Below are 139671 nucleotides of genomic sequence, written 5' to 3'. Positions count from 1 at the left end.
CCCAGTACTGTTGCATCCGGTGAGGCTGCGACGACTGGGGAGATGCCAGCTGTGGAACTGACCACTCCCTCCCAGGCGGGGCCAGCACAGGCTCCACGGGCCAGAGGACCACCAAGGTCATCGAAGCCAACAGGACAGCAGAGTGAGCAGGCTGTCTCAGATACCAGTCCCAGCAAGGGGGCAGCACCAAGATATAGCATCCGAAAAAGTAAACATAAGGCACTTTAGGCACACCACGGGTTTATCACTGGTGCTTTTGTGTTGGCCTGAAATGAGGTCTCAATGAGTTGGTGTGATTTTTAACAGCTTTTTCATTTTGTTTCATTAAGTTTCTTTGGTTGCAGTATTAAATTGAGATATGTCACCATGGCTAAGGGTGCCTCTTTTGTTCCGCAGGTTTCCAGCAATGTAACGCATGCTTTGTGGGACATTCAGCTTTATTAACAAGGACCTTAGTTAATGTTCCTAACCAAGCAGATTTTGCACTTAGATCTCGAATATGGAGACTACAGTCCAGGCTTGTCCTGGAGGTCCATATGTGGTGAGCTAGCTGAAGGTTCGTTGGATTAAAGCCTCCCAGGTTTCCCTGCCTCCCTGAAGTATGCCCGGGTCAGCGTCTACCCCCTCAGAATTTGTGCATGCTCATCCTCAGACTCACCCTTGGACTCATCGTTTGCATCCGCGGACAATGCATCCACGTCTTCATCGCCCACTGCATCCCCCCTTTCCAGCGCAAGATTGTGGAGAGCGCAGCATGCAACCACTATCAGTGCTACACCATCTGGGGGGTACTGGAGTGCAACCCCTGAGTGGTCCAGGCATCAGAAGTGCATCTTGAGAAGACCAATGGCTCTCGCCACCACAGCCCTTGTGGTGCCCTGGCTCCTATTGTAGCGCTGCTCAGCTTCTGTTCTTGGATGGCAGAGAAGCATCATGAGCCACCTTCTGAGGGGATAGCCCTTGTCACCCAGCAGCCATCCATCCAGCCAGGCTGGAGCACTGAAGATCTCCAGCACCTGGGAGTGTCTGAGGACGTAGGCATCGTGGGAGCTGCCTGGGTACCTTGCACAGACTTGCAGAATCAGCATCCTGTGATCACACACTATCTGCACGTTCATGGAGTGGAAGCCCTTCCTGTTGACGAAGGCACCGGGCTCACCTGCTGGCGCCTTGATGGCCACATGTGTACAATGTATAGCACTCTGGACATGGGGGAAGCCAGCAATGGCCGTGAAGCCTCTGGCTCGCTGTGTTTGGCTTGCCTGGTCCCAAAGGTAGTGGATGAAGGTCAATGTCCGTCTGAACAGAGCGTCTGTAACATGCTTGACACAAGTGTGGACAGCTGATTGGGAGACACCGCAAAGATCACCCACCGAGCCCTGGAAGGAGCCAGAGGCATAGAGGGCAGCCGTGACCTTCAGAGTCGCTGGCATGGGGTGTCCACCCACACGGTTAGGGAAGATCTCAGGCCCAATCATCTGACAGATAGATTAGCACATTCGTTTAGATAATATCACCAACTTTAACACCTATGTGTTCTTTTGTTCTATTGTTGTTGACATCTTTTGATGATCTGCTTCTATCATTGCTTGTTTGTCCCTACAACCACACCCCCCCCCCACTTCTCTCTCTCTCTCTCTCTCTCTCCGCCCCCCACACACACACCTTAAACCAGCTTATATTTCAACTCTTTCTTGGACTCGAACTCAAGTTCTGTCGAAGGGTCATGAGGACTCGAAACGTCAACTCTTTTCTTCTCCGCCGATGCTGCCAGACCTGCTGAGTTTTTCCAGGTAATTCTGTTTTTGTTTTGGATTTCCAGCATTCGCAGTTTTTTTGTTTTTATCTCTGTGTTTAATTGACTGCCACTGCTCTTCAAGAAATGCCTACCTCCTTGAAGAAGTTCTGTTCTTTTCTGCGACAAGATTTCCGTTCCTCTCTTTTGCCTTGCTCACCTTCATTGCTTTCCATTTCCCTACTGGTGTTTGACAAGGTGTTTACTAAAACCCGCTTTCACAGCCATATCTCCTTTCTCAGTGACTGTCTCCATCTCCGACTTACCCCAAGTGGATTTCAACTGAAATTCCACCCCTCATGTTTCGAACCCACCCAGGATTACAGGTATCTCCGGGACATAAAACGTTTCTCGGACTGCTGTTCCCGTCACATTCTGAAATCCACACTCAGTGCCATGCGCCGCCATATGAACACACTCGACCTCTCCCTCCAGCAGCACCGCTGTACCCTTTTTCAAAGCTGCGCGTGCCCCCAGTTTCATTTTATTCTTCGGCTCATCCGACGCCTCAACAAGAAACTTTTTCTCTTTCTCTCAAGTGCTAAGGAACGCAAGCTCCAACAACTCATCAACACCAATACCCATCTAGGATCCTCCACCCCTGCCCGTCCCTCCGTCCCCACCCCATCTTCCAATCCCAACCCCAGCCGTGTATTCACTATACCCCCTAACCTTCCCCTCTCTGATGCTGAATGTTCAGTGCTCAGCAAAGGACTTAGTTTCATACCCTTACGCCCTCAGCTCAATGAATTTTGGGCTCGGCATGATGCTGAACTCTTCTTCCGCCGTCTTCGTCTCCGGGCTCACTTCTTTGGGCAGGAGTCCTCTCCCAGTTCAACGGATCCTTTTACCCATCTCCAATATTCTCCCTCCACCTGGACCCCTCCCTCTGGATTCTTTCCTTCTCTTGATCTTTTCATTGAGAACTGTCGGCGCGAAATTAGTCGTCTCAATTTCTCTGCTCCTCTCACCCATTCTAACCTGTCTCTCTCTGAACTTACTGCACTCAGTTCTCTCAGGTCCAACCCTGACATTGTCATCAAACCCGCTGACAAGGGTGGTGCTGTTGTTGTCTCACTGACCTCTACCTCGCGGAGGCTGAGCGTCAACTCGCAGACACTTCCTCCTACCTCTCCCTGGACCATGACCCCACCACTGAACATCAAGCCATTGTTTCCAGGACTGTCACTGACCTCATCTCCTCTGGGGATCTCCCTCCCACAGCTTCCAACCTGATAGTCACCCAACCTCGGACGGCCCGCTTCTATCTCCTACCCAAAATCCACAAACAGAACTGCCCCGGTAGACCGATCGTGTCAGCTTGCTCCTGCCCCACGGAACTCATTTCTCGTTATTTGACTCCCTTCTCTCTCCCCTTGTCCAGTCCCTTCCCACCTACATCCGTGATTCCTCTGACACCTTACGTCACATCAACAATTTCCAGTTCCCTGGCCCCAACCGCTTCCTCTTCACCATGGACGTCCAATCCCTCTACACCTCCATCCCCCACCAGGATGGTCCTTAGCTTCTTCCTCGAACAGAGGCCCGAACAATCCCCATCCACCACTACTCTCCTCCGTCTGGCTGAACTTGTTCTCACGCTGAACAATTTCTCCTTCAACTCCTCTCACTTCCTCCAAATAAAAGGTGTGGCTATGGGTACCCGCATGGGCCCCAGCTATGCCTGTCTCTTTATGGGGTATGTGGAACATTCCTTGTTCCAGTCCTACTCCAGCCCCCTTCCACAACTCTTTCTCCGGTACATCGATGATTACTTCGGTGCCGCTTCATGCTCTCGTCGGGACTTGGAAAAATTTATTAATTTTGCTTCCAATCTCCACCCCTCCATCATTTTCACGTGGTCCATCTCTGACACTTCCCTTCCCTTCCTTGACCTCTCTGTCTCAATCTCTGGTGATAGACTGTCCACCAATACCCATTACAAACCCACCGACTCCCACAGCTACCTCGACTACAGCTCCTCACACCCTGCTTCCTGTAAGGACTCCATCCCATTCTCTCAGTTCCTTCGCCTCCGTCGCATCTGTTCCGATGATGCTACCTTCAAAAACAGTTCCTCTGACATGTCCTCCTTCTTCCTTAACCGAGGTTTTCCACCCATGGTCGTTGACAGGGCCCTCAACCGTGTCCGGCCCATCTCCCGCACATCCGCCTTCACGCCTTCTCCTCCCTTCCAGAAACATGATAGGGTCCCCCTTGTCCTCACTTATCGCCCCACCAGCCTCCGCATTCAAAGGATCATCCTCCGCCATTTCCGCCAACTTCAGCATGATGCCACCACCAAACACATCTTCCCTTCACCCCCCCATCAGCATTCCTTAGGGATCACTCCCTCCGGGACACCCTGGTCCACTCCTCCATCACCCCCTACTCCTCAACCCCCTCCTATGGCACCACCCCATGCCCACGCAAAAGATGCAACACCTGCCCCTTCACTTCCTCTCTCCTCACCGTCCAAGGGCCCAAACACTCCTTTCAAGTGAAGCAGCATTTCACTTGCATTTCCCCCAACTTAGCCTACTGCATTCGTTGCTCCCAATGTGGTCTCCTCTACATTGGAGAGACCAAACGTAAACTGGGCAACCGCTTTGCAGAACACCTGCGGTCTGTCCGCAAGAATGACCCAAACCTCCCTGTCGCTTGCCATTTTAACACTCCACCCTGCTCTCTTGCCCACATGTCTGTCCTTGGCTTGCTGCATTGTTCCAGTGAAGCCCAACGCAAACTGGAGGAACAACACCTCATCTTCCGACTAGGCACTTTACAGCCTTCTGGACTGAATATTGAATTCAACAACTTTAGGTCTTGAGCTCCCTCCCCCATCCCCACCCCCTTTCTGTTTCCCCCTTCCTTTTTTTTTCCAATAAATTATATAGATTTTTCTTTTCCCACCTATTTCCATTATTTTTAAATATTTTAAAATCTTTTATGCTCTCCCCACCCCCACTAGAGCTATACCTTGAGTGCCCTACCACCCATTCTTAATTAGCACATTCGTTTAGATAATATCACCAACTTTAACACCTATGTGTTCTTTTGTTCTATTGTTGTTGACATCTTTTGATGATCTGCTTCTATCACTGCTTGTTTGTCCCTACAACCACACACCCCCTCCACTTCTCTCTCTCTCTCTCTCTCCACCCCCCCACACACACACCTTAAACCAGCTTATATTTCAACTCTTTCTTGGACTCAAACTCAAGTTCTGTCGAAGGGTCACGAGGAACGTCAACTCTTTTCTTCTCCGCCGATGCTGCCAGACCTGCTGAGTTTTTCCAAGTAATTCTGTTTTTGACAGATAGAGTTGACTGTCTCCCTTGAGAGATGGAGCTGCCTTTGGCACTGCACCTCGGTCATATTGAGGTAGCTCCTTTGCCCCCTGTATACCCTGGCAGCAGGATGGTGGTGTCTTCTGCAGCCCCTTTCACCTTGGGCTACCTCTTGGCTATGCACCCCTTGTGCCTGCACCTGACCTCCCAAAGGTGGCTCCCCTGGAGGCTGCATGTGCACTCCTGGCCTCCTCCCCCTTTTAGACCTCCCTTCCTCCCCAGAGGAGGTGCCTCCTGTGGAGAGTTCAGCTCCCATTCCCAGGCTAAGGGAGGGCTTCCTGAAACCTGCAGGCCCAGAAAAGATTCCTCACTGCAGAGTGCTGACCTGAAGGTTGTGAGTCCAGACCGAGCAGCTGCTATGTGTTTTGCAGTATTGCAGATCACACAGGCAAGTATCAGTAACTTTGAAACATCAATATTTGACAGAGCACCCCACTGAGCCCTCTTGACCCGCCCATAGATGAGGTTTATACAAATGTGTCTTACCCACCTGTCTGTTGCGCAAATGCACCAAGCCGAAGATCGCACGGGCGCTGAATAATCACAGTCGATTGGCACCTCAAGGGCCTGAAGTGGCCCATTAATTAATGGCAGGCGCACGTCAGAGAGCATCGCGCTCCTGCCCAATGAAATATCGTGATGGCGGGTGGTGATGTCGGGATGCTCGCCCGACATCATCATGCGTCATTTTACGCACGTGCGTGCAGGGCCCACCCCCGCACGCCAACATTCTGTCCCTTGCTAAGTCATTTCAGAGGGCAATTAAGAGTCAACCACATTGCTGTGGGTCTGGAGTCACATGTAGGCCAAGCCAGCTAAGGTTGGCAGATTTCCTTCCTAAAGGGCATTGGTGAACCAAATGGGTTTTTACGATAATTGATGATAGTCCCATGGTCACCATCACTGAGTCTAGCTTTATTTCCAGGTTTATTAGCTGAATTCAAATTCCACCATGGTGGGATTTGAACCCATGTCCCCAAAGCATTAGCCTGGGTCTCTGGATTACTCATCTAGTGGAGAGTGCGAGAGGAGAACCCTGGGGCAGGCAGTCAGTAACACCCAGAGGATCTAGTCTATCTAGAGGATCTAGCACCTAGTTTATACTCAGTTGGGAGTAAGGGTAAAATAAAAGCAAGGGTCCATATTCTATTTAGTTAAGATATGTCTGGGGAGCTCAGTCCGGTCATTTGCACATCCTGCGCTATGTGGGAAATCCTAGACACTCCTGGTGGTTTGGATGACCATGTGTGCCTCTGACTGGAGTATCTGGAGCTCCAGGTCTTGGAGCTTGAGCAGCAGCTGGGGGCGCTATGGTGCATCCATGAGGCTGAGAGGTTCATGGATAGCAAGTTTCAGGATGTGGTCACCCCACAGCTTAAGAAAGTGCAAGCAGAGAGGGAATGGGTGACTGCCAGACAGAAGAAAGGGACCAGGCAAGTAGTGAGCAAATCCCTGAGTGTACCATTTTTCGGCCTTGGAAAATGGTGAGAGTGACGGTTACTCTGTGGAGGCCAACCAGAGCCAAGGCCACGGCATTGTGGGTGGTCCAGCTACTCAGGGAAGGGAGAAAAAGTTTGGAAGGGAAATAGTGGTAGCGGATTCATTAGTGAGTGGAGCAAACAGGCACTTCTGTGGCCATAGACGTGACTTTAGGATAGTATGTAGCCTCTCAGGTGCCAGGGTCAAGGATGTTCTGTAACGGCTGCAGGGCATCCTGAAGGGTGAAGAGCCAGATGTCGTGATTCATGTTGGGACCAGTGACATAGGAAGAAAGAGAAATGAGGTTCTGCATGTTGACTTTAGGAGTTAGGTAGGAAATTGAAAAGCAGGACTTCAAAGGTAGTAATTTCTGGATTAATCCCGCTGCCACGCAGTAGTGAATATAGGAACAGAAGGATAGAGCAGATGAATGCATGGCTGGAGAGATGTTGCAGGAAGGATGGCTTTAGATTCCTGAGACATTGGGACCGCTTCTTGGGGAGGTGGGACTGGTACAAGTTGGATGGGTTACATCTGAATAGGAATGGGACCAACATCCTTATAAGAAGGTTTGCTAATCCTGTTGGGGCAGATTTAAACCAAATTGGCAAGGGGGATGGGATCATGTTCAGAGGGGACAGAAGCTGAAATGGAATTAGAAGTTAAAACGCTAGTAAATGAATCTGGAGGGCAGAGGAAACATAGGTTAGATAAGAAAGAAATTAGTTTAGCAAGGCTAAATGGAATATATTTTAACACAAGGAGTCTGAGGAATAAAGACAGATGAGCTGAGGGCACAGATAAGCACATGGGAGAATTATACCATAGTTGTGACCGAGACTTGGCTAAAAGAAAGGCAGGATTGGCAGCTCAACATTCCTGGCTATAGGGTATTCAGACAAAACAGAGAGGGATAGAAGAGGAGGGTGGGGGTCACAATATTGATCAAGGAATCAAGTATAGCAGTGAGGAGGGATGATATCTTGGAAGGATCATCAAATGAGGCCATATGGATAGAAGTAAAAAACACAAAACGGGCAAACACCCTGTTGAGTGCGTACTATAGGCCCCCAAACAATCAGGGAGAGATAGAAGATCAAATATATCATCAAATTTCAGAGAAATGTGAGAATAATAGGGCAGTGAAAGTAGGGGATTTTAACTATCCAAATATTAATTGGGATAGTTTTAGTGTGCAAGGTAGGGAGGGAACAAAATTCTTAAGTTGCATCCAGGTGAACTTTTTTATCCAGTATGTAGAAAGCCCATTAAGGGAGGGGGCAGTTCTGGATCTAATATTTGGAAAGGAGCCCAGGCAGGTGAAAGGCATATCAGTAGAGGAGCATTTTGGAGATAGTGACCATAACTCAGTTAGATTTAGGATAGTTATGAAAAAGGATAAGGTTGGACCAGGAATAACTGGGGAAAGACTAATTTTACTAAGATAAGATATGATTTGGCCCAAGTGGACTGGGAGCAACTATTTGAACTGTCAAAGCAGTGGGAGGCATTCAAGGAGGAAATGTCGAGGGTACAGGGCAAACATTATACCATAAGGACAAAGGAGGGGACCAAGTCCAGAGAACCCTGCATGTCAAGGGACATAAAGGTTAGGATTAAGAATAAAAGAGAAGCTAATGGCAGATACAGAGGGCTCAATACGGCAGAGCCCTTCGAGGAGTATAAAAAGTGCAGAGGATAACTTAAAAAAGAAATTAGGAAAGATAAGAAAGTGCATGAGAAAGCATTGGAGGGTAGAATAAAGGAAAACCCAAAGGATTTTTAAACTTATAAAGATCAAGAGAATAACTAGGGAAAGAGTAGGGTCAATTAGAGACCATAGAGGTAATCTGTGTGTGGACCCAGAAGACGTGGGTACAGTCCTCAATGAATACTTTGTGTCGGTCTTCACAATGGAAAAGGATGATGTAGGTATAGGCATCAGGGTGGAGGACTGCGAAAAACTAGAGGAAATTAACATAGAGAGAGACGAGGTACTAGCGGGTTTAGCGGCCTTAAAAGTGGATATATCACAGGCCCAGATGAGATATATCCCAGGCTGTTGAGGGAGGCAAGGGTATAGATATTGGAGCCCTGGCAGTAATTTTCAGATCCTCTCTGGCCACAGGTGAGGTGCCAGGGGATAATGTCAATGTTAACATTGTCCCATTATTAAAAAAGGCGGGAAGGGATAGACCAGGAAATTACAGGCCAGTCAGTCTAACCTCAGTGGTGGGGAAGTTACTAGAAATAATTCAGAGGGACAGAATATATCTGCACTTGGAGAGACATGGATTAATCAGGGATAGTCAGCATAGATTTGTTAAGGAAAGGTCATGTTTAACAAATTTGATTGAAATTTTTGAGGAGGTAACCAGGAGTGTTGATGAGGGTAATGCATTTGATGTGGACTACATGGACTTTAGCAAGGCTTTTGATAAGGTTCCTCATGGCAGACTGGTCAAGAAGAGCCCATGGGATCCAAGGCAAAGTGGCACGTTGGATCCAAAATTGGCTGAGAGGCAGGAAGCAGAGGGTGATGGTAGAGGGATGTTTCTGTGACTGGAAGACTAATTCCAGTGGGGTTCCACAGGGCTTGGTGCTGGTCCCTTGCTGTTTGAGGTGTACATAAATGATTTGGACTTAAATGTAGGGGGTATGATCAAGAAGTTCGTGGATGACACGAAAATTGGTAGGGTGGTAAATAGTGAGGAGGATAGCTGTAAACTGCAGGGGGATATCAATGGACTGGTCAGGTGCATAGAGCAGTGGCAAATGGAATTCAATCTGGAAAAGTCTGAGGTAATGCACTTGGGGAGGGCTAACAAGCCAAGGGATTACACTATGAATGGTAGGACCCTGGAAAGTACTGAAGATCAGATGGACCTTGGTGTGCATATCCGTAGATCCCTGAAGGTAGTAGGGCAGGTAGATAAGGTGGCTAAGAAGGCATATGGGAGACTTGCCTTTATTAACTGAGGGATAGAATACAATAGCAGGGAGGTTATGCTGGAACTGTATAAAATGCTGGTTAGGCCACAACTGGAGTACTGCGTGCAGTTCTGGTCACCAAATTATAGGAAGGATGTGATTGCACTGGAGAGGGTGCAGAGGAGATGTCCGGATGCTGTCTGAGCTAGTGGGTCTGAGCTATGAGGAAATATTGGATAGGCTGGGGTTGTTTTCCTTGGAGCAACGAAGGTTGAGAGGGGACCTGATAGAGGTGTATAAGATTATGAGGGGCATAGATAGGGTGGATAGGAAAATACTTTTTCCATGAGTAGATGGGTCAATAACCAAGGGGCATAGAGTTAAGGTAAGAGGTTGAAGGCTAAGAGGGGAGTTGAGGAGAAATTTTTTCACCCAGAGGATAGTGGGAGTCTGGAACTCACTGCCTGAAAGAATGGTTGAGTCAGAAACTCTTGTTAACATTTAAGATGTATTTAAATATTTGCTTGCGTTGCCACAACCTCCAGGACAGTGGGCCAAGCGCTGGAAAATGGGATTACTGTAGTCAGATCTTTGTTGACTGGCACGGTCACGATGGATGAATGGCCTCCTTCTGTGCTGTGAATGTCTATGAATCTATGAGAGGCATTATCACTATGCCACCCTGTCCCACACTAGGATGCATGCACAACAGAGAGATTGTAACAGGAAGGACTCACAAGAAATGGGCCAAGGTACTTGGGTGAATTCTTTGTGGGGAGTGGAAATTTTGCAGAGGTATGGATTCAACAAGGATAGATTTTTCACTGGGACAGAGTTGCTGGTGACATCTGTTGCAGGGATGGATGGATTTCCTGAAAGGTGTACTGGAAAGCCCTGACATTAAGGGAACTAAAGTCTTGCTTTGAAGAAATAAAGGGTCCCAGGAAAAGAATTGAAGAACAAACAAATAAAAGTAGTTTTGATATTTCTTTGCTGTGCCACTGAAAATTGGGATGAAATATTGATGCAAAATCAAAGAGATTTGGACAAAGACACCTATCGATGTTTCCTCACCCGTGCCAGTGATACTGTAAATTCCAGCCTCACTGCAGGGATCCAGGCAGCTCACTCCATTTAAATAATGGTGGAGAGGAACACAGACAAGTAATGAATTTCTCTGCCTCAGCTGTTGCCAATTCTGTGACCAGCGGGCATAGAGTGGCAGCAAATCCTGGGGCAGTGGGCAATGTGCTCACTTCCCTAAATTTTTAAAGAAGTTCTCGAAGTGGGATCCTCTTCCTCACTTTTGTTTGAAGTCACTGACTTTTTGGTTCTCCGGAGCCCCTTTAAATTTGGGCACACATCTTTTCAGGCCCTGCAGTGGATGTCTTGCTGGACACCACTTCACCCTCCCTGGCAGTGGCCAGTGTTCTCTCTGTAGTGGTGTTCCCACCTTGAGTCCACCCTGTATTCCCAACCCAGGAAAATGGCCATCACAGTGAGCAGCAGTCCCATTCTGACTTTCCTCCAGTGGTGGAACCGGCCCAAGTGAGAATTCAGCCCTGTGTCTCATAGTTACCTCTCGTTGCCCCATTTTGTGCTATAAATCTGTTGGTTATTGGCAGCAGACCTTTAAATGCCAAATGTCTCCTCCTGTGATATTCATAAAATTCTATCCCAGTAACATCATAAATTGGAAACTGCATTGTGGGTAGAACTCTCCATTCTTGATGTCACAGGAAACAGGAGTTCTACCCAAAATGTCTGCTTCCAACAGTTCTGAAGCGTAAACCAGCCTACATGAGGTGACTGTGGGACAACAATTAAGTGTGCAGGTATTTCATGGATAATAGTTAAGATTATGAGCCAGTTTGTTCAAATAGATTTTAAGTAAAGCAAATAGTGAAGGCAGACAAACATCAAAGAAAACTTACTCCACACACCAATCAATGTACATCAAGCGGTAATAATATAGATCTATTCACTTAGAAGCAACTAATGATCGGATTAAATCATATTAAAATTTGAAAATAATTTATTCTGAACCATTTTGATTTGCTGTAATATAAATAGTGTAAAATCAGTTAAGATTTTTAAAAATTCTTTTTTGTTGATCAGTTTGTCCTAATGCAAGCATACACAAATTTGTTTTAAACAGCAGACAGAAAACTTCTCCTGAAAACATCAGGATCTACTTCATGAGCTTAAATCTCCCCCCTCTCGGAAAGCTAAAACACATCCAACTCTGGTCTCGTTCATCATAGCCATTCTTGAGATGACTGATATGGTGTACTGTTTTCAATGTTTCCTTCTTTTGCTAGCTCCTCTTTAACACTCAAGTATTCTTCCACAGTTTTTCATACTGTTCTGCTGCCTCCTTGCAATGTTACATGGCAAAACTTCTGTAAAACTATGGAAGTTTATAGCACAGAAGAAGCCCATTTGAACTGTTGGCCATAATATTAACACCTCTATGACAGACAGGATAGGATTGGGGGAGGGTCTTCAAAGACTTAAATATGGGGAACACACCCCCAACACACCATACATGTGCCCACCTCCTTTTTTGGCAACCAATGTCATGGCTTTTGAGTATTCCACGAGAGAGCTTCCAGTAGTGCAGTTGGAAGCCCAATGTAAAATTCACTGCTGCTACATGGATTTTCATTGGGAAACCCAATGGTGGAAGGGAGGCTTAAGCTGTTGACTCCACAAAGTAAGTGTTTTTTCCAGTACTCCTTCTGGGCCAGGAGGAACATGAGTCCTTCACTTCCCCTCCCCCAGCCCGGCCTTCCAAGGAAGCCTTTGACCATCCCCCTGCTCTTGGAATCACTTTCTCTCTCGTGTACTGCAATGATCAATCTCTCCCCAATCCCTGGTAGCCAACGTCCCCCTGCCTGATTGCTACGGACCAAAACGCATTATCAAAAAAATGGTTCACATCCTTAGCAATGCCAGGTTCTTCTGCCTTCTCCTTGTCCTCCCACCTTCCCTAATATTGTAAATATTAGGGCCATTTCGTCTGTGGTGGCTCTTCACTGGAATGACCCACTGCCTTGATGTTTTGCGTTAGCCCAGTACTGTCTGCTCCTGAAAACAAAGTAATTTTTTCATGAGAAAAGATTGAAAAGTCTAATAATTTTATTTAAACAACATAATTAAGTCTGTGAAGTAGGAATTTAGTGCTAAAACTTCAAAATATAAAATAATATGAATATGTTGATACTGATCTTTTTTTAAAATTGCTTCTCTGGACGCCAGAGCCAGTTATTGTCCATTCCTAGTTGCTCTTGAGAAGATGGGCCTTCTTCATGAACTGCTGTAGTCTGTGTGGCAAAGGTACTCCTCAGTTCAATTAGGTAGGGGGCTTAAGGGTTTTGACCCAGTTAGAATGGACAAAGAATGACATACGTCCAATTCATGATGGTGTGTGACTTAAGTGAGAACTTGAAGGTGATGGTGTTCCAAAAAGAAATTGTTGCATTTGTTCTTCGAGGTGGTGGAGGTCGCAGGCTTGGGAAGTGTTGTTAAACAAGCATTGACGAGTTACTGCAATACATCCTGTGGGTAGTACATACTCAATGCCATGCTTTTGAAAGCACAAAATCTTAATTTCTGCAGATAATGAAATTTTCTGAGTTGGAAACTGCACTATAAACTTTCCTCCAGTCTGTTAGATGATACTCCTAGGAAGCGCATTGGGATGTTTCAGTATGTTAAAGGTGCTATATAAATGCAAATTGTTGTTGTTGCAAATGCTTGTAAATTTTGGATGCTTCATCAACAGTTGACACTTTTCCCCCTTTTAGGATTATTTTACATCTGTGATAGGGTGTAGGGTGTGTTATATTCTTCATAGGTCAGAATCTTCGGGACTGGGGGTGGACCCCGCTCGCCGACACGTAAAACGACACGCAGTGATGTTGGGCGTGTGTCCCGATGTCATCCCTCGTCATTCCGATTTTCAGTTCAGCGGGAATGCACCGGAGTCGGCCTACTGAGGTCATTTAAAAATCAATTGCCACATGAGGGGCAAGTCTTAAAAAAATTTTCTTTCTTTTTAAAAATTTTTTAAAATCGAACTAATCTCCCTGAGGCAGCTCTGTGCCCCCCGCCCGCACAGGGAGCGCTCAGTTTAATTGATTAATTGGCCCGCCCACAAAAAATGGCGGCGCGCAGCTGATCGTGGGCGGCGATCGGCTGTGTGCCTGCCACGCCCACTCAAGCCCAACCCCAACTACGGGGAGAAAATTCTCCCCATAGAGTCTGTAACATATAAAAATGTGTACTTCTGTGCATATTTCAGGTATTTGTCAGATTTGAAGCAGTGTGTGGCCTTTTCCAACTTAAAAGCATAGTTTCAATCCCTCCCCAGAGTACAGGTTCTACGTTATGGTGAAGTCACTCAAAGCTAATCATGTTTTGGTGAGGGAACATAAGAACATAAAAACTAGGAGCAGGAGTAGGCAATTCAGCACCTCGAGCCTGCCCTGCCATTCAGTACGATCATGGCTGATCTCATTTCGGCCTCAACTCCATTTTCCCACCCTCTCTCCATAACCTTTCAACCCATTACTAATTAAATATCCGTCTATCTCCTCCTTAAATTTATTCAGTGTCCCGGCATCCACTGCACTCTGAGGTAGTGAATCCCACAGATTCACGACCCTTTGAGAAAAGTAATTCCTCCTCATCTCTGATTTAAATCTACCACCCCTTAGCCTAAAACTATGACCTCTCATTCTAGAATGCCCCACAAGGGGAACCATCCACTCCACGTTTACTTTGTTTATTCCCTTTAGCATCTTATATATCTCAATTTGATTTCCTCTCATCCTTCTAAACTCTACTCTAGCGAGTATAGGCCTAAACTGCTCAATCTCTCCTCATAAGACAAACCCCGCATCTCTGGAATCAATCTAGTGAACCTCCTCTGAACCACCTCCAGTGCAACAAATCCTTCGTCAAGTAAGGGTACCAAAACTGTGCACAGCACTCCAAGTGCAGTCTCACCAATGCCTTGTACAGTTGCAACAACACTTCCCTATTTTTATACTCTATTCCTTTAGCAATAAATGCCAAAATTCCATCTCCCTTCCTTATTACCTCCTGTACCTGCATACTAGCTTTCAGCAATTCATGCACGAGGACACCCAGATCCCTCTGCACTGAAGCATTTTGAAGTTTCTCTCCACTTAAATAATTAGTCGCCTTTTTATTCTTGTGACCAAAATGGATAACCTCATATTTATCCACGTTAAACTCCATCTGCCAAATATTGGCCCGTTCACCTAATTTGTCCATTTCCATTCGTAAATTTCTTATTTCTTCCTTGCAACTTACTTTCCCACCTATTTTGGTGTCATTTGCAAATTCTGCTATTGTACCTTCTATCCCTGAACCCAAGTCATTAATATAGATTGTAAATAGTTGGAGCCCAAGGACCGAACCCTGTGGCACCTCACTAGTTATAGCTTGCCATCTAGAAAAAGACCCATTAATCCCGACACTCTGCTTTCTGTTGGTTAGCCAATCCTCTATCCAAGCTAATGTATTACCCCTAACTCTGTGTGATCTTATCTTGTGTATTAATCTTTTGTGTAGCACCTTATCAAAGGCCTTCTGGAAGTCCAGATATACTACATCTACAGGATCCCCATTATCCACTTTGCTTGTCACATCTTCAAAGAACTCTAGCAAATTAGTCAAACACGATTTACTCTTTATAAAACCATGCTGACTCTGATGGATTGCATTTTGACTTTCCAAATGCCCCGTTACTTCTTCCTTAATAATGGATTCCAACAACTTCCCAATGACAGACATTAAACTAACTGGTCTATAGTTTCCTACTTTCTGCCTCCCATCAGAAGGACAGTACCTCTGACATTGCAGCACTCCCTCAATATGCACTAGAGTGTCGGGCAATTTTTGTAAAGTTGAGTCCAAGGGCACAATCCAAGATGAAGTACTTTGTTTTCTCCTTTTTGAAGAAATATAACTGCAGGCTGCAGAAATTCTAACTTCCTTAACAATGGGGTACTGGTATTTCCTGTTGATGGGAAAGATTGCAAATTTAAAGAATATAAAGATAAAAAAAATAAAGACTTGCATTTATATAGCACCTTTCACCATCTCAAGTCCTCCCAAAATGTTTTACGGCTAATAAAATACTTTGGAAGTGTCATTACTGTCATAATGTAGGAAATGCTGTAGCCATTTTCTGCACAGCAAGCTCCTACAAACACCAACGTGATAATGACTAGATAATCTATTTTTGTGATGTTCATTGACTGATAAATATTGGCTTGGATACCAGGGATAATTCCCCTGCTCTTCTTTGAAATTATGTCATGGCATCTTTTACATCCACTTGAGAGGGCAGATGGGACTTTGCTTTAATTTCTCATCAGAAGGACAGTACCTCTGACGTTGCAGCACTCCCTCAATATCGAACTAGAGTGTCGGGCGGTTTTTGTAAAGTTTGGGTCCAAGGTCACAGTCCAAGATGAAGTACTTTGCTTTCTCCTTTTTGAAAAAATATAGCTGCAGGCTGCAGAAATTCTAACTTCCTTGTCAATGGGGTATCGGTATTTCCTGTTGATGGGAAAGATTGCCTGAAGATTGCAAATGATTTTTTAAATACATTTTTGAAGTGTGACACAGGAACTTACACACAGACAGGTACGATGAACAAAATGTACTAAAATGTATGCATCACTACATTAATCTCCAGAATGAGAGTATTTGATTGCAATTTTCCCATCAAGTTGGATCTATCCTTACCCCAGTTATTGTTACAGAAATGTGCACAGGTTTGGATAGGTTTAGGACCCCAGTTCATTGCTTTTGCAGATCATAGAACATGGAGCATAGATATATAGCACAGTAGGAGGCCATTCATCCCCTCGTGCCCATGTCAGCTAAAATAAGAGCGATCAAGTCTAATCCCACCTTCCAGCTCTTAGACCATAGCCCTGTAGGTTACAGTGCCTCACGCACGTAATCAAGTATTTTTTTAATGCAATGAAAATTTGATTCTCCCTTTCAAGCTGTGAGTTCCAGATGCTCAAAGCCCTTTGGGCGAACACATTTCACAACTCTCCTCTAATCGTTCTACCAGTTACCTTAAATCTATTGCTCTTAGTTATTGACCTCTTTGCCAATGGAAATAGGTCCTTCCTATTCACTTTATAGAAGCGTCTCATAATTTTATACACCTCAATTAAATCTCCTCTCAATGGCCTCTTTTTCAAAGAAAACAACCCCAGCCTATCCATAGCTCATTGTTAAATTTCCCCAAGCCTGTCAGCATCCTCTGTACCCTCTCTATACTGTGATCCTTCCTGTAATGCAGTGACCAGAACTGCATGTAGTCCTTCACCTGCAGTGTACCTAGTGCTTTCTGCATTTCTGCATACATTCTAGGCCTCGGCCAATAAAATAAAGTGTCTCGTATGCCTTCTTTACCACCTTACCTGCTTGCCCTGCTACCTTCAGGGATTTGTAGACAGACACCCTAAGGTCCCCCTGTTCCTCTACGCTTCTCAGAAACCTACCATTTGTGTGCGTCGCTTGCCTTGTTTATTTTCCAAAAATACATGACCTTACACTTCTCTGATTGAATTCCATTTGCCAAACTTCTGCCCACCTGAGCAGCCTATTGATATCTTTCTGCAGCATGCAGCTTTCTTCCTCGCTATCAATTACATGCCAAATTTTCATTTCATCTGAAAACTTCTTATTCATACCCTTACATTTAAGTCTCAATTATTGATTTTTAAAAATTCATTCTTAGAGGTGAGCGTCACTGGCAGGATCAACATTTATTGCCCATCCCTAATTACCCTTGACATTATGGGGTCGGAACACCCACAGTGCTATTATGGAGGGAGTTCCAGGGTTTTGACCCAGCGGCAGTGGAGGTTGCAAGTCAGGTTGTTGTGTGGACTGGAGGGGAACTTGCAGGTGGTGGTGTTCCCATGTATCTGCTGCCCTTGTCCTTCTAGGTGGTAGAGGTCACAGGTTTGGTTAATGTTGTCAATGATTCTTGGCAAGCTGCTGCAGTGCATCTTAAACACACTGTGTGCTGGTGATGGAGGGACTGAAAGTTTATGGTGATGGATGGGATGCCAAGCAAGGAGGCTGCCTTGCCTTAGATGGTGTTGAGCTTCTTGAGTGTTGGTGGAGCTACACATATCTAGACAAGTGGAGAGTATTCCATCACACTCTAGATTTGTGACGTGTAGGCATTGGACAGGCTTTGGAGAGTCAGAAACTGAGTTACAGTCCACAGAATTCCCAGCCTCTGACCTCTTGTAGCCACAGTATGTATATAGCTGGTCCAGTTAAGTTTCTAGCCAATGGTATCCCCCAGGATGTAGATGGTGGAGATTCAGTGATGGTAATATTGTTGAATTTTAGAGGGAGCTAGTACGATTCTCTCTTGTTGGAGATGGTCATTGCCTGGCACTTGTTTGGCCTGAATGTTACTTGCCACTCATCAGCCCAAGCTTGAACGTTGTCCAGGTCTTCTTGTGTCAGGCACTGACTGCTTTAGCATCTGAGAAGTTGTGAATGGTAGTGAACAATGTGCAATCTTCAGCACACATCCCTCCTTCTGACTTTATGCTGGAGGGAAGGTCATTGATGAAATAGCTGATGATGGCTGGGCCTAGGACTGTGTCCGAAGGAACTCCTGACTGGCCTTCAACAATCAAAACCGTCTTCCGTTGTGCTAGGTATAACTCCAACCAGTGGAGACTTTTTCCCCTGATTCCCATTGAATTCAATTTTGCTAAGGCTCTTTGATGCCACTCTCAGTCAATTGCTGCCTTGACTGTCAAGGTCAGTCACTCTCACATAACCTCTAGAATTCAGCTCTTTTGTCCATGTTTGGACCAAGGCTGTGATGAGTCTGGAGCTGATTGGCCCTGGTGAAACCATATATACCATGAAAAGCAAGGGACTCAGTAATGAACCCTGCGCAGCTACACTGGAAACAAATCCTATTAGATTGCTAAAGTTCCGAGATAAGTCATCAACTATACCTATGGAAACTGAAAAGCAAAAAAAAAATGTAAATGAAAAGATCTTGGTAGCACACTGCCAGTGATAAAATGTTCCATTTATTACATGAACATACTTTGGAACAATGTCTAGAAGTGTCATCCGCTAGCCAGTAAAATGATAACTGACCGGATTGATACATAACTTATATTTTAATTATAATTATCATAAAATTTCTGGTTAGCAAGCAATACAAGGTCAAAAAAAATGATTTGCAAAAAAATATTTTGCTCTACTGTTACTCTAAGATTTTAATAGAGGGAAGTTAGCATAGGACTTTTTTTAGATAAATACTTTCATTAAGCCACTATATTTATAAATCATTTATCAATATATTATCAATTGTGCATACCTTATCCATCATTAATGTATCTCTTGAAGCATTGCTCCTAGTGCTTTCATGACTGAATGCAGCAAGTTGCATTGTTATAAAGAGTATTGCAGACTTTTATTTGATATTTTCCAAGTTCAAATATTAAGATACAGTGCTTTTTGGTAGAAACTGTAAACTATTACCCTCAATTATTACTAATTGTTTATCAACTTTGTTAATTTTGTCTCTTAAGTCTTTTTTTTAATTGCCTAACCTACAGACCAAAATATGAGATTAAAACAGAAACTGCAGGAAAAACTCAGCAGGTCTGGCAGCATCTATGGAGAAAGAAATAGAGTTAATGTTTTAAGTTGACTACCCTGTATGACTCTTCTTCAGAACTCTCTGTTTCTCTCACCACAGATGCTGCCAGACCTGCTGAATATTTCCTGCACTTTGTTTTTATTTCAGATTTACAACATGCACAGAATTTTGCTTTTGTCAAAATGTGAGGATTATCATGATGTTTAGGAGAGGGTGTTATGGAGTGCATTGACATTGAAATAGGTGTGAGGGTTTGGGAAAATCAGAAAGGGGGTTATAGGATGTAGGGGTAGAGGGAGAGGAAGCTGTGATATTTGAAAATACTAGGAAGGGGATACTGCAGAGTAAAGGGTTAACATCAGGAGCACCTGATGCTCTTGTAATTACTGATGTAATTATGATGCAATGTCACATGATTAAGTAACTGAGATCTGATGAGAAGCAAAAGTACAACCTTGTGTAGAGTACAGTACTGAAATGTACATAGATCTCTAAATAAACAAGAATGATTTTTACAAATAACAATCTATGGTAGTATTCTTAGAGTAACAGGCAAACCCTAAAGAAACCCCAACCAAGACCCAAGCCCAAGATGAAACATGGTGGCAGTGCACAGAGTGTAAAGGACCCAGGAAAACATTTAAGTGAAGACTGCAGACCTGAGAGACCTATAAAAAGGACAAACAAAAGATAGACCGAAGACTTGCCTGAGAATGGAGCACTGTGGGTGCAACAGATGCAAGCTGAGACACAGGCCCAGAGACCAGACAGCAGTGTGTACAGATCAAGGTCTAAAAAAACAAGCTTCTGAAGTAACAACAGATCCAAAGCTAATGGCAAGCATGGAGTCTACATTGCCACTTTCAGAACAGTTCCAAAACACTGATGGCTCACTGCAGGCTCAAGGCTGGAACAATTGGAGGAAGAGATTCTCCAGATACAGGACAGGTTCAGGTTTGCATAAGAAGGACCAGAAGGGTCAGATCAGCACTTTACACTATGCAGTAGGGGCTATTGCAAATGATGTAATTGCAAGACATGGCATCAATGAAGCTTTAAGCTCATGTGATGAATCCGCCAGGCATTCGATTCATACTTCAGTATTCAAAAAAATTTGATCATTGAACAGAGCAGCTGTTCATAGGGAAAGTGATGATCCTTGGAAAGGAAAGAGCGAGGCCATTCAATATGTCAATAAAAAAGAGAAAGTGCAGTGAAGCAAAAGCCCGCAAAATCAGGAAAAAGTGTGCCAATCGCCATCTTGAAATGTTCTCCATGTGATGGGAAAACCCTGCACAAGTGGGAAGAATGCCCAGTAGAGGGAGCAGAGTGCCACAACAGTGAAAAATCAGAATATTTTAAAATAGTACAATGATCTAAAGTATTAATAGGTCATAGGAAGAAAGAGAAAATAACAATGCCAAATAAAATCCAAGTGGAAGAGCCACATTAAAAACAACCTTCCTAGGAGAAGTTAAGTATTGTGTAAAAAAGAGATATGTCAAAGCTTTTCATCTTGCACTCATCAGGACACTCCATAAGAATACCAATATAGGTGGAAAACAACAATTTATACGATGTGAGAAGAGAGTGCTAATTGGTTGGAAAGTGGACTATGATTAGTAGAGGCGTTGCCATGGAGAATGCACTAGTGGTGGTAACCATCACTGGTGCATTCTCCATGGCAATTTTGGGTTACCATCAATGATACATTCTCCATGGCAACACCTCTACCAATCATGTTCCACTTGAAGTGTCCTGATGAGTGCAAGACAAAAAGCTTAGGCATGTCTCTTTTTACAGCAATACTCATGTTTTGTGCCACCAAATGGCTATTGGAGAAGTTAATGAAACAGAAAATAATTATTGGAGCATTAAATTATATGTTGATGGTCATCCCAGAAAATTCAAGCTAGATACTAGTGCAAGTGTTTCAGTATTATCTGATGAAGTAAAGTGGCTTAAAAATATCACATTACAGCCATCCTTCATCCAGTTGCAAGGTCCAGGAAGCACTACACTGAAAGTAACAGGCCAAAACTTGGCAAGATTAAGACATAAGGATAAAGAAATCATTGAACCCCTGTATATTATATAGAACAAGGAGTCATCATTATTGAGCAGAAAAATATGTTTGCAGTTGAGGCTTATTTACAAAGTTGATGGAATTGCTGGTGAGTAGTCTGGTAATGTATTCAGAAATCAATTTCCATCCCTATTTTCAGGTTTAGGAAAGCTGAAGACAAAATATCATATGACCCTAAGGGTGGATGATAAGTCTATATGTCTCTTCACAGTGAGGAAGGTCCCTCACCCACTCTTCAACAAAGTCAAGAATGAGATTGAACACATGTTACAACAAGGAGTCATCTCTCCAGTAACTATACTGACAAAGTGGTGTTCTGGAATGGTCACAGCACTAAAGTCTAATTGCTCCTTCTGAAACTCTGTGGACTTGACACAATTAAATAAGTCAGTAGAGTGGGAGATCCATCCAATGGCATCAATGGATGAAAGTCTTGCCAAATTAGCAAAAAGCACCCACTTCACAAAATTGGATGCTAACAGCGGCTTTTGGCAGTTGCCTCTAGAAAACAAATACAGATTGTTAACTACTTTATCACCCTACTTGGTCATTAATGTTTTAACAGGTTACCATTCAGAATTGATTCTGCACTTGAGATATTCCAAGGAATGATTTCTCAGAACCTGGAAGGCATGGAAGGAGTAATACACCATATGGATGACATTCTTGTATATGGTTCATCAAGGGAAGAACATGACCGTTGTGTAAGAGCAATCCTCAAAGTTCTACACAAAGCAGGTTTGACATTGAATGCAAAATGTGAATTTGCAAAACCTATGATAAAATTCTTTGGACACATTGGGCAAGCTTCAGGAATTACTGCCAACCAGTGGAAGACCAAGGTGATTAGAGAGTTCCCACAGCCTAGAACCATCACAGAATTACAATGGTTCCTTTGCATGGTTACTCAGGTAGGCAAGTTCCTACTAAGATTGGCGAAAACCAATGATCTGTTACGACAGCTGTTCAGACAAGGCCAACAGTGGTGTTGAAACGTGGACCAGCAAAATGCTTTTGACAAGATCAAAAATCTCCTAATTTCGCCAGAAATTCTAGCACACTCTGATCCAGAGTTGCCAACAATGGTAGCAATGGATGCATCATCTATAGGCTTGGGCACCGTGCTGTTTCAAGTTCAAAAAGATGGACAAAGAAGACCCAGTGTATTATGCATCAAGATTTCTCATATACCCAGAGAAGACGTTTGCAACCAATGAAAAAGAAGCATTAGCTGCCACAGGAACCTGTGAGATGTTCTCTGATTATGTCATGCATTTAACGCTTAAAACTGAAACTGACCACAAACATTTGGTTACTCTACTTAGCCTAAAGGAAACTGAAAAAATGCCACCGAGAATTCAACATTTTCGATTGAGACTCATGTGATACCATTCAGTTACTGAGTACATTCAAGGGAAGTACCAGACGACAGCAGATGTATTGTCACGAATTCCAGTGGAGGGGGTAAAATTGGAAGATTTCTAGAGGAAGCGGAAGCATATACTTGGCCCATCACAAAACACTTATCAGAGACTGAGAAAAGACTACAAGAGATCAAGCAAGTACAACAGCAGGATGACAAGTGCATCAAAGTAAAAGAGTATTACCAGAACAGATGGCTAGAATACACTCCAAACAACCCAGTATTTCGCCAATGCTTCAAGCAGAGAAAATATCTCACAATCATTGATAGTTTTTTAGGTTTTAATGACAGACTAGTCACCCCTTAAACACTTCAACTGGACATTTTCCAGAAAATCCATTAATGTTACTAAGGAATAACGAAATGCAGAGCAAGAGCCCAGTAGCCAGTTTGGTGGCCAGGCATCAGTTATTCCATTAAAGAGTTAACCACAAATTGCCCTGAATGTGCAGTGCTTAGCCAACAGCACAGCAAGCCATTGGCACCAGCCACTTTTTCTTCAAGGCCATGGGAGTGCCTAGGAATAGATTTATTCAAGTTTAAAGGAAAAGTTTTCATCATTGTCATTGATTATTACTCCACAAGCTTTGAAGTAATTAGATTAAACAGCATCACTGCGGAGGCAGTCTGACAGTTCATTGAAAAGAATATGCTCGACAGATGGCATCCCGGACATTGTGGTGTCAGACTACGCTCCCCAGTTTGCTAACAAACCATTCCACAACTTTGCACAGGAATATGGTTTCATGAATGTGACTAGTTTGCCTAAATAGTTGCTTCAGTCAAACAGAGAAGCAGAAAGAGGAGTTTGAACAATCAAGGAATTAATGAAAAGGAACAAAGATATTAACTTAGCCCTTCTTAACTACTGAACCTCATCGCTAAAAACGGGTTCTCACCATCAGAACTATTGATAGGAAGATGACTGCGAACACAGCTCACAGCTCTACAACAAACATTGCAACCTAATTTTACCTCAGATGATCATGAGACAGTTAGGAAGCATGAGCAGCAACAAAGAGACAGTCAAGCTTGTGATCTCTACTCAAAGCACGGGGCATGAGACTTGAAAGTGCTACAGTCTGGGGAGAGAGTGTGGATACGAGATCAACAAAAAGAAGGCATTGTAATAGAAAGAGCTCCACAGCCGGATTCTTATAGAATTGAGACAGACCAGGGAAATAACAGAAGGAGCTGAAGAGCCTTGATATCATTGGGAAGGAAACCAATGGAACCTTGGACATTCTATTGGATCCGGATGGAGACAAGGAATCAGAAACAAATAGAAAATCCGCAACAACCCAGGTGGAAGACACTCCTGTTGAAAGACAAGAGAGTACAGTTCTTCCTCAACCTCAAAACAAAATCAGGACCAGATCAGGGAGATTGGTCAAGGCACCACAGAGACTAACTCTGTGAAGTATGAGACTTTGGAAGGAAGATGTAAAGGGTTAACATCTGTAACACGTGATACTGATGTAAGTATGATGCAATGTCACATGATTAAGCAATTGAGAAGTAAAAGTACAACCTCGTGTAGAATACTGAGATGTATACAGATCTGTAAATAAACATGAATGAATTTTACATATAACAGCCCATGGTAGTATTCTTAGGATAATAGGTGCATCCTAAAGAAACTCCCACCAAGACCCAAACCCAAGAAGAAACAGGTACCAGGCCTGATAGGATTATGAGAAGAAATGGTGGGGTCCTGTGGCACTCTGAGGACCAGAAGTATAGCAATGCTGGGAAGAGAGTGCTCGCTATGGCAGTGATAGGATTGTGGACTTGGTGGGTGAGAGCATTGGAGAGTGAAGGGGTAGCTAGATGTGGGTGCTGTGAATGGAGGATTTCAGGGTACCATTTACAAAAATGTGGTGATAAGGACTTCATAGGGGCAAGGTTAGCTGCGGAATAAAAGACATGAGTCCTGAGGGATTCAAGGAGCAGAGGAAATGCAAGAGAAGGTACAAGTGTAGTGAGAGAGGGCTAGTAGCAGTGCAGGCAAGGTGGCTGTCAGCAGTGATGCAGTTTCAGTCGCACTGGGGGAGACTTCTTTAAAAAGGTTCATCCATCAGTGACCTAGGGATCTCCCCCCCACCACCTCACCCCCTTCGTATTATTTAACATAGGCTGTCTCCTCTCCCTACTTCCATTTGACCTACAATCCTAGACCAAATCCTGTCTGCCATCCCCCACAACACCACCCTATCATCACTATCACATGCCCCACTGTAACTCAGCCCCAATTCCTTGCCTTCAGCCTCTACTCCAAAGGTTCCCAGATGAAATTCTAAAAATCATCTTGCCAGCTGCTGCCAGGAACCGGTTTTCAGCACTTTCATTATTTTAACAATACATTTGAGAAACATGCTTTGGGGATTGCTGGTGGGTGCTTCATGGTTTGGGGCTGGGATAAACATCTGGTACTGCTGGGGGGTGGGGAGGGCGGGGATCAAGACAGGATGGAGCTGGAGGGGAACAAGAAGCAGCCTTGGTTTTGTGGGACATGGGAGCCATGAGATGTGGCAGCCAGGAGAGGGCAGTCAGCATCAGGCCGTACACCTAGATTTTAAGCCAAGTCAAATGGGATGGTGGGCAATTGCACTATAGCACCACCTACCTTGGAAATGCAACAATGAGCTTTCATCAGTAAGCAACAGCACCACTGCCTTGGAGGTCAAGTTTGGAGCACTCAATCAAGAGTAGGTTATTACTTAGGTAATTATGATCAGACCAAAAATTCATATCAAAAATAGTTATGAGAGGAACTGTTACAGGAGGTAAGTGATGGAGACATGCAGTCATTATGGCACAAAAGGAGGCCAATCAGCCCATCGAGTCAATGCTGGCTCTTTGTAAAGCAATACAGTCAGTTGCATTCCCCCATTCTGTCTCTGACAAAATGTGGCACTTTCTGTGTATACATATACAAAACTTTAAAATATTATATAGATGTCTTAATTAACATGATTTTAATCCCACTTCTTGAAAATTGTGACTCACACTTAGTATGCAGCTCTCTGCCATCAGCCTGCCCAACTGACTATTCTTCCTGTTTGACAGCATCTGTGGCCTATTCAACCTTGAAGGCTGCATGGCCGTGTTTAGTACTGAAACAACCAGGAGAAATTAAATGCTGCAGATAGAAAATTACTTTGTTCCTACGTATTTTGCCATAATTATTACAAATGAATTTAAAATTTATTTGCTAATGCCAAGCACAGACATAAATTCATTAATTCAAAGTCGAATTATGCCCTAGTTTTGGACGCCAGAGTGTTCTTGTTTTGTCTTTATTAAGCTCAGCATGAAGAGAAGCAGAGTACAAATGAGCATAGTTGTGTACTTTTCAAATTTGAATACGCTTCTTTGGTTATTGTGCCACTAAAAACTAAACATTGCAGCCTCTTTATATGTTAATGATTTCCACCCAAGCACCTTGTTTTCCCCTTTAGCTCCCTTCTGCCTCATGAACACCAACAGTGCTTCTCCATTAGTAATTTCTCTTCATTCTTTGACTCGCCTTTCATCCTGTCCTTTTGCGGCAATGGATCCAAACAACTGGTGCTAGAATAATTCTGTCGACCTTTCTTCCGACCCTCCATGTCTCAATAAATATAGCAGAGATATTTCATTAGTTATGTTATTTTAGTTACTATTTAAGAAGGATAAAACAAAATGGTTATGTATATATAAATATATGACCGTGAGTTTTGGTAATATCTGCACAACTAAAGTCATATGTATCTGGTTAACTTCATGTGTAAAACTTTCATAACTGTCATAACCCATTTCATAACTGGCCATGACATATTCTCTTGATAAGAATTATGATGTTTTATTTAAATTAAGGAGCCAAGTTGAAAGGACAAGCCCTTTGTGCTGAACAGCATTGAGCTTAAACAGCAGAATACATCAAGACGGGATGGTTCACTTTGGATGTTATAAGCCTATAGTTCAGGTGGAAATAAAGGATTCCATGGCACTATTCAAAAAAACACGGGGAGTTGGCCCCGTATCATGTAGGGTTGTGTATTTAGAGTTGAGGGGTGTTTTATTTAGAAGTATTATTGTACTTGCTGACTCTAGGCTCCAGGTTATGCTTTTATGAACTAGTTGCTATGGCCTTTAGTCAGTTGTAACCTTTATGTACACTTCACTGTGCTCATTCATTTAGTTCTTTGGTGTTTCTCTTGGTGTCAGCTTGGCTCAATTGTAGCGCTCTTCCTTCCGAGTCAAAATGTTTTGGGCTCTTTCTACTGCAAAGTTCACTTGGCCCCTTAACAGCCATCTTAACAGTTCATTAGTGTCCATTCTAACAAAAAAAGAGGCAGATACAGAAGCTTCTGTACGAGCTCAGTCAATGTGTAAAGTTACCAAGAAAATTCAGAAGGAATAGCCTAATGATGTATTTTCATCATCATGATGCTGTGCCAGGAAAAATATAATTTTTCTTTCCTCTGATGTTTCTGCACATGATAATTGAGTAGTGCAAAGATTCCACATTTGAAAGAATATTGATCATGCAATATTTTCTTTTTACTTTATGGATGTTGGCATCAAGCTTCAAATCATTCTCGAATTTTAAGTGATAATTCATCAGAATGACTACACCACCAAACAAACAAATAGTAATACAAAGAACAAGTCATTATATATGAAAATGTGGAGAGTTCTCAAGGTTCAAAAGGTACCATGTCTATAGTGATTCTGAGACTGGAATGTTGCATGACTGAATGGGGCAGTTTAATGGGGCTGCACCTAACTTTATGGGCCGCAACATCCTCGAAGTGGCAATCAACGTTGGATTTCCACTCCGTGCCCATTTACCTATGCCAGATTTCTTTTGTGCATGCCTTGTCCGACGATCCAACTCAGGCCAGGCGTGATCCAGGCAGAGCTTGGATCTTCAAAGTCCAGCATCGAAGTCCAGCACTGTCGAATTGAAGGAGGACACGCCCTTTTTTTACAGCACTAGCTGCTGTAAAGCAGGTAAGTTTAAAGGTCCCATTGAAATTGACGGGAGAAGGTAAGTGCCTAAGGTAAGTGAAAAGGATTTGGGGAGTGAGGGTGTTTGGAGGTCGGGTGGGGATGGGGGGAGGGGGTCAGACATTGGAGGGGGGTGCCAGGGGTGTCAGACATCGGGAGGGCGAGCAGCAAGCCAGACATTCGTGGGGGCGGGGGGATGGGGTCAGACATTGGGAGGGGGTGGAGCGGAGCGGACATTCGAGGGGAAATGGGGGGATGGGGGTATTGGACATCGGGAGGAGGTGGGGGGGGGGTCAGGCGTTTGGGGGGTGCTAGGCGTTGGAATTTTGGGGGGGTGGGAGGAGGTCAGATCCGGGGTTAAGAGTCGGGTCCACGAGGATGTTGGGTGAGGAGTCCCTTGTGAGCGGGGGGGAATCCGATGTGGGGAGGTCGGCAGGTGTGGACTACTGTGGGAGGGTGGTTAGTCAGGGTTGGGGGAGTGCCCTGGGGGGGTTCTGGGCTATGGGGGGTGTCCCGTGGGGGGGATCGGTCTGGGTCTTTACTATAGTTACCCAGAAGTTATAAGCGGTTTTAATTCTTCTAACTTTTTCTGGGTAATTATTGGTATAACCCTAGCAGAACCATCCGAAGTTTGTGATTTAAACCACATTTTCAGATGGTTCCTAGCACAGCCCAGTTGTCCAGAGGAAGTGTGCATTTCTGGACAATTGTCGTGCAAACCGTTACCTGGAAACTTCCCAAATCCGACACTGGGGAGCTCAGAGGTTTTGGCCCTATATTACTACTAAACCCTCAGTAGTCCATAAGTAAAAAAATCACAGTACTTAGTCATGGGTAAGTGCAAATGAGTGGAATCTATTAAATATAGCAGGTTCATAAATTCTGATGCCTTTGAAAGGTCAAATGAATGCTTATTGAATACAAATGCTTATGGAAGCAGTTAATAAAACAACTTCAAAATCTTTGTCAGGAAGGCAGTGATACATTATTTAAAATAGGCTCAGAGAATCTGTAGGAAAATGAGAATGCATTAATACAAATACCCCCTCACCCCATTTTAAATCCTTACCCTATGCCCAATTTTGCTGACATCTTTATCATAAAGTGCTATTGAGCAAAGAAAGACCGATCTGCAATGATGCAAGTAATGGACAACCCTGTACTCCCCTAGCAGCATTGGATAAAACTTGGCCACCAGACCTTCAGGTCAAAAATAAGATATCTTGAAAACGCAAAGCATAGCAGGCTACAAATTACTACCAAATCCAACCCAAACCTACTCAGAGCAGAGATTAGGTACTGCTGCCTAGAGTACTAAATACCAAAATTTAGATGGAACCAAACCCCTTCCTCCAATGAAAAGTGCCCAGTCGACCTCAGATTACCCTGAAAGGTATCCCAAAAATTTGAGCAACAGGTGAAACTGTTTCATGTTGTAGTAACACAAGTGGTATTCACCACCATCAAGATGCTGTGGTCAAGCCAAAAAGACGTTCTGCCTATCGCACAAATGAGTAATGTGGTATATGAATTAGAATGCCCGTGTGATGCTGGGTACGTAGGCCGTACCTCTCAAAAGCTGGCGGTCGTATCAAACAGCATGAATCAGCCACTGTTCGCAATGAGCAAGGTACAGACCGTACCCAACCAGCTTGTGCTTGCAAAACTCAAAATACAATGTCCAACATTAGATATGATTCTGCGATTGGACAACATTTGCTAAATAATCCTGTGTGCTAAGAATTATGCTGACAACCAATTTAAGATGGTCAGTTGAGTTTGCAATGTGGTGCATTTGCGTGTACTGGTAGCTACATATATTAATACATTGGGCCCTGTTCTTTACAGACAGAAAGAGCATATACACACATTGCGCCTGTTTCAGCTAAACAAAATAAGCGATAGCCATTCACTGTCTCATTCCACAGGGCAATGCCTTGACTAATCCGGGTCAAGCTGCCTGATTTAAATTTCAAACAATGCTTGGAAATTAACTGTCAGTCACCATCACTGGTGCATTCTCCATGTCTCTTTTTTCAGCATTACTCAAATCGCGCATTCAAACAACTGTCCTCCTGCTTCTCGGTCCAGTTAACCCATCACTGTCGAACATGTTTGACATTCATTAATGGACTTGGTCTTGATTCCCAGTGTGAAAGTCATAGCAGATCAACTAATGAATATATAATTAGCGTGTTGTCATTCAGTTGAGCAATTCTGGTAATATCATAAGCTGGGAAAATGTATTATCTTTTAGTTAATGCATAATGTTACAATCCCCATTGTTACCGATAACTTTATGAAATATGAATATCTCAGTGACCTGCACAGAGTCACATGGCAAGTTTTCACATTTTAAGACTTTCATTTTAACAAGCAAACTAAAATCAATGATAACTAAACATTACTTAGTAGGCAACTAATACATTAAACTACAGAAAAGGTTTTCCTTACTTACTTCTTACACAATCAAAAACCAAAGAAATGTGGGGCTTTGGTGGTGGGGGGGGGGGTGCCAGGTGGCGAGGAAGGAAGAGGGGTTGTACACACAGGGTACCCACCCATGAATGAGGTGCCCCCCACCCCATTCCTTCTTGCTGTTTTGGTCTCCCCATCCTGCCCGCCTGCCCGTGCCAACCGTATTATGGCACTGGCAGCATATTCTCCTGGACAGTAGGCTTACTAACAAGCTTAATTGACCTTTAATTATTCATTTATGTATGGCAGGCAGGCTGCTGATTTCAGCTCCTGCCTACCTAGTGATTTATGGGAGTCAGCACAGGATGGGTGGCAAGGTGGTGGTGGTGACATGTTTTACCTGCCCCCTCTCCCCATGAATACACGCCCAAGAAGGGTTGTAAAATCCAGCCTGTAGTCTTGTGTTTAAAAATCCCAAGCTGCTCCTGGCTTTGGCAGAATCTGTTCCCCATGCTCCAGCAGGGTGCATCTTCCTGTGTAATTTTAAACACAGTTCCCTTCACTCAACCTTCTGAGCATAATCAAATGGAATTCCAGTAGCAAGGCACCCTCTGATGATTCCTTGGTTTTTAACTCTCCACAATCCTTGTTTCCTTGAACAGAGTTTCCGTCTTCACCAGCCCCTCTGCTTAGTGGTTACCTCAAAAGCAGTCCTTTTCTTCTGCCTGGCAAAGCAGCACCTGCTTTTGGCCTTCTCCCCCAAAACCTTTGGTCTGACTGCCTCTGAGGGTCAGTGAGTCTGGGCAGCAGTGGGGCCAGCTGCTTCTTCCTTTGCCCAGATGTTAAAGCTTACACCTTACTTTAAATAAGTTTCAATTAGAATTTCGGTCCCATAACAAGCAGGTCACATGCACTTGTCCCTGGGCAAATCCTGTATGAGATTCCATCCCCCTCTCCCAAGTATTCCATTTTACCTTGAATTAAAGGAGACAGTTTAAAACATAACTGATATGATGTCCAGTGGTCATAACAATATAATGCAAGCTAATGAGGTACTGGGCTATTTTGTTAAATATATTTTCCAAGTTCTTTGCATAAGTTCAGCCCTAAGCACAGTTTTACAGTGTGCTCTAAGTAGAAGTAACATTGGATCAGAAATTATCATATGTGACAGGAATTAGTAGTAACTTAAAGTTCTTGGGAGCATGAGTTAACCTGGTAAATGATAACTTGAAATTATGCAGTGCAACTGTTATTTTGATGCAATCATATCAAATTCCTCTATCCAATAATTTAGCAGAGATATACATCTGTTTAAGTTAAATGTGGTAAATATTTGCCCATTACACTATTTGCCCAGTATAATTTAAGACTACATTACACTGTAATATAGGATGCATTAGTAATTTTTCTTGTTAAAAAAGCAAAATATCCACAAATTATTATTTATTTATGTAAGTAAAACATTCTGAAATTGAAATACAAATGGGGAGATACCTGTCTGTTTTATTTCACATTTGAAACAAACATCGAAACATAGAAATTAGGAGCAGGAGTAGGCCACTTGGCCCCTCGAGCCTGCTTCGCCATTCATTACGATCATGGCTGATCATCCAACTCAATAGCCTGCTCCCACTTTGTCCCCATATCCTTTGATCCCTTTTGCCCCAAGAGTTATATCTAACTCCTTCTTGAAAACATACAATGTTTTGGCCTTAACGACTTTTTGCAGTAGCGAATTCCACAGGCTAACCACTCTGTGGGTGAAGAAATTTCTTCTCATCTCAGTCCTAAGTGGTCTACCCCATATCCTCAGACTGTGTCCCCTGATTCTGGACTCCTCCACCATTGGGAACATCCTTCCTGCATTTACCCTAGTCCTTTTATAGGTTTCTATGAGATCCCTCCTCATTCTTCTGAAATCCAGCCAATATAATCCTATCCGACTCAATCTCTCCTCAAATGTCAATCCCTCCATCTGGTACACCTTTGTTACACTCCCTCTATAGCAAGAACATCACTTCCTCAGATAAGGAGACCAAAACAGCACACAATATTCCAGGTATGGTCTCACCCTGTATAATTGCAGCAAGACATCCCTGCTCCTGTACTTGAATCCTCTCGCAATGAAGGCCAACATACCATTTGCCTTCTTTACCGCCTGCATACTTAGCTTCAGCGACTGGTGTATGAGGACACCCAGGTCTCGTTGCACATTCCCCTCTCTCAATTGATAGCCATTCAGATAACAATCTGTCTTCCTGTTTTTGCTACCAAAGTGGATAACAACACATTTATCCACATTATACTACATCTGCCATGCATTTGCCCACTCACTTAGCTTGTCCAAATCACACTGAAGCATCTCTGCATCCTCCTCACAGCTCACCCTCCCACCCAGCTTTGTGTCATCTGCAAATTTGGAGATATGACATTTAGTTCCCTCATCTAAATCATTAATACATATTGTGAATAGCTGAGGTGCCCCACTAGTCACTGCCTGCCATTTGGAAAACATTGGGATGAATCTCCCTGCACACAGCACACTTTCTCAGCACGCTTCTCCAATCTATCTGTCCAAGATTCTCTCTATCTGAATTTGGTTGGCCAAGTCACTTCCATGGCCCAGTCCTGACTTGGCAAAGGCCTGCTCCATGGCTGAGCCAAATGCCCGGATGTGGAGCAGAAACTTTGGCTCCTGCTGCAAGCCTGCACAGGCCTTCAAGACTGGCAACACCTGCCATATTTGAGGTTTTGCAGGCTTTTTTAATTCTTTCATGGAATGTGGACATCACTGGCAAGGCCAGAATTTGTTGCACATCCCTAATTGCCCTTGAACTGAATGTCCTACTTGGCCATTTCAGAGGGCAGTTAGGGGTCAACTACATTGCTGTGGGTTTGGAGTCACTTGTGGACCGGACCAGACAAGGACAGCAAATTTCCCTCCCTAAAAGGCATTTGTGAACCAGATGTATTTTTTACAAAAATTGCCAATGGTTTAATGGTCACCATTACTGAGACTAACTTTTAATTTCAGATTTCATCATAGGTTCAAATCCCACCATGGAGGCTGGTGGAATTTAAATTCAATGTCCCCAAAGCATTAGTCTGAGTCTCTGGATTACAATTCCAATAACATTACCACTACACCAACATCTCCCCCAATCAGCAGCAATGAGGATTCTAGTATATCCCTGGCCTCAGTCCCTTGGCAGAAGGATCTTATCTGCAAGGCTGTTGTCAGCCACTCTGCAAACTGCAAAGAACTTGGGTCATAGCCTTTCAGAAAGATTTTTCAGCTCCCATTCCCTCTCATCTCAGAGAATGATCTGCAAACCTTCAGCCTATGTAAAGAAGACAGGGACCTAAAGTCATTTATCTCTGTTTTATTTCCTGTCACTTAGCACCCACTGAGAAACCATTGTGTGTGTGCTAGTGACTGAAAAAATAGTCCGTCATTATGACAGGGAAAGGAAAACAAGTTTACAGTTTTGTACAACTTTTTGTTACAACTGTAAACTTTCCATCCAGAGGGGAATTTTATGAGTGAAGTCTCTGCTAAAATCTAAAGGGGAAAATTATCTGAATTTGCTGAGAATTAAGAATTGATTTAGGTTCCCTGAAGTTTTAAAAAATCTTTTCAGATTTATTCTGTTTGATACCAAATGCAACAACAAATTATGGTGCTCACTAGCATTTTTATTGTGTTTGTGCACCTGTTTTAATGCTTCTTTCTTAGGCAGTCCCTCAGGATTGAGGATGATTTATTTCCACTATAGTTCAATGGTTCTGAGATGGTTGATAAGTCTAATGCGTAACCTGCAGACTCTGCCACATGCGGGCAGTTGGTGCTTGAAGGATGGGGAAAATGAGGCGTTTGGAAGTTTTTATGCTTTCTCTGATGCCTTGACTTCACCTCTGCATGCTCCCAACGAAGTCTCCCGATGTGTTCAGTGCCTTCCTGAATAAACCTTCTCCATTTTGGTCAGTCACAAGCCAGGGACTCCATGAGTCAATGGGGATGCTTGATCTCTTCAGGAATGCATTGAGGACATTCTTAAAGCATTTCCGCAATGGAGTTCCATGTAGAACAGTTGCTTCGGGAGTCTGGTGTCAGGCTTACAAGCGACATGCCCCACCCAGTGGTGCTGGTTCTGAATGATTAATGCCTTAATGCTGGTTTGGTTTGGGAGAGGACACTGCTGTTGGATTGACTTTCTTGTCACTGGATTTGGAAGGTCTTGCAAAGGCATTGCTGATGGTACTTCTCCAGTGCTTTGAGATGCCTGCTGTAGATTGTCCATCTTCGAAGCATAAAGAAGTTTGAGGATCACTGCTGCACAGTAAACCAAGACCTTAGAGATTCTGCTCCTCAAATACTCTTTCCCTCAGTCAGCCAAAGGCTGAGCTGGCACATTGGAGGCAATGATGAATTTAGTCATCTATGTCTGCCTTCTTCGAGAGAAGGCTCCCAAGTTACGGAAAATGGCCCACAAATTCCAAGATCTTACCAATGATTCCCATTGACATAGGGAGGTCTTATGCTGTGGGAAGTAGTTGGAAGAGGAGCTTAGTTTTCCAAGGGCAAGATTTCCTGGTCGGTGTGCAGGAGGCAGGACCCGCACACCGATGTGTAAAATGACATGGGATGGCATCGGGTGGAACCCCACGTCACCCTGCATCATTTCAATTTTCAGGTCGGCAAGGGTGCAGCCAAATCAGCTGTGCCCCCTCTGACCTGTCAACGGCCAATTGAGACCATTTAAAAATTAATTGCAGTAGTTAAAGGACTTACCCGTCCAACCTTAAGGCGGGCTTCAGGGAAAGCATGAAACCTCATCCACGGGCGGGATGAGGTTTGATGTATGTTTTAAAAAATTTAATAAAAGTTTAACTGAAAGTGATGGACATGTCTCAACTCAAGTGACAGTTTCACATGAGGGAACATGTCAGGAAAATTTTATTTTTCTATTTTTAACATTTCTTAATTTGGAGCCGATCTCCCTGAGGCAGTGCTCTTGGTTTAGGGAATGCCCCCTGCCCGCACAAGGAGCACATAGCGTTTCCTGGCGGATGTCACGCTGGGCAGGCCTTAATTGGCCCCTCCCCACGTAAAATGCAGGTGTTTAGTGAAAGGCCTGTTTTCTCATGTGCTTCAGAGAAGGAGTTGATACTGATGTGGAGCTCAGTTTCTGTACATTGTACTAATAAAATGAAGCTCTAACATTGCTGGCTGCTCCATGTGCATCTTCAGGTCCTAATATTAGTCCATACTAACTCTAGTATGAAGGGTTAATAGCTATTATCCTAATAGCTAGTATACATCATCAGTGATGTCAGATCACATCTCTAGAATTCAGAGAGGCATGGCTCTCTGTCCCTGTACATAGTTGTAAATAGTTAATAAATGTTTGGAAGTTCCTGGGTTACTTGTCTCCAGTAGTCTTTGTTAAACACACCTGAGTCCAATTCTGAAATTACTTCATGTTGGCATTGGTAACGTAGCTGATTCGCAAGATCCCTGGAGAAATTACTGGTGGCGGGAAAGAAAAAGCCATTGAACATACAGTAGTGAGGAATGACTGCAGCGAGGAATTGAAAAGTAAAGTGCCAATGGAATCCCAATCAATTGATTAAAGTAACAGTTGACCATTGAATAAATCCCAACTCTACCCAACATTTTTTTGACTAGGTGGAAGGCCCCAGACAAGCAGCACACTGAAAAAACTGGCATCGCAGGTTCAACGGGTATGGGACCACTTCAGGTTTAGTACAGAAGCCTGAGAAAGAGCATGTTAGCACATTCCTCTATTTCATTAGTCGCAGCACAGGCAACATTCAAGAAAGACAGAATGTTAATGAGGACAGAGCAACCTATGAAGAGGTTATTAAGGTCTTCGATTCGTATTTCAGTCTTTGGAGGAACATTGTCTTTGATGAAGGCTTATCTGACTTTCTGCAGTCCAGAGAAGAGCTAACATTGTCCAAGACAGTTCAATTAGTGAGACAGGCTGAGCTTTGGAAGCAGAACCAAGTTTTAATCTGGGCTGATGGGGAACCTTAGCAGTGTCAGATGACTAACTCGGTCTAGTTTGTAAACAATGGTGCACCCGCTAAAAAATTAGAGCCAGAATGAAGAAAGGGTGGTGGGCACCATTATACAGTGTCTCCGTTGTGGCACCAAAAAACTCCACAGGCGGGAAGAATGTTCCAACATACATGCAACATGTCATGTCTCCTGGAGGCGGGGTCATTCTAAAGCAGCATGCTGCAGCCGACAGCTTCCTACTCAAAAATTTATAGGAAGACCATTCAGGTCAAGCAGTATCCAGGAATGGAAAATACAGAGGAGTACAAAGTGCCTTTCTTAGGTGAAGTTGCAAAATCCAGGGAGACCTTTTGTAATGTGGTTATCATAGCCAATGGCCACAAACCAATTTTAAATTTGGACACGAGTGTATGAGTGTCCTTTCTGTCTGATGCAGTACAGTGGCTGAACCCTGAATTTCGCCAACCATCTACAACTCAACTTCATGGTCTAGGGGCACTCCAGTCAATGTGCAAGGGCAGATGACTGCCACATTTTGATGTAATGGAAGAGAACTTACCAATACGCTCTCTGTTATTCATAATTATGATCCTTGGCAAGGCCCCCAAATTGTTGATAAGATCCGGTTAGGGACCAATAATGTTTTGTTTAAAGTAGAGAAAGTTTGAGAATTAAGACACTAGCTCAGTGAATAAAGCCACAAGATTCAATGGGTTTTGAAAAAAACAAACAAACAAAAGTAAACTTTACTATACAAGGCCAAAAAGATAAAACAATTTACAATGTCTATCTTATACTCTAACATTCAGGGTAAGTATGAGGTACATGTGAATTAACAGACTCACTATGGTCAAACACCAAATTAAACAATAAATGGCAGATATGACCAAGACAGAGTCGATGGATTTCTCAACAACCCACCCAGACATCAATCAATCTCACTGGAACTCTGTCCCTTTCTCTGACAAGGGATTCCAGGCTTCACCTTCGAAGATCTAATCTAGGAATTCTCTCTAAAGCCGCACAATTTGGATGGCATTAACAATGGCCCACCTCACAGGATTTCAATCTAATCTCCTGAGATTCCTGAGTATACACTCAAACACCAACTCAGAAACGTAACTTCAGCTCTTCGGTTGTACCAAGTAGCACGCCACTGCTCCAAAGGAGTACTTTTGTCCCAATGGCCCAAGTGACCAACCTTTGGCTGCCTTCTTGAATCTTCAGAGCTTCTCCTGAGTGCTCTTCAATTGCCAGGGCTTCCCTTGAACCTCCTTCATTTAAAGTCTGCTACCATAGCCCTTTCCCTGCTTGGAACCTTTTTTCTCTGCTCTTTTCTTTTTAACTGAACTGGGAACTCTTCCTGACCCTATCCCCTTTCTGGGACTCTTCTTTTGGGACCTCTCCCTATCTCCTGCCTGAGACTCTTTTTCTCGGTGGTGCTTCATGCCATTTTTTTTTCTTCTTGCGAAGACATGCTAGGCCCAAAGAACATAAAAATGCTGATCATACATGTGCAGCCACTCCTGGTATGCACATGCGCAAAAGCTCCGAGGCCTGTTGAGAGTTGAAGTTCCCGACCTCCACTTTCAACATTAAGTCTGACTTTCATGACAGGCTGTATACATTTGCAGTTTTATTATGCACCAGATGCAATGTAAACTCAAGACAACTCAAACTGGCTTGAAATAGCCAGAGGAGGAAATTTGGAATCTTGCACTGCTTTTTGAAGAGAGAGAGTGATGAGGATCATATCCAAGATACCATTAATGACTGTGACCAGGGTGCCAATCTACCTTGGTATTCTGGTTCAGACACCGATGACATAGAACAACCTTATGTAGGCACCGACTTTAACCGAGAGAAACCAGGAACAGAAGCTCCAATAATGGCCAGTGAGAGAAGTGCAGAACAAAAATGCTGACTACCCAAGACTGCAGAGGTCAAGACTGAAGAAACGACAGGAGCTGCTGATATACTGGCTACTGATCTCACACACGCTTCAGAGGTACAAGGAAGGTTAAGGCAGTATAACAACAACCTGACCCAGTAAAACAATATACAGCAGAATTTTCTGTGTCCGCTGGCGTGTTTGGTGGCGTCAGCAGACATTATGGCGAGAAGGCCAAAAATCAGTTTCATGACATTGTGAAACCAGTTTGCGATTGTGTGCACAGCCCATCAATGGCACGCTGTGTTTCTCACCATCGGATATCAGGAACCTCATTATAATACAGCAGCATATCATTATCAGGCTAGCCCACTGGACTCATCCTGCCCCACTGGATCATCCACCCATGTTGGCATGATTGCACGCTGATGTGTTTCACAACAGCATATAAAAGGCATGCACTTGGCAGGCTGCACTTTGAGGGGACGTCAGAGGTGAGTGCACAGTAACGTTGTGGAACGCTCGCTAGGGACGCCTGTTGGACTTTGGTGGGGGGGGGGTGGCAAAGGCTGTCATGCAGTTGAGGTGACTTTGGGGGTGAGGGAGCGGCCACACATTAGGGACACTTTGTATAAAGTAACCATTCCTCTGCAGCTGAGACAGTTCAGGCACAGCCACATTGATATGATTGGAATCAGGCCTCTAGCTTATCTGCCCACTCAAGCAACGCAGAGGCACCAAAGTCCCACCAAGTGCTCCAGAGTTTTTCACCCCTCGGGCACAGGCTGCAAACTAATGAGTGTTTTAGTGGGCTGCAGAACAATTGGATGACTGGGCATATTGTACAATCTCCTTGCTAAAGCTGGCCATGGAGCAGTCACTGGTGGAGGCGCTCACAGTCCCTTGCAATGTCATCATCCTGGTTTGGACTAGTCTTCCCCTGATTCAAGCTAACAGGGCAGCTTTGCAGTGTGGGTTAGGAGAATGCCTGTGCCTGAGCTGAGAGCACAGCTTGCAGTCCAGTGGGCAAAGCTGCCGCCAATCAGTTAGACGGAGGAAGGTGGGGTTTCAGGCTGCCATGCAGCGCACTAAACTCTGGCCATCCAAGTGGTCGCCAGCACTCTCCGGGATGCGTTAAGGGACCTTCAGACTTAACCAAGAGAGCTTCTTAGTATATGCATGCTAACCCACATGTCTCTCTCTTGCATGCTGCAGGAGGAGTAAATCAGGATCATGGAGCCTGGTGAACTAGCTGTATGCCTCATGGTGTACAGAGAGCGAAGACGATGGAGAAGAGAGTGACTGAGGCATGAGGCTGTGCAGAGGGAGGAGCAGCACCCTCTGAAAGAAGGGGTGACTGGGGCTCCCTGCACGTCACTGAAGAGCCACAGCGAGCCATTGCTGGTCCACGCCTAGCTAGAACCAGGGTCTGTAGACGCTCATTCCTGCAGATGACCAACAACCAGTGTCACCGAAGACTGTGCATGTCTAGGGAACTGGTTGGTCACATCTGCCACCTGCAGCAGGATTTGGCACCACGGGGACAAGGAGGCTATCCGCTGCCAATGGCTGTGAAAGTGACTGTGGAGCTCAATTTCACGCCAGTGGCTCTTTTCAGGACTCCGCAGGTGTCCTCTGTGGGATATCATAAGCCTCCATCCACAAATGAATCCATGAGCTCACGGATGCCATCTTTGTGAGGGCACACAATTTTGTGCAATTTGCCCAGGACCAGGATAGCCAGGATGCAAAACCGATTGGATTTGCCCAGATCTCAGGTTTCCCACAGACTGCACTCAAGTGGCACTCAGATCTCCATCATAACACACTGTCAACTATATCAACCGCAAGGGATTCCATTTGGTGAAAGTGCAGCTGGTGTGTGACCACCACAAATGTATCCTGCAGGCCTGCGCACGGTTTCCAGGGAGTGAGCACAACTCCTAATTCTGAGTCAGTCAGAGATCCCTGATGTCTTCCAGGGTTCACAGAGGCTGCAGGGTTGGCTCCTCAGGGACAAGGGCTACTCACAGAGGACGTGGCTTATGACACCGGTGTGACGGCCTCAGACTGCAGCAGAGCGATGCTATAATGAAGCTCATGCTGCAACTCGCATCTTGGTAGAGCAGACCATCCGGATGTTGAACATGAGGTTCCGGTCCCTGGACCAGTCTGGTGGAGCCCTGCGATATAGTCCACATAGGGTGTCACACATCATCGTCGCCTGCTGCACCTTTTATGACCTGGCGCTGCAACGGGGAGACAAGCTGGCTGAGGAGAAGATGAAGAAGCTGCATGTCCCCTCCGATGAGGAGGATACTGACAGGGATGAGGGTGAGGAGGTCCTCGAAGGTGAGAATGATGGTGATGAGTGCCTCGCACTGGCCAAACGAGGCAGGTGCATTTGGGAAGCTCTCATAGCTGCTAGATTTGTGGAGGATGATGACGACATGTAGTGAGGTGACAATATAAGATCCTCACGTTGCATCTATGAATGTTTGACTCCAGTATGACTTATGGCAGCATACATACCCTCTGAGATACTGCTCCTGGCATGGAGACGCAGGAGGGCACTAATAGTCGCTTGATTGCAGGAGGACGATGGCGACATGCAGTGAAGATACTCCATACATCTTCACATACCCTCTGAGAATGTCTGATTCCTGTCTGGCTGAGGGCAGCTCACCTGCGCTATGTGATCAGGGTCATATCATAGAGACACAGACATGAAACTTTAGAAGCACCTGTTCCTGTGTCTGCCTTCAGCACCTGACCCCCTTCATAAGCACAGCATCATGGTCACAGATGCTGCAGAGATGGGGGCCAGCCCCACATTAGAGGTGCTGAGAGCACACAGAGTGAATGAGAGAACTCTGTGACGCCTGCCCATTACATTCTGGCAGCAATGACCAGCATTGCCGAGGTGCAGGCATCAGTAATGTGTCCAGAGAGTGAGAGGCTGGACGCTCACTTTGGTCTGAAGGCTGCACAAAGCACAGGGAAGAGGCCCTGGACCAGGACACCTGCCTTCATCTTCATATCGGAGTGACAAGAACACTGCTCATCAGAACAAGGAGCCATAGGCAGGGAGACATTCTTGGGAGTTTATTGACAATAGTGAACATCATGTACAAGTGATTAACACCTGTGCCCAAGCTGTGCAACTATAGCCAAGCGGTTATGGTACTGGGTTTGTAACCCCAAGATCAAGAGTTCAAATCTCACAATAACAAACTATGAAACACTGTAACTTCATCTGAAACAGATGGAAACGGGTTTGTACTCGAAAGAGTTACATCTTCTTAACCTTCCAAACTCTGCTGCTATGCCTTCGTGCTCCCTGGACGTCCACAGGAGAGACGGAGGTAGCCTGCTTATTGCTACACCCTGTCTGTGATGACCTTGGCAGGCATCCTCTGAAGGGGTGAGCCTGGAGGGCCCTGGCCTGCATTCGAGGTCTGCTGTGTGGCAGTGGCACCCTTCTTGGCCTGAGGAGCTGAAGCTGCTGAGGTCACAGGAAGACAGGAGTCAAATGGGCCAGACACTCCCGGAGTCACCTGGATGGACAACTGTGACATGACTGAGTCCAGAGGCTTGTCATCTGACTCAGAGTCAAGGAATTTCTGGCCTCCGGCAGTCCTCCGAGTGCTGCACACCTGGGAACTCCCTGCTACTGCCAGCTGTGGATCAGACAGTGCGATGTGCTCATCGATTGTGATCCAGAGACTACTCTAAAGCCAGGTCCCACTAAGGTGTATGTTTCTGCGCTGTTGGAGGGTGTGGGTAAGCGCTGTGATGGGACTTCAAGGTGGGTGCCTTCAGATTCCTCTTCAAAGGTTTCTTTGGGGCTTGATCGGAGGCTCTGGGTCATGGGCTTTGTCGGCTGTTTGGCAGATGTGCCTGTGAAAGCAAAGAGAAATAATTTGTGCATGGCAGTGGCCTGTGAAAGAGGATACATTGCTCACAACATGCTTGTCTGATGGATGTTGCAGTGCTGGATCCTCACTTGGTAGAGTACCACCGACCTCACCGTCTGCACAGGAACGGTCCAGATCCTCGCTGACTAGCGGGATGGCTCTGTTTTCAAAGGCCGTGAGGACCTTGATTTCAGGCATTCCTCCATTGGTCTGTGACCTCTCCCTCTTGTTGTGTGCCAGTTTGTCTGGCATGAAGAGAGAGGGAGAGAATGTAAGCAGGATACCTGCCAGGCCAAATGCTAAGTATGCCTGGCATGTGTGGGTGGTGAGTGGTCCCATAGATGGGACGAGGACAAGGAAGGTGAGTGAACGGTGATGTTCTTTGAACTGGCAGTGAGTGAGTGAAGGCCCTGTGGATGTGTGATGGGTTCGTGAGTGTTAGTTGAGATGAGAAGAGTAACTTACCCATGCTGAATGGAGATCATTCATCCTCTTGCATCACTGGGTGGCTGTCCTCTTTGTAGTCAGTTGGCACTGACTACCGCTGCTACTGCCTCCCAAGCCAGCCTGGAGATCTTGTTGCCCATCCTGCAGCCAGAGTGGGGGTAGAGGAGATCGCAACGAGCCTCCCCTGCATCCAAAAGGCACTTGAGGGACACGCCATTGAACCTGGGGGCCGCAGTCTTTTTACCTTTCGGGGTCATGTCTTCTTTGCAGCTGTCATGGGCTGGAAGCACTGAGAAGTGCGCGCATGGCTGAACTTTAAGTATGGCACCCAACGTGCTGAAGTGGCCAGGTGATGGCGTAGTGGGTGAATGAGAGCCCGCCTGCCATGAAAACGGTGTGTTTCCCAGAAATGCATAATTAATGTGGCGGGTTTGGTACGATACGGCGTGAAAAGCTGCCATTGCGGCTGGCAGATAAAACATCGTTTAACCCGCCCGCTACTGCATTTAGTGCAAATCTGGGACAATTCCGCCCATAGTCACAGAACTCAAGGTGACATTCAGTTCTCTTCCAGATGTCGCCCTCATTGCTGAAGCTCTTGAAATGCCAATACCTGGTGGACAGCAAGCTCACATTGATATGGAAGCAGAGTGTGCACATGCTGAACAATCACATGTAGAAAGACAAACCCCTACACTATTGACAGAAGTATCAGTAGCTCCACTTGGGAATGTTCTTCATTCTTCTGTTTGTTCATCGGATTCACTCTTGAATGTGACATTGGGAATGTACAGCACTTCATTCAGGGCACAGGAGTCACTGAATGTACCTAACTAACAGCAATTTTTGCCAGGCAATGAAATAGCTGGATCAGAAGACTGTAGACCCCCTACAGCTATACAAACCTTAACAGAAGCTGACCAGGTGTCATCTCTTCGAGAAAGAGCAGCCGGCAGCATGACCTCCAAAGGGGGTACAAAGAAGAAGAAACAGAGAACAGATGATCACCTTTACACTGTACACCAGGATCAGGAATCTGTCTACTGATTCAAGTGTGTTCCAGGAAGAATACACAGGACCTTACACATACACTAAGAGAGCTGAGAACATAGTTGGAGATTGCTGCCACTGGTGCAAGAGACTGTGGGGGCTGGGGAGGGGTGTAGTAGGATGTGTAAATAGTTAATGTTAACAAATAGACTTAAAGACTTGGGAGAGATGTAGTATAAAAGGTTAATTGCTATTATGCTAATAGCTAGTATACATCATCAGTGATGTCAAATCATGTAACTCCAGAACTCAGAAGGAGATGCCTCTGGAAAGAGGCTTATGCTTATCTGTCCCTATACAGCTAACACACATTTGGAAGTTCCTGGGTGCCTTGTTTCCAGTAGTCTCTGTTCAACACATCCTGGATCTGTTTCTGATGTTACATCACTAGCCAGGTGATGCCTTGCACCAATCAGATCATTTGAAAATAAATGCTGACTTTTTGAGCCAGTATTATATTTTCTCATCCAGTGTATTACATAATTAATAAATACAAAATTCCATCATTCACTAAATTTTTTCCAACTTCCTCAAAAGTTTCCTTTATACTTTTCCAATCAAATCATTGGCCCCACATCTTCCCACAACTCCGTAATCAAGGACGAGCTAAATTTCATCCCAACATTTTTCAGGCCCTCAAGTGAAGAATGTGCAAATGATAAATGCGAAAAATATGTGCAAACACAGCAGACCAAGCGCATGTTCATGCTGATGATTTTACCACTCCTTATTGTCTGGTGCTGACTCCAGCTGCTTTGTACTCATTTCCTCAGCCACTTCTGGCTCCAGAAAGAGAACAAAGATAGAAAAAGACAGAGAGGATAACATTAATGGGGAAAATACATAGAAAATTGTTAAGTAAATTGCTACTGATGCAGTGAAACAAGGAGCAACAGACACACATTACAAGAATAACAGACGAGTTGACTTGCAATAGAGAGAAAAGCATTTTAAAAATCTCATGGGAAACCATATAATGGCTGCTTAGGGAATCCTAAACTTCCTGGCATGGATATGCATATTAGGTGCATCCAAAATAATCACATGGCGCCACAGTGACAAAGCTGTGACCTCTGTTATTTAAATAGTCACAATTCAGAATGCACAAAACAATCCTGAAACAGCACACACAGAACAAGTCCAAATTCAGCTTTGGTGGTCTGCCCATCCCCAGCGAAGTCAGCAACAATTGCTACGAAAGAAAGATGTGGCATCAGCTCAAGTAGCTGATGTAGAACACTGCATTCCACGCCAGAAACTACCTATGAGCATTGCCACATTAAAAAGCAAACGCAATGGTTTGGAAATGTGGGTGTCAACTTCAAAATAAGGTTGAGTTGGAATATCTACAATTACGTCAGATGTTATCACATTTTTGAAAAAAAACTATCCTATGCTTTAAGTTCAATTGTGAAAAAACATCCAAGTATTTGGTGAATAAAAGTAGTTTGCAAGACTGCTTTTGACAAAGGTTCCAGCATCTGTATTTGCTCGACACATGCTGCGAAGCCACTTCTGGATCAGATTCTGGTGTGATAGTTCAACATAATAAATTATTTATAAATTCACTGTAGCAAACCATTGCATGAATATTCATTCCTATTAAGGGAACGAATTCAATTTAATTTTGCTGTATACAACACTGCATTTTCGCCCTACAACCCTGGCCTGTAACTTGAGGCACAACCTGCATACGTGGAAGCCTCTGCACACTCCCCGGGAAATGCGCCTCCCAAATACACTACAACCTAACCTGGCTGCTGCTTGTTAAATCCTCCCGCCCTCTCGGCTGTCATCAATTGGTTTGGCGCGTTTGATTGACACCATCAGAGAGGCGGCGATTACTCAGACGCTGCGCCAATCATGCCCACTAAGCTTGTGTGACGCTTTGAAGTCAGCGCGCCTGCGTGATTTCTCCGTCTTTCTCTCCCCGACAACTTGACGTCTCAAAGTGCCCGCCCTTTACGTCCGTCTATTGGGTCACCCTGGATGATTGACAGCTACCTGGTACGGGTGCCTCCGGCTCTGATAGGCGCTTAGGTGTGGCAATCAAAAGGAGTGGGCCCCTATTGGCCAGCCGGCCGTGTTACTCACAGTGATCAATGTAGACAAGCGGCCTAAGTCCCGCCCCCTCCCCTCCGCCAGCCAAGAGACAGAGACAGAAAAAATATTGGCTTGGACCGAAAGGGGTTGGTTTCATTTGATTTAATTCTTTGTTTGAAAGGAGAAGAAAGCGGATGGAGAGTGAGGAGGGGGGGGACCGGGGGGGAAATATTATTTTCAAAATTTAAATTTATTCCAAATTAATTTATTTTTTTCCATTTTTATGTTAAAATTATTTAAAAAAAGAGGAGGAAACTGTATTGAAGAAGGGAAAGGCAGCGAAGGACAATGAAGAGGCGCAATGCTGATTGCAGCAAGATCAGGAGGCCGTTAAAACGGAACAGAATCACTGAGGGGATATACGGCAGGTAACAAAAAGAAAACACAAAATGCAAACCTTCGACAACTGAAAACGTTTTAATAATAATCATAATTTGTAAAACAAGTGACCATTCGCCCCTGTTCCACTGAGGGGAAGTGTTGGTGGCGCTGGCTCTGGGTGTTTCCTCCTGACTAGGCCGCACAGAAGCCTGGGACTCGCGTAATAGAGATGTGGGGGGGGTGGGGGGTGGTGTTGGCGTGGGGAAGCAGCATTATTTTCTTATTTAGGATGTTCTGGAAAACTGCTCCCTTTGTTTCTTTGTGAAACGCGTCTCAAACAAAAAAAAAAGAGGAGTTTACAACCAAGTGCTTGTCTCTTGTTGGGCTGCTGTTTCTGGTGACATTATAATGAAAGCAGTGAGATGTTGCTGCTCTGAGATACTTCAGTCAGAACTGTCATGGTATGGTCTCTGACCTGCCAGCTAGGGTTCTAATGCACTCCTGAACTGAATTGTAGAATATTTTTGAAGTTTACGTGATGCATAACTGGAAATTACTGTGCTCAATTTTGAAAAAATATTCTATATTACATTTTTAAAAAAATATAGGGCTTCACGTTGGTTCTTGGAAAGGTAGTAAACTCTTCTGGAATGCTCATAACTATACTATTTTTCTTTGATTATTTCAGTGGACAAGTTTCTTCCCTCCTACCTTGCCTATTCTTTCTCCCCAGTTTTATGTATGCTGTCACTTTCTGCTCTAGCCAAGTTAGATCATTTTAAATATGGTTTTGGACATCGTTGGTGTTTTGTGCAGGGAAGACCTGTGTAATTGGTTATAGATGTCATTGTTGTTGACCGCCATAACTTTCTGGAATTTTAATCTCACTTATGTAAAAGTGTCTTGTTTCAATTTCTTCATTTTCCTTTTTTGGGGTGTGGAAATTGGACCATGAAATCTATTTATTTGGTTTTTTTTGGTCCCATTTCCTCACTTTATATTTTGCTACTTATTCTTGCCACTCAAAAGTAATAAAATGCTTTTAATTTTAAAAATTGGTAAAATTGAGGTTACCTGACAATGCTACGAATTAGAAATCCTGATTCTTTGTAATTTTATTTATCCAAATGATTATTTACAATCAAACATTGTTGTATGTGACAGAACTGCAATGCTCCAAGCCTGTATTATTGAACTTAAATAACTCACAACCAATGATGTATTTTTGAAATATAGTTATTGTCAAGTGTAGGGATAAATGGCTGCCAATTTGTGCACAGCAGGATCACACAACAGTAGTCAAGTGAATGACTAGATTTTTTTAGGGGCATTGGTTGAGGAATAAATGTTGGCCTGAACATCAGGAGAACTCCCCTGTTTAAATAGTGCTGCAAGCTCTTTTATGTACACGTGAGAGGTCATGTGGCATGTCATTTTTATGTCTCATCAGAAAGATGGCACTTCTGATAGTATAGCACTCCCTCAGGACTGCATTGGAGTCTGTTTGGATTATGTACTCAAGTCTCTGGAGTGGGGCGTGAATCCGCAGCCTTCTGACTCTGAGATTGTTACCACTGACAAAGGTGACACTTAATGTCCTTGAAACTCTGACCTGCACTTTTAGGGTAAGAGTTGAGAGGCTGTTGTCAACAAATGAGATCTTTCAACTGATAGCTTTTTAATTGTATTTTTGCAGTTAAATATTTACACTACATATGTGGATGTTAATATTTAATTAAGCCTTCAAAAATCTGAGTGGATTCTTTGAACAGCTGATTGGCAGTAATGTAATGTTGTTGAAATTGTAGGTTAACGGTGCTGGTGGCTTGATATCATCTCAGAGTAAAATTTGATCCCTGTTGGAAGTAAAGTTACAATTCATATTTTGTTAATGAGAAACAAGTTTTATTTGGGAACAGTTAGAAACTGCAGCAATGTATTGAAGTAGGAAGGAGAAAGTTACAGTTCATGCTTTCTTTACTGCCCCATTTCAGTGCTTGAAAATAACAGTGCAAGTCTAGAAAAGAAAAGATTGAAGTCTGATGACCTGCAATTCAGTTAGATCCAATGTAGTTAAAGCTAGAAGTGACAGTTTACATATCTTTCTCATGTAATTGGTGGCCTAGCCCATTATATGGTTAACGTTACACAAATTGGGACAAAAATGTTCTGTCAACCTAATGTTTTTTAAAAAAAGAAACAACTTTTCAGTTGCCTCTTCCCTTCCTCTATCTGAATTTTAGAAGACCCCATTTTTATTGCAGTCTACAGTTTGATAGCAAAGTTGGTGTGTGAGGGCACCCTAAAAATCATCAGCAGTAATCTTGTGAAGCCCTGCCTATTTATTTCATTGACACTAATGCACTTAGTAGGTTTGACCAAAATACTCCTTGATGGCAGTATTATATAATATTGGTTGGATTCTTTTGGTGTTTGGAATGAATAATACTCACATAAGATTAATTTACAAGTTACCCAATAAAGCTGCTGTAAAATAAATACTTTAATAACGCTTAAAAGTCGGGGTTAGCTAAAAGGAAATTTGAATCTAATTTTTATACCTGACAAGGCACACAGATACAGAAGGCTTTTTGGTACTGCACTGATAGCAAAGTGATTAACTGTTTGAAATCTATATTGTTGTGCAGTGATTACACCATGATATCCGCAATAATGCAATGCAAATTTGTTTCAAGTCTTTAAAATTCAAATTCTGTGGTATGCTTTGAATTGCAAACTCACTCGCTAACAGTATCCACACAATGGCAAGTACAAAGGTGCTAGCTTGTCAGTTTTCATTGTAACAGTTCTTAGTTGAGATATTTAAAAATTGTAATCCATCATTGGCATGCCATGACATTGAGAGCCATATCTGGGATCCCCACATAGGGAGATACATCAGGTTATTTCAGCGCTTTGTCATTGCCTATTCGTGTACATGGAGAACAGAAAATTGTTTATTCCATCCAATTTACAATATCATTCAGCACGAGTACAGATCATTTCATTTTCCTCCTGTCATATTACTATGCTGTATTGAATCTTAGTTGATAGTTAGCCTTTTCAACTTCTGTGTAAACATATGTTGAAGCTTTTAACTTGTTAACCTCAGGCTGGAACAAATTTAAATCAGTTAGGTTTCTGACCTGTAATTTTGTGCATTTTCTTTGTTAATATACTTAATATATATATTTGTTAATATAAATTTTACAGAAAAATGTATGAAGAAAATCTGGCCTACAGGCTGTTTGTAGTTTACTCGACATGCAGAATAGAATAGTTAGCACCCACTCCATTTGGTCCATTGAAACACATTGAGACCAATAGTGAGATGCCCTTTCCTGCTTGTAATGCAAACTGTCAGAAAAATATGGCTGTAAATGTATGGGGCTGGACCTAGGTGGAAAAAAAACTATGTTAACGATGCACATCATTATTAATTGATCAGCGAGTTTGGGGATTGAGAGGTAAATCATGAATTGTATTTTGCATAAGCAACATCATGCCCTTGGCTTCTATTTCTTTGAAGCAGTTGTGGGATTTGCACATTAATTTCCCTTTTAAGCTTACCACAGAAAGTAGGAGCCGGAACTTAGCATAAGTACCTTTTTAACAAGTGATATTTGCTAATATAATGCCAATCAACCCCTCTGGCCCAGAAAAAGGAAAATTTGAACTGTTCTTTCATGTAGTTAATTGTTAAGGGTGTAAAAATAATGTTTAATTTTTACAATTTTTTTTCCTTTTTTTAATCTTTTTTCTCTCCTAATCTACCTCTTTTCCTCTTTCCCTTTCTATACCTGATTTGATTCTAATTCACCCTCCTGTGTTCCTGTTTCTTTCGTAATCCTTAAATATCATTGTTTAATAGACTGTTGGACCTGCCTTTCACTGTGCTCCAAGATGTTTCATTGCCCTTGCTATGCTTTTATGAGCTCACACTTCTAGCAAGTTACAGTGCAAAACATTACTGAGATGAAAAGTGCAAAAGGCAGTCTACTAGGCTACACCACGAAATGCCCTGGTGCAGCAAGATCGGGCCCATAAATGCAGTTTTCCCACAGTAGCATGGTTCTGAAATGATGGGCCTAGCAATGGAGCGTATTGTAGGTTTTTGTTCTAATATTTTTTAGAAACAAGTCAGACTTTGTTAAAATGTTAAATCTTCCATCAATACCTTCTCTCGATAACTTAACCTGTTACAAATCTAATTTTTATCAAATTTGGCAGGGAATGGAAAATTGTTCTCATGCAGGTTTTAACAAAGCCTTGATTTTTTTATTCTTATTTATTGACATGCAAGACTATTGACCCCTTTCTTAAATCTGTTTATGTAAATTTCTTGTATTAGACTTTTTTTATCTATCCATATTGTATTGGCAGATGGTACAAAAGTAACAAACATAGTTGATTGGTAAAAGAACCAGAGGGAAGATGAGGAAGAATTCTTTTACACAACGATTTGTTATGGCCTGGAATGTAGTGCCTGAATGGGAACTGGAAATACACTTGAAAGGGGAAAAAATTGCAGGGCTATGGGGCAAGAACAGACAGTGGAACTGCTTGGATAGTTTTTTCAGAGACAAGATGGGCTGAATGGCTCCCTATAAGATTGCATGATAATGGTATGATTCTGTTTTTGTAAGGGGTGTGATTGGCTGGTTCTACCATCTTTTCTTTCAAATATGAGATTTTAAGAAATTCCAGATGCACAGCTGTTTACGTTCATGTGTTGCTACATGAATTAAATACTATGAAGGTGCAATAAAATTAAATTAGTTGCACCAATAATAAAGAAAGTTGTTTGAGTCTGTCCCAATTATATCATGTGCCTTTCATTACACAAAATCTGTTTTTATTGTTTCTTGCTTGCAGGTGTCTTTATTTGTGCCATTTTCAGTATGAGCTGGGGTCCTAAATTAGTTCTCTTACAATTTAATCACTAGTGCTGAGTTAACACATTAACTCATTAGCTGTTGTCTTGTCATATTACAGTTGTTGCTACGCTCTTATACTGTGTCAAATAGAATTAAAATGTTGCCTCCTATGCTACTTGAAATGAATTTTTGTTTTCTGGGCATCTGTATTATATTTTGTGTGTGGAGTTAAGTTGTGAAACTAAATTATTTTAATTTATATTTGGTAGAATAGAATGATACAGTAAAACCAAAGCAAAATACTGCGGACGCTGGAAATCTGAAATAAAAACAGAAAATGCTGGAACTACTCAGCAGGTTAGGCAGCATCTGCAGAGAGAGAAACAGACCTAACATTTCAGGTTGGTGACCCTTCATCAGAACTGAGCTGTCAGATCTGAGTTTCTCCAGCATTTTTGTTTTTATTTCAAATTTCCAGCATCTGCAATACTTTGCTCTTGAATTATATAATGACCCTGATTAACAGTGACTGAAATATGTTCTTTTAGTATTCGTGTGGACATTCTTTTATGGGGCACAGTTATTGTGTTTACTATTTACTGCATTGTCAGTAAGAGCATGTAATATATGGATGCCAATTTCTAATGTTAATATCACACTTTGGACCAATATCCTTTTGCTATTTTGTAAAGTGCCCTTCGGCAGTCCCTGTCCATATTTCTATTGTGGTTTCTAGAAATAAGCTTTTGCTGTATCCTACAGAATTGCATGTTTTAAGATATTTTGTGAATTCTCTTCTGGATGTAAGGTAATTCTTAACACATTATACAATGATGTACGGCCCTGTTACATAAAATTAATTTATAGAAGCCATTTGATAAGAATCCCAAGCCAACAAATCAAAGCATCTCTGAAGAAGAGTCATACAGACTGGAAACATTAATTCTGTTTCTCTCTCCACGGATGCTGCCAGATCTGCTGAGTTTTTCCTAGCATTTTCTGTTTTTATTAAAGTATTTCATTTTATTCATTTACTCCTTTATTGTTTCTTGCTCTTTATCTTGCTCACGTTGTATAAACTAAAAAGCAGCAGCTGAAGGGCACAGTAGATTTAACATTTCCAAAAGACAGAGGAAAGTAAAAGATTGTCCCAGCAATTCATATGACCAATTTGATACCACAGGCACATTAAAAGGATTTTCTGATTTGTAAGTATACTGAAATGGCTATCCTTGCAGATAAAATGCAATATTTCTGGTATTTTTTAAACAGTTTCCACATCTGAAAAGTTTCACTGAACATACTATCATACTTTCTCGGTCTAGTGAAGTGATTGGTTGACTTGTTAGGGAGGCTTCCATTGTAGCCAAGTTCTAAACTTCGGGCACAATATTAAAGCTGTGATGGATGATGGACACAAGCCTGGCCGGCTCAGCTGAACTGAGTCCCAGTATTCTGCTTTACAAATTCAATTCAAAACACCTGATGTGCAGTTTATTCTTTGAATACCAGCATTCTCCTCAGAAGCCTACTGTTGGAAATTATTGTTTTATATTGACAACAACACTCCCAGCTTTTAAAATCCCAATGCCTACAGCCCTTTATTCTTTTCTGACTTTTCTGCTCTGACCCTATCTCTAAGATGAAGCTGTCTGGTATCTCATGGGGTTGTTTTCATTTGTAAGCCTAATGAGCGTTGGTGGACATTTCAACTATGGGAAGTATTGCAACTGACCCAATCCTGTCTCCATCATTAAATTCAGCCATCCCATTACCTTAGCTGCCAATCTCCAACCAATTCAGTTCACTCCAATTGATTTTCAGTGGCTAAGTGAACTGTATGCAATGACTGCAATGGGCCCTAACAAAATCACTGCTGTAAATGTGAATATATACGAACCAGATAAAGCTGGCTTCTAGTCATGACACTGGTAACTATCTGACAATGCCCCATCCACAAAAAAGCAAAGCAAGCCTAAACTGGGGAAGAGACCAATAAAGCAGTAATTGACCAATCATCAGAGTTATGGGAGGAGCCATCAGGGATATGTACCTCAAAAGTAACCTGGAGAGGTAGTGCTCAGTTCTGGGTGCATTTGGATCGTTCTGCTCCAAATCTTAGTACAGCTTTGATTGAAGAATGGACATGCACTGAACGCTAGAGAAGAGGCATCAAGGGAGTATTTGATTATGGCACCAAGGAGCTTTAGCAAAGCTGATGTCGGGGGCAAAAATCCTTCTGCCACTGGAGTCATACCTGACACAGGAAGATTGCTGTGTTTGGTGGTCAATCCTTGCAGCCCTGGATTATCATTGCTGGATTTCCTCAGGGCACATCTCGGTGTAACCATTTTTAGCTCCTTCCTTAATGGCTTCCCTGTTAGAAAATCGGAGGGGGGGGGGGCTTGCTCACAATTTTAGAGTTTTGGTCCTATAATGAAATAAGCCATGCTAACATGCATTGGAACCTGGTCAACATCATAGAAATGTAGAAAATTTACAATACAGAAAGAAATCATTTGGCCCATCTTGCCTCAATTGGCTGAGAAAGAACTACCCAACCCAATCCCACTTTCTAGCTCTTGGTCCATACCCTGTAGGTTGCAGCATCTCCAAGGACAGGAGAGTGACAGGTAATTGTGTCATGAACTTGATGCTTGTGGACCTGACAATGGCTTTGCCCAATAAGAAAAAGTCCAATAACCTTCCCTGACCTTTATCATTCCATTGCCAGGATCCTCACTGGCAACTTCCTTGATTGGAGGTGGGGAGAGCAGTGGTGGCATGGTATATCATTGTCCAGAATCTAAGCTGAACCAGTCAAGTCAACATTGTCAGCATGGAGAATGAGTACTATGAGTGACTCACTGTCTGACCCCTGAGGCTTCTCTACCATTTACAAGGCTCAAGTCAGAAGTGTCAGAGAATATTTAACGTGCAGCAGTAACAATATTTAATAAGCTTGGCCCCACCCAGGACATAGCGGTGTACTTGATCGTTGCCTTGGTGCTGAACTCTATCTACCACTACTGTATAGAGGCAACTGTACTAGTTATCCATAGGATGCACTTAAATAGCACCTCTCTCGCCTCTACCTCCATTACCAAGGAGGGCCATAGCAGTAAATTATTAACACCATCCCAAATTATATGTAAATCGCCATTCCTTCATTGCTGTTGGATCACAGTCCTACTTGAGATCATTGAGGGAGCTCCATCAACACAAGGTCTGCTTTGGTTCCAGGATAAAGCTTACCACCATCAAGGAGGATGGGCAATGAAGGTAACTGACAGTGTCACCAGCTACCCAAGAACAACAATTTTGCCTAGGAGGTGGGCGGGGGGGGAGGTGTTGGAAAAAGAGATTGCCGCAATAGTTCAGAATTACACTCTGGAGCTATTAGTATGGACAAGTGTTCTACTGTAAATTATAACAACGCATTATGATGTGATTTTGATGCTGATGCAGTTCAAAGCTTTCCTTGGCATTGTTTCTATACAAATAAACATGGACTCGCACCCTCTTCTTTCAAATGCAAAGTGTATGAACCTTCAAAGACCAGAAAAGGATTTGTTACAATCCCGTTACCAAATTTGGTATGACTAACAGCTAAATAAGCTAGCCTTCTCCCAAAAACTTGCCTGAAAAGTAAAAACAGGGGGAAAAAATGCTGCCTATTTATATTTTTAAATGTTCTTTTACTGTTCCAAATGATTTTGCCTCTAGCTCTTTTCTCTAATCTTCCTTCCCTTTTGACATTCATAAGTTAACTCTGCTCTATAATCCTTTGACTATGAAGATGACAGGTCGTGAGTTATTCATTTGTTAATGACTCACTCATGGCTGTGCTGTCAAATCCATGAAACATATGGTTGCCCTCATTTTGAGCATTTGGTTTTGTTGCTCCTAATATTCCTGCAGCAACTTTCTTTGATCATATTGTTGACTGCGCCAACTGTGGCTCACCTCTGTGTCAGTTGTGGGTTCAAGACCCACTCCAAGGCTTGAGCACAAAAATCAAGACTGTCATTCCAGTGCAGCACCCAGGGAGTGCTGCACTGTCGCAGATACCATCTTTTGGATATGTTAAACTGTTGCTGTTTGCCCTCTCAGGTGGATGTAAAAGGTCACACTGCACTTTTTTGAAGAAGAGCAAGGGCACTATTTAAATATAAACCTTTCATTTCAATTTCTGAGTATTAAATATCGGCTTAGTCTACTGCAAGCATGTCCTAGCCCTTTGTGACATTCCCATGTGCGCTAGGTTGCGTTTCAATCTGCTGAGCAAAACCCACCCAGTGCACAAACACTTGCCTCACTTTAGCTCTCTGCATAAAACTTGGCTTGGACATGGTGTCATCTATCCAGTCATGTCCTATCCATAAGCTGACCTGTGCTTCTATTAGCATTTTGTGTTGTTTCATTGTCCACATTTTAATACATTGCAATTGAAAAAGTTGTCCAGTCATTTGATTTGCACAAGGTGGTACAGCTGAAAATTGCCGAGCACTTTATCATAGGACTGGTTTCAAACTATAAGAAGTTGAGGTAAGTGATGTCACAAATCTTTAAAGCTATATTTTAAAAGACTGCAAATCAAAGTGGCTTCCAAGGATCACCAGATGTCTTTTGTGGATTAAGAAGCTATCTTGTCTCCAGAAAGAACAAGGAGGACACTCTTTCTGATATTGACTCAATATTTGTCAGACTAAAAGGTAATCAAAACTCCATTGACACCTTAATTGTAATATCCTGGTGCATCTCAAATACAAAGACCTTTGGCTGACTGAAACCACAGGTGCCAGAACCACAAGGCAGACTGCTTATTGAATTACTACAACACCTTATTTGGAAAATGACTTGGCACTTCATGTGAGGTCATATGATAAAGTGGCCGGCTTTTCTCCTTGCTAAAAAAGATATAGCAGAATTCAAACTGGATTCAGAGCAGATTTCCATCAGCGTCCAGGAACATCATCAAAAGCCGTCAGACTGCAGCAGTCAACTAAGCAGCCAAGGTACCCAACAACAATATATTGAAAGACAAAGACTCCTATTATCTGTTCCAACTTCAAGTTCACCTGAGAAATCAACCCTGAGAAATCTCTGCTTTTTTCAAGACCTTCACTCCAACTAAAATATCAACTCATCTAAGGACCATGAGGTCTGCAACAAAATAAAGACTGAGTTAAATTTCATTATTATAATTACCATTTTTGCTTTCATCTGTATCTAATTTGTGTTTGTGATTTGATTTGCTAAGTTTTCATTAACCTGTGGGGCGAATGTGTGAGAAATTTAAAAATCCTTCTTCATTTTTAAATGTACAAAAGTTTTCTGCTGATTAATTAAAATTGAACCAACCACTTGGAAGGTAAGAAAATACATACATCCACACACAATTATATTGATCACAGGCAAAACAAAAGGAAACACCTGAATTTTGTTCATTACACTGATACCTAGCTCACTCCAGTCTCATTCTTTCAGTTTTCCAGGAGTTAACTGTCTAAGCCTGTATTTCTCCAACACTATCACTCCTATTCACAGTTGATTGCAGATTTTATGCGCCGCTTCAAGTATTCTTTTTCTCTCTCTGGTCCTTGTCTGCGGATGCTTCATGAACAGGAATCAAACCTGCACTCTTGGCATTATTTTGAACCACATCTAAGCTAACTGACCTCCAATTTCAAGTATATATTTATCAATAACCAGTAGTTTGTGAATGACCTCCTCACTAACCTCGCCTTGGTTCCACAGTCAAATAAAGTTGAAAAGCTTGCTTGCTGTAAGAAATCTGATTCGCACAACTGTATTCTGAACTTTTGTTAATACTGTGTATATTCCATTGATCATCAATTAGTCTGAAATATCCTGCACAAGTTATTGTGGTGTAATTTCATAATCATCAAATTCGGATTGACAAAGATGTTAATGCATATTCCCTGACTTTTCATGTTGAGAACTGGCAGCCTCAGCATAAGGTACTAGGATTGGTTTGATAAAAGCTTTTTGATTAATTTTTTGATTAAAGCGCATGATGCCTTCTGCATCTTAATGAGTGTTGCATTAAATGATCCTCTCGAACTCAACATCAGTTTCCTCCTATTCTGGTGTCTATTAGGTCCTGATGATTGATCTTGTTACGTAGCTTAATTTTGGAATTTGGATCTTTGCGACATTGATCAAAAACAATTTTGTTGGTTTAGATTTTGCATTTTGTTGAAGAAATTGAGTTTAATTTTGTGATGTTCAGCCTAACATGGATTGCTTTAATGATTTTGGTGGCTTGTCTTGTTGCTGAGTAATGACATAGTCAATAGCCAGTGTTTTGAGGATATAATCAAAGCACCTACCACTGCATAGATAAGTGAAAGATTGCATTTGATATGACAGATTTGCATTTTAGATAGTTTATTCTGAGCAATGGAAGTTTATTATTTTTATATCTTAAAATGTAATCAATTGCTCCACACTAGGTGGTAATTGACCATGTCACCTTAAGGTTGACGTTAGTGTCATTCTTGAGAAGGTTATCCTTTTCAGGAGTTTTAGAAATAGTGCCCTAAGAGTCACTCATAGAACTGTTCCTTCATACCTTTTCTGATTATGTTTGCATAATCTTTGTTCTGGAATCATTAATGTTTTATCAGCTATTGAATACAGTTTCGACTGACTTATCAGCTGTGGTATTCTAGTAGGACTAATATTTAGGGTATTCTTTCTCGTACCTTCACAAAATGAGCACTGTGATTCTGGATGGAACTTCCCTACTATCTTGGGTGCTGTTGGTAGTGTTTGCCTTAAAGGCCAACACCAAATTTCTAGTTACACCACATGACAGTGCTACATCTAATACTTTGCCACTAGCCCATCAACATAGGACTTTGTTTCTTTGTATAGCCTGCACATGAGTGAATTCAACTGGGGAAGATTGGTACTGGGTCATATCACAATAAAACAGCTGGTGAACATTAGGATCTAATCTTTTCAGTCAACAGGTATTCAAGTGACACTCCCTAGCCTTAAGGTGACAATAGATATTACCAATTCTACTGGTCAACAGCATATTTGCTGTCTCCAGTGTTACCCTCCATTTACCCTGCACATTATCAGTGCCTTTTCTACTGTTGAAAATCACAAACCTCTTGTGGCAGATATAGTACCAGCAATTACAACCACCAGCAATGCTCACAGGTTTACTTGATAATCTGAGCTGGCTGCTTGGAAAATGGTTTTTGCTGCCCAGTAACAACTTCTTGGGGTTGCAAGTGAACTCTGAATCTCCCTAGCACCAAAGCTAACAGTTATTCTTAATGTGCCTCCAGAAACCTGTTGTATTGAGTACATGGAAAACGAATGTTTTGTGCATCATTGTAAATAGCTTTAACTATCTTGGGGAAATTTTTTTGAACTGCAGTGACTATCATAATGTAGGAAATTACGGCTTCTAATTTTCACAGACCAGGGCCCCCCAAATGGCAGAGAAAAATGACCACGTAATCTATGTTATTGAAGGAACTTCAGAATTTACTCATGAGTTTACTTTGCTTGGATTTTAGATGTACCTTTTACTCTTGGGATAAACTGTGTATCCTGCTCTGCTGTGTGGTGCATCCTGTCTGAGTGTGAAATAAATCCCCAGTGTTTGGTACTTAGGAGTCTAAAACAGTTCTCTGCACCTCTGGGAATGCTTCACCTCCAGGATCCTTTTAACTGTGCAATCAGTTGTGCTGATCAGATTTGAACTCTCAATGTTTGCATCATGCTTTTGTCCAATAATTGAGCATATGAAATATCAAGTATTAAGTCTAATGTTCTAGGTATTGAATATGACAAAGACTGAATTCTAAAGTGTTTTTAGGAAGTTGGTGTGTGCAAGATTTTATTCTCGTCAGTGTTGCCATTTAAAATTTCAGCAATTTTAAATGTGTAATACTTTGTGCTCAATATGAATTTGGTGAAATATATTATAGTAGTGCAATGAGAGATTTTGTCTGTACATTTTTCTCTTCACTCTAAGGGATATCAGGGAGACCTGAAAGGTGCTAAATACATATGCAATTCACTCCCACTCGACTCCCACCCCTCTGTGCCCCGCTCCCGCTCTCCCCCTCCCTCCGCTCTCCTCCCTCCCCCGCCCACCTGTCTCGTTCCTCCCCGTTCCCCTGCCCGCTCATGCCCACTCTCAATGTTCAAATGAGGCTATGAGTTATATTGAAAACACATAACTGAAGTAGTGGAATGTTGTTTCCTGCTCTTTGTCAGCTGTTATGAACAGATTCCTAAAAGGGAGCCATGCTTTGGAGAGCATACGTGGTGAAGTGAATTTTTGTATGCTTCTGACTCATCTATCATTGCCTTCAAAAGCTATTTTGCCATAAATTGGCAACTGCAGCACTTGCCATTACAGTACATTTGGTAGAGGTTTTATTAGAAAGTGCAGATGATATCTTATTCCACAAAGCATAACTGCTTCAGATACCAGTAGTGTTAAGCACTGCTTGTTGTAATTCGCCTGTTTACATCTGGTCCTTATCAGCGAAGATCTTGGGAAAGGGCACTGTCTGGATTAGCAGTTGTCTGAGACAAAATTTCCATTCGGTACACAAAACCTCGTCTTAATGACTGGCCGTACAAAGCTGATTGGAGCTGTGAGTGTACAATCATTTGCCAAATGTCTAAGTATTTGACCTTTTTCAGAAGGTTCAGGCTAGAGTCATGAAAATAAAATGTGCTGGAGACTAACTTGGGTTTTGAAGTAATAAAAAGCACTTTGGTGCCAATCCCTGATTTTATTTTGAGCTTTGATACCTTAAGATTAAAGTTGTCTCTGTCAATGGGAAAATTTAAAGAGATTTCTCCTGAATATTGTGTTTTGTGCCACTGTAGATGATTTAGAGAATAATAGGTGCAACAAGATTAAGTAGAGATGTGGGAGGGGCATGGTGGAAGCAACAGATAGGAGAAGAAGAAAGGGTATGAAGAACTAAAAATTCCAGTAGCCAGTGATAATATCCATCACCTGAATGTGCACAAAACTCAACCACGTAGAAATGTAGAGGATGTCAGTCTTCTGTTTCAATGTATGTCGTTTTTGAGCTTATACATATTAAGTTTTGGATAATTGCAATTAAAAATAAGCTGAGACACCTCTTCTAAATTTAATGTAATTAGGAAAAGCACAGTTTCATTGTAAAATATTTTCTTGGAAGCTTTTTGGCATTTAAATGGAACACTCATAGGAGTACATTAGTATAACATATATTTCAGTTTGTAACGAGTTTCCATATTTAACCATTTAGGCATGATCTGTTTGGCAAAGATATCCTGAGAATTCTATTGTTATGAATAGAGTAGGCAGACTTATGAAGAGTATAAAGGTCTGTCAGAAATTTGCCTTGTTAGGGAAAGCCTTAAACTGCCTCATTCATTGACTTGGAACTGCTAGTATAGTTTGGTGCCATACTCGACATTGTACAAAGATTTGTTACCACAACTTTTGGTTCTGTATGCTTAAAACTGGGTTATTTGAAATTTTTTTTTCTCATTCATGGGGTGTGGGCTTCGCTAGCTGGGCCAGCATTTATTGCCCATCCCTAATTGCCTTTGAGAAGGTGGTAGTGAGCTACCTTCTTGAACCACTGCAGTCCATATGGTGTAGGTACGCCCACAGTGCTGTTAGGAAGGGAGTTCCAGAATTTTGACTCAATGACAGTGAAGGAACGGTGATATATTTCCAAGTTAGGATGGTGAGTGACCTGGAGGGGTATTTCCATCTATCTGCTGTCCTTGTCCTTCTAGGTGGCAGGTACTATCTAAAGAGCCTTCGTGTGTCCTTGCAGTGCATCTTGTAGTTGGTACATATTGCTGCTACTGTGCATCAGTGGTGGAGGGAGTGAATGTTTGTGGATGTGGTGCCAATCAAGTGGGCTGCTTTATGCAGGACGGTATCAAGCTTTTTGAGTGTTGCGGGAGCTGCACTCATCCAGGCAAGTGGGGAATATTCCATCACACTCCTGACTCCTGACTTGTATCTTGTAGATGGTGGACAGGCTTTAGGGAGTCAGGAGGCGAGATACTCGTCACACTATTCCTAGCCTCTGACCTGCTCTTGTAGCCGCAGTATTTAGTCCAGTTCAGTTTCTGGTCAATGGTAACCTCCCAGGATGTTGATAGCGAGGAATTTAGTGATGGTAATGCCATTGAACAACAAGGGGCGATGTTTGAATTCTCTCGTTGGAAATGGTCATTGCCTAGCCACTGTTGTGCAACTTGTGCTTGATATACTTGGACTGAGTATCTATGTTACAGAGAATTAAATGTCTTGTTTGTAGTTCTGGCCAATGTTATTTTAACTGTATGGGTTAACTGCCAGGCAAACTATCACAGCACACACATGAGAAAAGGTTGTTCCCATTTTCTTGCCTATTATTTGTGTGGTATGTTTCAAAGATTATAGCATATTTTTTGGCGCTTAATAAAGTTGTCTTTGTCCAGTTAAATTTTTGTGCAGTTTTCTATGTTCTATCTCTGCAATGCCCCGTTTATTCCCTGACTGAATTTTTAACCCTTTTTTCTGTAAATATTCCTCTATATAAACCATAGAATTGTAGCTCAAACAAAAATACTTCATTCGTTTTGTTAGCCAAATGGTGTTGTGATTAGACTAGAAATAGAAACAGAAAATTTTATTGTTGTGCTTGAATAGAGATGATGATGAGTAAATCTGAAAAACTTTGATCAACTCGAGAATTAATTTTGGTGAAGTTTAATGTACATGTAAAATATAACTATTTGGTCAAATCTTTCTTGTTTAGTAAACTGCTGATACTCTATGATGAAAATAACTCTGAAATGGTTATTAGCTAGATAGTTGACCCATTAGCTGAAAACTCTAATCTGAACAAACTCATTACATCGATCACGTGCAACCTTCATGAAACACAAAGCAAATACACTATTATCTTTATTGTTTTATCAATGAACAAGTCTCTCAATTGACATTTATTAAGAATTGGGAAAACAGTATGCTGAAGAAACATTACCTTGCTGACCAGGCAATCTTAGTTTGGTTAAGTCCAGGTCCAGATGTTTACATCTTTTGAAATGCTGATCATTGGGTTGGCTAATTTTCTATTGGAGAGATGTAACCACATCTCTGGCATAGGTGCCTTGAGGGCTTCTCCCTGGAAATTAATGATCTCAGTCAGAATGTTTGCAGCCCATGAAGAGTGCTGGATCTGGGTGAATGAAGTAGGACAAATGGTGCATGATTCAATGGGAGGTCATTTGGGGAAAAAGTGATCGTTATATCGTATGGTTTAGAATGCTTATGAAAAAGGACAGTATACAATCAAGTGTAAAATTGGAGAAAGGCTTACTTTATTATAAAGTATCTGGCTCTGGGGGATTGGAATCAAAAATTGGTAGACAAAACAGTAATTGAGCAGTGGTAAGCCTTCAAAGAAGAGATGTTTCGGGTATCCATTGCTATGAGAAGGAAAGGAAGTGTCCTTTGGATGACTGAAGACATAGATGTGAAAATGAGACCGAAAATGGACGCTAATAACAATTGTAAGGTCGCTATTATAATAGATAACCAAGCTGAATATAGAAATCACAGAGGAGGTCTAAAAAACAAATAAGATAAACAGAGAGATTGAGAATAGATTAGTGACTAACATAAAAGGGATTCCAGAAGTCTTGTGTAAACACACAAAGAATAAAAGGGTAGTCAAAGGAAGAGTGGAGCCAGTTGAAGTGTAACAATCTGGTTCGGGGCCATTAACATTTAAAACAAAATCTGAACACCTTGCTTTCACCAATAGAGCTACACCTCAAGATTTCACGTTAAAAAAAATCAAAACACCAACTTTATTATACACAAAAGAATTAAACAACAAGCACTATTAATGTAACAATACGGGTTATAACTCTCAATGTTATGCACTCTGGTTTGCTTCTAACTTCCCCAAGAATTGTCTTATAAGACACCTCAATCTTAAAAGTTATTTACTTATGCAGGGACCAACCATAGGTATGCCACAGCCCTCTAGAAAATTCTCCTCAGCTCCAGCTATTCTCAGAGGTAGAACTTTCATTTGTCATCTGTTGACTGCGAATGCCCCAGTCCCTTGGACTGGTTACTTTTCCAATACTTCCAAGTTAATCAGCTGATTATTTTTCACAATAAGATACTGTGAGGCCCACTGTAGATTCTTCTACTAGCTTCAAGCCAGGCAATCTTCCAGTTTCTCTCCTAAAAACTGGGATTAAGCCTCACCTGCAATCCACGTGGTCAATGATGACAGTCATTACTCTGCTTACAGTGCAGGTCTATCTAAATGTCATGTACTTTGGTTAACTTATCTCAGTGAGCTGCAAACTGCATCAGGTCCAAATTGCAACTAACTCTTTCAGCAAACACCCAGATAAATTGAAATCAGAGAACCTCCCTAAGCTTTGCAGACATCGCAACTTCAGCTCCTTAGCTAAGTAAGCCCATTTGCTGATTTATAGCTCTGTTTCTTCTATACTGACTTTATTCAACAAACTTAGGTCAACTTTTGAACTTTCATTTCTTTAGGTGTTCTGGCAATCTCTAAAGCCCAGCATTTTAATTCCTTTACCTTTTTAGCTATTAACCTCTTACGGCAACATGGCCCCAATCTTTTAAGTGTAATAGGCTCCAAGCTTGTTTTAATTGCATTTACACCATTTTCTACAGTTAAATTTTAATTCCTGAAACTAAAAATTATATTCTAAAACACGTGGCCCATGAACTAAATATTCACAAAGAAAAATATTGTTTTGTGAGGTAGAGAGCATGGCTGAGGTATTGAATAACCAATGGCTCAAATCTAAGCTCTGCAGTCCTGCCACACCCTGTTATGAATGGTGGTGAACAATTAAACAACTAACTGGAGGAGGAGGTTCCACCAATATTCCCATCCTTAAATGATGGGAGAGCCTAGCACTTTCGTGCAAAATACAAGGCTGTAGCATTTGCAACAATCTGCAGAGTGGATGATCCATTGCAGCCTCCTCCTGCGGTCCTTAGCATCACAGATGCTAGTCTTCAGCAATTCGACATACTTCACTTGATATCAAGAAACAGCTGAAGGCACTGGATACTGCAAAGGCTATGGGCTTTAATCCAGCAAAAGGGCTGAAGACTTGTGCTCCAGAGCTAGCTGCACCCATGGCCAAGCTGTTCCAGTACAGCTACAACACTGGCAGCTGCCCAGCAATGTATCCTGTGCACAAAAAGCAGGACAAGTCCAACCTGGCCAACTGGAGGAACAACGCCTCATCTTCCGACTAGGGACTTTACAGCCTTCCGGACTGAATATTGAATTCAACAACTTTAGGTCGTGAGCTCCCTCCCCCATTCCTACCCCCTTTCTGTTTCCCCCTTCCTTTTTTTTCCAATAAATTATAAAGATTTTCCTTTTCCCACCTATTTCCATTATATAAAAAAAACCCTCCCACTAGAGCTATACCTTGAGTGCCCTACCATCCATTCTTAATTAGCACATTCGTTTAGATAATATCACCAACTTTAACTTTAACACCTATGTGTTCTATTGTACTATTGTCGTTGACATCTTTTGATGATCTGCTTCTATCACTGCTTGTTTGTCCCTACAACCACACCACCCCCCCCCTCCACCTCTCTGTCTCTCTATCTCTCCGCCCCCCACACACACACCTTAAACCAGCTTATATTTCAACTCTTTCTTGGACTCGAACTCAAGTTCTGTCGAAGGGTCATGAGGACTCGAAACGTCAACTCTTTTCTTCTCCGCCGATGCTGCCAGACCTGCTGAGTTTTTCCAGGTAATTCTGTCTTTGTTTTGCCGCCCCATCAGTCTACTCTTGATCAGCAAAGTGATGGATGGGGTCATCAACAGTGCTATCAAGCGGCACTTACTCAGAAGCAACCTGATCACCGATGCTCAGTTTGGGTTTTTCAAGGGCCACTTAGCTCCTGGCCTCGTTACAGTCTTTGTTCAAACATGGACAAAAAACTGAACTCCAGAGGTGAGGTGAGAGTGACTGCCCATGGCATCCAGGATCCCTAACAAAGTGAGTCACTGGGAATCGGGGGGCATTCTCCCCACTGGTTGGAGTCATACCTAGCACAAAGGAAGATGTTTATGGTTGTTGAAAATCAATCATCTCTGTTCCAGGACATCACTACATGAGTTCCTCAGGGTGGTGTCCTAGGCCCAACTTTCTTCAGATACTTTATCAGTGACCCTCCATCCATCATAAAGTCAGAGCTGGGGACATTTGCTGATGATTGCATAATGTTCAGCACCATTTGTGACTCATCATACACTCAAGCAGTCCGTGCCCTTATGCAGCAAGACCTGGACAACGTTCAGGCGTGGGCTGATAAGTTGCACATAACATTCATGCCACACAAGTACCAGGCAATGACCGTCTCCAGCTAGAGAGAATCCAACCATCTCCACTTGATGTTCAATGGCATTGCCATCACTGAATCCCCCACTATCAACATCCTGGCTATACCATTGCCCAGAAACTGAACTGGACCAGCCACATAAATGCTGTGGCTACAAAAGCAAGTCAAAGGCTGGGAATTCTGTGGCAAGTAACTCGCCTCCTGACTCCCCAAAATTCTGTCCACCATCTACAAGGCACGAGTCAGAAATGTGATGTAATACTCTCCGCTTTACTTGGATGAGTGCAGCTCCATCGAGAAGCACAATGCCATCCAGGACAAAGCAGCCCACATGATTGGCACCCCATCCACCACCTTCAACATCCAGTCTCTCCTCCACCAATGCACAGTGGCAGCAGTGTGCACCATCTACAAGATGCATTGCAGCAACCCACCAAGGCTCCTTCAACAACACCTTCCAAACCCCAACCTTTGTCACCTAGAAAGACAAGGGCAGCAGATGCATGGGAACATCACCCCCTCAAGTTCCCCTCCAAACCACACACCATCCTAACTTGGAACTATATTGCCATTCCTTTACTGTCGCTGGGTCAAATCCTGGAACTGTCTCCCTTACAGCACTGTGGGTGTACCTTCAACCTGTGCACAGCAGTGGTTCAAGAAGGCAACTCACCACCAACTTTAGTTAAAATGTAGTAAGGGTTGAAATTGTGGAGGCTCTGGCCATAATCTTCCTATTTGGACATGGGAGTAGTGCCAGAGAATTGGAGGATTGCTAATGTTACATTTCTGTTTTTAAGAAAGAGGTTTGTAAACCCTGCAACCACAGGCTAACCAGCCTAATGTTGGTGGAAGAGACAATAATATAGGTTAAAATTAATTGGCATTTGGAAAAACCTGAGCTGATAAATGAAAGCCAGGATGGTTTTGTTAAAGACAAATTGTTTTTAACTAATACGATTTGACGAAACAGCAGAGAGGGTTGGTGAGGGTATGCAGTTGATGATGTGCTCATGAACTTTCAAGATTGTTTGGCAAGGTACCAGAAAAGAGACTTATTCACAAAACTAAAGGCCACGGGATTGAAGGGTCACTAGCACCATGGATATAAAATTGACCAAGGGACAAAAGCAGATAGTAGTTGTGAAGTTATGTTTCAGTCATTACACCTGCATTATTACTATAACAAATAATGAGACCATAGGACTGCTCTATAATCAATTGAAATGAATTGTTTCACATTCACCTGTTAGTGATGCTGATCATCCTTGGTGTATAACATTAGAAAAGAGCCAGATTAGTTAACATGGAAAAACAGTCATCATGATTTTGCAAAGATCAATAATTATGATAAACTATTATTTAGTGCCGAACATGAATAGACTCTTAAATGTGCTAATATGCTTTTTCACCTTTCAACCATTCAGAATACGTGAATACAAACACACTCTTAACAGTAGCATTTCATGAATTAACCTGGCTTCACAAACTTAAAATAATCAAATCAATACACATGATAGAATGCTGTCATGAACACCTCCATGGATTCACTTCAAAATAGGACTCCTCAAACAATTTTAAGTGGAAGTAAAATTATTTGATCCTTTAAATGTAGTTAAACTGGAAAAAAAGAGAAATTTTCCAGTGTGGAAAATGTACGATGCAGTAGTGTTCACTTCACTGCTTTACATCTGTGAAACCTTTTCAGCAGCATATGAAGCAGCTGTGTTATTGTCACAAAACACCTCTATGGTCTGTCTTGGAAGCTAAACGGCAAGACAGTGATGACCATTAAGGTGCTGAGAAAACCACCATAATTAGAATCAAATTGCTTCCTTAAATATGGCTCCAATAGGTTAGACAAAGTTGTCTGAATTGCTGATTAAGGCTTCCTAATGCATTCTTCTACAGAAGAAACATTGTGGTATGGTTATCAGAGGAAGCATTTGAATGATAACTGAAGCAAAGATTGAAGGAATGTGACAATTATACAGAACTCCAAGTTTAGTCAAAGGTTGCAAACTGTTGGGAAATGGCAATACATATTTTGAGGTTAACAGAATGAAAGTATTATTGCAAATCTCAACCAGTGATGGTTGGGAAATTAAATAAGTTCCCCACGTGATATCACATGCTTTTGACTATGGAAAACAAGAGTTAACTAACTCCTTGGTGTCTCAACAATTAGGAAGTGGAGTGAGAGGGAAAAATCCCAGCAGTTCTGTGTCGTTGACTATTTGCATGACATATCTGATCCTATATCTTTCAAGATAATATCAAGTGGTTCCCCTGACATGAGAAACACGTAAATGTTTTGCTTGTCACGAAGCAGCACAGTTCAAATATCGTTTTTGCTTTGGGTTAGGTTAATATTAGGAAGTTGTCAATAAGGTTATGTTTTTTTTCCCAGACCTGGTTGTTTCTCAGATGTTGTACCTATATTTAATGAGTAAATATGAAACAGCTAGGGAAGTTGATAAGGATATAAACTACAAAATGAATGAATGGTACTCTTATGGCTGTAGAAGACTAGTGGTTTTCTGTAACCCTAAAGATGAGGCAGTGTGTTCTATACCATGGGTTTACGTCTTCCATTGTTAGTTGCAATAAAGGAGAAAATTCTGGTACTGTAGTACAAAGAGTAGTCAGCAGCTAAAGAGAAACTGGAATTGGAAAGTTCAGTTCGTTGGACTGAGTTTACATGTTCAGGAGCTGGATTCAAATCTGGGCTGGACTGATGGTGATAGGTCTCCACTGTCTTCTGGCTGTGTAAGTCTCTTGTGCAAAATGTGTTTGGTTAATATAAACCTGGTTTCTTGGAGCATGGGCTTATGGTAATAATTGGCACTAATTGGGAGTCTTAATAAAAAAATTAGAAAAAACTTGGTGTGGTAGGGGGTGTCTTTCTGAAGTTGAAGCTGAAACCTGCTGTGCATTTGGTTCTGCTATCCTGTCTTGGGCTCCTTTGACAGCACCTTCCAAACCCAAGACCACTACAATCCAGAAGGACAAGGGCAGCAGATAGAAGGGAACACCACCACCTGGAAGTTCTCCTCTAAGTCACTTACCACCCTGACTTGGAAATAAATCGCCGTTCCTTCACTGTCGCTCGGTCAAAATCCTGGAACTCCTTTCCTAACAGCACTGTGGGTGTACCTACACCATGTGGACTGCCGCGGTTCAAGAAGGCAGCTCACCACCACCTTCTCAAGGGCACCTAGGGATGGGCAATAAATGCTAGTTCATCCAATGTAGTCCACATCCCATGAATGAATAATTAAAAAAAATACTTGGTGCTGACACTGGACCACTCAGCTTGATAGCATAAAAGCGTAAAGATCAGTGGGTGATTTTAGATGTATTGTAGACATTGAACTTGAAAAATAAACAGGCTGGTTTACACGACTGAACAAGCTGAACATATAAAAGGGCTTGCTTATCATTCATTTTTTAGTTCTGATGAAGGGTTTACATACAATGTTAACCCACCTTTCAGGTACGAATGAAGCTGTTGCGCATTTCAGAATTTTCTATTTCCTTTCAGATTTCCAATGCTTGCAGTCCTTTATTATTTTTAATGTCAGTGTAATGTACCTTCTCAAAGGCAATTAGGGACGGCAATAAATGCTGGCCTAGCCAGCGATGCCCACATCCCATGAATTTGATGTGGGGAAGGGGAGGGCACCAGGAGACAATGGAGCAACTAACTCACTCCTCCTGTAATGAGGTTGCAACATGCTTGCATTTAAAAGTTACTTCTCCAGGGAAAAAAAGACTTGTACCAACATGTCTGCAAACGGTGTTGAAGTGCGAAATGAAAGAAAAAGCAACATTTGCAATTTTTTCTGGAAACAGCTTCCTGATTGTATGCCAACCATTAATTTCTCAGTAAGACTAGTACAGTATTCGCCCAAGTTGCTGCAAATGGCAAAGTTCATTACATAAGGAAGCTGCTGAGTTGCTTTGACTTGGAGATTTAAATGTTCAAGGTTAATTGTGGTTTCTAACCAGAATCCTTTTCTGAAAATTCTGGGAAACTTGCTTTACAAATATTGTGGAAACAAAAGGTTAAAATTTAAAATTTAGAATTTCTATACCAAGGCTATATACATGACAGCATATTATACAACTATAATGGCAATGCAGATATTGTAAATGCCTGAAACGTTCAGTGCTTTTAAAAGTTGATGGCTGAAACAGCAAGTACATTCTGTAAACTAGAACTTGTGCCACTAATACATAAATGCAGTTAAAAATATTTTTTCAGCTTTCCACAAAGTACATTTTTACATGAATGCAGTATTAAAAAGAAATTGTATAGTGCAATGAAACAGCTGAATATTATTGCAATTTACGAATTTTTGGAAATCTGATTTAGATAAAATATTGTAATTCTTAAAGGATGTTGCGTTAAGGGTTAAGAGACATAATTTGAAATACTCAACCTGTCTCCGAATCCAGATGCTAGAAAAAATGCCACTTAGCTCAATTAAAGGCTGGCTGCCCCAGGTGCAAATGCATTCATGTGTGCAGACAAAATGATTTCCTCAATTTTTAGTAATCAAGTACATGTCTTCTGCAGCTCTTCCATGTAATCCAGTTCTTCATACCTGGTGAAATTGAAATGGTGCCACAAGGGCATTGATTCCAGCTACAAGGGTGGTTTGCCCTTGTAAGTGAAATGTATGTGGTAGGTAACTGTATGACCAAGTGCTAAGTGGGTACAACTGCAGCTAGTGAGTCCGAAACTGAGTTCTATATGTGAACTGTCTTTCGACGCTAATCAAATGAGTTTGGCCAGAATTTTCCCGCCTGCAATTTGGGGGCGGGGCCCGCTCGCCAATGGGAAAATGACGCCAGGAGGAACCCCCAACGTCATCCCAGTCCCTTTAAATTTTTAGGAAGGTGGACAGACAGCGAAATCAGCTGTCTGCCCGCCGACCTGTCAATGGCCAATTAAGGCCATAGACAGGCTAATTAAGATCATTAAAGACCTGCCTGTCCAATCTTAAAGCTGGCGCGCAGGCCAGGAGCCCTGGCGGGATGAGGTTTCATGTCCATTTAAAAAAAGTTTAATAAAGTTTATGTCCTTTTTATTAACATGTCCCATCTCGTGTGACATTGTCACATGAAGGGGACATGTTAATAATATTTTTATTTTTCTATTTTTTAACTTCTGTGCACTGTCACTAATCTCCCTGAGACAGCCCTTAGTCTCAGGGAGCAGTGTGCTCTTTGGCACGCATGCGCAAAAGAGCGCACTTTGACAGCTGGGATTCCCCCCCGAAGGCCGCTGGACGGGCCTTAATTGGCCTGCCCACTCAAAATGGCGGCAGGCCCCGTTTCGGTGGCGGGGGTCGGCTGTTTGCCTGCCGCCAAGCCGATTAGGCCTGCATGCCCACCAAGGGGAAAATTCTGCCCTTCATCTTTGCAGTGTTTAATCTTATCTGGACTGTAACAAAATTTGCACCACTTTTTTTGGAAGAGATTGTTAATGTCCCAGCTACTGGACATGAGATAAAAAGTTAACATAAAATCCATTCTCCTACTAGTGTGGTATCCTCATACAAGTTTGGGGACAAAGTGGACTGCTTAGGACATTCAGGTTGGTTGTGGCCATGTTTCTTTGAAGTTAATTTTTTCACTACTGCTACAGTTTGAAAGTGGTAAAAGGGGGCTTAGGGCTTCTGACTTGAAATTGCAAAAAAAAATGATTTGCAGTGCTTATGGTAAACAATTTCTTTGAGACCATCTGATAACCCAGTTGGTCAAGATTGTGAACAACTCAGCCACAGGCCAGGAACATTCCCAATGTGTGCTGAGTATGCTGTTCTCAGAGGTTGGACGTTAGCCTCAGCATCCCTGTGTCAGGAGAGGAAGAAATTTGTCAAGGTTTCCTCTCCTGATTGCTGCCCAATTAAAGAAACTCAGTAAATGTAACAGGCTGATCATTGATGACATTTTAGTTGTAGCATTAAGCAAGCAAGACATTTTTCTGTGAAATTTGGGAGTGTGTATATGTGCTTTGCAGAAGAAAATCTTTACATGGAATTTTTAAATTTTAAGATTGGTGTAAATATTTTGCTTATCATGTATTAGCTACTTTCTTCAAAATGATCCCTTCACTTCTACAAAATGTCCTGCTGTCTTTTTTCTAGAAAAAAAGTTTCCCAGCAATTTGTATCATGAATAAATTCAGTACATTTTGTTTTTAAGTTTCTACTTTCTTAAAAAAGATTCAGCTACCCTGTTGAAGAAGGCTTGCATTTACAGGCAATGAAGTACTTCTGAAGTGTTTTCACTGTTGTAGGAAAGAAATGCCCAGCCAATTTGCACACAGCAAGCTCGCACAAAAAGCAACGTGACAATGACCAAATAATCTGTTTTTGTGATGTTGATTGAGGGATAAATATTGGCCAGGACATTGGGGATAATTCCCATTTTCTTCAAAATGGTGCAATGGGATCCGAGATGGATTATCTTGGATTAACATTTCATCCAAAAGACTGCACCTCCGACAATCCGGCACTCCATTGGTACTGCACTGGAGTATCAGCCTTGGGTTTTGTGTTCAAGTCCAGGACTGTAACTTGACTCCATAACCTCCAGACTCAGAGGCAAGGGTGATACCAATTGAGCCACAGCTGACATTTAATTATTGATTTCATAGGTAAATTTATCACACTCATATTCTTAAACAAATGGATAAAAAGAAGTCTTATGATCACTTGTCTCTGCTGGGAGATTGGCGGGAGCACTTCAGTTGTGCTCAATGTCTTTGGATTAGGAAGAGCAAATTTCATGCAGAGCTCTTAATTGCTACCCATTAACCTTTATTGGAAAGTGCCTGTGTGTGGATGAATGAAAGGATTACGAATGGTTGCTGTCCCCTCACTGATGAATAGTCTGCCTGTTGGATCATCTTGGGTGTTCATGGCCAGTATGAGTTGACACCTCCGGAGGGTGGATGGGAAAAATTGGTAAGTAAATCAGATTTGAGAAACCTTATTAGCAGAAAGGTCAAGTGAAAGATGGGAGAACAGCTTTCTTCAGATTTCCGGAAGCGACCAGTCTGTTCGCAGCCTTGGTGTCACATTTGACTCCGAGATCAACTACCCCTTTCATATATTCACACGATCAATAAGGCTGCTTAATTCCACCTATGTAACATCATCAGAATTTGCCCCTGTTTCAGCTCATCTGCTGAAACCCTCATGCTCTCTTTGCCCCTCCCAATGCACTCCTTCTGGCCTCCCACGTTCTACTCTTCATAAACCTGAGATCATCCAAGACTCTACTGCCCATGTCTTAACTTGCAACAAGTCCTGTACACCTATCACCCTTCTGCTCACCTACCTACATTGACTCCTGGTCAAGCAATGTCTTGATTTTAAAATTCCCATCCTTGTTTTCAAATCCCTTCTTGGCCTCACCGCCTCCCTCTCTCTGTAATATTCCTCTGCCCTCTGAAATATCTGCAATCCTCTAATTCTGGCCTCTTGAGCATCCCTAAATTTTATCGCTCTACCATTGATGGCCACACCTTCAGTTGTCTAGGCCCTAAGCTCTGGAATTCCCTCTCTGCTTCTTTACCTCACTCTTCCCCTTTAAGACACTCCTTAAAATCTACCTCTTTAACCAATCTTTTGGTCTTCTGACCTAATATCCCTTTTTTTGGCTTGGTGTCATATTTTGTTTTTATAATACTCCTGTGAAACGCTTTAAGACACTTCAATGCATTAAAAGTGCTACATAAGCTTGTTGGTAACTGGCTGCAAGTTATTTTCTTATTTAAATGGAATAAATCCTGTTATACATGTTTCAATAAAATTCACTACCTTGGAAGTGGTGGATTAGGTTTATAAGCCCATCCCTATAAAAGACCTGTGGGAGCATTGGATTGCAAAATTGAAATTAGATTTCATTTTGGCTGTTTCATAGATGGAAAATGCATGATTAGATACTTCATAACTTCCAAACAGATATTAATTTAACTTTTATTCCGTTGATTTATTAAGCTATTAAATAGACAACCCCTTATTTTGAAACTATAACCCTCTAATTCTAGATTCACCCACGAGGGGAAGCATCTTCTCGACCTGTACTGTCAAACATCCTCAGAATCTTATTTGTTTCAATAAGATCGCCATTTATTCTTCTAAACCCCAATGCGTATTGGCTCAACTTTTCCTCTTAAGACAACCCTCTCATCCCAGGAATCAACCTAATGAGCCTTCTTTGAACTGCCACCGATGCAAGTATATTCCTCCTCAAATAATGAGACCAAAACAGTACACAGCCCTCTAAGTGTGGTCTCACTGCTGCCCTGTACAGTTGCAGCAAGAATCCCCTACTTTTATACTTCATCCCCCTTGCAATAAAAGCCAACATTGCCTTGCTAATTGCTGTACCTGCATGCCACCTTTTTGTGTTTCGTGTATGGAGTCAGCCAGATCCCTCTGTCCACAGCATTCTGGACTCTCTCTCTTGAAGTAATATTTTCCTTTTCTATTTTTCCTATCAAAGTGGATAACCTCACATTTTCCTGCATTATATTCCATCTGCCAAATTTCTGCCTTCTCACTTTATCAATCTATATCCCTTTGCAGACTGTTTTCCTACTGATCTTTCTATCAGTAGCAAATTTGGCAATGAAACAGTGTTCCTTCCTCCAAGTCATTAATATTTTTTGTAAATAGTTGAGACCCTAGCACTGATCTCTCTGGCACCCACTAGTTAAAGTTTGCCAAACTGAAAATGATCCATTTATCCCAATTCTATTTTCAGATCGTTAGCCAGTACTCCATCCGTACTAATGTATCATCCCCCAACACCATGACCTCTTGTTCAATAACTTTTTATGTGACACCTTATTGAATGCATCGAGTTCTCCTTTATCCACCCTGCTCAATATATCCTCAAAACTTTGTAATAAATTTTTAAAACACAACTTCCCTTTCACAAAACTATGCTAACTCTATTATGATTTTCTAAATGTTTGGCTACTACTTCCTGAATAATGAATTCCAGCATTTTCCCAAAGACAGATGTTAGGCTAACTGGCCTATAGTTTCCTACTTTCTGTCTCCCTCTTTTTGAATCAGGCGCATTATATTTGTGGATTTCCAATCTGCTGGAACTTTTCTAGAATTTGGGGAATTTAGTAAAATTACAACCAGTGCATGCACTATCTCTGCAGTCACTTCTTCTTGAGGCCCTAGGATGCAGGCTGTCAGGTCCAGGGGATTTGTCAGCCTTCAGTTCCATTCATTTGCCCACTACTTTTACGTCTTGTGAAAATTGTTTTAAGTTCCTCCATCCCTTTTGCCTTCATTTTCTACTATTATTGGAATGTTCTTAGTGCCTTCCACCATAGAGACAGATGCAAAACAATTGTTCAAAAGTGTTTACCATTGTTAATTCCCCAGCCTCATTCTCTAAAGGACCAACTTTAGCTACTCTCTTCCTTTTTATATAGAAGCTCTTACTTGTAATCTATTTCACCCTTTTTTAGTCACCCTTTACTGGTTTCTGAAGTTTTCCCAATCTTCTGGTCTACCTCTGATCTTCTCAAACCTTGTATACCTTTTCTTTCAATTTTATATGATCTTTAACTTCCTTAGTTAGCTATGGATACTTCCCTCTTCTAATAGAGAGACTCTTTCTCACTGGTTTACATCTTTGTTAATAGTGATAAATATTTTTCCTAAATGTCTAACACTGTTTATCTACTGTCTCACCATTAAATTATTTCCCAGTCTACTCCTTTTGGTGAAATGTTTTCTACTTTGGTGATGATGAACATGATTTATCTTGACCAATTTCATATTTAAATAACTGGCAGAAAGGCTATTATGAGCAGTGTTGAAGAATGTTGGTTATCTGCAGGCTATGTATGCAAAAACACTGGTTTATGTAATTTGTTTACTTTGCCGCAAGTTTTATAAAATAAAGCTCTCCTTGTCATAGTGTCTTATAGCTCTAATTGTTGATTGGTTAGCATTCTTATGCTATGGTACTGTACTACGTTTGATGCGGTTTTCAATCTCCAACTGTTGGTTTTCTTGGAAGGAATCTAGCACTGATGTGCATAATTAGTCTTTAGCTGGGAATTGGCTGAAAAATGTAGCATAAGCCAGCTGAAACTTGCTTGTAAACATGCTGTTCATCCGGTTTCATGTCTTGCTTAATATCTTGGCAGCTGCTAAACTCGGCAACAGTGGTTGATTATTTTAGTAATTATATAAATTAGTTGGGTATTGACTCCAAAAAAGCAAAATTATTGATCTGACAGAAATCTGATTGATAAAATTGGGTTTTTAATTTCTTCATGTGATTTAGACGTGCTGGGAAGGCCAACCTTTGTTGCCCATCCCTAATTCCCCTTGCGAAGGTAGTGGTGAACCACCTGCTTGAACTGCTGCTGTCCATCTGGAGCAGGCGCACCTAGAAAGCTGTTAGGCTGGGAGTTCCAGGATTTTAATCTGATGACAATGAAGGAACAGCAATATAGTCCCAAGTTAAGAAGGTGTGTGGCTTGGAGGGAAACATGCAGGAGATGGTGTTCCCATGCATCTGCTGCCCTCAACCTCCTAAGTGGTGGAAGTCGTTGGTTTGGAAGGTATTGCCAATGGAACATCGGTGAGTTGCTGCAGTGTATCTTGTAGATGGTATGCACTGATCCATTGCGCGAGATCAAGCTGGCTGCTTTGCCCTGGTGTCGAGTTTCTTGAGCATTGTTGGAGCTGCACTCATCCAGGCAGATGGAGAGTGTTCCTTCACACTCCCTTGTGCCTTGTAGATGGTGGACAGACTTTGGGGAGTCAGGAGGTGAGTTACTCGCTGCAGAATTCCCAGCTTCTGACTTGCTCTTGCAGCCACAGAATTTATATGACTGGTTCAGTTTCTGATCAATGGTACCCCACCCGCAAACGTTGGTAGCGGGGGATTCAGCGATGATATGCCATTGAATGTCAAGGGGAGATGCTTAGATTCTCTGTTATTGGAGATGGTCATTACCTGGTACTTGTTTGGCATGAATGTTACCTGCCACTGATCAGCCCAAACCTGAATGTTGTCCAGGTCTTGCTGCATGTGGGCACGGCCTGCTGCAGTATTTTGGGATTTGTGAATAGTTCTGAACATTGTGCAATCAACAGCGAACATCCCCATTTCTGACTCTATGATGGAAGGGAATTGATGAAGCAGCTGAAGATAGCTGTGCCTGGAACATTACCCTGAAGTCCTGTAGCCTGGGGCTGAGATGATTGGCCTCCAATAATCACCATTTTCCTTTGTGCTAGGTATGACTCCAACTAGTGTAGAGTTTTCCAACTGATTCCCATTGACTTCAATTTTGCTAGGCTGTAATGAGCTCAGAAGCTGAGTGGTCCTGGCAGAACCCAAACTAGCATCAATGAGCAGGTTATTGCTGCGTGAATGCTGCTTGATAGGATTGTCGAAGATACCTTCAATCACTTCACTGATGATGGAGTGGGGGCTGATGGGGCCATAATTAACAGAATTGAATTTGTTCTGATTGTTGACAGGACATAGATATGTGGGAAAATTGCCCAGGTATGTCCTGTCAACAATCAGAACAAATTCAATTCAGTTAATTGTTGTAGCTGTACAGGAACAGCTTGGCTTGGGGTGCAGCTAGTTCTGGAGCACAGGTCTTCAGTACTACTGCTGGAATGTTGTCAGGGCCCATAACCTTTGTAGTATGCAGTGCCTTCAGCTGTTTCTTGATATCACGTGGAGTGAATTGAATTGGCTGCAGACTGGCATCCGCGATCTCAGGAGGAGTTTGAGATGGATCATCCAATCGGCACTCGGCGAAAATGGCTGCAAATACTTCAACCTTGTCTTTTGCATTGATGTGCTGAGCTTCCCCATCACTGAGGATGGGGATATTTATGGAGCTGCCTCTTCTGGTTGGTGTTTAATTGTCCACCACCATTCACGACTGGATGTTGCAGGATTTCAGATTTTTGATCTAATCCATTGGTTTTGGGTTCACTTGGCATGCAAGTAGTGATATTGCACTACTTTGTAGCTTCAGGTTGACTCTTCGTTTTTAGGTATGCCTGGTGTTGCATACCCTTCTGCACTCTTCATTGATATACAATGATATATAAAAGCATTGTATGATATATTCATCAGCCCTGTTAACTATAAAATTTAAAACAATGTTATTGGAGCTGTGATTCCAGAAAAACTTCCTCAGACCTCTGAAACGTATCTTCCTGACTGAACTAACATTTAATTGTTATTTTGACCATTGTAATTTAGCCTTCTGCCTGAAGAAATAATTTGCATTTATATAGTTCCTATCATAAGCACATGACATCATAAACTGCTTTACAACCTAATGGGCTGCGTTTGAATTTCCGTCACGCTGTTACATAGGTGAATGCAGCAACCAGTTTGAGCATTGGATGATTAATGATTTGCATTGGATGGTTTCTTTTTTCCCCACAAGAAATGAAATTCATATTGATGACTTTGAACTTTATCCAGCTGTAAAGTGATCTTTTCTGCAGACAGCTGAATTGGAAATTACACTTCTGTGTAAATCAAGCCAAAATAATGAGGTTTAATTTTTCCATTAAATCTTCTTGTGCTTCGGCAGTGAAGATGAACAAATGCTGGTCAGGTTTTCCAATGTTATGTGTAGTATTTAGTTTGTCAGCTGTGATAACCCATTAATTACTCTCTGATGCTTGTATTTTTGAATGCATCTTATTGAGAGTAATCCTCTATTAATCAAAACAATTTTACAGCATTAGTAAATTTAATTTAGTAAAATTATCTAAATAAAATATTTAAACTTGGCTTCATTAGCTAGCCAATTTGATGCAGGGATGCAGTATTTTCAGCTTATTAGCCAAATAAAAAATAATTTGTTCCACAAAGCCTAATATAAATGACCAGTTTAGTCCCCTGAAAACTCCTGCAGCAGTTCTAGCTGGTGTGCAGTAAGCTATTATCTTATCACTGTAGAACATTTGAATGCAATTAATGCAAGATCCAACCCTTAATTTTCATTTTTGCTGGTTGGTTGAACTTATTACAGGTGAAAGCTTTGTACCCCAAAAAACATTGAACTGGAAAATGATTGCATTTACAAATTACAAATTAGAGCTTTTAATTGAATTTCAATTGCATCGAATAATGCTAAATATGTGTGTAGCTTGCATTAGTTTTTAATCGGAATTCTATTTTTGTGGTCTTGCAGCCAACAACATTGGCAGAGTTGAAATATTGGCTACAAACCGCACCACAAAAACCCAATTACCTTATTCATTTGTAACACCAATCTACTATGAATAAAAACTTAATTTCCTGCACCTACAATACACATGAATCACGACAGATCAGTTGATAAGATGAAATGAAGTAAGATAATAGGAGATTTGCATGGGGCATAGATGCTGTCATTGATCTGTTCAGGCGCATGGCCATGTCTATACTATGTATTTCTGTGTACAATACAGCAGATGAAATGTCTGAGCTAAATGCTAAGGAATATGAAGTAAATTTTAAAAGAAATTTTATGCCAATGTCAAACAATCTACACACTTTCAAATCATTTAATGCAAAATATGTCAGTTAGGAAAGTACAACTTTGTAAATAAGCTGTATGAGCTTAAAATTGAGTCTCGTACTTAATTTCTGTTTTTTTAACATATATCTTACTATATGGAGTCATAAATCAGTTTTGCTCATTAAATCTGCTTCCTGGATGAAATCAAAGAAAAATCCAGGATATTGAACTAACATGACTAATATGCTAATTAATCCTAATCACAGCTAATATTTTGTTGATCCCAACAAGACTGGAACCATTGTGTTTCATAAATTATACCTGGTTCATCCCTGACTGAATTTATAACCCACCGCTTGTTACTCACCACATATCCATCCAACTCATGTATTACTCCAGCATTGTTTGCTAACATTTCAATTCCTTACTTAGTTGATGTTTCTAAGATTGCAAACTATTCCCTTTGCTATACATCATCACAATGGAAGTATTGCAGACACTGAGTTTGATGTACCATGGCAATTTTGCCATTGGCTGTTTCACTCGTACAGCAACTATAAGCACAAATATGAGATGACTGGTTTAACATTTAGTTGCAGCAAAGAACATCAAAATAACACTAGAACACTATTATTTTGTACAAAGGTAACACCACCTCATTTTGATTATATTCAAATAGCTACAAAGCTAGAGATAAAGGCTTGTTTGTTCTTTTTTCATCACAGTATTCCTTGTTTTGTAGAACTGGTTTTCATTGACAAAATGTAGGTTTCTTAATCCATGCTAGGGCTAGTTGACTCAATGTATATTCTGTAATGAGTGTGCATGTCTGACTTGTTGGCCTGGATTTTGCTGTATTAATAACAATGAGATTGGATATTACAGGATAAAACTGATAGCAACTTCTGGCATCCACGCATGTGCAGGTAAACATGGAAATCCAAAAGTTGATCTCAGTCATGTACAGCTCCCCCACAGGCTGCATTGTTGCCATCTTTGTTGATGGTATCGGTACAGAGATCAATGTAATGGCATGAATATAGGCTAATTACCTGCAATTCTCACACTGAAAACAGATGAAAAAATTAGGGCTTGTGTAATCGGGCATAACAGATTTAAATTGTGTAATAAATGATAATTACTGATGAACAACCTCTCTGGGCCTGAATTTTTTTCAAACAAATGCAGAGTCACATTCCCGAGAAAAATTATTGTTGTAGATATTGAAACTTTTTTTTCCTTTTCTTTTGTGCCTATTCTTTAATCTCACGTGCAGGTCCCAATCTGTGTTCTACTTCCAGTATGGTGATTTAAATGTAATTTATATTTCCTGTTTTTACTTCCTGCTTTGCAATGTGTGTGTTTCAGTGAGGATTCTTCAATCCAATTGATTGTTGAGCCTTCCTGTTGTTTGGCCTGCCCATATACACCACAGATGCCATAGAGCACACCACTTTGGATCAGATAGCTGAAAACTGGCTATCTCTGCTGAAAAGCCCAAACAGAATCTCTCAGCAACTGTTCATGAGATGAATGGCAAAAGCCATTCCTTTGTCACTCACAGCAAAATGTGGGCCATTAAACGGGAATTCAGGAGTAAAATGTGAGATATCCAAAAATCAGATGTTTCTTGTAAATAATGAGTCTTGATATCAGGTTTAAACATTAAAAACTATCTCAAACAATTAAGGTCATGATTATTTTGTGTGTTTCTGAACATGAATTTCTTTTTAACTGTCCATTCGATCAGATCATTTAACAAATTTGACAATGTGAAATAAGAGTTAATAGCTGTCGTGATACAACAAGAAGATTTAGTCTAGCCATTTCTAATGCATGTTACTTCACTTCCCTTATATCATCTGGGTCACTAAGTCCTTCAGGCAGTTTCCTCACTTTGGACTCACTGGGTTAACAAAAAAGCACAACCAAATGAATCCCTGATGATTAAGACAGAGAGTACATAGGCTATACAGAGTAGGAAGGTTCTAAGTTTGATCCTGATATCTGCTAGGTCAACTGATCTTAGCTGGAGCAGCAATTGGGATGCTATGGTTGCCCTCGGCACCGCTGAATTAAGGAATGAAATTTCAGGCAGTGTTCTTGTGCCTGATTGTTGATATGATTGCAGAGTTTTTTCTTATGAATTGCTTCTTGAAGGATGAACATGTGGACATTGTGTAAAGACAAATTGGGCTCAGTTGTGATGCATACCATGTTTGATCTCCTGCTGAGATTTGCTGTCAAGGTTGTTTGCATGACCATGGCTACTGGAGGAGGCACGAGAGGGTGTCTAGTGCCAGTTAAATGGTACCACTGAGGAATATGTATCTTTGAGAGAACAAGAGGAGGGTGGAAAATTGACAGGAAAATATCAAGGGGGAGAAATATTGAAATAAGTGAATGTTATATATTATTGTAATCTTTCAAGCTTACCTGACATTTGAAAAGTGTGTTTTGATGAAAGCTCACAGACTTGAAATGGTAACTGTTTCTCTCTCCACAGATGCTGCCAAACCTGCTGAGTATTTTCAACATTTTCTGGTAATATTTCAGATTTCCAGCATCCACAATATTTTGCTTTTGTTGATAAGTGAGTTTGAAAAGTGAGTTCCTGTTTCAAATTTTACTTGAAGCCCTACTCATACTTGCTAGTTAGCTCAGTGTAGTCTTCAAGTGCACATTTTGCACATGTTGACTGACTTATAGCTAGGTTTCTTTGTATTTTGGTTCACAAAACAGTTGAAAGTGTCCCAGAGCATTAGCACATAATGGTCAGTGCTAGTGTTTGTTATTGTTAACAGGAAGGATGGGATACTTGGTTTAATGGAGAGAGGTATAGAATATAAGTTGATATAAATCTATATTAGATGTTAGGCAAGACCACTAATATGTAGCAAAGTACTGCAATTACTGGAAATCTGAAATAAAAATAGAAAATGCTGAAAATACTCAACAGGTTGGGCAATATTTCTGGAGAGAGAAACGAAGTTAACATTTCAGTCAGTGACCCTTTGTCAGAACTTCGCCCTTTTCTATTTTTATTATGTTAATAAGACCATGGTTGGAGTATTGTGCAATTTTTGGTTCCACAGCTATAAGGAGTATGTTGAGGCAATAGAAATGGTGCAAACAGTGGCTTGGTAGTACTGGATGTAAGTATTGCTGAAAAAAGAGACATTCTGTTGAAGCTTTTCATCTTGCACTCATCAGGACAGATGTAAAAATACCAAATTTCAAAGGGAATAAATTTATATTGCATGAAAAAGGGTGTTGATTGGTTGGCAAGTGGACTCTGGTGGAGGTGTTGCCATATATTCCCTGGTGCATTCTCCATGGCAACACCAGGACCATTCAGAGTCCACTTACAAATCAGTACCCTTTTCTCATGCAGTATAACTTGTTGTTCCCTTTGAAATTTGGTATTCCTGTGTGTGTCCTGATGAGTGCAAAACAAAAAGCTTTGACAGCATGTCTCTTTCTTTCAGCAATACACAAAAAATGGTAAAGTGAAGATCCACTAGGATGTTGCCTGGTATTTCGAAATGCAAATATGAATGGTTCCTTTCATTACAGAAATTATGGAATGATTTGATAGAAGTGTTTAAAGTTATGAAGAGTTAGGGCAAAGTATGGAGAAATAGATTGATTTGAATGGTCTGGAACAAAGAGATACAAAAGATACAAAATTGAATTTCGTAATTTATGACAGTAAGTTGGAAAAACTTGGCTTAGCACAGACCCTGCATTACCAGAGTGGATTATTGAAGCAGACAGCAATATGAACATTTAAGAATAGTTTAGATGAACTGGTTGGACTTAATTGTTTCTATCTTGTGATTTCTATATAATTTTATAAAGCAGTCTGATAAATGGATAACTTTCTAAACTCTGTGTACTTGATAACAAAGTTTATTAATTGAAAACTATAGTTCAGTGTCTGAAGTAACTTTTTTTTCCCCAATTGCAGCACTTTCTTGTACCTTAAATTCCTTGTTGTGTGGGCACTGGTGTTGCTGGCAGATTTTGTCCTTGAATTCCGCTTTGAATATCTTTGGCCTTTCTGGCTCTTCATCAGGAGTGTTTATGATTCCTTCAGATACCAGGGTCTGGTAAGTTGGTTAAAGATTTCTCAGTTTCTAAAATGTATCAGTTCTGTATGTTGTGATATGTTTAACACTCACCACTGCCAAAATCTTTGAATATGGTACTTGATTTAGAAGCTCTGATGAAATGCCTTTAATAAATTGTATAATTTTAAAGGGGCTGCAGGATCAGGAGACTTCGTGGGGTGTAGATATTAAAGGTCTTCCAAGGTGGCATGAAACATTGAGAAAGCTGTTTAAAAAAAAACCTGTGGCAACCTTGGCTTTATATATCTAAGCATAAGAATGGAAAAACAAGGCAGTTATGCTAAACCTTAATAAACTAGTGGTTGAGCCCCAGCCGGAAAATTATAGCCAATTTTAGGATCACAATTTAGTAAGGATTCAAGGTTTTAAACTGTTCTGTGGAGACTAGAGAAACTGGGGTTTCTTTAAAACACCAATGGGTAAAGGGAGATTTGACAGGTGTTCAAAATCTTAAAGGGTTTTGGTAGAGCAAATAAGGTGAAACTGTTTCCAGTGGCAGAAGGGTCAGTAACCAGATGACTGAGTTTTAAGATAATTGGGAAAAGAACCAGAGGTGGCATGAGGAAAAAAAATGCAGTGTGACATGATCTGGAATGTACTGTACTGTCTGAAAGGGTGAAGAAGATTCAATAGTAAATTTCAAAAGGGAATTGGGTAAATACTTGAAAAAGAATAATTAGCAGGGCTGTGGTGAAAGAGCAGCGAAAGAAGACTTCTTAGCTGCCTCTTAAAGAGCCAGCGTTGGTGTAATGCACCAAATGTGTTCCTCCTAAGCAATGTCATTCTATGATTCTAAATTCGGAAGCAGTGTTTTCTTAAACAAAATGGAGCAACTTTTCCTCAGGTAAATAATGCCCTTTGAAGAATTCTTATTTGCCAGAAATCTTTGAAATTTAGTATTTTTATTTTTAGATTTCATAGTCACATTTAAAGTAACTATAAAATATGATTCAAAATGTTCCCAACTGGCATTCTACATGTTACAGACAGGAACGGGGTTAATTTAAACAGCACTAATTTCTCCTATCACCACCTGTCCATAAACAGAAAGTGTTTTGATTGTTTCTGCCTTTATGAGCAATGACGTATTTCCCAACCGTAATCCAATTTTCTATTAATAACCCCACAACAGACTTGAGATAAGATGAACTCAAAGGGTTAGTTTATTTGCACACACTCAAAATGTGGGAGAAGGGTTGCAGCGTCACCTCAACACTCAGATAGTAAAGAGAGGGATGGAGATAAGAAAGATTTACTGCACATAGACCATAGAGAAAACAAATATTTGGTTCACATGGGTTCCAGCATCCAGAATCAAAGTTCAATGAGGTATCCCTTCACAGCAGTCGGCGGGTGAAAAGCAATGCTGTATAATTCACTTTTCCAGTGGTGTTGACTTTCACACGAGATAAGCATGTACTTACGTAGGGCCAGATGCTAGCCTGGGCCAGAGATCCTTTTCTACAAGCCTGCCAGTTGGATGGTCAACAGCAGACTGGGCTTTGCTGTTCAGCAAGGTAATACTTACTGGTTCCACAAGCTAGAGGCCCATGTCACATGACTCCCACCTCCCCTCCAGGTTTTGACAAAGGATATATATCCCTCATCTGGGCCCCCGAGATTGTTTAATGTCTCAGCTATTAAAGAATTGAAAGGAACGTTGCAGGGCCCTTTGTCTTAGAAGACAAGCAGGCCAATTTTTTGATGAGGTGACCAGGTGATTAGCTGAGGGTAGTGCAGTTGATGTAGTTTATCTGGGTTTCAGCAAAGCCTTTGACAAGGCCCTACACGGGGGACTTATGAAGAAGGCAAATGCACATGGGATACAGGGTAATTTGGTAAAGTGGATTCAAAATTGGCTTAGTTATAGGAGACAGAGGGTGATGACAAGGATGCTTTAGTGACTGGAAGCCAGTGTCTAGTGGCGTACCACAGGGATCTGTGCTGGGTCCCCTGTTATTTGTCATTTATATAAATGACATAGATGACTATTTTGGGGGGTAGGATTAGTAAGTTTGCGGATCGCACAAAGATTGGCCAGGTGGTTAAGAGTGAGGTTGAGTGTCTTGGGTTACAGGAAGGTATAGACGGGATGGTCAAATGGGCAGATAAGTGGCAAATGGAATTTAACCCTGAAAAGTGTGAGGTGATACACTTTGGAAAGAGTAATTTGACAAGGAAATATTCAATAAATGGCATGACACTAGGAAGTTCTGAGGAACAAAAGGACCTTGGCATGTGTGTCCATAGATCTCTGAAGGCGGAGGGGCATGTTAGTGGTGTGGTGAAAAAGGCATATGGGACACTTGCCTTTATCAGTTGGGGCATGGATTACAAAAGTAGGGAGATCATGTTGGAGTTGTATAGAACCTTGGTGAGGCCACAACTGGAGTACTGTGTGCAGTTCTGGTCGCCATATTATAGGAAGTATATGATTGCACTGGAGGGGTTGCAGAGGAGATTCATCAGGATGTTGCCAGGGATGATGCATTTAAGTTATGAAGAGAGGTTAGATAGACTTGGGTTGTTTTTGTTGGAGCAGTGAAGTCTGAGGGGTGAGCTGATCGAGGTGTACAAGATTGAGGGCAAGGATAAGGTGGATAGGAAGCAGCTGTTTCCCTTAGTTGAAGGATCAGTCACGAGGGGACATAAGTTCAAGGTGAGGGGCAGGAGGTTTAAGGGGGATGTGAGGAAAAACCTTTTTACCCAGAGGGTGGTGACGGTCTGGAATGCGCTGCCTGGGAGGATGGTGGACGTGGGTTGCCTCACATCCTTTAAAAAGTACCTGGATGAACACTTGGCACGCCATAACATTAAAGGCTGTGGGCCAAGTGCTGGTAAATGGGATTAGGCAGGTAGGTCAGGTGTTTCTCATGTGTCGGTGCAGACTCAATAGGCCGAAGGGCTTCTGCACTATGAGATTCTGTGATATCCTTTCTTAAATAAGGAGACGAAAACTGTACATAGTACTCCAGATGTGGTCTCACCAATCCCCACAGAACTTTGGCAAAACATTCCTACTTTTATATTCCATCCCCCTTGCAATAAATGAAAACATTCCATTTGCCATCCTAGACACTTGCTATACCAGCATACTAATTTTTTTGTGATTTCTGTACCAGAACATCCGGATCCCTCTGTACCTCAGAATTCTTCAATCTCTCTCTATTTAAATAATTTACTGCTTTTTTGTTCTTCCTACCAAAGTGGTATTTTTATATTCCCACAGTGTACTCCATCTGTCAAATTTTTGTCCATTCACTTAACCTTTGCAGACTCCTTATGTCCTCTTCAAAACTTACACTCTTACCTGTCTTTGTGTCATCAGCAAATTTAGAAACCATACATTTGGTCCCTCATCCAAGACATTGATATGAATTGTAAAAAGTTGAGGCCCCAGCACTGTTACATTATGCCAACCTGAAAATGACCAACGTATGCCTACTGTCTTTTTCCTGTTAGTTAACCAATCCTGTATCCATGCTCATATGTTAGCCCTTACACCATGAGGTCTTATTTTACATAGTATCCTTTGGTGTGGCACCTTGTCAAATGCCTTCTGCAAAACTAAGTATAGCACACCCACATGTTCCCCTTTATCTGTGTTGCTTGTTACTTCCTTAAATAACTCAAATAAATTAGTCAAACGTGATTTCCCTTTCACAAAACTGTTGACTCTGCCTGATGGCATTGAGGTTTTTTAAGCGCCCCCTCTATAGCCTCCTTAATGATAGATTTTCCCTGTGAAAGTTGTTAAGCTAACTGGCCTATAGTTTTCTGCTTTCTATCTTCCCTCCCCCCCCCTTTCTTGAATTACATTCACTATTTTCCAATTTGATGGGACCTTTCCAGAATCTAGGGAATTTTGAAAATTTGAAACCAATGCATCTGCTATCTCAGCAGCCACTTCTTTTAAGACCCTAGGATGGACTTCAGGTTTTAGTTCTAACAATTTTGTCAGTACCCTTTCCCTGGTTATTGTAATGACTTTAAGTTCCTTCCTCCCTTTCACTATCCCTTCACAATTATTTCTTGGGTGCTATGTGTATCCTCTACAGCAAGCTTCTCCACCCTTTTTCGGGGTTGGGGGGGCACATTTCAAATTTTTCTCACTCAAGAGACTGATGATCAAATTTCGGTAAGATAAGGTTTCATACAACATCAAACGTGAATTTCAAAAATATCAATGTCAAAGGAATAAATTTCAAAAAAGAGTAATTAATAAAAATACCCATTAAAATATACCAAGCAGTAGAGTTCACCAGTGAAACCTTTTTTTTTGCAGTTTTGCTTAAGAAGCAGAGCCAGAGAGAGAGAGACTACGCTCCACGGAAGGGAAGGGGCGAAAACCAGGCCTTAGCTAAGGAGTTGGGTTTAACAAACGCTGACCTTTCATTTGCTTCTGATGGTGCACATACCATGCTGGCCTCGGTGGAATTCATACAAAAGCAGGAGTCGCAAGTGGGCTGCCTTTCAGCCTGAGTTTTCTTCCTCACCCGACCAGCTTTCTGGATAGGTTTTTAGGGAGAGGGGACACGGAAGGCCTCGCTTGTGTTTCCGGCTGACTCCAAGTCTCGGGGTTCTCACTCTCACAAAACTACCCAGAGACACCTGCTCACTCTCACAGGCGCACACAGACATCACACGCACACACACTCGCCCTCTCTCTCTTTCTCTCACACTCATGCACACAGACCCCCTCACTCTCGCACACCCACAGACCTGCTCACTCCCTCATTCTCGCACGCCCACAGACCCGCTCACTCTCGCACACCCACAGACCCGCTCACTCTCGTGCGCCCACAGACTTGTTCACTCCCTATGAAGTTTGGATGCTACTTTAGGAGCGCTCGTTCAGGAGGTGATGGACAAGCCCATTTCTCAATTGGCGGGCCCTCCTGACCCCCAGTCGCTCCGCGGCCTGGCCGCTCTTTGGCTGTTCCGGGGCTACCCACTCAAGCACCAACTTGCAAGTCCAGCTTCAGCTCATTGGCTGTGCTGAATGGAAAATTACTACTCCAAAGGAGCAGTTCTCTGCAGCCGAGAGCGAGAGCCCAGGTGGCTGTGCTGCCTGCCCTGTGCCAGGGTTCAGGACATCTGTTCTGTTCTGTTCTGGGCTGGAGAGGAACTTGCAGTGAAAGTGAGGGTGGGTGGATCCAGTAGTCAAGAACTTCACTCCAATGGCACCCAGCACGGAGTCAGCAATCTGCTGCCTCCTTTGATTGCCAGGGCTTCTCCCAGGGCTCCCTTGGATTGCCAAGGTTCTCCAGGGCCCCGTTGGATCACCATGGCTTCTCCTGGCCTGCTTTGGATCGTCAGGGCTTCTCCTCTTCACTTAAAGTCTGCTAACCACAGCCTTTTCCCTGCTTGGAACTTCTTTCTCTAGTTCTTTCTTTGTAACTTAACTGGGGACTTTTCCTGCCTCTTGTCTGGGACTCTTCTTTTGGGACCCTCCCTCCTCCTTTTCTGCCTGGGCTGTTTGTTTTCAAAGGGACTGCTCATATTCCCTCAGCAGAAGCTCTTTTCTAGTTCTACCTATGTCATTGGTACCCACGTGGACCATGACCACTGGATCCACCCACCCTCGCTTTCACTGCAAGTTCCTCTCCAGCCCAGAACAGAACAGATGTCCTGAACCCTGGCACAGGGCAGGCAGCACAGCCACCTGGGCTCTCGCTCTTGGCTGCAGAGAACTGTATCTATCCCCCTGACTATACTGTTTCCTACTACCACTACGTTCCTATGAATGGCCTCTTGTACCATGGTGTCATGGTCAGTTCACTCAACCACCTTGCAGCTGCCACTTTCGCCCATACAAGCTAACCTCGAACCTGTTAGCCAATTGCAAAGGCCTGAGGTTTCTCCACTTCTATCTTCTCGATCCCCATACCTGCCTCATTTGCGGTTACATCTTTCTGTCCCTCCTGTCTCCTAGCCTTGGCATGTGGTGAGAGAACTGACATAAAGAGGTTGATCTGGTCTTTACCAACCTGCCTATCACAAACATGTTGGTCCATCATAACATTTGTGGGACTGACCGCTGCATAGTCAATTTGAAAGTCATTTTTTACAGTATGCCCTCCACCTGCAAATTAGCTTTGCTACTGTGTTAAATAGGACAGATTAGGCAGCCCATTAAGTGCTTGGGATATCAAAAGCAGGGGAATTATATGCCACCATGCCATAGTTCCCACCATGATAGATGTCAGTCTTCAGGCAAATTGACAAATTCCGCATGATATTTAAGAAACAGCTGATTGGATTGGCACAGCAAGTGTAATAAGCTGTAACTATCTTTGCTGAAGACCTCAGCACCAGAACTAGTAGTCCTACCACCAAAGCTTCTTCAGTGTAGATACGAAAGTGGTGGTTACATAATATGGAAAATTGCCTATTCACATAAATAAAGACTATTTTGTCAAGGCAGCCAAGTACTGCTCTATTGGCCTCTTCTCGATCATTAGCAAAAAAAAAACAAAAGAGTCAAGTGATATTGTCTCAACAAACCTGCTAACCAGCACTCCATTTCAATTTGACTAGCACCACACAGCTTCTGCACTTCACACAACCTTGATCTGGGTATCAGCATGAACTGAATGCCAAAGCTTAGTTTAGCCATTTTTTGAGGATGTTTTGACATAATATTGACCATATCCTGACAGATTTATATTGCAGGTCATAATAACCCATATTTGAATGCATTTCCCTTCAAATAGTACACCTACCAGTATTTATCATACTAAATTAGTGTACTGGGTCAGGCTGGCCATATTTAATCCATTTAGCATTTTTAATTAGCACCTTCAAGTAACATCAGTTGAAAGAAGCCAATCAGGATTATTAAAAAAAATCATTTGGCTTTCTTTCAAGATACTTAATGTCCTACTTGCAATTTGAAAGAAAAATTGTACAAGTTTTGTTCCTCAAATGAATTAACAAAATTTATCCCAGTAGTTAATTTGTGATTAGTTATTTTAGTTTTAAATATATAAGTTGGAAACAATGGGATTGCTCATATTTTTATAATTTATAAAAATGTAAAGTATGAAGCATGCTTCAGGTGTTGCTTACAATACCAGACAGAAATCAGCAAAATACTACCAGTTATTTGTTGCTAGAAGTTCCAATGACAAGTTGTTACATTTATATACACATACACATTAAGCAATGTGGATAGCATCACTATTAAACATTAAGGCAACATTCAATTGAGTAAAGCAATAAGGAGCACCAGCAAAATCGTGGTCAATCCAGGTTATTGGAAATGCCTTCCATTGGCTGGGTTCATACTTGACGGACAGGAAGATGGTCATAGTTGTTTAAATCCAGCCATTCCAGTCCCAGGACATCATTGGAGGACCTCTCAAGGTGCCAAGCTCAGCCTAACTATATGCAGTATGTACAGTCTACAGGATCCACTGAAGCAATTCACCCAAACTTATTTTAGCAGTAACTCTGAGTTGTGTGACCTCTGCCACTAAGGAGAACAAACAACAAGGTCATGGCTACTTGATCACTTCCAAATTCTCTGCCAAATCATGCGCTATTCTGACTTAAACATATGCTGCTTGGCCCTTCATTGTCAGTGGGTTAAAAGCCTAAAATTCCCTACCTAAATATCACTGTAGGAACAGCTTCAGTATGGAACCTACAGCAGCTCAAGGAGATGGTCTACCACTACCATCGAGTAAGTAGAAATGGATAAAAATGTAGCATTGCTAGCATTGCCCACATCTCAAACAATTTTAAAAAAACAGTTGATCTACAATAACCAAAATAAAAATTGAACCCTAAAGCATAATAGTTATGGTTCTTCAGCAAATTTCATTAGAGGGCCTAAAATTTACTTCCCTGTCCTTTTTTTATTTTTTGATCCAGAATCTGGGTTTTGAGAGTAGTATGCTTTAAGAAAGTGGCTTTTAAATAGCTAGTTCTAAAGCTCCCTGAATGTTTTTTTGTCATGAAAAATGTCCCTTGCCGTAAACCTGTTCTTGTGACACCACTACTTGTGCAGACTTTATGCCGTTTTGTGCTTATATGACTCCACTTCTTATTCCTGTTTGCTCCTCTTGCTTATTCACATGCAAGTAATTACAGAATTTGACACAAACCTTATCACTGTCCTGGATAAAATGGAAACAAAATTAGATTTAGGCTTTTAATTGTTGCTGAAATTCATGTGCCACATCTCTTGTTCTGTGAAATAGTGTAATGAAATAATTCACTTAGATGTAGAATTGGTGTTTTATTGATACTGTAAAATCTTGTGTACAAATTGTATGTTTTCATGTACTGATACAGAGGTGTGACTTACTTGAGGTTTGATGAGAAACCAGCCATATGCTAATTCCACTGTATATCCACTATATTTTTGCTAATCTTGTCATCTGTAATTTTCCAAATAAAATATGCATCTAGACTTCCATAAACTAAAAGTTAAAATTGCTTTATCACCATGCATAATATGCACCTAAACTTTTGCAATACCACTGTCAAAGTGTTGTTATTCCTGGAGCATGACAGGCCAGTTCCAAGTGACAGGTTGGAGGCCTGTTTGAGTGTGCCAAATTCAGAAGGATTCCTGCACTGCCTGCCTATTACATGTTTTATCATATAATATACTAATTAACATACCTGAACCATGACTATCAAAGTAGTCATCCCATTAAATGTTTTGGATGACATCCTACTACTTATGATGTCAGTTGAGTCCTTTGTGGATTAAAGCCTTGCAATCCCCCGATAGTTTGCCTCAGGAGAGCAGTCACCAAGCCAATCTTGAAAGAAATGCTAAGGATGCACTGTTGCAGGGAACAATTTTCTTTTGTATTTTCTCCGTTTCCTTGTGTGAGTTTCCATCCTTCTGCCCTTGTCACAGGCAGATCTGGCCTGATTTCCTCAAAGGGCCCAAAACTTCACTATGGAAAGATTGTTGATCCCAAACTGCATTCCCTATGAGGCCCACTTGCCAGCTGCAGGAAAAAAATCTTCTGTGGTTTGTTACCATGTATAATATGCACCCTAACTTCTTGATCAATTTTTAGGGAAAAAGCGTGTGTGGTTCAGTACCAGGGGTGGTGGGTATTACGGGCGGTATGATGTATACGCAGAATAGCTTGCATCCAGTTAACTTTCTGGTGTCAGTTGAATTCAGGAATTGTACTCCCTCTATGCAAAATCTAATAAATCTGTCACGTCCTTGACACCCTGTTTGACTCCATAGTTAATTTTGTGCAAACCTCTACTTGACTTGAATATCTATTCTACAATTGCTTGCTCATAGCAGTAGTAACAGGTGACACCAGTGAATTAATCTATCTGTTCCAAGGACTTCTTAAAATTGCAGAGTCAGGCCTTTGATAGCTAGCAGCTTTTTGAAACTGACCTACTCTGAGGAGCATAGAGGTGGCTGTCAGCTGTGCTGGGAATCTGTCCTCCAGAATTAGCTGTACTGGAGTGATTCCAGGTACAGTACTGCTGTAAACAAAATTTCAGCGGTTTCTAAGTTTTCTTGAAGACTTGGGTTGTATGAAATTTGAGAGAGGGGAATCTTGTTTATGAACAGCTCTAGCAGTCCTCGATTTAATCAAATGCTTGGCTAGATACTGTCAGACACCTTTTGGTTTCACTTTAGAGTTGTCAGTTTTGACTTTGTGGCTGTCACAAATTTTTGGAAACTCCTGGATCACATGAAGCTTGTGGCTTTCTTAATTTTGTTCCTTGATCTCTGGGTCTGTTTCATCTCCCAATTTAGATCATGCTTCTGGAGCCAAATCTCATGCTGGAGTGGGGTAAATGACACCCTCAGTTGGGTGAACATAATTTTTAGTAGAGCTACTCGTTTGCTGTAAGGCTTTAGATTAACCTGTCCAATCACGTAAATTTAAGCGAAGGTAGCCTGGCTGCTTTCCTTCCCTCCCAGCACATTCTGCCAGAAAAGGGATTAAAGCTTAACTTTTGCAACCTTTTTAATGCTGAAACTAGTAATTTCAACTGTCTGCAAAAGGCACATTTCCTCACAATGGCTTCTGTGGTGGGATCATTTGATCAAAAAATTGTAAAAAATGAAACTTACTGAAAATTTTGTCACAATTAAATTAAGAATGGCCTTGTCATATAAATGGCAATGTCCATATGCTTACTGTGTGACAGCTTGATCTTGTCTGTACATAAAGAGAACTAATTGTAAACCAAAACTTATTCAGAGAGTTTTAATTGGAAAACTTGTTTACTGCTGCTTAGATGCCTTAAGTTCATTTTTGTATTCTGCCATCCAGGCTATTTTAGATGTTTAGTTTGAAAATGTCTAAATTGAAGAATGTAAAGTCCAACATATACTTGTCAACAAAGACATGGTGCTGATTATTGCACAACTGTTAGGTTTGGCATCAAATGAGCTCTCATTTCCTTCTAAACCATTTGTGTATATCTTTTCTCCCATCTATCCTGAAGAAAAAGTACCTTTTTGTTTGTATTTTTTTAAAACTCTCAGATTCCCCATTTAACTGAAAGCAGCAGTTTGCCTAGTAAAAGTGCTGTACGATGGTTCTGTTGCCTTATGTCTACAGAACATGTCAGATTCCATGAATTGTCTTTATGTTATGTTCCATAGAGAATTTGTTTCGGAAATGATATAACAGTTGCAACTGTGTGCAAATAGAAAAATGGAAAAGGGAAATGAATACTACCCTCTTAAACCACAGTATTTCTTTGCCTCCCACCTCAGTCATGATCTCCTTTGATATGAAATCCTGCTTAACTAATTTTTTTGTCCCTAGGTAATTGGAATTGATCTTCAGGAAGCTCAACCGTATTAGTTTGAATGACTGTAAGGATTGAGCTTGTAATGCATTCCTTTGTTCTGTTTTTCTTGCAGGCTTTTTCAGTATTTTTTGTTTGTGTAGCATTCACATCAGATATAATATGCCTACTCTTCATACCAGTGCAGTGGCTTTTCTTTGCTGCCAGTACATATGTATGGGTTCAGTACGTCTGGCACACAGGTATGTTCAATTTTTTTTTCCAATTCAAATTGTATCTTTTGTAGAAAAAAAAGAGTAAACTTTAGAATTATGAATCGTATAAAGAAAGGCATGATTGGACAACTGCTTGAAAGTCAAGTTTCTAGTTAGCCTTACTGCCACAATTGCTGATCCATGCCAGGTTACTGCAACAGCCTGGGAGGGAAGAAAGGCATGTTCCTCTCCAAAGAAGAGCAAACTATCTCTGTATATTGCTTGCAATACGTATCTCGATAACTAACTTGCAACAGTCAGATTAATTTTTGTATATGAGAATTGACAAATACATACATTATCTCTCCTGCTAAATTGTACTGCATAAGTTTCACTTTGCAACCGTATGGCTTTAATGATAGGCTGGTAATAACATTAGCTTTTCTTTCCCTGTTTTGGCATGTTGCTTTTATAGTACTGAATAAGCATACTAATGCTTTGTCATTTGCTAACTAAGATGTAGTTAAAAGCCCAGATATTGCATGCAAATCAATAATATTCTATATATTGTGGTGTTTCATGCAAAATGGGGATAAAACTAATATTAACTTAAAGATGCACTTTTTCTGAGATCCGTCCTCAACCAAATTGTAATGCACTCTGCCTGGTTTTGGGATCAGTATGTCAAAGAACCAACTAAGGAACAGCTTATTCAAGATCTAGTTTTGTGCAATGAGACAGAGATAATTAACATTCTTGTAGTAAAGGAGCCTCTGGAGAAGGGTGATTGTAAGATTTTATCTTGAATTTGAAAGTTATTTAGTTAAGTTTGAAACTAGGGCCTTAAATCTAGACAAATCAAACTATTTAGGCATGAAGGGCGAGCTGCCTTAAATTGATTGGGAAACTAGATTTAACAGATTTGATGGCCGACAGGCAATGGCAGACACTTAAGGAATTCATTCATAATTTGCAATGATTATACATTTCCTTAAGGACAAAAAATCCTTATAGGTAGTCCAAAACAAAATCAGAATTACCTGGAAAAACTCAGCAGGTCTGGCAGCATTGGCGGAGAAGAAAAGAGTTGACGTTTCGAGTCCTCATGACCCTTCGACAGAAGTGTTTAGCCATGCCTACTTGGGGAAGTTAAAGGTAGTATTTAATTTGAAAGAAAGAGTATTATAATATTGCCAAAAAGAATAATAAGCCTGAGGATTGGGAGGGTTTTAAAATTCAGCAAAAGATGACATAGAAACTGATAGAGAAAATAAGGTGAGAATAAACAAGCTAGAGACAGGAAAAAAAGCTTTTAAAAGCCTCTTTGGTATATAGATAGGGAAGAGTTTTATGAGAGTAAACGTGGGTTCCTTTGAGGCATGCACAAGAGAAATTATAATGGGGACTAAGGAGTGTCAGAAATGTTAAATGAATACTTTGTATTGTAGCCTTAGAAGGCACAAGAAACAAAATGAGGAAGTTAAGGATATTAGTTTAGTAAGAACAAAAGTAGTGGAGAAATGAATGAGATTAAAAGCCAACAAATCCCCTAGACTTGGCCAGCACCCTAGGGTTTTAGAAAAAGGTGGTTTTAGAGATACAGGAGGTATTGTTTTTAATCTTCCAGAATTTCCAAATTTTGCATTAGAAGGTAGCAAAAATAATCCCTTATTCAGGAAAGGAAGAAGAGAGAAAGCAGGTGACTACGGGCAAGTTAGCTTGGCATGAGTAGCAGAGAAACTGCTAGAATCTACTATTAGAGATATGATGACTGCATACTTAGAAAATTATATGATTTGGCAGGGTTAATGTGGTTTTATGAAAGGTAAATTATGTTTGGCAAATCGATCAAAGTGTTTTGAAGTTTAAACCAGCAGGGTGGATAAGAGGAAAATAGTGAATGTAATATATTTGGATTTTTAAAAAGCATTCAATAAGATGCCGCATTGGAGGTTCTCACACAAAATTAGGGCTCATGGGAATTGGTGATATATTAGCATGGATTGAGGATTGGTTAATGGACAAAAAACAGTAGAATAAACAGGTCATTTTTAGCTTAGGTTGTATCTGGTGACATACTGCAAGGATCAGTGCTTGGCCTCAGCTATGCACAGTCTACATCAATGCCTTAGATGAGGGGACCAAGCATTATGTGTATAAGTTTGCTGACAAGACAGTATTGGGAGGCAAAGTAAGCTGAGAGGAGGGCACAGAGAGGTTGCAAAAGGATTTAGAAAGGTTAAGTGAACAAAAATGTGACAAAAATGCAAAGTTATCTACTTTGTTTGGAAAAATAGAATAGCAGATTCTTTTTCAATGGTGAGGGACTGAAATTTTGGTATTCAAGAAGGAGTTGGTGTCCTTGTCCACAAATCACAGAAAGTTAACATGCAGGTACCACAACAATTAGGAAAGCATATGGTATGTTAGCTTTTATTACAAAGGGATTTGACCTTAAGAGTAAAGAACTTTTACTGCAATTATAGAGACCTTGTAAGGAATTGGTGAGGCCACACTTGGTGTACTGTATACAGCTTTAATCTCCTTACCTAAGGAAGGATATACTTGCCTCAGAAGTAGTGCAACAAGGTTCACTAAACTGATCCCTGGGATCTATGAAAGGAGATCGAGTAGACTAGGCCTATATTTCCTAGAGTTCAGAAGAATGAGATGTAATTTCATTGAAACATATAAAATACTTAAGAGGTTTGATGGGGCAGGTGATGGGAAGATGTTTCCCCTAGCTAGGAAGTCTAGAACTAGGAATTACAACATTAGAATAAGGGGCCAGTCATTTAGGATTGAAATGAAGGAGACATTTTGTTTAGTCAGAAAATTGTGAACCTCTGTAATTCTGTATCCCAGACAGCTGTCAATGCTGTGTTGATGAGTATGTTCAAGTCAGAGATCGGCAGATTTTTGGATACTAAGGGGATAAAGGGGTATGAGGATAGTTCATGAAGTTAAGATAGGTGATTAGTTATAGTCTCACTGAATAACAGAGCATGCTCGAGGGGCCCAATGGCCCACTCCTCCTAACACTTGCCTCAAAAAATTGTACTGTAATGGTTGCCAATTGCCAAAGCCACTGTAGGTCTTGTTGCTAAGGGGGAGTCCTGGTTGACTTGTCCAGCAGCTCCTTCTTCCATTGGGGAAGAACTTAGCTTCCAGTTGATTTATCTTCCTGAGTATAGCTGATGTTAGTATTTTTATTTTATGGACTGCTGCTAATAGCAGCCTTAAATTTGGTGAAAATGTTTTAAAATAAATAGTGCCTCTGATGACAGATATACTAGAAAAAGAATCGGCATCTTTTCCAGCCAATGTGGACTCAGTGGTCAGCTCATTAATACAGGTCAGTGATGTGGTATGCAAAGTTGTTTTCTGCTCTAGGCTGTGGAATCCACTTCATGGTATAAAAGCAGCAAATGTCACAGCCACCATTCTTCAGTCATTTGCCAAATTTGTTTGTGAAGGACATTGGATTTACCAAGCATGATGGGCCAAATGTTAGAGTGAGGTGGAACAGTAGCTGACGTTATTTAATTGTCCTGGTTAACATCAAGTAGCCCAATTTATTCTGTGTGTCGTTTCTGCTAATTTCATTGCTTTGCAAGTTTTATTTTAAAACTGAGTACATTGTGAGTTAAACCTGTGAGGTATCAAAATTGTTTATCCTATTAATCCACCAAGTAATGGAAACTCGACCAGTCTCTGTTGCTAAAACAATTAAATGGATGCTCAATGTTCAAAAAAGATTTTGGCTCTTCTGCTCAGTGTATTATAAATTCTAGGGTGAAGGATGAAAGACAGTTATTTTGAGAGTGAATTGCACTGCCTTATGAAGTGATGCATTTTTTTTATTATCTATTTGTCTTCACCACAGAGGCAACACTTAACTCAAATAATAAAATGTGTTGATATTCTTTGGGCAAATGCAGTGGTAAAATGCAAACATTTTAGAAACAAAAATCTACTAGGCTGGATTTCTTCCTTCAACTCAGATTTTCTGGTTGACGTAAGTCTTTTCAGCTTGTGAAATGACCAGTCTAGCTCTAGCTAGGATGTAGGATGCTAAAAATATTCATGACATTATGTTAACAAACAAGCATGAAAGTTATTGTAGAGGAAAGCTCTGCTAGTTGAATGCATAGTTTGCAAACTGATCTAATTTTGGATGACTCTTGCCATATGGAGAAAGGTTTCTAATATTCCCCAGCCCACCTGTTGCTTTACTAATGCCAAAATGATAGTGAATTATCCAGTAGTGGCTTTACGATCAGCTAAGCTCCCTGAAGAAAGCTCTTCATTTAATTTACAAGTTGGGTTCAAGCTTAGTAAAAGGGGGAGAAAAGCAGAAGACAAATTCCTAGCTTATAAATGGCACAGCTCCCTTCCTGAGGAATCTAATTACTTCGTTTAATAATTTTTCTTTTAATATTTGCAAATGAAAGTTGCAAATTTCAAAAAGTAGGGTTAGGTACTAGCTCATAACTAATATTTCCATTTCCCTACACCAACCTTTGCAGCTTTTCTGAGTCTGTATATTAATTTCTAATGAATTACTGGCGATTTAATTCAATAGGGACCAAGTTAGGTTACAAAATCGCAATTCACAACTCTTAGAACTTGCAGAGATAGAGAGTTTAATTCTATCTCAGAAGCCAACTCCTGGACCTGCTTTGACTCTATGCTAATCCATTCCCCATATTTGACTTTTAACACCTGCTGGTAAGTGGCCTAACAAGAAGGGTGATGGAAGAAAAGTGTAGTCATTATCTCACAAACAAATGACTTCCTTTAAGCTTATTTACCTCACATTTGCATTGAGAGGTCACTTGCTACATTTCCATTGCTGGAATGTGGATGACACCTTGGGAATCAGAGATTTGTGGAACTTGCAATAAAAACAAGATTACTGTAGCAAATGGCCAAATGGGAAAAAGTATTTGAAAGCATATGTGATTCCTTAGTGGTATCCTAGTTTCTGAATTTTTAAATCCAAATTTTTATCTAATGCTGCTAAATCTGATTTATGCAGCTAATGAAAATCTTTCTAGAATGTAGCAGTTTGAGTAGCCTTATTTTTGTAAAAAGGCTTTTGGCAAACTTTCAACGTGTTATATAGCTAGTATGTGATGCAAGAAAATTACAGCTATCTTTCACTTTTTCGTGAGAAAGGCAGTATTGCTTTCACTGGAATGTTAATGAAGCATTGTCTCATCAACTAAAAATTTCAATTATATGAATAATCTTATCATTTTTTTCAGAAAGAGGAGTGTGTTTACCGACAGTATCACTATGGATACTATTTGTTTATATAGAAGCAGCAATCAGATTTAAAGATTTAAAAAATTTTCATGTAGACCTTTGTCGCCCTTTTGCTGCACATTGGTAAGTTATCTCTGTCTTGACACCTTATTTGTGAAGCTCTATACCAGTATATGTTATTTATGATCAGGATTATCTTCTCAGGATCTGTATACCAAGCAGTAAAGTGAATCCAGTATCCCTGCATAACAAATCTTTGATTTGTGTAAAATTGTATTTTTTATTACTGTCCACCCAACACTCCTGTCACATGCCATAAGTGAGATTTATAAAATAAGGGTTGCTAAATATTACGCAGAATAACTTGCTGTCTGAGAGACTCCAGAGTAACTCATTTTTTTGGATTCTGACACCTTTCACAGCTCAAACTCAGGTTTCGCCATTTGTGATATCTAAACATTCGGATTAGTCTTTTTAACACATAAATGTGTGTTCCAACCATTTTGGTTAATCTGATTAATTTGTAGTTCTAGGGAATTGTGACTAATACATTAAGTTTTTTAAACCAATGCGTTTTCTTATCTGTGCACTTTCTGGTTAAAGTATTACACTGTATTTGTATAATCCCAAATAAAGTGAGAACCAGTTTATTTGGAACTTAGTTGACAAGGATTGTTAAAATATTAATGGGAACTGAAAGAGTGGTGTACGTTTCTACACTACTTGAAATCCAATTTTTGTCATTGTGAATGCCAATTATGCCACAAGAAAGACATTTTTACCTGTGTTTTGGTGTAATTGCATAAATGGCTAAGAATAATGCCTAAGTAGAAAGATCCGCAAGCAAAAGTAACATACTGCTTCAAAATGTAGATGGATAAATATCTGTTAGAAATAGAATTAAGAGATAATAAAGGTAGTAAAGGCTGAAGGATAAATTCCTGAATGGGATATAATGAGGACAGTAAACCAGGGCTAAATAGTGGCAATTTAGGGATGAATAGCACTTTAATTTCTCTTTATTGTGTTTGATAACTGTGGAGGACTTGAAAAGAACTTTATTCTAGGAGATTATACAAGTGTGGCAGAGTCATAATATGGCTTACAGGCTATGGAAGGATTGGGCTTCATTTTCTGTTTTTATAACACCTTTATTCTAGAGAATTTGTTTACTGCCTTATTCATATTTTATGAGCCGTCTCTTGTCTCACTCCAAAGGTTTGAAGACAGCTGGGGTGAAAATAGACTAGCTGCCTAAGTCACTAATTTTTGTAACTTCATAGTGTTGTAGTTTGGGGGCATTCTGAGTGCTGATAAAGATCATCCCTCTGCGTTTCTTTTAACACAAGTATAACCGTTTGAGAACTATTCAAATTTCAATGCTGTGATTTAATTTTTTTCCTGCCAGTTTATTTATTCAAAAGTTCAATTTCATGTTATAAAACTTCATCTGGTATATCAATGAATAAGTATGCAGTGATGTCATGCTGAGCCATACAGCCAAAGAAGTTTCAGGCTCCAAATTCATTGTCAGGGCACTGCCGTTGACCTTAACATCTTCAGACTAGAGAAGTAAAAACTGAACAAGGTTCCTCCTTTTATCCCAATCTATTGATTTGTGCAGGAAAGTGCATGTGAGGATGACTGGCTGTGATGGCTCTTGAGGTCATGAACCTATGGCCTAACAAAAGTTGCCACCTTTAGCTAGGAATCAGTTAGAAGAGAAATGGGATGAAGGGGGGAAAAAATTACTTCCTAGGAATCAAGGTTTCTTTGTTTGTTTATGGGCTGGAGAAGTGCAACATTGCTAATGAAGTTAGAGGTGTAATTTACTTAAAAAACTTCGATTCTATGAAATTTGGCGAATACTTTTTACAAATCTTTTCATTTGAAAGGAGTCGCAGAAATTTAATTTGCTCTGTCAAATGCAGATTGTTTTCCCTAATGTGGCTTTTAAAGGTTGAATTTTTAATTGCTTGGTGACCATGATTTAAGATACCTGTTAAGAGTGTCTCTCTTTTCTTCCCTTCATAAATAAAGCATTGGTTATCCTGTGGTGACCCTGGGATTTGGCTTCAAAAGTTATGTAAGCTATAAAATGCGATTGAGAAAACAGAAGGAAGTCCAGAAGGAGAATGAATTCTACATGCAGCTCCTACAGCAGGCCCTACCGCCAGAGCAACAGATGCTACAGAGGCAAGAGAGGGAAGCTGAAGAAGGTAAGAATTGACTTAAGTAGTGTTCATGAACACTATTTCTTTGGAATAGGGCATGTTTTACATCAGGGAGCAAGTAATAAAGGTTGGTAATCAGTGAGGCGTTAGATTCAAAGATACCTTGTTCCACCACTAGCTATAGCAGTGCTGTGCCAATTTCCTGAGCAATATAAGCTCCAACTTGGCCAAAGCTCTCTCCCTAACCCACATTCTGTGCCAAATCCTTCTCTCAACCATCTTTTGCCCTTGCCAGCCTTCTTTGATTTGACACCCTCTAGTGCATTGAATTCAGAATTTTTGTTTCTTGGGAAAAAGTATTGTTTGGGGCAGGGAAAAAGTTATACCCCTAATATTTTGCAGTCCCACGAAGTTTGGTATTTTTTTTTAAGTCAGCTGTCTAAGCATTGATCCTTCTGAACGTGAATACATGGTTTGCTAACAAAACTGAGGCCAAATGCATAACTTCACCTTCAAATGATACTTTCGCTTTGGGGAGGACCACTCAAGTCAAAAGGAATTTCCAAAATTGTTGAAATCTTTCATTATGAAGGCATGAAATATTTATTGAAAGAGGCTTCTCCTCAGCATTGAGACCAGAACAATGAATCCCTAGGATTTTGATAATTCAAGCTACTAGCAAAGGCCACTAAACCGGGAACTGTATCTAGGCTGCTTGGGGTTTGTGTATTACTCATCTTTGAATATGCCTTTAGCTGAGCAATCTGAACACCGTATAATGTTCTAATTTTTGAGGAAACTGCAGCCAGACCCATTCATGTAGATTTGAGTACTTAAAACTGTTATTGTACCACCAGTTATTTAGCACAAGAATGAATGTACTATGTGGTTCCCAATCCACTGGATCTTCTTTGGATTGAGCATAAAATAGTGATCAAATTATGCACATCAATTTTTTTAATCAGTTGTATCTATTTAATTTAATATATGATTCTAGAATTTTATCAGCTATGTTGAGAACACCATTCTGCCATTCATAGAGCTTTCATGTTTTAGATTAATGGAATGAAGAATGCCTTAGAATTCCTTTCCTACGAATGCAAACTGTTACACCCATGCCTAAGCAGATGTTGGAGAATTCCAACTGTGCTCTTCATGTAATGGTTGCTGCATAGATTCACCAGAATGATACTGGTGTTTAGGAGTTTGAATTAAGAGGACAAGTTGCATAAACTTGTCTTGTATTCCCTTGAGTATAGAGTATGGAGGGATGATTTGATTGAGATCTTTAAAATGTTAAGGGGCGTTGGTAGGATAGGTACAGAGAAATTATTTCCTCCTGTGGGGGAGTATAGAATAAAGGGACATAAATTAGAGCTACAGTAGCCCATTCAGGATCAAATTCAGCTACCAATTTTGCACACCCAGGATATTGGAAGTCAGGAGCTCTCTTCCTCAAAAAATTGTGGAGGCTAGTGCTTTCAAGATTGAAGTAGATAGATTTTTTATGGCTAAGGGTATTGAACAATATGGAGCAAAGATAGGTGAATAGAGTTGAGATGTGGATCAGCCACAATCTAACTGCTTGGGGCTCAAGGGCTGAATGATCTGTTCCTGCCCCTGTGTTCCTAGCCTTTACTTATTGGTGCCATTTTTGCTGCTGAGCCAGAAGATTGTGGGTTCAAGTCCCACTTCAGACTTGGGCAGCTAACTTAGGCTGACACTTCAGTGTAATAATGAGGGTGTGCTGCAGTTTTAGGTTGTTATCTTTCAGATGAGACATTAAACCGAGGCTGGTAAAGAGTACAAATCAGTAAAGTGCGGGATGTTGGGAATAGGAAATGGAGCATTTTTTTGACTACTTATTCCCAGTGTTTTAAAATAAAACCTCCAGGTAACTATATTATTGTGAGATGCAAGGTAAAATCCCTACTCAGGCTCTATATGATCTTGCTCAAATGTTGTCTAAGCACTACTTATTGAACATGATTTTAAATGCACGAAATGCAGGAAATACTTAGGTGTGGCAGCATCTGTGGAGAGAGAAACAAAGTTAACGTTTTAGGTTTGTGGTTCTGATGATGCATTTTTGTTTTTATTTCAGATTTCCAGCATCTGTAGTATTTTGCTTTTATGCTTTTAAGTGCAATAATTTACCTTTAATTTGATCATGTTTTTAAAAGAAATTGCTAGGAATGATAAAAAGAAAATCCTCTTAACTTACGAAGGTATATTTAATGCCTGTTATGGCCCTGCCTGTACTTTGCTTCGTACATATCTTTTTAAGCATTTTAAGGTTCTCTTTAAATTAGTACATATGGATCGAAGTGCTTCATGTATTGCATTTATATAAGACCTGTTTAGGTCTTATATAAATTTGCTTTTCTTGTCTGTACAGTAACTATTTTTCCATTTTCTCTCAGCTGCTGCAGCCAAAGGTATCACAGATATGGATTCTACACAGCTCCCGCAACACAATGGAGGAATTCCAGCAGGTAGAAAATTGACGACAGCTTTACCAGAACTAGAATACAAAGAAAAAGGGAAAGAGAAGGACAAAGAAGCCAAAAAACCGAACCTTGGGATAAACAATAATATTTTACAGCCAGTAGACTCAAAAATACAAGAAATTGAGTACATGGAAAATCATATCAATAAAAGATTGAATAATGAGCTTGTAGGGAGCACAGAAAACCTGTTAAAGGAGGACTCATTTACAGCTGCTTCAAAGAATTACAAGAATGCTACTGGGGGAATCAATTCTTCACCCAGAAGCCACTGCACATCCAATGGCAGCATCCCTTCATCGTCATCATCTGCTAAGAATGAAAAGAAACAAAAATGCACTAGCAAGAGCATGAGTACACACAAGGAAATAATGGAAAACTGTATACCTAACAACCAGCTCAGCAAGCCAGATACATTATTAAGGTAATATCTTTTTATAATATTTGCAAAACCTTTTTTTTGCCTCGCATGACTGGGAGAAAACGAGTCTCACCTAGTCAGAGAACAGTTAGTGCCACCTACAGTTGTATATAACCTGAGAGAATTACCTGAGGGTATTGCTGTGAAGTAGCACAAAATAAATCAGTTTATAACTAGGGTGAGCAAGGGAGCTGAATGAAACTTTTGACATCGGCCATCAGTTGACAAAGTGACTGCCACTACTAAAACAGTTTTTGTCATTTTTAGTAAGTGTCTTAACACGTGTACATTATAAAAAAATTATTTGTACTATTTAAGATCTTGTATCATTGTTGTATAACTTTGAGCTAAATCTTCTTTGTTATTTGTATACCTCTTGTATACATTGTGCACATTTCAGTTGTGATGGATACGATTCAAATACTTCAACAGAATTTTCATCACTGCAGAATCATCTTGGTGAGAAGCTATTGTGTAAACTGATCAAAGCCAGCTGTATTTCTTCTAGGCCTATTTCCCTTTAGCAGAAGAGAGTTTCGAGTTAGTAACCATTTTTAAATTTAGGTATTGATAGAAATTTGAAATTCTTGATGCCTACCTATCTCTGCAATCTCTCCAGATCTACAATCCTCCAAGATATCTGCAATCTAATTCTGGCATAGCATATTCTAATTGCTCCACCATGGTGACCATGCCTTCAGTTACCTAAGCTCTGGAATTCCCTCCCTACAGCTCTCTGCCTCTCTACCCCACTTTCTTCCTTTAAGACATTCCTTAAAACCTGCCTCTTTGACCAAGCTTTTGGTCACCTGACTTAATAGCTCCTTATGTGGCTCAATGTCATATTTTGTTTTATAATGCTCTTCTGAAGTGTATGGGAATGTTTTATTACTTAGAAGCGCTTTATAAACATATGTTGTTAACGTGACATTGAAGTTATGTGTGCAGTTATTGGTATCTGTCACATGCTTTATGTTTTAACGTAGGAAATATAAGTCATGTGGGCACCCACTTTTGTGTTGATCCCAGAGCAAATGAATTTCTTTAGTAACCGCACCTTTTAGTTTGAAATAGCTGAATGTATGGTGCAAAATCAGGTTAGCAGCAGTTGTGTGAACATAGCAGCAGGCCATTCAGCCTGTCGAGCCTGTCCCAACATTCAGTTAGATCATAGCTGATTGTCTACCTCAATGCCACTTTCCCTCGCTATCCCCATATCCCTTGATGTCATTAGTAGTCAGAAATCAGTCGATTTCTGTCTTGAACATGCCTAATGATTGACCTTCCACAACCTTCTGGGGGGAGAGAATTCCAGAGTTTCACCACCTTCTGAGTGAAGAAATTCTTACTCATCCCCGTCCTAAATAGCCTACCCCTTATTCTGAGACTGTGCTCTCTGGTTCTAGACTCACCAGCCAGGGGATACATCCTGTCCACATCTATCCTTTCACACCCTGTAAGAATTTGTAAGTTTCAATGAGATCATCTCTCATTCTTCAAAACTCCAGAGAATACAGGCCCAATTTCCTCAATCTCCCTTCACAATCCTGCTATCCCAGGGATTAGTCTGGTGAACCTCCATAGTATTCACTCCATGGCAAGTATGTCCTTCCTTAGGTAAGATACCAAAACTGTACATGGTACTCCAGATGCAGTCTCAACCAAGGCTGTATACAATTGCAGCAAGACATTTTTACTATTGTACTCAAATGCCCATGTGATGAAGGCCAACATACCATTTGCCTTCCTAATTGCTTGCTGCACCTGCATGCCAACTTTTAGTGACTCATGAACAAGGACTCCCACTCACTTAGCCTGTACAAATCCCCTTGAAGCCTCCTTGCATCCTCCTCACAACTTACATTCCCACCTAATTTTGTATCAACAGCAAATTTGGAAATATTACATTTGGCCCCCATATACAAATAATTTATGTGGATTGTGAACAGCTGTGGCCCCAGCACCGATCCTTTAAGTGCTGCACTAGTAACAGCCTGCCATCCTGAGAATGACCCATCTATTCCTACCCTCTCTTTTCTGTCCATTAACTAATTCTCAATCCATACCAGTATACTACCCCTAATCTCATGTGCTGTAATTTTGTTTCCGAACCTTTGGGACCTTATCAAAAACCTTCTGAAAATCCAAAGACACTACATCCTCTGGTTCTGCTTTATCTATGCTGCAGGTAACATCCTCAAAATACTCCCAACAGGTTTGTTGAAATAGTTTCAACAGCTCATAAGTTGATATCAGTGTAGCGGTATTGAAGGTGTAGTGAAGGGGATCTGATGAGCAATTTCATATCTTTTGATTACTCACTTGGATTTAGAATTCATATTCTGAGGGCTATTATCAGGGATTATGTCTTGGTACTGTTAAAGAAGTGCTTGTCGGCTTCTTATTTGAGTACATCCATAGCGTGCCAATGTGTTATGAGAAGGAAATTTGTCAGAGCTGAGGGCAATTGGCTCTCCTGGTTTCTTTTTAAACTGATCAAGACCAGGTCGCAGATGGTTTTCAAGATAAATTATGTCACAAGAACTAGGTAACAAGTTATTGTAGGAAGTGTAAAATACTGCTGCTTGTTATATTGCATTACATTTCTGCCTTTATGAAAAGAGTGTTTTAACTTTTAAAGGGTTGTTTGATATCTATCATTAACTCCTGACTAGCGGATGATGAAATGCCAACAGTTTTTTCTTTGTCCCGTTGTTTATTCTTGGAGATTAAACATTGAGTGCAAGTTACTGGCCATGAGTACTGGAAATTTATTCAATACTTTTTCACTTTGGAGTTAACTGGCTACTCGTAGTAATCATGCCTATTTTGGATGAACCATGCAAATAGATGAAGAGTTACAAAGGCAATGGATTGCCAGCCATGCAAAAGCTTTCAATCTTGTAACACTCCTGTTCCATCCTTGTGATTTCTAAGACTTTGGGCACACTTGAAATATGTTTTAAGAAATCAAAACTTTTTAGTCATAAAATTTGAAAACATGAAGACTAGGCTGTAGGTCTGACAGCATCTGTGGAGAGAGAAACAGAGTTACCGTTTCCAGTCCATTTCAAGTACAAATATGATGAAATTTGTACTGTTTAAGGAGGGTGGAGCAGGTGAAGCTGGATAGGTCAGTGATAGGTGGGGCTAAGGAGAGATTTACAAAGATGTCTTGGACACAAGACAAAGGGATTTTTAATGGTACTGGTAAGGGCTAAAGAAGGTGCTGATGGTGGCATAAAGGTCAGTACAAATTTATCACATTCCTACTTCTCTTTAGCTCTGAAGAAGAGTCATGCGGACTTGAAACGTTAACTGTTTCTCTCTCCACAGATGTTGTCAGACCTGCTGAGTTTTTCCAGCATTTTCTGTCTTTATTTCAGATTCCTGCATCCGCAGTATTTTGCGTTTATACAAAAATAGACTGTAACCAGGTAAAATGGCAAAGTAATGAGCAACAGCAGTAAAAGGGAATAATGTTCCATATACAAAAATGTAGGCACAAGTACACGTGATTGGAGATTTAAAGAGGTTAAAAATTTCCTCTACCAGAGGAATAAAATTTCCCAAAGTTCCTAAGGAAGGAGCAAGCCATATGATAACCATTTCATAAACTGTGGCTAATACATGACTGAGTGTTTATGATGCTGTTTGAAAAATAAGTAGAATCGTGTGACATATTTGGGTACTGGCTTTGCAAAACAGTTGAGCTGTGCTGCATTTTACGTAGCTAATTTACCTTATTTCCATCGTTGCAACATTTGATGGCATGTTTTAAGAAAGGTGAGATCATGCCTGATTGACGTTTTTTTAAGGAAGTGACATCCCATGCAAGTATCAGAAAGTGTGTTTACTTGTGCACAACAGCAAAAGGAGCACCTCCCGCACATGCACACATGTCAAGAGTGTCAGCTGGTTACATTTAAACACTAAGTTGGTTTGACACTGACTAACAATAAAGTTGAAGTTACCCATTTTTAGGCCTGTGCAGGCCTTAACCAATTGCAAGTTCTTGTATCTAATTTAGCTATCATTTATCAACTGTTCCCTCTGTAAAACATGCTTCTAATGATTCAGTAAATGACGAAGATAAATAACCAAGAAATTGCAGTAAATGAGATTCCCAACTTCCAATGAGGAGAATTGATTGTAATATATTATGGTAAACTTCATTAAAAAAGTATTTTGAATAAAATAATTAAGAAAAAAATATTTATCTCATGTGGGATCCAAAACTATGAATCTAGGATTAAGAGTCCCATTATCTACCAACAGGGCTTCCTAGGCTGTGTAGCAGCTCCCTGCACAAAACCTTAAAATGTTGGGGGGGAAAAATAACATTGGAAAAAAATCTAAACCCATTTATTTTGTTTATTTTCATGGTCTGATTTATTATGGATTGTGTCCAGTTCCTTGGTCTTGTGGTGGAGGGGGGGGGGATTAATTTCTCTAAGTGTAACCATTTCTCTTTCAAAGCCACTGGGTGCATTTTTGAGACACACACAAGAATGGGTGTGAGGCATGAAGTGTCAGTTCACTTTTGGGGGTAAAAAAAGTAGACTTAAGCTGTCTGAGCGTTACAAGACGTCATCTGCTGGACTGTTTTGATTGACAGGCCATCTGGCGTAGGTTAGGAAAAAAGAAGGACCACCTGTTTCAAAGTTTCAATAGAATTCTTTGTTGCATTTCCCAAAGGTGGTTGTTATGTCATTATGAATGCTTAGCTGAGTTTCAAAAGCTACAATTATCTCAGCAGGGTGTTCTGAGTTCACAGTTTGAGGTTATTAAGGATTAACTGTCTTTGAGGCAACTGAATCATGTATGTTTGTTTTTATAACAGATTAACCACTTGAGGTTTAAAAGCTTTGAATGGGTTTCATGAATGGGATTTTTTTGTTTCAATATTAAGTGAGTATGAGTGAGAGATGTACTAGATTGTTAGGTGTTTACTTTCATCTCCACATGACTGCTAAGGCCTGCCCATGGTGGATACTGAGTGAGTGGCTATGGAGGTAGCATGGGGGCTATGAGAGTGGTGGTGGGCTGGTGAGGGCGAGAGGGCCTAACAGCTTCTAAGCAGCCCGTCTCAGCACTTGCCCGCCTCCGTGGCCACCTATGATCTGCTACTGGGATCTGCAGGCCCAAATCTCTCCCTCATTTGCCTGCCTGCCTGTCCATAAAGAAAAATAGGTCCTCTGGGACCCTCTAAACTGAGGCAAATCTTTTGCGTCGGGAACTTTCGGCCTCGTGTTGTTAACGTCATATGCAAAAAAAACTTTAGATTCAAAATAATGAGGGGTCTGGACAGAGTATACTGGGAGAAACTATATCCATTGGCAGAAGGACCCAAGAACCGTGGGACATTGATCTAAGTGATTGGCAAAAGAACCAGAGGGAAAGCTTTTTTATGCAGCGAGTGGTTAGGATTTGGAATGCGCTGCCTGAAAATGTGGTGAAGCCAGATTCAATTGTGGCTTTCAAAAGTGATTGGATAGCTTATCTGAAAAAAAAAAATCAGTGCTATGAGGAAAATGTGGGGGAATGGGATTAGGTGAGTAGCCCTTACAGAGCGTAAGCACAGATACGATGTGTCCTTCACCTGTGGTGTTACAGTTCTCTGACTCAGTTCCTGATTAGGCAGTCTCAATCAAGGTAATTGTCCAGACATTAGGCAATAATTCCATCCTGTTGCTAACCAGGAAGGCATTAGGAACAGTTGTTCACGTAGTAGCAGCTATAGTAGGGGCTGAGTGTGGATGCACAACTGTTCCTGATGTACAATAAAAACAGAAAATGCTGGAAAAACAGCAGGCCTGACAACATCTGTGGAGAGAGAAACAGTTAACGTTTCGAGTCTGTATGACCCTTCTCTGTGCAGATGCTATCAGACCTGCTGAGTTTTTCCAGTATTTTCTGTTTTTATTTCTAATTTGCAGCATCCCCAGTATTTGCATTTATCTTATGTTCCTGATGCATTTCTGGTCAGCAGCAGAGTTAGTGATGTTGGAAAGTCTTAAGGTACAGTACATTTTGGCTTCCAGAAAATCTTTGATAAAAGTTTTGTGTGATAGGCTACGGCAATAGATACGATAGACAAAATTTAGAGGCTTGTAAGGAATTCACTAAAAGAGAAGAACCAACAGTTAACCTTTGCGGCTGTGTTGTGGATCAGTGCTGGAACCTGTACTACTGCTGCTTGATATATAAATAAACAGTCTACATTAAAAATGGAATGCAACTTTGTCAAATTTGCAGATGGAACTAAATTTGGGGAGAGGAAACTGCAGTCCATTCTGAAGGAATAGAAAGAAACTACACAAGGGGATGGACATAATTTGCAAGTGTTTAGAATTATAGTGTGTAAAATTCAATCAAAATACATGCAAATTTTGCATTTGGAAGGAAAAAAAACATTTTTTCAGTGCAGGGTTTAGAACTAACTAGGTGTGGCGACCTTTGACCTAGAAGCAGTACAGTAAAGAAATGTTGCAATTCCTTTAAAATGTCTGTGAAATCTTTAATTGGCTTTAAGAATGTTTGAAAAGGACTTTTAAGAGTTTGCATCAATTGCAAAGGGATCAATTGTAATTTTCTTGAATAATGAATGCTGGTCCATGTGGCCTGGCAACCCTTGACCTGGAAGCAGTACCAATAGGAAGGAGGTTGTGAGGCTGGCAGGTACAAAGGAGAGGTACAAGCAGAGGACTGGAGGATGAAGATACTCAGCGTACAGATGCAGACACAAAGAGAAAGCAAATAGAGATAGAAGGAGGAACACGGAGAAGTCTTGTGAGGAGAATAAGCAAATCACTCTTGGGAGTAAGTCGTTTTTTCTGTTTGCCAGAAAGGGAAACGGGCTCTCTTGGAGGCAATGTGCAAGCTGGATAAAAAAAATCTAAAACAAGGAAAGCAGTGTGAATAGCTCCGAAATACTAAAGTGCTGAGTCTTTTTCCAGAAATGGCCAAACCATGAACCGGGGTTATTGGTTGGTTGGTGAAAAAGAATGCCTGGAAAGCTGCACCATCAAGACTGTTGTGACCCGTAGGAGAGAAGGTTTGTAGAAGTGTGCTTTGCTGATGAAAGTGAAAGTTGTTGTTGCATAGGACTCTTGACCTACCCTGCGTGAATAAAGAACAGCATATTGTGGAACTGTGTTGTTCTGTAGTGCCACATTTGTGCAAGGAGTGATGCAAATGCTTGTGTTGTATAAGATGTATCCTTGTTGTATTGACTAGTTAAAGTGAAATTTACCTGTTTATCTGAAGTATCATTTGCTTGTTAATTCATGTTTAATTTAAATTGGTTCCAATTTGTGTTGAAGTTAAAACCTACAAAAAGTAGAATCTTGTTAATTTTTCATTGGGGGGGCGGGGTCATTCAGTAAATTTGGATATTTTGGTTTACAGTTCCCTCAGAGGAATCGTAATACCAGGATTAAAGAGACCTGAACTTGATGTTAGACTTAACACTTGTTTTATTCATGAAACCACTTGTTGAGCTTATACAGTCCACTTCTGTTAATTCAAAATCATTGTGAGAAATAAAATCAGATTTTTCAATGATAGAACAGAAAATGCTGGAAATACTCAGCAGGTGAGGCAGCATCAATGGAGAGAAACAGTTATCATTTCAGGTCGATGGCCTTTCATCTTTGATCTGGTTGACTCTGTTTCTCACTCCAAAGGTGCTGTCTGACCTCCTGAGTATTTCCAGCATTTTCTGTTTTTATATATGATTTCTAGCATCTGCAGTATTTTGTTTCTGTTTTCGGTTTTTCAATAATTTAATGAAAGCAATTTAAATAAAAGAGTGGAATGCATTTTTTTAACTGAAAATTCAGATGACAGATCCAATGAAATTCTGATGAGTCAAACTTATCTGACACGAAATTCCAGCTGTCAAAGTTGTTGACCATTCCTGCTGGCAGAATAGCAAATCTCATAGAACAATGCCCATCATAAAATGAAATTCTGCACTGGTAATTCTGGATTAACTGAACTCGTCTAAGCTTGTCATGTAACTGGATTGACGAATTAGTTAGACCACACAAGTGCAAAGTCATGAAGTGCTGGCTAAGCCATCATTTAATATCGATATCTTCCTGTGAAAGACATGCAAAGCCTGAGAGTATGGCTAAACCTGTGAGAGAATTAAGTGTTGTCAATCGTAGAGAAGGTGAAGTTGATACAGCAAGTGGAAAACCATGGCATGAAGCAGAAAGCGGACGTTGCAAAGAAGTGGACGGTTCCACTATCAAGTTTGCCCATGATTATGAAACAAAAGACAAACACCTCGAAACAGTTCGACAAGCAGGCATTCTCTTCAACAGGGAAGAGGGTGAGTATGGCTGTCTATCCTGACGTTGAAGAAGCTCTGCTAACGTGAATCAAGGCAGCCCAAGCAGAGAACTTTCCCACCACTGGTCCAGACTGCAGAAAATAGGAGTGCCCTAGCAAAGTAGCTGGGGCCAGATGGAGCTCACCTGCAGCAATGAATGCTGGACCGATTCAAGACATGGCATCGTCTTCTGCATCGTATGTGGTGATGGTGCAGCTTTTACAGCAGCAATAACAGATGATTGACTCCAAAATGGCCTTGCCCATATGTTGAACAGTTGTGCACTACGAGACATTTTTAACGTGGATGAAACTGGACTATTTTACTGTCTTTTGGTAGACCACTCTGATGTGTAAAGGTGTAACATATAATGGTGGAAAGCAGAGCAAGGAACACATCACTGCTATGGTCTGCACTAACATGGATTGCACCAAAAAGTGGCAGCTCCTTGAGCTGAGAAAGCCAAAGAATCCATGTTGCTTCACGAATGTCAAGATGCTACCCATGCTGTACGAGGCTAGCAAAATCGCTTGGATTTTTGAGGCATAGATCAGGAAAGTGGGCAAAGAATCAATGAAAGAAAAAGAAGATTGTCATCACTACAGACAACTGCCTTGGGCACCCTGACATCACTGGCCTGAAGAGTGTCATGATTGTGTTCTTGCTACCTAATACCACTGCCAAGCTCCAGCCAGTGGATCAGGGGGTAATTAGGAACCTGAAAACCCACTACCGATAGCAGCTCTCAGGTTATCGAGGCCATTGATAAAGAGCAGGAGTACAATCCAACTGTACGAGAGGCCACATTCATGATAAAAAAAAGACGTGGAAGATGGTGATGGAAGCCACAATTCCAGCTGCTTCCACCACATGGGTTCAAATAGGTTACGACTGCACAAGAATTGAGAATGAGGAGGAGCAGGGTGAGTCCAATCAAACCGATGATGAAGTACTTTTCTTTCAGCTGCAGGAGGCCGGCGTGAAAATTCCAGCTGAGACAGCCATGGAATGTTATGTGGATGTGAATAATGCCATACTTGCACGATGGAACTGTCCTTAATAGATTCAGTACTCTTCAACCGAGGAGGCTGATATCCCTAAAGAGTCCAGTGAATACCCATCCACTCATCCGCCTGTATCCCTATCTACTCTGCCAAGGCAGTAGAGACGCTGGGGAATTTTGCACTGCATGACAATACTGAAAACATGTTTGATTGCAGTGGCGACATGGCAGACTGTATCGCACATGTCCAAAACGGCATGGTAAGCAGAAAAAGATTAGAGTTTTTCCAGAGCTAACTCCTGACATTTTTCAATGCCAAGCCCCGACCTTTTACAAGGATCAAATTGAATAAAGACTTTTTCACACAATGACTGCTTTACTGTGTTTTTATTTGGAATCTGAACCTGTTTTAGACATAGACAGTATTTGGATTCATATCGGGTTACATTGAGATATGTTCATTTGGGATGTTATGAAACTCCATTTAAAATGAATTTCAGGGGGATCCCCTGGGTTCGACTCAGATTTTACTGTAATTCTAGTTACACAACTTTGAATTAAATGGAATAAATCATCTTGCAAAAAACAATAAGGTCTGAATCAACATGGTGCTCCGGTCAGGTCACACTTTGAGCACTGAATACACAAAGCATTTGTTTGGAAGTAATATGGAGTAGGGACAGTACATTGATCTGTTGTATTGAAGGACTCATCACCGTTGAAAGGAGCAACTAACTTTGTAGAGATTTATAATGGCTTGAGTACATAATCTAAACTGGGCAGTGCTGCATAATCGGAGCTGCTGTCTTGTGGATGAGAAATTGAACAAGCAGAAGCAAGCCTTGTTTTAAATAAATGTAAAAGATTTCATAACACTATTCAGGGAAGACCAGTTTGTCCATCTTCTGGCTTTCCTCAACCATCATCACAAAATACTCTCTATTTTTTGCTGTTTGGAACCTTGCTGTGAATAGAATGACTGACTGCAGTGTTTGCCTTCCAAACGCTGACAACTCTTCAGAACAAATTCATTGCCTGTGAAGTATTTTGGGATATCCTGAGGACATGAAAGGTGCTATATAAATGCAAGTTTTTCTTTACTAAATAGTAAGTAGTAGAAAAGGTTAATCTGAAGCTTTGTTTCGGGTTCACCTGTGACTGCAAAAACATGGGGCATTGATACAAACTGGTAAGTTCAGGATTGATGTCAGGAAGCACTTCACACAAAAGGGTGATTAGTACTATCAGTAATCTTCCAGACAAAGTGGAAGGGGCAAAATTTCAAGTCACTGAGAAATCAGTCAGGTGCTGGGATTTCTGTGTAGGCTGTTTTAGATCTCAGAAGAAGAAGAAGAAAACTTACCTTTTAAAAAGAGAAGATTTGGCCCTTGGAGTTGAGAACTACAGTTCCTGATGGGCCTCAGTGGCTTCTGTGCATATGGCGACCAGAGAATGGCTGCATATGCACAGTTTGTTCTTTTTAGTTTTTATTTAAAGCTAACCCTGCGCCTGTGCAGAAAAGAAAGATGACGCCAAAAGTGAAAAAGTGCAAAAAAGGGGTCAGATGACTGAAGAAAAAAGCCATTACACAGAGAGGCACAAAAGTGGGAGTTGCAGAGAGCAGATTTCCCTGAAGAAAAGAGGAAAGTCCCAGAAACCAGGGAGAGGGACAGGAAAAAGTCCCAGAAAGGCAGATAACTCAAGTAACAAGAATAGGAATCAGAAGCAGGTCCTGTTCAGTAAAGTTAAATTAAGGAGCAGAGAAAAAGGCTCTGAATTAAAGAGAGGTAGCTGCAGGGAGCAGAATAAAAGCAAAGTGGGCTTGAGAGGCCAGAAGATTGAGGAAAAAGCCAAAGGTTGATGGCTGCTTACTATGGATCTGTGAAGCAGTGGTTTTCTGTTGGTTTGGCTGAGTCTCTGAGAGAGTGCGTGGAAGGCGAAGATTGAATGCATGTGGCAATCCAGGGCAGGGGAACATTGGAGGGAGAGATCGAAACTCTGGAGGTGGATCCTTGTTGAAGACATCAGAAAGCATCGTATGGGAGAAAATTCCAAGGCAAATTCTTCATGTGGAGATTAAAAAACCCTGTTTGGGAAAAAAATGTTTCCGTGAGACCGGTTAGCTCTCAGGGGTACGAGCGTCTGGGGGGAGTTGATGAGAGATCCATAGCATCTGCTTTGGGTGGCATCTGTCACTTGCCCTTGGAGCGCGATGTGTCCAACCACAAGTTGCCTATTGGTTTACATGGACTGTATACTTACTGTGAATATTACAGTATATAGATTTTTGTAACTTGTGTTATTCTTATGAAACTGTATATATCTGTAAAGATATGATTGTGGGTGAAAGAATAGTGTAATGTAGTTAATTTTCTTGTTCAATAAATGTTTTATTCTTTTGTTATAAGTACATCAGCAGACTTTGACTCTTGTTCAGTAGCTGCCCTAAACAAAAAAAATAAAAGTTAGGATCCATCAAGCCAGGTTCCACACTGGAATCTGACTTATCCAGTTGTAACATCCGCTGGGATCATAACATGACTTATTCCTATACTGATGTCTAAAATGCCCCTATTTGTTCAAATGGTTAAGGGTTTATGCAGATCCACTTATCTGATTCTATAAATGACTCGTGCCTTGTTATAATTGCTTAGTTCTGCGGGTTTACAAAAAGATTAGTAACGTCTTCAGGGCAGGTTAGATAACAGGGCTTGTTTGAGAGCACAAGTTATTAAAATGTTGTTTATATCTAGGTTGCACTTACAAAACTTTCTCATGTTTTGTATAATGGTAATGAATGAAAATAATTTGGTACCTTGGGACTAGGTGTTTATACCATCAGTTAAGTGCTCTACACAGAGTCACAGAATTGTAACAGTGCAAAAGGAGGCCAGTTGGCCCATCATATCTGCACCAGTTCTCTGAGTTTAACTTAGTGCCAATTTCCTGCCTTTTCCCTGTAACCCTGCATATTATTTGTATTCAAATAACCATCCAATGCCCTCTTGAATGCCTCAGTTGAACCTGCCTCCAGCAAACTCTTAGGCAGTGCATTTCAAACCCTAACTACTCAACATGTGAAAAAGTATTTTCTTACCTCACATTTGCTTCTTTTGCAAAACACTTTAAAACTGTGCCCACCATTTACAAGTGGGGACAGCTTCTCCCTATCTACTCTGTCCAGGCCCCTCATGATTTTGAAAACTTCTATCAAGTCTCCCCTTAGCTTTCCCTTCTCCAAGGAAAACAGTCCCAACTTCTCCCATCTTTCCTCATAACTGAAGTATCTCATTCCTGGAACCATTCTCATAAACCTCTTCTGCACTCTCTCCAATGCGTTCATATCCTCCCTATAGTGTAGCGCCCAGAACTGTACACAATATTCCAGTTGAGGTCTAACCATTGTCTTATATAAGGTCACCATAAGCTCCCTGCTCTTATACCCTAAGTCCCTATTAATGAAGCCTAGAATACTCTATGCTTTAGAAACAGCTCTCTCTCCCTGTCCTGCAACCTTTAATGACTTATATACAATTACACCCAGGCCCCTCTGCTCCTGCACACCCTTTAGAATAGTATTCTTTATTTTATACTGTCTCTCCATGTTCTTTTGTACTGAAGTGCATCATCTCACATTTCTCCACATTGAGCTTCATCTGCCACCTATCTACCCACTCCACCAATGTGTCAATGTCCTTTTGAAGTTCTATACTGTCCTCCTCACAGTTTACAATTCTCCCAAGCTTTGTGTGGTCTACAAACTTTGAAATTGTCCCCAGCACACCAAGATCTAGATCATTTATAAATATCAGTCCCAATACTGACCCCTGAGGAACTCCACTACAAACCTTCTTCCAGCCCTCATTGCTCCTGGTGCTACCACTATCCCAGTCTATGTACAGGTAATTAAAATCCCCCGTTATAACTACTCTGTGATGTTTACACCTCTCTGTAGTTTTCTTGCAGATCTGTTCCTCTATATCTTTACCACTAGCTGGTGGTCTATATATTATGCTGAACAATGTAATTGCACCCTTCGTATTCCTTAGCTCTAGCCAAATCAATTCTGCCTTGAATCCTCTGACACATCCTCTTTCTCCAGTGCCGCAATACTCTCCTTAACCAAAAATGCCACCCCTCCTTTTTTCCCCTTACATACCTTTTCTGAACACCATGTAACCAGGAATATTGAACACCCAGATCTGCCCTTCCTTAAAAGGAAACTGGCATCAGTGTCCTAAAAGTTCTGGTGAATTAGTAAACAAAAGGGGCATTCAAATATTGGAGACAGTCAAGAGGAGAGTCACAACGCTGATCTCTTATGCCAACGCTCTTAAGTTATGAGGAACTGGACAAAGTTGGGCCTTTTAGTTTAGAAAGCATGTATCTGAGATATGATCTTAGAGATGTACAAGATAATTAAAGGATTAGGAAAGGTCATTCAGACTATTATTTTAAACTCAATAGCAAGAGTAAGACCAGGGGACTTGGCTTCAAAATAGAAAACATAAATTTAAGACCGATGTCAGGAAGTTCTTTACATTGAGTAGTCAATGTATCAGATTGTTCCTGGAAATCTAAATGGTGACAAAGACCCTGGAACTTCTCAAAGAAACAATTGGATACTGAAAGAAGGCAACTTTAAGATCCTTCTGATGGATGAACCAATTTGGGCCGATTTGCCTTCCCCATCCTTAACCTATCTTGTTAATCAGTTTTGTAACTATTAAAGATACTCGGTGGGCTGCAAACTATAATCAAGACCCTCATCATTGAGACAGTCCAGGGCACGTTTCCCCTTTCTGGAGTGCCTGTATGATAATCAGTGGTTATAGATCTCTCTGCATCACTCTGTAGCTGTCCTCAATAAATGCAATAAATTGACCCTTTGATTGCCCAAAACAAAATTTATCAAGGAGTAGATTTCTGAGGAGTATTCAGCCTATTAATAACACTAGCTTGCATTTACTTGAAGCGACTTGTACAGTTGTGGGGATAAATCATGAAGCCAAAGAAAATGATATGTAGAGTTGTGTTTTAAGATGTCTCTTGTGGGGAGAAGCTGGAGAGGCATAGCAGTTTGAGAGGGAATTCCAAAAAGTGGGGCTTTGAAGCTGAAGGTATTGCTGCCAATGGAAGGATGAAGTGTGAGGAAACACACATATGGCCAGCCAGAGGAAGCGGAGTGCTGGTATTGGTGAGTGGAGTGGTGATGGTGCTGGTTGGGATTAATGGTAGCACTGGAGGGGGTTATCGAAATGGGGGAGGGGAGGCTATGGGATTTAGACAAAGGTTAAAATTTTAAATTTGAGATGATGGGCGACCAGGAGCCAAGTAAGCGAGGTGCAGTATAGAATTCAGGAAGCAGAATTTTTGGGTGCCATGGTGTTTTATGGAGGATAAAAGGTAGGTGATTGTTCAGGGGTGCATTGGAATAATCGAGTCTGGGGATACAAAGATCAGGCTGAGGGCATTGGCAGAAATTGGGCTGAGATGGAGGTAACCTTTGGTCACCCCTCTTAATTTGGTACAGCATAGACTCAGTTTTTCTCATGTGTCCAAAATGCCTCGCGCTGTATTTCTATACCAAAGTGTTGCAATCTCGGTAGAGAGCAGTAACTTTTTTTTAAAAAGAAATATGAAATCGCAGTTATTTACTAAAAGAATGAAGCCATAAGATTCCATAGTTTAGAATAAAAGAATTTTTACTATACAAGAGTCAAACAAAGCAAACACTAAATACTATCCTAGCTAACCACCCATGCTCTAAAACCCAGAATCAACATAAGTTAAACATGAATTCACAGGCAAATTGCAGTTGATTATAAACTATATATTATGCATTAAATGACAGTTACAACTAAGACAAATCTTATGGAATGGTTCAGCAGTCCACTCAGCATATTCTTTCATGGGATGTGGTTTTGCTGGCAAGGCCAGCATTTGTTGCCAATCCCTCATTGCCCTTGAACTTAGTGGCTTCTTAGGCCATTTCAGAGGGCATTTAAGAGTCAACCACATTGTTATGGGCCTGGAATCACATGTCAGCCAGAGCAGGTAAAGATGGCAAAGTTCCTTCCCTGAAGGACATTATTGAACCAGATTGGTTTTTACAATAATCAAAAGTAGTTTCATGGTCACCATTATTGAGACTAGCTTTATATTCTAGGTTTATTAACTGAATTCACATTCCACCAGCTGATGTGTTGAGATTTGAACCCATGTTCCCAGATCATTAGCCTGTGTCTCTGGACTACTAGCCACAAGTACATTACCACTGTGCCACTGTCTCCCCACTTATATATCATAAATCTCGATCTCAAAAGACCTTCAAAACGCTGTCTTCCTCATGAAGAATTTCAACTGCTCTCCTACTAGGAATTAGCCTGATGCCTGGCCAAGTTCGAAATTCTACGAGCACTGGCACAGTCTTCACCAATAATGGCACACGTCTGCAGAATCTCCTTCAACTCAGTCTGGATGGCCTAAATCCATCCATGTTATCTTCAAGTAAGAAAAATAGCTGCAGCAACTCTCAGCTTCTGGATATAGCCTCCATCTTCTTCAGTTTGCTTTTACTACACCACTGGATTCATCAGCTTCTTCTGAGTTTGGATTGATCTTGTGTCCTTTTATATGCTTTCAACCAGGTTCAGTTTCCCTCAAAGTTTTGGTTTTTAATTGCAGTTTCAGTTTTTGTTTCCTTGGAAACCGAGAGGCCCAATTTCCTTTCTCTGTTTCCCTCTTCGGTTTCCCTTTTCACTTCTGGTCTGTCTCAAAAAAGAATACAAACTTTAAAACCACAGATTACATCACAAAAGGCACAAAATAAATGCATTTTGTTGTTGTAGTAATAGCCATCATTGATTCCTCTTGATTTATAAATCCCATTTGCCATCTTCAATGGATTTTTTCAATTTATGCACCCACTTTTAAGCTTTAACATACTTGCACACTTAGATTGCCTTGCTCCTCTGCACTGAAATATCTGCTATTTAAGGATTATTTCAATTCTTCATTTTTATTCCTAAAATGGATTACCTCGCAGTTTGATATATTAAACAGGATTTGCTACTTATTTGTCTTAGCCTTTTCATGTCTTCCTGTAGTCCGTAACATTCTTCCTGTCAATTTGCTGCTATTTCCATATGCACGCTTTAATTCTCAGTCCAAATTATTTTTAGTATATTTATCTCTCATTCTCTGTCTCTTCTGTTGTGTGGCATTGCTTAGATGAGGGAGGATGCACTGATTTAGAACAATAGGGATGTTTTGCCATGAACCTTGTATATAAAAAAAGAATGGAAGCTTACAAAATAAATCTCAAGTACAAATAATGAAGGACTTTTAATCCAGCTAGCTCATCCTTGAATAGAACATCACCCCTTCCCACCCACTTTCCTCATCATTACATTAAAGTGACTTCATTTTGTACCAAAGTTTAAATAGAAATAATCCCCTGATTAACTATTTGTATTTTCTTGGTATCCTTTATGCCCCTAGGTGCTTCCCTCATTTATCTCCATTCAAGTCTAAGAATTGAATGGTTCCAAGTTCTTCAAAGATTACAGGATCAAATATGATGGAGATTAAGTTTTATTGTCTCAAGCTGGGAGAATTACTTACTTTTCAGTTGTTTTTTTTTTGCAAAATGGAATGCACCTGGCACATTGACACAGAGCAGTTTGTGTACCAATGTGTTGCATCTGGGAGAGGTGTAGTGTGCATTCTTGTCTGTGATTTCCTATATGGGAAGCTCTTGTTCTTGATGTTATCAGTGTACAATAACAAATGGAGGCCAAATATTCAGAAGAGAAGATTTATTTTATCTCTTTTAGGTAACTAAAATGTGTAAGATATGTGAAAAATTCATATAAGTTGTGACGTGTGTAAGGGGTGCTGGGAATTGTCACATCTGTTGAAATATGCGATGGAAAATTCAACAATGTGAATAGTGTTGCAGCTTCACTTCTTGATTATCCTTGATTCTCTGCTTCAGCATTTCTCCATTCTGTTTTATTGTGTTTGGTGTCAAGAATGGAAACTGAACTTAAAGAGTTGATGACTGATCAGTGCCAAACGATTAGTACTCAAAAGCTAATGTCATCATATTTTGTGGAAATGAAAAATTACTGTAACCTGTCAGAAGAACGTCCATTCCCTGAATTTTTTGTCTTGTATTACTATCCTGTGTCGGAAAAGGCAAATGTCACAAACTTGCATGTGAAACTGGATTTGGTAGGAAGTTGTGAAACATGAGGCACAATCACCATGTTGGCAACAACTTGTTTAACAGCAAGCTGCTAAAGCTTTACTTGCATTGAAGATCATTTGTATTTGGTCAGAATAATGCTAAGGAGAAATTCCTTTAAACACAATTACAGGTTTTGCTAGTGATTAAGCAGAAGAGGTGTTTCCTGATCATTGAGGGCTGTTATCACAACAAACTCCTACATCTCTCTTATGTTCCAACAAGCAGCATGTAATTATTCTATGACAAAAAGCTGGTGAAGATCTATACAGAAAAATTCATTGCTACTCGTGCACACATTTGTTATATGGAGACATTTTCCAAGGAGTGTCTGTACAATTATCTTTTCACCCTCCTATTGGCAAAACTGCTTTATTTGTGTTCAGGTGGTTTTATCAGTACGTGGAAAAAGCAACTTCAATTCCTTTTCTTCTAGTGGAGAACGTAATTTTTTGGCTATTTTTATGCTAATCAAATGGGTGGCATTGTCTGTTTTATGCTAAATATGGATATCTGAATGTACATAATCCAAAGCAGTTAATAATGGTCGATCTCTATCAAGTAGGAAAATATTTCACTTTTTTAATTAGGATAAACTTTCTGAAGTGCTCATCCTTCTGATCAAAGTTTTAGTATACCTTTTTGGAACATTAAACATCTAACAAGAACAATTTGTATTTATAGTACCTTTTAGTGTAATGAAATGTTAAACAAGGTATTTTGTGGTTGATGTGGCTTATGTTAACAAATCATTGTTGCAGATTTGTTATTTGAGTTTCTTGATTTTCTGGTTTATGAGCATATGTGCACTTAAAATCCTGCCTGCAGGAGTTTTTTTAATTGTAAAGCATCTCCAAGATTTCTGATTGTTCCTTGCTAATCACATGGTCAAGACCAGCCAGTTAGATTTCAAAGACTGATACCAACCAAGAGAAAATCCCACCATTTTTCCTTCCATTTTGACAGTTGGTCTCAGGAATCTATGTAAACGGGTGCTATAAAACGACTTGAGCTCACCCAAGGACCCGTTTCATTTTTGTGTCTTGACTGATGGGGCATTTCACATGTATGCAGCTGGATTAACTTGCTGCAGAGCAGAATCAGAGATCTGAAGTGTCCACACATTCGCTCTGTGTGAGGACTACAAGCCCATTTGTTTTCATGAAGGCTGTTCCTGCCACTTCTTTTTAAACTCATGAGCAGAATAAGCCCTCCACATTGAAGTCTGTTCAGCCTAAATTTCCCCCTTTTTCTTAATGAGCAGCACTGCAGAGGTTTTGTACTGATGATTTTGTTTTTTTCAGGCTGGAACAGGACATTAAGAAGCTGAAGGCAGACTTGCAGTCAAGCAGACAGTGTGAACAAGAACTACGCAGTCAGATCAACTCACTGACCAGCACTGAACGTAGTATCCGTTCAGAAGTAGGACAGCTCCGACAGGAGAATGAACTGCTACAGAACAAGTAAGATATTTTTGATATTTTGTGAAATTTTAATACATATTTTAGAAATATTCAGATTAACTGAAATGTCCTCAACTTATTAAAATTTTGGAAATCGAGATGTTAGGATACACTGAAGATATTCTTCAGAAGGTTAAATCTCATGTATTAGATTTGATTAGCTTAATCTTAGTCAGATTTTTTTTTAGTTGTCCAGCATTTCCCTTTTGCATCTGGCAATTTTCAGGCATGACAGTAATAATAGCCTATTTGCATAAATTGTGTAAACTGTTTTGAAGATCACATATGTGAAACAAGACGGTATCTAGGTGCTGGAATAATAAACCCTGTTGAATAATTGAAAATCAAAGTTTGACAATGTAGCTCTTTAAGTGGTTGGATGACAAACCTCTGACAATTCCTTTTTCAGTACAAGACCTAAGCAGAATTTGATTGGACCTGTTGACTTTTTAAATTGGACCCTACCTCATTTGGTCCTGGACTTGTCTGTAGTTTGAACTCTCACTGTAATTTTTATTTTTATCCAGATTACATACTGCTGTGCAAGCCAAACAGAAGGACAAGCAAACTATAAGCCAGTTAGAGAAGAAACTCAAAGCAGAACAAGAGGCAAAGACCTACCTTGAAAAACAGTTGATGGACGAGAAGAAGAGAAAGAAGCTGGAGGAGGCAACTGCAGCTCGAGCTGTGGCACTTGCTGCAGCCACAAGGTAATAACACCAAAGTTTGCACGAAGCATATCAATTACTGTAAAATAAATACGCAGAATCTTTATTTAGACCTGATTACATTATTAATATGCATCACTGTAAGTCTGTTTTTGATAGCTACTGCTTAAATGAGTGTTTTACAACAGTGTGATTATTCTACCAGTTTTTATGCCACTTTACACTATGCAGTACTTCAATGTTATTTAATTTTGTACTTCACTTTAATTATTGTGCAAATAGAAACAAATTTTAACTTTTTAATAACTGGATATTTGGTGATCCATTTTCAAGTGTCTCACAGCTGGGTTGAAAGTGGGGAGAAAATGAGTCAGTATAATGGCGCCTATATGTTGAGATTCTTGCCAGTGGTTCACCACTCTGTTGACTTCATGCTGTGGGGAGATAAGAAGCTAGACATTCCTCTTTAGTGGAGTGCAAGAATTCAATAAAGCTGTGTTTGCAGGCTTCTTGGTGGCTGATTCACAGTGCAGGAATGCCTTAATCTCAGTCCCAATCCTACAAGGCAAGAGTGAACAACATTGACTCGGAGCCTTACTTGGATGCCATGTGGATGGCTGGCGTCCAAAATTGTAAACCCATCCAATTAGATAGTTATTGCCTCAGGATGTGACAAAGACGATGTGATAGATAGAAACCTTTGACCTGCATTTAGCCTTTGCTGTATCTGAGATCTGAGTATCTTGGCACTACATTGGCTTCTCAAAGAATGGAGAAACAAACCCCCTCTTAATATTTGCAGCACACACCTAACATTTTTGAAAGTATTCAGTTTTCCTCTTGTTAATTTTCTTGTGCACCATCTGACCTGATGATACAGGAATCAATAACTTGTTTTTTCTAACTAACATTATAATTGAATAAGATTGTCTGGATGCTTTCTTAGTTTCACGCTCTGGTGATCAAGTTCTGGGGTTTCACATTTCACAGATATGTAAAGTATTAGCTCCCTCTACTACATAACAACAAGAAAGGTTTACATTTATGAATGCAGAAAATGAAGGATTTGACACCATTTTATTTTTAAGAGGGGAATGCACAGAAACTCTAAGAAGTCGTATTCGAGACCTGGAGACTGAGTGTAAGAAGTTAACAATTGACATGAAAGTCAAAGAAGATCAGATTCGTGAACTAGAGATGAAAGTACAGGTAAGTCTGTAGTCTAAATAACATTAGTACAAGGTCAAATAGCTAATCACTATCTATCTATCTAGAAATATCTATCTAGAAATAACTAAGTGATATAATTGCAAATACCTATGTTGCAATTACCAGCTTCAAAGTATTAAGAGTAGCTGTAACACATTAGTTGATTGATCAGAGTAGAATTAATTTTTTTTTACTTTCCTCTAAGCCCTCTCCCAAGAAAAATTATCAGTAAAAACAGAGAATGTTGGACAGACTCGGCAGACAAGGCAGCATCTATGGAGAGGGAAACATGAGGTGACGTTTGACGAAAGGTCATCGACCTGAAACAGTAGCTCTATTTCTTTTGATGCTGCCTGACCTGCTGAGTATTTACAGCATCTTCTTGTTATTTCAGATTTCCAGCATTTTTGCTTTTAACCCAAATAAAACTGATACTTCCACCATCACATTCGCCTGCTAAAGCTTACTGTCTAAAATTGTGAAAATTGGCCACACGTTCAAAATACTAGAATACTGCTAATATGCCTGTACAACTAGATGTAACCAGTATCTAAAGTACCTGCTTCAGGGGAGGAAGGAAGTGAATTCTGCTGAAAAAAGTCTTGTTTAACCAAAATATACACCGAAATGAAAAGGAAGCACCTATTCAGCATGTTGGGTTTAAAGTGTGATTTATATGTTGTCCGTAGTAGTTCATTTTATTTTCTTTATGCAGGAACTGCGTAAATATAAAGAGAATGAAAAAGACACAGAGGTTTTGATGTCGGCACTTTCAGCCATGCAAGATAAAACACAGCACTTAGAAAATAGCCTGAGTGCTGAGACACGGATCAAGCTGGATCTCTTCTCTGCACTAGGGGATGCCAAACGGCAGCTGGAAATTGCACAAGGTAAGGAAGCTGACAGATAACTGGTTGGTTTAATTCAAGTGTTGTCAACTGAGATTTACATACATTTTCCATAATGGGCTCAGCATCCCAGTAGTTTGCATGCTTATTTAATAAGTTGAAAATGGAAGGCTGAGGGAAAAGGCATCCTTCTCTGCGCTCGCCCCACCCCTCTCCACACTCGCCCCCACCTCTGCGCGCTCGCCCCCCCCCCCACGCTCGTCCCCCCCCCCACGCTCGTCCCCCCTCCGCGCTCGCCCCCCCCTCTTTGCGCTCGCCCCCCCCCCCTCCGCGCTCGCCCCCCCTGCGCTCCCACCCACCTCCGCGCTCGCGCTCGCCCCCCCCCCCCCCTCTGCGCTCGCCCCCTCTCGGTGCTCGTCCCCCTCTCCGCGCTCACCCCCTCTCCGCGCTCGTCCCCCCCTCTCCGCACTCGCCTCCCCTCTCTGTGCTCGCTTCCTCTCGGCGCTCGCCCCCCCCTCTCGGCGCTCGCCCCCCCTCTCCGCGCTCGCCCCCCCCCCCCCCCCCTCCGCGCTCCCCCCGCGCTGGCCCCCCCCCCTCTCCGCGCTGGCCCCCCCTCTCCGCGCTCACCCCCCCCCTCTCCGCACTCGCCCCCCTCTCCACGCTCGCCCGCCCCCCCCGCTCTCTGCGCCCGCATCCCCGTCCTCTGCACCTCCCCCCCCGCACATTCTGCGCGTTCCTCCAGAGCCTGCCCTGCGCCTCCCCCGAGTCCACTCTCTCTCACTCACTTATAGTGAACTATGATAGTTCCAGATCAAGTATTTTATTTGTACCTTTTGCAGGCATGTAATGAAATAACTGAAAAGACTTTGTGTGCAGCAGAGAATCCAGAGATTTAGTTTCATTCAATTTTATCAGAGCTTTTACACTCAAGTTTTTATTTTAACATCTTTATCTGTTTCCCATAGATTTTATAATTCAGTGACGTTATTCTATTAATGCTTAAATTTTCTCCCACTCTCTCTTGCCCTTTTCCTTCCTGATTTCCTACGTCCTTTAAGTTGACCGCTATCCTTCCTGCCTCCTCCATCACATAGATACATCTCATTTTTAATTTTCTTATAGTTACCCAACTAGTAATTTTTCGACAAACATTTGGTTACTATCAAAGGTCAGAAATTCCTCTCACTCTATTCCATAAATTATGCCACCTGCTGTACTGACCATGAGGATGTGCATTGTCTGTTTACTGCTTCAGGTTCTCTTCAACAAAATGGACTATTTTAAAATAAGGAATAGTATTGCTCAATAGAGTGACAATAGATTAATCATAATTTGCGCCAATATTTCTTTAACCAGGGACTTTATACAACTGCCTTTCATTCTGTAAATAAAATGCCAATGCTTTTTTACTTAATATTAGCAAATGTCTAAAGCGCTTTGATTAAATAACTAGAAGATTCTAAGTAGAATCAAAATATCAGAATTTTTTGTTAAACTTGTATGCTAGGAATTGACAAATTAGAGCTCATCTTTCTGAATATTTTCTGATCTTAATTGTGTATGTGTTATCTTTCTAGGGCAAATTATTCAGAAGGATCAGGAGATCAAGGAGTTGAAACAGAAAATTGCTGAGGTCATGGCTGTAATGCCCAGCATTGCATACACAGCAGCAACCAGCACACTGAGCCCTGTGACACCGCATTATTCCTCCAAATTTGTGGAAACTAGCCCTTCAGGACTTGATCCCAATGCCTCAGTTTATCAGCCAATGAAGAAGTGACTGCACAGCTCTTTCTCCTGCCCTTCCTTCTCCCCCATCCTTTCCCAGACTTTATCGATGTGGTGACATCATGCAAGAGTGTTCTGCAGTCAAGATGACAATGTAACGTGTGACTGTACGTACTAGTTGTAGTCAAAAAAAACAAAAATACAAAAAATGACATCATGGTGTCGACTAGAACTGCCCGATGGCTTCTTCCTTTCCTGTAAATTTTTAGAAAACCTCCCAGAACTTTGCAGTTTTTTTTTTTGGAAAGTCTGGTCAGTGCATTGTGACTTCTTCTAGGTTCGTTCTTCTGCCTTTTATTTTTTGTTTGGTTTCCTCTCGGAGAATTTTTTTAAAAAACAGATCTGCGAACCCACACTCATGCAAAAGGGTTGGAAACACGGCAATAAATTTTAGATTGATTTTGAATCATTGTTGCTGACTAGCTCTTTCACTGTTGGCCCATTTAATCTGTTGAATACCATAACCACCTGTTCTACACAAGTGTAGGAGTTCAGAACGTTGAATAAATTTGCTCAACAAATTCATGTGTATCAGTCAGTGAATTGAACTATTTTACTGTAATTGCCTCAGCCCCTGCAACTCTCAGAACTAACATACATTTCTAGCTCTAAGCCAAAGTGGTGCTGTTAAATATTGTAAAAAAAACATATACTTTTTAACAGTGACTTTGTCACTATGTGCCTGAAATTGAGCAGTGTTTCAGTTCCACATTAGCCACGTTGAGGAATTGAAATCAGGAGGTGGGTGTACTCAGTTCATGTGTTTTGAATATATACAGTACCAGTTAGGCACGGAAATAGAAAACTAAATCTGCTCTGCCTAGTAATTTAGTTGGTGATTTGGGACTAGTTGCATTCTAACTTTTTAGTTCCTATCTTCAATTAGAGGGTATCCAAAATGGCGGCTAAAATGCCCAGAGAGAGAGATGAAGGCCTTTTCTAATGAAAGTACTAAGGAGTATCATTGCTTCCTCCTTGTTTATAAATGACTTGAATTTAAAATTAATATATTTTATACCACACTTGTAACATAAACACTCAACAATAAGTTATTGGCAACTGAATTTATCTGTGTGAGGAGGATGCTATGCAACTCTCACATCTGCAATACTAATAAGTTATGGCTTCTCTCCTTCCTCAGTTCTCATCCACCCAAATGCATGTTTTTCTGTGGGATTACATTTATAGTTGATGACTTGCCAATCATTATGCTATTGAGACAAATATTAATAAATTCATCACTATTCATGGGCAAAGCTAGGGCGAGATGTTCAATAGCCAATTAAAACTAACCAGTAGTTAAAAGTGGCTAAGGTGGAAAATGAGTGAAATGGATTGCGTGTCCAGTCTGGTGTAGTATCACTCTTGACTGTTTTGTTATGACTATTGCAAATGTACCTTTTGCCAAAAAGGACCTGAGTAAAATGATTATAAATCCACTTATATCATTTTGCAGAGGTCAAACACTTCACTCGTTTAGCTGGAAAGTTTGAAAGGCTAATTGATCATTTCACACAATTGATTTAGCTAAGATTTCCCATATAATTCTATGTATGAAACATGTCTTAATTTTGTTTTGACTTCAGAGATACAACACTATGGTAGGCCAAACAGGTTGTGATTTATGAAACCTGCATCAAACCTTGGCAGTTAAGTGGTTAATGGCATAACCAAAGGGGAATGGGTCATCTGGTTGTTTTCCAGTAAAATTTATAGAAAAGGAAACCAATGTAATCTCAAAGATGCCATTTTCTTCTTCCATGGACAAATCATTAAAGTGTAAATCTGAGTAACTGTTTAAATTACTACCATATTACTTTTTTAAAGTTGCTGTTTTCGAAAACCTGAGTACTTCTATTATACCATAAGAACTCTACCATGATATCTCTCAATTAACAACACAGTTTTAATGAAAACTTTTCAAGTATTCTAGAAAGTTTAATGTATTACCATCTAAAGCCAAACCTCCTCCTATACTTTAGGACCAAACGAAGCTTGAAGCAATGTTGCAGGCTTTAATGGATAACAACGTGTAACAAAGCCTTGTGATTAAGAGTAAAATATTTGGGAATCTCTGTTTCAAAATAGTAGTGATCGTAGTGCCTTCAAAATTTGTATCCAGAGGAAACCACATTTTCAGTAATGCACTCATTCTTTTCCTTTGCCATATTCAGGGGTTCAAGTCAGACTTTTAAGCATATCTCCAGTGAAGACTGCTTGACACATATTTGAAACTAAAGTGTTATGCTTTATACAACCTTGAGTTATTGACACAGATATCTTTTTGTATGCTTGTCATCGCTTCCTCATTGCTAAACAAGAAGTATTCGTTTTTTTGTATTTTTTTGCACAGGTCAGCAACAGAGTTGTTAGATATTCTCTTTTCATTTGTCACTTAGCAATTCTGTTGAGGCGTGCTCATTTGAACCTTACTTTCTTTCTGTCCCAATATAATGCAGTCAACTACAAATTGGACTGTGCTAGATCCACCCAAAAAGAATAGTATAAATGATCATTGTTTATCGTGGATAAAGACAGGTGTTATTATTTAAAACCTTTGATTAACGATCTCTCTTAGTTTTAGAACAGCTTGTTGGATACTTATTACGCCCTGCAAAACTTGGATTAGAGGAAAATATACAAACTACTTGAAATGTAAATTTATCCTGAAGGTACACTTCAAATTATATATCCTGATCTGGTACAGAGATCCAGTTTAAGTCCTCAAGAGCTAAATGCCTAGTGTTTTTTTCCATGAGGAATCTGCATTGTCATTACCTTAACAGTATACCAGAGTGTGAGTGTTTTGAGTGCAATAAGGGAAGGGGAAATCTATTTTGTTCAAAGGATGATGATTTATAAAACAGGCTGTAGATTTGCCAGTGAATGCTTTGTTTTAATTTTTTTTTTCTGTAGTGCTTAGACTTAATCTAATTTTATTTAAATTCATCCTATTAGCTCAAAATTATAATCCGATTTCATTGTGCCAAGGAAAACTTTTTAAAAAAGAAAGTGAGAAAAAAATGTTACTAAAGTGCACAAAATGTGTTTTTATTTTGAAATGGTTACAGCTATTTCATGGTATATAAAAGGTGCTTAAAGTGAGTAATTGTTCTTGAGAGGTTATACATAGGAGAGAATGAATTTGGGTGGTGAGAAAATTGTCCACTAAATGCTTCTTGCACTTAATCTGCCCAACTTCTGCCCCAGAAATAAAGCTTTTTTTTTTGCACGAGTTAAGTATGATTGACCCTCAGTTACTATCCAACAAGACATGTGCTTCTGGAAGGCATGACAGATTCAAACAGCTGCTTTTTCCAGTTCACTTCCCCTTCCAATATTGAATACTCAAATTTGATGAAACTTGCCTTTTAAAGCAGGTGAGAATTTGCCAGACCTCAGCCATTTGTGTTGAAATTCTGCTTAAATCTCCATGAAATGAATCTTATTTTTTTTAATTTGAAGCTCTTTGTTTCGTCTGTAATTACTTGATGTTACTTTCATATCGCAGAACAATATATGATTTGTAATTGATTTGAAACGAATGTTGACTTTGTTCCCTGTCCTACAGTGAAGTAGCATCATGAATGACTGTTTTTTGAGCAGTGTAGAAAAAAACTTGAAATTTGAAGATATTTATTATCCAAAATATGGATATATATTGAAATTGCTGCTGGAAATAGATATTTTCTCAGTAACCTTAGTATAAGAATGAAAAATTGAGTTGTGTGATTATCTATAAATTTTATAATTTCTTCCTGACCCGCTATCGGCATTGAGAAGCAATGATTGATTGCTGTACTGATACAAGATGTATTATTTTTGAACTTCATTGTTCCCCCAAATCATTTGGTATGATACATTTTGGCAATTCAAACCTGTTGAGTTTCTATCCAAAGGAATTTTTCACCCATTTGTAAACATCTAAAGCCAAAGCGTCCTCCACCAGAATAACAATGTGGCAAGGTTTGCTTTGCACACTGAAATTCAACATTGCTCTTAGTTAACTATTTAGTAAATGGCTGCAGGATTGGACTAATTTGGGATTTAAAAAGATGTCCAGCAATATACTGAGCAATCTGTGGTTAGGAAAGCTCTAACCTTGCTTCCAATTTTGATTCTTGATTATTAAAAAGATGCAACTTTAGCTATTGTTCAGTGGTCCATGTCTTGTAGACATCTCTCCCTGTAAGCATAAAGTACATACGTTTGGTTCTACAGAGAAAACTATCCCATCGTGATTGACATTATGTATCAAGCTGTGTTGGAATTTCAAACTCTGAACACAAACATGGGAGATAAGTATTCATCTATCTGTATAAAATGATTGGCCTTGATAAGTTACAGTGAAACACATTTACAATGACAAAAGCAGTCGCTTTTGAGATTTTAAGTGTTCTATAATATTGTGAGTATTGATTATATTGTAGTACTGTCCCAATCTGGTTTATGAAAGACCTCAGAAACAATATTAGCCACATCTACACAAGACTTAATTAAGTGGTTCAAATAAAATTGTTAAAGTGCGTCCAAGTAAAGTTGTTATAAGTGCGTCTTCTAGTCAAGAGCAAAGTTTTTTTAAACTTGGGTTTTTGTCCATCCTTGCAGATATTGTCATTTATACTTTGGAAATTGAGTAGCTAGTCCTGTGAGGTAATCTGATAGCAACATTGCTACGTTTTAAAAGATTTTGAAGTCCACAAAAGTATGCGATGAATCTTGTGGTCCACATTTTACACACTCTTTCCATTGCTCTCAAGGTTCAACACTTATTTTGAATCCCAGGCTGTAATAAGAACACTTTGTATGCTTGCAGTAGACCTTGAGTGAATTAGCTATTTCCAGATTTATTTTTCTAAAGTTTTGTGTTTGATATTTGTCCCTCGGTTCAAAATGAAGACCCTGTTTAAACGACAAATCAGGTTCTTAAGGACATAACTCTGTTGCAACCAGCAAAAAATTGCTCAGTTTAACTCATTTCCTTTTGACAGGATATTAGCTTCTGCCAAATCTGTGCAGTTTTGGCTGTCATTTTGGATTTTTGAATCACTTTGTGTAATTGTCATCATAAAAATGTTGCAGAAAATTGTCTCATGGATTCTTTGAGCATTGTGCAGAACATGAAGTATTGTCACTGACTTTTTGTGTTGAAATTAATAACTCCGTCTCCCCTCGTTGCCACTTTGGCACTTTTCTTTATATAACTGGTCTTGGCTGCATTCTCTTTCTGTGGGGTTTACAAGGAATAAACGTTTTTCTTGCAGATAGATTCTGCTGTGTTTCATTAATTACAAAATGCATGTCACAGGCACATTTACCCTGATAGTTTGCATTTCACTTACATCGATCTACACGCTTAGAAAAATACCTTTTCTTGTATACATTTGTTTTCTCTGTGAATAGCTGTTTTTTAATAGCTATTTTTATAAGCTTGCCTATAAAATTGGAGATAAATTGGTGTGTCTCAGCATTTAGTATATTCACAAGCAATAAAAGGAGAAACTAACTTAAAAATGAAAATGCTCAGGTTTTCCATATAGAACTTGGGACAAGATTTACTGTGCCACATTGATAGGTTCTTGTGCCAGTACTCTCTAAGCATAGATCAAGACATCTGACTGGATCTTTTCTTAAAACTTCAGGAAGTGAAATTTTGCGGTACCTATTAAAATATTGACAAACCCTTAACGCTATTGGAAACTTGGGACTAACATTTGCAGTGCTCATTTACATTTAAACTGTTATGACTTAATGGGGCACTTCTGTGGAATTAGGGAAAACATTTTGCAGATGGACTTTATAAAAATAATCTCGTACATAAATCACAAATTAAGATTTGACTATAAAATTGACAATCTACTGAATTGAAAAATAATTTTCCAAGCTGTCTCCTCAGCAAAATTGAATGCAAAGCAGGATAATGAAGCATTGCATTGGATCATCATGTTTAGAACATTAACAGAAGTGTTGAATGTATAATTCCCTTCAATCTCTTGTTACATTCACCAAGTGAAAAGTTAGGGATACATGTCTTCTACCAGCCAGATAATATAGGATTTATTTTTCCCTAGTTCAGTGAGTTAGGTTTTGGGGCTTTGTGATCACTCTGGTATCTACCAGTGATAAGCTTGATTATCAGTAGCAATCTAGAAGTTTGCAGTTTTGCAGATCACTGGGTTGTGATCATTGATGCTTAGTCAGTGGAATTCATCAGTCAGAGATATATAATTTACTTCAAAGATCAACGTTTTTGCTGGTTTATGTAAGTGTTTGTTTAATAGTGTTAAATGTTTAAATGGACAGCTAAAAAAGCAGTCTCACTTTCAGGTTTTTGAAGTTTCATGTAAATCTAAGTAATTTTCAGATGTGACCGCCCAAGAAAATAATTAGGAACAATAGACCATTCCAATGGTGGTCTTCCTGCACAGACATTTACGTAGATACTGGAAATCAACGCGTTTTAGTGCTGGGGGAGCAGATTGCATCTTGGGTCACCTGCACAACTTTTTCATTCTTGGTGAATACGGCACTTTGAAAAAATACTAGTCCATGTTTTATAAGCCTCCACCTTGTTGCAGTCATGTAAACTGTGAAGGTGCAGAGGGATACAAATTGGTTATCCTGAAGACACTTTACAGATCGGACCCAGAATTTGTGGTAAGTTTCCCAAACTTCAGGACTGATGTCTCCGTGGTATTAAGTTGATTTTGTTGCTAATATTCTTGTCTCCAAATCTAAAAGTTGCAAGCTTCACTCCAAAACTTGTGCAAAATATTCAAGATGACTGGGAATGTATTGTTGGGAACTGTATCCTTTGGATTACATTATTAGAATGGTGGCACAGTATAGAAGATCCCTTGGCACTATTCAAAGAGCAGAGTGTACCTATATCCTGACTACTGCCTCTATAAGAGCACCATCGGTAAACTGATCATTCATCTCATTTTATATTTGGACTCCATACCAGCAGTGAATGCAAAGTAATTTTACTATATGCAAAGTATCTTGAGATCTGAGATTTAATTGGGTGCTGTACGAATGCAAGTCTTTTCCAACAATATTCAGCTCTTTGCCATCTAGATGTGATGCTTCCAGTCTTATTTTTAACCATGCCAAATTCAACTAGTTTAGTTCTCCCTAGCACTAATTAAACTGTAAATAATTGCTATATTAATTGGTAGGATCTATTAGGATAGCAAATTTCAATTACATTTACTAGAAGAATGCAATTTACTATTTGAGTATATTAAATCTGGCCAAATTATTAAAAGCATTACATAAAGTGAAACTTGAGATTACCATTCCACTCTTTATGATGTTTTTTTCTCCCAAGATTTTACTAGAATTTGTTCTTTATGCCAGAGAAAACAGCTGTGAAGGGGTGGGACAAGGGTGAGCTATAATTTTGTGTATAGTTCTTAAGGTTTCAATTGTGTACTCATTCCATCCATAACTGATACAGTGCCTCTTCACAATTGTTACTTTGGCTCATGCAGGAAGAATGTCCAGATCTATGCTATGATCACTGTACCATTAACTACTGCTCTTTGGATTTTTCTTATATATTTCATCAACCTTGCTTCCAGTTTCCACCCTTCCCTTGCCTTCAAGGGTCTATTTCGGACTTGTTCCTTCTCTTCCCCAACGCCTCTGCTCCATTTCTGGGGATAGGCTATCGACCAATATCCACTATAAGCCCACTGACTCCCACAGCTACCTTCACTACACTTTCTCTTAAGGAAGCAGGGTACGAGATAACTACTCCAGTTTCTGTCCATGTAACCTGTTCTGACATTGCCGCCTTCCATGTCAATAACTTTCAGTATGTCTTCCATTTTCCCCTCAACTGAGGATTTCCCTACCCCACAGATGACCTCCTTGACCATGTCTGTTCCATCAGCTGTACTTGTGCTCCCCACCTGTTCCCCTCCCTTAGAGAACTATGATAAGGTTTTCTTTGTCCCCACCTTCCACCCCATCAGCCTCTGCATTCAGTGTCTCATTCTCCATTTCCACTACCTCCAGCATGATGCAACCATTAAACACATTATCGCTCCCCCCCACCCCCCCAAAACCAAGCACTGAGAAGGGAGAGTTCCCTTCACAATACACTTAACTACCCTCGCATTCACACAGCATCTTCCAATGCAAATTCAGGAGATGCAACTTCTGTCCTACCTCCTCCCTTCCCACCACCCAGGGTCCCAAACATTGTTTCCAGGTGAAACAGCAACTTGCTAGTACTTTGGCCTCCTTCTGGGTCATGATGACTTTCATTCCACTAAGTCCCTGCTTGTTCTGTATATCCAGAGATATCCAGTCAATGCCATTCTTCCTGCTATATCCCCATTGTCTTGCAAGTTTATTTCCCTCAAGTACCTATCCAATTTCTTTTTAAAATCATTGATCATCTCTGCTTCCCCCATCCTCGTAAGCAGCAAGTTACTTGCTCGTCCTGCTTTCTATCCTTAATGTCACCATTAGCACATTCTTTAGCTAATCACCATCGGTCAACACCCCTTTGTCCTTTTGTCTATGAGATCTTTGGCAATCTCTTCTTTGCCTCCACCTATCACTGGCCCTCTATCCAGCTCCACCTGTCCCACCCCCCTCAACCAGCTTATATTTCACCTCATTTCTATATTTTCTCAGTTCTTATGAAGAGTCATATGGACTCGAAATGTTAACTGTATTCCTCTCCGCAGATGCTGTCAGACATGCTGAGTTTTTCCAGCTATTTTTATTTTTGTTTCAGATTTCCAGCATCCACAGTATTTTGCTTTTATTCAAGTTATCACTGTTCACTTTATTTAAAAAAAAGTTTTCTCACATCACCCCCTGCATCTCTTACCCAAACGCTTAAATCTGTGTTTCTAGTCCTCGTACCATCAGATTATGAGACAATAAATCTGTCATAATCTTGTACACTTCCATCAAATCTCCCCTCAATCTCCTTCACTCCAAGGGGAACAATCCCAGCTTCTCCAATCTAATCTTGGAGCTACAATCCCTCATCCCTGGCACCATTCTGGTAAATCTCTGCATCCTCTCGAGGACTTCTTTCAATTTCAAATGCTGTATTCACTGCTTATAATGGGAGACCAAATGCAGATTGAATGACTGCTTTGTGGAACACATCCATCAGTTTGCAAGTATGACCCCAAGCTGCTGGTGGCCTGTCATTTTAATTCTCTGCCCCACTCACACTCTGACCTTTCTGGAGTAGTGTGAGACACCGAGGACAATGAAGTTCAATGAAGTCTTTTGGATTTAACATTGAGTTCAACAATTTCAAATATAAGCCACTGCCTCTAATTTCTTGAACAGCAGCTGTTGATGACCCTGCTATTCCCATTTGCCCCACCTCCACCTATCCTTCGTACCTTTATTTACCCCATTGCTACCCCTTTTTTGCCTTGCACCACCATCTTATTTGTCAAGTGCCTTCCACACGGTCACAGACCTTTCCTTTTTGACCTTTCACTACTTCTGTTTTGCTTGAACCCTGTTACATCTCTAACTTTTTCGTGTTCCAATGAAAGATCATTGACTGAAATGTTAACTTTGGTAGCATCTTTGGAGGCGAACAATCCTGCTGAGTATATTCAGCATTTTCTGTTTTTACTTATGATTTCCAGTATCCACAGTATGTTTGATTATTTTTTGAAAAAAATTATGGGGTGACAGCTTAATTCTTTCATTTTAAAAATATAATTTATGTATTTACAAAATAGCAAGTTAAGCGGAAGAATCACTATCTTCTGTGCTGAGAGACGCGGGCTGTGCAAGCATTTATGCTTTACTCAAAACTTGCCATTGTAAGGGTGAAGGTTGCCATCTAGTGAGACTTGCTGTATAATGCATGCATGCTCAAGATTTGTCCAAAATATAGTAATGGCACAGGCATTCTCATAAGTTACTGGGTAGTTGGGAGATTGATCTTATAGATGGAATAACTTTAATTGAAGAACTATGGCAGCTACAAATCATGCAAATGTTTTTTTTTGCTTAAAAACCCTAATAAGGCTTGGTCATAGGCAGCAGAAAAGGAGTACCATTCCAGGAAGTTTAAAAAAAATGGATTCCTTTCACATCTGTTTGTAACAACATTAATTTTATATTCATTGACCAAAAATAAAACTTCAACAATTAGCTGAGAGTGGTATTTAGATTTGAGGGAAAGGGAAATTAGTAAGTCATGCTAACCTTTTAGAAGGACTGGCATTTTTTGCTCTGTGGCATTTTCTAATTTTGAATTATTAATATTGACACAATGGAAATTCTTTGACTTACAACCTCTTTCTTACATGTAAAAGAAAATCCCTGTGTTATAATTTACCAAGCGCACCAACTTCAGTTAAAACTCTTAAGTAAGCTTTTTTTATTTGGGAGGGCAAAGGAGTCTAAAGTGTATTGCTTTATCTTCACTATGATGCCATCATGCAAATAACCATCTTACAGGGTAGGTCAATTTATAACATTCTTTGTCAACATAAAGGTTTGGCAGACACTCATGATGGTGGATGTGGCCTTAAAATAACAAGGCTTCAATTACTTGTTTTGAGTAAAAGTGCTTGGCAGGGAAATTATAATTGATGTGATTTATTATGGAAGAGTATGCCAAGAGCAACATCAGGTGATAGTTAAAATGAAATGCCAATATAGCGAAGCTACAACACACGACTACATCCATGCTACACAGTGGATGCAGCATGCTACCGACAGCTAAGCAATCCCGCAGACAATGGATCTGATCAAAGCTCTGCAGACCTGTCATATTCAGGAGTGACCGTAAGACATAGGAGGAGAAGTAGACCATTCGGTCCATCGAGTCTGCTGCACCATTCAATGAGATCATGGCTGATCTGATAATCTTCAACTCCACTTTCCTTACTTTTCCCCATAACCCTTGATTCTCTTACTGATTAAAAATCTGCCCTAACGTCCTTTAGGGAAGGAAATCTGCCATCCTTACCTTGCCTGGCCTACATGTGACTCCAAACCCACAGCAATGTGGTTGAATCTTAACTTCCTTCTGAAATGGCCTCGCAATCCATGTGGCTCAAAGGAAATTTGGGATGGGCAACAAATGCTGGCCTTGCAAGGACACCCACAGCCCATCAAAGCATTAAAAAGGGTTGTTGGAGTACTACAACCATAGCTGGAGTGAGTGCAAAATTTACTCAAGTCTCTGTGTTAACAAGTCTACTGCTTACTCAAAATGCAGTAAACATTGAAACACCTTCACATAGATTTTCCTCAGTTATTGATGCAATGTCAATGTTAAATGCCAATTCCATTAAATAATTTGGCAGATAATTGGACAATGGATACCTGGTATTGGGGATTAAACCCAGGTAAAAGCAGGTTAACGGCAAAAATTGCAACAATACGTTCTCAATCCCTCATTTCACAGAAAGTAGCAATGTTACTACACAGAGCTTGTTCTGTTTCTTTTATATTTGTCTTTGGTTGATTGGGGGCAGGTGTTAATTGATGTGCTACTATGGTTTTGTCAGCTATGAACGTCCTTTGTTTAAGCCACATGCAGACTACAAATGTCACACATTCAACCACTGGTCACTTGCCGAATTGATGTTAGTTGCAGCCATGCTGATAGTGGATCCTACAACTGGCCTCTAACACTAGACTCAGAGGACAGTAACATATTGGTAATGTTACTGGGCTAGCAAGCCAGGGACCCAAACTAATGCTCTGGAACCACGAGTTTAAATCCCAGTTGAGCTTAAAGGAATCGGGAAGAAAAGGCTAGATTCATTAATAATGTTGTAAAAACCCATCTGACTCACTAATGCCC

The 139671-nt window shown here is 40.8% G+C and overlaps 1 protein-coding gene across 4 annotated transcripts; it reads left to right on the top strand.

The window, feature by feature from the left end:
* The first annotated feature begins 45681 nt into the window (after positions 1–45681).
* On the top strand, positions 45682–133116 carry maco1b (macoilin 1b). 4 transcript variants are annotated; one of them, XM_041212622.1, is made up of 12 exons: positions 45682–45726; positions 45887–46008; positions 82792–82933; positions 93831–93957; positions 99180–99303; positions 101221–101399; positions 103778–104285; positions 123182–123340; positions 123868–124050; positions 125097–125217; positions 125933–126107; positions 127643–133116. In XM_041212622.1, exons 2-12 carry the CDS (start codon positions 45929–45931, stop codon positions 127843–127845), a joined length of 2001 nt encoding a protein of 666 aa, XP_041068556.1. In that variant the 5' UTR covers positions 45682–45726; positions 45887–45928; the 3' UTR covers positions 127846–133116. The 4 variants fall into 4 exon arrangements, with proteins under 4 accessions (XP_041068556.1, XP_041068558.1, XP_041068559.1 ...); XM_041212624.1 differs by lacking the exon at positions 45682–45726 and adding an exon at positions 97197–97264 and having other exon boundaries at positions 45812–46008; XM_041212625.1 differs by lacking the exons at positions 45682–45726; positions 82792–82933 and adding an exon at positions 97197–97264 and having other exon boundaries at positions 45891–46008.
* The last annotated feature ends 6555 nt before the right edge of the window (positions 133117–139671 follow it).

This window comes from Carcharodon carcharias, chromosome 19 (genome assembly GCF_017639515.1).
Source record: "Carcharodon carcharias isolate sCarCar2 chromosome 19, sCarCar2.pri, whole genome shotgun sequence".
Lineage (NCBI taxonomy): Eukaryota > Metazoa > Chordata > Chondrichthyes > Lamniformes > Lamnidae > Carcharodon > Carcharodon carcharias.
Note: the sequence above shows the minus strand (reverse complement) of the source record. Positions and strands in the feature narration are given on the sequence as shown.

Coding starts and splice junctions, on each gene's coding strand:
- maco1b (XM_041212622.1), top strand. CDS start 45,929: ATGAAGAGGCGCAATGCTGATTGCAGCAAGATCAGGAGGCCGTTAAAA. Junction 124,051..125,096: donor GCACTTGCTGCAGCCACAAG/GTAATAACACCA, acceptor TTTATTTTTAAG/AGGGGAATGCACAGAAACTC. Junction 126,108..127,642: donor GCAGCTGGAAATTGCACAAG/GTAAGGAAGCTG, acceptor TTATCTTTCTAG/GGCAAATTATTCAGAAGGAT.